General features: G+C 40.7%; 1 protein-coding gene and 1 long non-coding RNA gene across 2 annotated transcripts; both read right to left on the reverse strand.

The window, feature by feature from the left end:
• Window positions 1-16,376: 16,376 nt before the first annotated feature.
• On the reverse strand, window positions 16,377-95,232 carry LIN28B (lin-28 RNA binding posttranscriptional regulator B; the record flags this gene model as incomplete). Its single annotated transcript, XM_021553804.3, has 3 exons — window positions 16,377-17,436; window positions 55,674-55,858; window positions 94,927-95,232. Coding segments are annotated over 3 exons (858 nt in total), but the record flags the coding sequence as incomplete, so codon positions are not given.
• A 6,898-nt stretch (window positions 95,233-102,130) lies between these two features.
• On the reverse strand, window positions 102,131-112,500 carry LOC116183422 (uncharacterized). The gene is made up of 2 exons (XR_004148054.1): window positions 112,394-112,500; window positions 102,131-102,390 (listed from the first exon to the last, which is right to left on the reverse strand). It is a non-coding gene; the product is annotated as an uncharacterized LOC116183422 (long non-coding RNA).
• Window positions 112,501-136,344: the final 23,844 nt, after the last annotated feature.

The raw sequence follows: 136,344 nt of genomic DNA on the forward strand, positions 1-136,344 counted from the left end.
AGCTGCTCCTGCTCAAAGGTGAATGGGTTTTCAGTACTTAGGGGATTAATAAGGGAAGACAAACCATCCTAGTTAATTATCCCTGACATGTAAACTTCCTGAGAGAATGCTGATGATAATATGAAAGTCATTAGAGAGTGTAGAGATGCAATACAAAGCAAAAGTTGTGGGGGATCACTCGGTATTGATTGCAATATGGTCTCTATACTGTTCTTACAGGGAGAGCAATATGGAGTGGCTCAACAACACTGCAAAAGTTGATGGGCTCTTTTTGGGCCATTTAACAGAACAAAATGCTTTTCAGTTGATAAAGTTATTATGAGTACAGGTAGAACAAAGCATTTTCAGTGAGGTTAAATATTAGCTGGATTTTAGTTCACAAGAATATTTACTTAGCATTTAATGCACGTAAGTTCCAAACGTAAATTACAGTGGTGCCATGTCATGCCTATGTGTTTGCTAAATACCTCTAGAAGCCTGGAGAGTTTGTTCTTTTGTTTTGTTTTGTTTTTTTCCAGAGAACCCTTTAAGACCCCTAAGGCAGAGATAAAGTAGATATTAGTACCCCTTTGCACAGGGATGAGTACAAGTATTACTAAAACCTCCAGTATTACACCTACTGTAGCTGAATACTGTTCAGTCACTGCACTTTACCATGCTTGAATTACTCCTTAGCTTTCTCCTGGGGGATTAATATCTGTTACAGCCACATCCTGATTTCCTGTGCAAAGTGCTTTTGGGATAACAACTCCCTGTCATCCTTCATAGCAAAGAGGAGATCAAAGGCAGTGTCTCTTGACATGCATCTACTTGTGTGCTATTCCGTTAACACTCTTGTGTTCGCTGTCACTCAGTGCACCATCCTGTTCCAGAAAACTAAGGAACTTAATAATAGTATAGACACTGTCTGCCAAAATACTGTGAAGAAATATGAATCTTCTAAGCTTTTAAATGCATGCTCTTCTGCAGTTTTTTTCAAAATAATTTTCCTGATCACACAACCCTCTGGAGTTTTACATTGTAATTTTTTTTATCTTTCAGCATATTTGGGCTTCTCTCCAAGTCTTTATGAAAAGCTTTCTAAATAAAAAACTTTTTGTGGTCAAAAATTTCCAAGGTTTCATGACTCATATCTGCAAGTACTTTGTTAGGCTTTCGGGGACACTTTATGAGGACTACAACTTACTTAGAAAACCAAACCGTCATCTATGTTTTTTCTCTGCATTTCCTCATTGTTTAATTTTTCAAAAACTGTCATAGGTCCACAAAGAGGCAAGAGAGGAAGGAATCCTTTTCAAAAGGCTTTTTAAACTTCCTCCTCCAGTCAAGTCCACAGCCCGGTTCCTTAGTCTACTTCTTTATGCAGATGTGCTCAGGAATGCTGTCAGTGACATTGTTCTTTGGCTGGGTTGGTGGTTTAAGTCTTAGAAAGGGCAGGTAACATACTGCTCCTGGCTAAACTGGACTTGTCCTGATTTCTAAGGGCTTTGGGATGAGTGTGGAGCATGAGGCATGCAGTCACTTTCAGGAGAGAGAGAAAGAAACCTGCTCAGAGACAGGACTTCAGAGGCATTTTTTAAATACAAGTAAACGTTAAGATCACAGTATTATTGCTTTGTGGATATTTTCCTATCACACCTCCCCCACTTTCCTTTGCTGGAGCACATCATTGGCCTGTGCCAAAACACAGTCAGGACTGAGTTCTGAGATGAACTGGGGAATCAGGCTTGTACAGCACTGGGATTGTACTAGGACCAGTGGAACAGGGAAATCCAGGTGGAGATGGCTGGTTCATTTGGCTGGGTGTGAGAAAAGAGGAGTGAAAGTCAGCAGGATAAAATCAGGATACAGGTGTGTAAGATACAATCTGTTTTCTTGGAGTTGAGCGAGATCATTTTCAGGGGTTGGGAAAATCCACTGAAATGCATTTCTGGGATGTACTTAAGCTGCTGCAGTGGTGCATGCGGTTGTCATCTGCCAGCTGAGTGGCCTTGACTGCAGGGCAAAGAGCCTGCATGCTCCCTGCACCTTATTCCTTCACAGGAGTTTGTTCTTCTGAGAATTAAGGCAGGTTTAGGCTTATGTTCCAGCTGCTATTTCATCTCCGTAAGCATATGGTGAATGACACAATTTTGTGCAAAATACAAAGGTGCTTGTGATGAGGATGCAAAATTGGAATTGCTCTTCTGAAAATCCCACAGAGAAATGAAGCTCATACAAGCATTGTGGGGATTACTTGGCTCCCTGTGTCTTTCCTGCTGCCTTCCTTATTTCTTTCTTTGAACACATCTGGCAATAGAGACAGTTATCAAAGGAAACATCATTATGTTCACTTGTACCCTTTATATGCTCACCACTAAACTATACAATTAGCAACAGGAAAAAAGACTTGTACTGACATAAATTACCATTATATTTGGAGGGCTAAGTGCCTAACAGATTACTGCTTCTTTGACTTAGAGTGCATTGAATAGAAAATGTTTTTTTATGTGCACAGGGTATGCTGTAAAACATCCTACAGAATGTGAAAGTTTAAATACAAATACTTACATAAATATCAAAGGGGAAATCATAGTACTTATATAGAAAAAGAAAACAAAAGTAGAGTTTGTTAAAAAGTTGTGGGTTTATTTTGGGAGAAAAAAGACTCCTCCCTTGGTGTGTCTTGGACATCCTTTAAGTGCTTAAACCTACTACTGTGAGCTGTTCTACTGTTTGAAGAGGGTGGGAAAAATAAAAGACCAAGAAAATATGCTTCTAATGTGTGATTATTGGAGAAACTGGGATACTTAAAACTGCAGCAAATGTTTGCTCCCTCTGCTGCCTTTTCCTAGAAAAGGTAATCTGAAATTTTGCAGGTGAAGAAACAAATAAAAAGTCCTTAAAATAACCTCTGATAGCAAATCAGTAACAAAATGAGTGGGGTTTGTTTTCATGTTTTGTTTTAGTGGGCTGGGAACTGTGGTTTTCTTTGTAGAACAAACAATATTTTGGGTTTAGCTTATTTAGTTTGTATCCTAAATGACACATGAACACACAGGTAGTATCTACCTGAGGGTTATTACCACAGAATTTTTCTGTGACATTAATTTAAATTAGGCAGTTGGAGCTAATCCAACTGTGTTGGAGTGGAGTACGTCCACAAGTTGTTTTCATTGTATTCAGCTCAAACCAGCTTCTTTTTACATTGACTATCTTAATGGATGGAGCCTGCTTTTAAATCGTACCTCCATTCATCACAAACCTCTCAGAAAACTAATTGCTTTCTGAATGTTGCCTTAAAAATGGAAGGAGCAAAGAGAACTGGATTGGTACCTTTTCTCTGCTGCAGCTACCTCATCAGGGTCAGGGAAGGTGAAGTATTGTGGCCAAGCCTGTCCCTGAACAGCTTCTGGAGTGCACTCAGCCAGCACGAGTGCTTCTTCCAGTGCAGCCCAATGCAGATGAGCTGCATGAATGCAGATGAACTCTGACTGTCAGTCAGGGTCAGAAATTAGCTGTATGCTAGAGCACGCTGGAATTTGGGCTGTTTTGCTTATCAGAGGAGAAATCTTAAAAATTGCTCGTGTTGGAAGACAACAATGCAGACAAACAGCAGCCTCTGCTGGGGAGAAACTTCCCGTGCTTTTTGCAAACACTGTCAAAAAGGAAAAAAAAAAGCACTTAATTGGAAAGACATGGATTTGGCAGAGGCTGTGATAGCGTATGCAAGCTTCAGGCTTGGGGATGAGCCAGATGAGCTTAGAGTACGTCTTTTGGTGCCAAAGTAAGCAATGGAGGCAACAATGCTCTAAGCTGGGGTGCTTAAGTATAGTTGTGATCACAGACTCTCAGGGGAAAATACTAAGGTGAATGGAATTGTGCTGAAACATGGCAGATCCGTGAGCTGCCCCTGCACAACTTTCCCAGACACATGCTCCTATCTGGTTCTTGTCTTCCTCTTGGAGATGCTTTCTCTGCCTCTCTGAGAGAGGTGCAGTAGAGCCTACTGAGGAAAGACAAGGAGAAAAAAAAAAATCAATTGTGCACTAGCATAATCATGTCATGGAAAGAATAATCACTCTGCTGTTTGTGCCTTGAAGCAGCTGATCTGAGTTCCGCTCTTGTCCAGCACCATATTTATCATGCTATACAGTGCATTTATAAGCACTAAAAAGTGCTGACTGCTGAAATTAATGGAAATCCCCCATAGAGTAAATCTGAATGAGATGCTGTATATAAATATTATGGGAAATATTTTAATAGTTCCTGCAGTGAGGAAGAAATGATTTATTTTTTCCAAAAGGGGAAAAGTTTTGGGAGAATTTCCACAATCACCTGGTACTTCCAAGCACTTCAGTTTAGAAAATCAAAGCCTCTTATATGCTTTCTAACCCTTCTTTTGTTCTGCTTATCAGCTCTGTTGACTGAATGATATGTACATCATCTGTAATGCATTAATATCCAAGCCCAGCTCTGGGCTTTACTGTGAAAAGAAAATGATAACATCTACTGAGCTGTTATTAGGGAAAATTTTGGCATCTGCAGTATGGCTCTTGCAGAGTGAGTGCTACCCTCATGCCTGTGTAAATGGGATATTTCTCATCAAAACCTGCCTCATTAGGACTTTGTACACTGTGCAGTAGAGCAGGGAGGCAGCAGATTCTTTTTTGCAGCTGCTGCTGTGGCAGTCCTAAGCCATTCAAGATTCCAGCCAGCTTTTCTCTTCTCTGACTGCCTCTATCCCTTCAGAAATGGGACAGGGCAAATAAAACCCCTTCTGCTGGTCTTGTCTGGCCCAGCCCAGGGTTCCGCTCTTGTAAGGTCAGAGGGATGGGTGTTCAGTGCTCACCTACACCTGACCTGTTTAAAAGTGTTAAAGGAAACTTGGTTTGTTGTTTTGGGGTCTTTTCCCTCTTCTTTGGACTTGGAGAACAACCGTTTGTTAATCCCTTTGAGCCAGCCTTCCCTGCAAAAAGGAATTGCTAAAAGAGAGAAATTTTCTTCTCTCAGCCCACCCCCACAGCTGCATTTTTTTGCATTTATTGCTTGTACCAGAAGTTGTCACCTTATTGTGCGTGGTACCTTCAAGCAGGACTCCAGCTGGGTCCTTGGCACTGATGCCAGAACAGAGAAAATTGCCCCAATTTTTGTTTTATGGTGTTTTGATGTGCATCTTTTCAAACAAACAAATAGTCACAGGGTAATTGCACTTTTTCTCTAAGGCCTGGGAGATCTTACCTGTACATTTCATATTAGAGCTAGTACTTGACATGTACAGAGCTGTCTAACATCCTCTCTACCAACAACACCAAAATTACACATTGAATTAAAAATAAAGATATAAACAAGGCAACTGAGCAGATCTGAAACTTCACATCCCTTGCTATGTAATCTGGAGAAATAAAGCAGTGCACTATAAAGATACTTGGGGTATATTAACTGTTTTTCTGAGAACCTGAGCAAACCAAGTGATGACCAGAGAATGAAGTGCAGGAGCAGGGATTTCCAGCCCTGTGGTCTCCTCACCCCGTCACTGCCGGTGTGGTTCACCAAGCCCACTTTTTCAGAAGGGATTGGCACGTTCTGGAAGCCGCTGAAGCTGTACTTAAAACATTTCAATCCTTTTCAGGGAAGCAGGGGCTTGTCCTCCCTGCTGACCTGTGACCTGGCTGCCAAGGCCTCGCTGAGAGCCAGTGAATAGCAGACAGGGATGAGATGGAGTAATTACAGTGGGTGAATGGGGAAAATAAAGATGGACCCCTTTCTTCTTTCATTGCAAACAGAAGAGCTAATTTAGGGAACCTTTCCAACAAAAGCTCACAGTGACCCAAATCCTTCCCCCTTTGACTCAGTGGGGACAAAGCCAGGCTCAGAAGCAATGGGTCAGATGGACACTTAAGAGGCAGCGGGTGACGAGTGCGGCTGGAGCCGGGCAGTGCTGGCACGGGCCTGGGAAGCTCAGCTGGGGGCTCCGGGTGACCCCAGGAGTCCCCGTGGCTCTTGGGACCTGCCAGAGTCTCTCTGCACCGAGAGAAAACCAACTGAAAGAGACTCTTGACCTTCTTTATTCTTCTACCAGCCCTTTCTTCTTGTATCCTGTCACTTCACTTAGGCTTTGTGCTGGTAGTATTCCAGGAAATGGATGATTTTGTTTTGATTTTGAGTGAGTATAGCATGTCCCTGTGTGACTCATGAGGGTGACAAGGTTTTTCTGGTAACAGCTTGTAGCTCTTAGCTGCAAGCTAATAAATACCTTGTGCTACTTAGGGGCTCAAGATCTGTGCTGATTGGTGTATTTTCTTCCATTACCTTCCATGCTCTTGTGGTGTCTATGTCTTGCTGTAGTGCTTCAAATCCACGTAAAAACAGACAGGTGGTCTGTTTTCACTCAAAAAATTCACCTGAAAATTGGTCCTAATTCCTGCTGTGGAAAACACTGTCAGTGCTGTTGATTTGAAAAATTTCTTGTTTGTAGAGAAAAAGACCTGTTTTAAGCCTCAGAAATAGATCAGCATATTGTAATTCCCAATCCCAAAAACCTACCAGTTGCCAGAGTGCTCAGAAAATATTCATTTTGCAGAAAAATTGTGAAGAATCCTAGGCCTATCTTTGCCACTCTGTGTTGTAAATGCAGGAAATGTGCCACAATTCTGTCAATGTGAAGAGCAGGAAATCATGAGCAGACAAAAGAAGGGAGGTTTTACACCACTACCTGTAGAGATGATGATGTCTGGTCAAACAGCTGGAATTTCAGCCACCCTTTGCAGTTTCTGGGAAGCTATGTGGGATTTCTAGAAACAAACTTTTATCTTCCTCTTTGTGGTTCATGGCCTTCAACCAGCAGGACTGTGGTGACTCTTAAGCAGAGCTCAGCACCCAGAGGATGCCTGCATAGGTGGCTGTTTCTTACTAGTACTGGCTCAAGGTGAAATACTCTCAGCCTCTCTTGACTTTGGGCAGCGTGGAGTGTTGACCCAGCTAGGCACCAGATGCCCACCAAAGCTGTTCTATTCCTCCCTCTTCAGCTGGACAGGGGAGGGAAAACGTAATGAAAGATTGATAGGTCGAGATAAGGACAAGGAGAGACCAATCTCCAGCCACTGTCATGGGCAAAACAGACTCAGCTTGGGGAAATGAGCATAATTTATTACCAATCAAATCAGAGTAGGGTAATGAGAAATAAAATCTAAAAGCAACTTCCCCACTTCTTCCCCCCAACACCCCTTTTTTCTGGGCTTAGTTTTATTCCCAAAATCTCTCTCTTTCCTGCCAGCAGTGCAAGGGAATGGACATTGTGGATTGTGTTAGGCTCATCACAGGTCTCTGCTCCTCCTTTTTCCTCAGGGAGAGGACTCCTCATACTCTTCCCCTGCTCCAGAGTGGTGTCCCTCTCATGGAAGACAGTCCTTCATAAACTTTTCCAGTGAAATGAGTCCTTCCCATGGGCTGCAGTTGTTCATGAACTGCTGCAGTCCTGGTCCCTTCCATGGGGTGCAGACCTTCAGGAACAGAGTGGTCCAGTGGGGGCCACAGGTCCTGGCAGAATCCTGCTTCAGTGTGGGCTTCTCATGGGGTCACAGTGTCCTCTGGGCATCCACCTGCTGCCCAATGGACTTCCATGGGCTGGAGGGGCACAGCTGCTTCACCATGGTCTTCACCAAGGACAGCAGGAGAATCTCTCCACCACACCTGGAGAACCTCCCCCTGCTTCTACGCTGACCCTGGTGTCTGCAGAGCCCTTTCTCTCACACGTCCTCACTCCTCTCTCCAGCTGCAGATGTGAAAAGTATTTTTCCCATTCTTAAATATGTTAAGAGGTACCCCAGAGGTACCACCAGCACTGCTGGGCTCAGCCTTCAAGGTCTGCCCTGGAGCCCGCTGGCATTGGCTCTGTCAGGTGTGGGGGAAGCTCACAGGAGCTTCCCTGTTCCCCCAGTTACAGGAGTAACCCCTCCACACCCCCAAACCTTGCCAGCAAACCAAATATGGGCAGGGGAACAAGGCTATAGCTTTTAGAATTCAGGTCAATTCAGGGCCATCACTTCTTCAGGAGTCATTGGAAGAAACAACCCAAATTCCTGATCTGAAAATGGAGCATTACTAAAACATGGAAGGGCACCTGAGCCTATTGCTGCTCTTTGAAGCCCCCTGATACACTGTCTCCAAATTCCAGGAGCTGCCACTAATCCTATTTTTTCCAGATTCTTTGGTCAGAGTAGCTGGAAAAACCTTGCCTTTTCTTTTTGTTTTATTTTCTTTCTTTTCTCTCTTTTTTATCTTCTTTTCTTTTCTTTTCTTTCTTTTCTTTTCTTTTCTTTTTCTTTTTCTTTTCTTTTCTTTTCTTTTCTTTTCTTTTCTTTTCTTTTCTTTTCTTTTCTTTTCTTTTCTTTTCTTTTCTTTTCTTTTCTTTTCTTTTCTTTTCTTTTTTTTTTCTTTTTTCTTTTCTTTCCTTTTTTCTTCTCTTTTCTCTTTTCTTTATTTTCTTTTTTCTTTTCTCTCTTTTTTTTTTCTTTTTTTTTTTTTTTTTTTAATCACCTGGTGGTGAAACCATATGTCTATTCCTGCAGTTCTTTTGCTTTAATTCCCTTTGGCTTTTGCTGACAGACAAACAGATCTTAGGGCTCAGGGGCTACTGGTGTGGTGCTTGTGCTTGTCCCCTTCCTCTCCCACACCAGAGCAGCCGAGCAGAGGGTCTCTGTGGGGGCAGCCTCTGCTCCTCTCTGCACAGCTTTGTGCAAGACAGCTGCTTTTCAGAAACTCTCAGGCTTGAAACTCCAGAGAAGTTACGGTTCAGCAGGCTTGACTGTGACTTTTTGTCACAGCTGTCAGTGTAGGTCAAGGAGAGATGAAAGAAACGGGGGCTGAATGGAAAGGAACTGTGCTTCAAGCCCCCACCCTTGCTATGCTGCCTTGGGGGAGAAATGGCATTGCTGCTTTCTTTCATAGGCAACTCCCAAAATATTTCCAAATTTAACTTATTATACATTATTCTAGTAACTTTCAACCAGTATTTCCCAAAATGTCTGATTAGTCTGATTGCCTCAAATATTTTGGATGCTCCAACTGAGGTGGGTTCAGTTGTTCCTTGCTTTGTTTTTTTTTTTATTATTATTATTTGGTTTGATTTGGTTTTGGTGGGGCAGTTTTAGCTAATTGCTTTAAAGAACCCAGCACATGATAATCCAGCACATTTCTTAAAGGGAAAGAAGACAAAAGAACCAGTTTTCTAGGACACTGAGGACCAACACTGGCAGCTCAATAAGGCTGATTTTAAAGCCAGAGCTGATATGCTATCCCAGCATAGAAGTTAAAGGATTCTGAATGAGACAAGTAGCAGGTTTCTCAAAATCATGATAAAGAAAGAACATTAAAAAATTATATATATATATATATATATATATATATATATATATATATATATATATATATATATATATACTGGGTCTTGTCTATTATTTTAAAAACCAAAGAAAGAAGGCTGAATTTCCTTATTGGTACACATAGGACTTTTCACTACAGTGGAAGAACTGGAAGTTGAAGCCAGTGGAACTGGAAATGAGGCAATACTTGTTAGCAGCAGGTGATTAAAACAAGCTGTCATGCAGCAGACCATCTCTTTTTGTTTCTCAAAGGCATTCAGGCCTGATCTGAAGCCCTACCAGAAAATACCCTTAACGCACCCAAGCAAATAAGGCTCCAGTTAAAACTGAGTGCTAAAATTCAGTGCCCTAGTAACTGCCCTGAATTTAATTGCCTGGTCAGTCCAGCAGATCAAATTAGATAAACAGCTGGTATTTCCTGGCCTGGAATCCTGGATTATTTGGAAGTAAATGGGTTGTAAGCATCTAAACCTGTATGGATACCTAAGCTCAGGGCTTGTCATTCTTTCTGCCTAGTTTTGCCTTCTCCTGGCTGGCCCAACATTAGAAACACCACCAGTGTTGTTTTATGAACTGTTTGGCTGCTCCAACCCTGAATATCCAGAATATCCAGGCTAAGAGCTGTGCAGCAAGTAATGCCCGGGGCCAAATATTGAACAGCCAGCAAACAAAAATCGACCAGCTGCATGTTAACTGAGCATCAGCAGCCTGAAAAGGTGCCCGGGGCTCGATGGCAGCTACTTCGCAACCATGCAGACCAACGGCTGCAAAAAGTAATAACTGGTGCAGAGCAGCATGCTCTTGAGGGGACTGCTCATCCTAGAGGTCAAAAGCATTGCAGGCAGCAGACAACACTGGAAACAGCAGAGCACTTTGCCAAAATGGTGTTTAATTAATTGGGACATCACCTGAATTATACTATTATCAGGAGAATTCACGTCACATATTTATCCACAGAATGAATTCCCTCCTGTCCACCAAAGAGTGTCTTCCCGTGCAAGTATACAGGAAGTGCGAGGGATAATTATGTAAACAACTTGAAAGCACATAAAATTACTTGCATCTGGGATATTTTTGTTATTGGGGAAAAGTCAACTGGTGTTGAGGGAAGGAGATAGGTATGCTGAGTCTATCATAAATTAGGAGTAGTTTTGAAATTAATGGCTTGTGTAAATGTAATGGCTTGCCCCCAAGAGATTGCAGAAAAAAATGCAGTTCTTTCTATAAATGGCTATATTTGTTTTGGCACTTAGGGTTACAGAAAGGCTGGAGATAGCTCGAAAGCATGCATCCCAGGACCCAAAGAACAGGGAAGAAAATAAACATGCTACTTTTGTTGTTATTTCAAAAGGCTTTTGTGATTTTGATGTTTCTCTATTGACGTAGAAGTTTCAACCCAAAGATTTCTCCTTGTTGGCACAGAGCAAGGCTGTTTGTGTTGTGTGGCAGGGATCACTTCTCTGCAAGGTTAGGAAGGGGGGCCTTGGCTTGCAGCAGTGGATTTAGGTACTGCTGCTGATGCCTTTGCCTAATGCACAAGACAAGCTTCCTGTCTATAAGATGAAGACAATTCTTCTAAACTGTTCTGGGGCAGCTGCTAAAAGGATAAAAATACTGACTTTTAGTGGCTCTGGGAAGGAGGGCTGCTTGTTTGAGAGATGAGGTGGGAAGAATTAGGTGCTGCTGTTCTTCCAGGTGCTTTGGTCTCAGTCAACATTAGACACTGCGGGAGAGGACATTTCTTCATTTCACTTGTTCCAAGAGTTTCCCACATCTGTACATGGCCAGAGCTGCTCTGCACTCCCCGAGGTGGCTTCCTCCTGCCTGTGTCACCTTGCAGGGTGCTCCAGGAGTTAGGTGGTGGCACACCCAAGGTGTCCCCTCCCATACGCTGAAACTGGGCCAGGAGGTCACGTAAGCACCTGGTGTGAACCGTGCTCTTCACAGAGCACTCATCAGATGTTTCACAGAAAGCCTCACTCCTCATGACTGACACCAGAAGTGGGACATGTGCAGGATCTTAGCCAAGGGGATTGAGAGTCACCTCTTCCACATTTCAGGAGAGTGATGAAACCATTTGGCTACAGGTTGGGGACACGACAGGGTGTGACTAGACATGTGACTGGGACACATCTCCATAGCTCACTCTTTTTTGAGAACATGTATTAGAGGGGTGATGTGAGGGGAAATAAATGGAAGTTTTCTGTGACTATAGGAGGAGTAGATAGTCACCCTTTCATGCAGATGTTTGTACAATTAGAAAAAAAAAATCTGCCTTGTATTAGCAGAGGTTGTTAAATTTTGCTATTAATCACTCCATGCAGAGCCCTGTGTTAAAACAAAGCTGGCATATACACGTCCTCAAATATTTTAATACAGAATGATGAGCTAATGCTATCCAAGTCACTAATAACACTATATGTAATTTAGAGAAGGAATTTCCAGGTAATGAAAAATGACAGCACTTTCTTTTCTAAAATGAAACCTCTCTTCAATTCAGTTTAAATTACATGAAATAGATATATACAAGTTTACAGATTATGGAAGTAGTAATAAAGATGGGATGAGGCCTAAATACCAAAAGCTTTTCAGGCGAGAGAATGACCTAAATGTCTAAATGTCTGATAGCTTTAATATCCAGTGTATTCTCACAGAGAATAAGTACCAAAAGCTATAATCCTGCAGTTTAATTTCAATAGCTGAATAGGTTTTGGGGTACAATTTCTGCAGCACCGCAACTGTGATTCAGATATGAATGAATCATTTATTTCTCCCTCCCCCCAACAATGACTTATATAACTAAAATTATTTTTTCTGAAGGTAATGTCCCAAAACTAAGTGAGCATAGGTGCAAAAGAAAATTCCCCAGTGACATGCAGTGTGTCTTTACCATGCAAATAAAGCAAATCTCAAAGACTCACTGTAAATGCCAATGTTATATGTTTTATTTTTAATCAAGTAATTCTTTTAAACCTCACAATATCCATGACTGACAGGAAAAAAAAGACATTAGGCATGAAACGAGGATATAAAATACATGGTATGTAGAAAGGCAATCAGTGCTTTAGTCCGTCAAGACAGTAAACAGGTGAAATGACTTTCAAAACTTCAACTCAAGGTTTTATTTCTTACAACATAAAATTCAAGTGATTTTTCTTTTCACCTTGTAAACAACATACAAGTCAAAATGGACAATGAGGTAATCTATACTACAGAAGATAATTTAAAAACACTAGATAAGACACAGTATTAAAGACATATAGAAATCAGTGTTCACTTTGGTCTCTAGTATGGTTATTGTTATTATTATTACAAGCAACACATACTAGTTAAAGCCAGTCTGGTGATGTTTGTCAGACAGTTGTTGCTTAACTTAGTAATCCAAGAGGTAGTCAAAACCATTGTCCTTTGTCAACATATTCATACATTTGGTTCAATGACAATGGTAGCAAATACCTTGCTACTTTTCAACATTCTCAGAAAAATACTGCCACAGCTGTTACTGCACAGCTTTGGTTTATACAAAACAAAAAAGAAGTGTGTGTTCATAGATCAACCTCTTGTTATCAGTCAACAGTTGTAACAGGGATTACACAACCACTGGATCTTAAAGAGGCTGTTGATAAAACTAAGCAAAATAAGATTGATGCATTTAACAAGGCTCTGCTTGTTTCTAAAACAATACTCAAATCTCATTAAGACTTCTAGGAAATTAAAATCAGTGCATCTGCACATGTACACATCTTCCCAATCACTTTAATATCTAGCACAGGGGAATACATATATATTTTTATGATAAACATTTCTTACAGATAAATTAATTAAATTAAATTTAAGACTCCATGCAATTTCCCATGTTCTTTTATAATTCTTCTTACAAAGAATGGTACAAGATCTATAAGCACTTTTTTTAAATGGGGTTCTATTAACAAAACTAAGCAGGAACCAAGCAGGAACTCCAGGATAACACTGGTGCAGAATAAAATGGCTGAAAAGGGTGGCCTGCAATGGGAAGAGGTAGGATCCAAATGTGGATTTGGCACTCCCTGAAAGCTGGCTAAAGGCAAAATGTTGCAAATGGTATTACAATGCCAGATCTACCACTAACTGCAGAAAAAAGTTATTTGGCTCTTCCTCCAAATACAAGTCTTCCTCATGGTCTATCTTTTGTAGCGTGTAATTAAATATCGTGACCTCTCCTTGGGGAAGAGTAAAAAGTATCTCACAATGTCCCTTACAATTAAATCACATTGAGCATTTGGGGGTGGGGGAGAGGAGGGATGGAGATTCTTGCTTCAGGTTTAACCTTATCTCCACTATTGTTAGGAGAAAAATACATCTGTCTGAGCAGATATTTGAACTATTTCTACTCAAACGAGTTTTATTGTGGAGAGCTCTGGCAAGGACAGGCTGGTGAATAGGGGGAAATCTAGCCTGAGCAAATGCTGCCAAATATTAATTTCGTCCTTAAGCATGAAGGAAGAATCCCAAACTCAGTCTGTGCCTCCTCCTTTAAAAGGTTCTTTGCTTATTTGGAGCAGCCAATTGAAGAAGTATAACTATATTTTTTTTTTCCTACTGCAGCCCAGTGCTAAGTTGTTACCTGCTGCAGCTTATGCTGCTATATGTTTAACTTAGGCATGTACATTTTTATCTCTTCTGGAGCGGAATTTATTCCCGTGAATGGTGTCCATAATCCTTTGGACAGAAAAATAAAAACTTTTAAAGAAATGTTTGGAAAAGTCTTGTAATGTCAAATGGATGCTTCCTCTTAAACAAGTATTTACCATAACGTCTACAATGGTGAACTAACAGTAACATATTTAGTACAGATTAAAAGTATGTACCATAGATCAACAGCCACCTTTAAGGCCACAGCAGCACAAAGATGTATTCATGCAGTAGATATGAGGTAGCCTTTTGCTGTAAACAGAATAATAATTTTATTGTCACCTATGTAAACAAAGTGGGCTTGATGCTTTTGTGTTTTTATTCGTCCCCCTCCACCCCCATCCCCTATCCCTCCCCTCCTAGAAAAGCCAAGCACCAGTAACTCCGACTGGAAGTCAGTGGGAGCTGTGGTTGCCCAGCATCTCTGAAAACTCACACCCTGTGAATATAAAGACACAAATGCTCACATAAGCAACCAGTACATAATACCACTTCAACATTTCACAGGAACTTATAATACAAAACGCTGAGATCTGATTATCAGAAACGTAGGTCTACGTCAACTCAGAGGTAGTTACTAATATCAGTACACAATACTTATACAGAGATAAAAAGGTCTAAGACTATTTGGTTTGTTCTGAGTAAGCAGGTCTGTAGACTATTCTGTAAAGAAAAAACATTACATGGTATATTCCCTGAGCAAAGTTCTTTGTCCTGAGTATGTTATGTAACAGTGATAACATTCTAATATATAAAAATAAAACCTTAAGCTTTCAACAATAAGATAGGGTTTGGTATGTGCTCTTAGCAGTTCAGTCTGACTTTGGTGCACACAGTGATTTCAAACAGCACCAATAAAAATCTGCATGTTGAAAACATTTCTTTATCTCAGCTCTGAACTTCTTACATATAAACAGGGAATGACCAGTTTTCAAATCCACAGTTGCCTATTTCTATAAGGAACTTTGGTTTAAATTTTCAAAGTGACCTAAGTTTTGCATCTTTGCTGTTTAACCTGGTTTTTACACCAACTAGAAGGTTAAGCAATGCCACTTTGATTTGTCTACATAATTTAAATAAGTTTACTATCCTTACATAAGGCAAGGATGTTCTCTATAGATATATCACATTCAATATCGTCAAAGGTAAGCTTTGCATTAGCATTACTGAAAACTTCAGTACAAACCTTGAGATTCTTGCAAACATTGGCAAGGAATTCACACAAAATAAAATTGTGCCCTTCACTGAGGAGTTTGATGACTACCTGTTCACTGAAGCAGCAGCAGCACCAGTAAAAGTCTCATCTGGCAGGACAAGTGGGAAGGGGAAAGGCCACGCATTGAGCCAGCTGCATACCTGTTGCAACCATCAGCTGTAGAGGAGTTACCACGGTAAGACTTCGGCTCGCTGTAGCCTTTCACGCAGGCTGTTTCTTTAGTTTGATTATCCGAGCTTAAACCTACCCGACACTTTCAAGCTTTAACAGCCTGTGTTTATTGCCAATGTTAAGGATTATACAGGTTTCTCTAATTAACTTACATCCACAATGGGATTTGTCAGAGTACGTTATCTTACGTATGACTTGGTAATTCAAAAGTTACAAATGGAAAGCGACTTGAAGTTTTGATAGGCTCCAACTCTATTAACCCCGAGCAAGGCCCGCAGCCCGGGGAGTCTCACTCTGAGGCCACCAATCTTCCTCCTCTTTCACACAGAAGTGTGTGGTCCTAGGGCACTCTGGACCAAGGCTGGTCAGCTGCAGCCCCCAGTTCACAAGAAGGAGATGATGCCCAGGGCTCCTGGCAAATCTGCAGGTCCCTTCCCTCAGGCTGGTCTGTACCCATGCTGTATCATCATCGAGGGAGGCTAGCTGAGCAACCCCAAGTGCCCATCAACCTTTAGTCTCAGGAACTATTCAGCCCAGGATCTCATTAACTTTGCATTTTGTTTTCTTTAAAACTCAAAAGGACAACAACAATAAAAATCCCTAAGGAGTTCTCCACATGGTATTTCAACAGGAAATAAGGGCAAAGACCCTTCAAATTGAGGGACACTACTTGGGACCAAGAGAAATTGCTGCTGCTGCGGCTACTACTGCCACCAAGGTACCCTAATTGTTCACAGTATACAAATGGCTAACCAGGATGGCATCCTGGCACCACTCAAAAGGGTCTGTTTGGTAACAACTTACACATTCTCCCCTACACAACAGACATCTAAGTTACAGTTACAATCATATTAATTTAACAAAACGTTTTGAGAAACCATCCCAGAAACTACACATTCATTGTCTTTTCTGGAGCTTTAAACCCCTCACCAACAAAGGGTGGTGGCAATGAGAGTCATCTTGAGTCATAAACTGCCCTGCACTGGCATGGGGATGGGAGGGGTTTTGGTACTTTTTGGAGATGAAAAAGGAAGTAATTCAAATTGATGGTACGGGGGATGTCTTAGTATCTTTAGTACCATATGGCAGCTTTAAAATATGAAATATCCTTTGGTTTACAAGTGATGTAACAGTCTTGATCTCAGTTCTTTATGTGGTTTATCAGGTTTGGTTTGTTTCTGAGTGAAATTTGAGAAAATTGAGTTTTCTTGTTTGCTTTCTGAACACGTTTTGAAACGTTCTAGGAATGAGTTCAGGAACATTGGGTACTGTCACTTTTGCTTCACAGTAATGTCTGGTGGGATCTAGAGAATTGTCTGATGGAAAAAATATATTTATAGATATGTATACACACACACACACACACACGCGCATGCATACTAACACATACACACGGAAAGTAAAACATAATGCACCCTGCTCAGATATATTTTGTTTGGAGTGATTTGTCTATCAAACAAACAAAAAAAAAAAAAAAAAAAAAAAACAAAACAAAAAAACAAAACAACAACAAAACAACAAAACATTCACAGTTCCTCAACAGTAGTTAAAATTCCAGGTCAGCTACTGATAATGAATTATTTCCCCTGTACTTGCATGAGGTAGACATCCCAAGAGGGTAAAGAAAACAGAACATTATGAAAAATGCATTAAGTTTTTTTCCTTTTTTGAACAGAAGGCCCCTTTCTGTTTGGTTCTTCAGGTGATGCAGACAACTTACTGGATGACACTTCCTGTGGTGACCTGGCCGAGCGCTCCGAGATCTCCGACCTGCCTTCCTGAGAGTACGATGGAGACGAGAAGCCGTGCGTTCCTCCCCCTTCTCTCAGGAAGGCAGAAGTGGAAGGCTGTGGTTCGGTTTCATGTCTTCCCTGAGAACTAGTGGGCTGCGAGACAGTTTTATGGGGGCAGTTAGCCACCATGTGCATGATGCTCTGACAGTAATGGCACTTCTTTGGCTGCGGAGGTAGACTACATTCTTTAGCGTGGTGGTCGAGGCCACCACAGTTGTAGCATCTAAAACCAAACAGAGACAGAGATGGAGTTAAGGTTTCCGGCGGGCCCGGCCCCACTAGAGGGCACCAGATCTCCAGCCATCGCCGCGCGGTGTCCCCGCTCGCCCCGAGCCGCGTCCCGCCGAGCGGGGATGCTGCGGCCCGGCGCTGCCGGAACCCGGACCGAGGGACGCGGTGCGGGCAGCAGGGACACCCAGCGCGAGGAGGGGCGCGGCGCCCGCCACGAGCCACGACTGGCTCTGTCCCGGGTCCGGCTCTGCCCCGGGTCCGGCTCTGTCCCGGGTCCGGCTCTGCCCCGGGCCCGGCTCTGCCCCGGGTCCGGCTCTGCCCCGGGTCCGGCTCTGTCCCGGGTCCGGCTCTGCCCCGGGTCCGGCTCTGTCCCGGGTCCGGCTCTGCCCCACGGCCCGGCTCTGCCCCGGGCCCGGCTCTGTCCCGGGCCCGGCTCTGTCCCGAGTCCGGCTCTGCCCCCGGGCCCGGCTCTGTCCCGAGTCCGGCTCTGTCCCGGGCCCGGCTCTGTCCCGAGTCCGGCTCTGCCCCCTGGCCCGGCTCTGCCCCGGGTCCGGCTCTGTCCCGGGTCCGGCTCTGTCCCGGGTCCGGCTCTGTCCCGGGTCCGGCTCTGCCCCGGGTCCGGCTCTGTCCCGGGTCCGGCTCTGCCCCACGGCCCGGCTCTGTCCCGGGTCCGCTCTGCCCCGGGCCCGGCTCTGCCCCACGGCCCGGCTCTGTCCCGAGTCCGGCTCTGTCCCGGGTCCGGCTCTGCCCCACGGCCCGGCTCTGCCCCGGGCCCGGCTCTGTCCCGGGCCCGGCTCTGTCCCGGGTCCGGCTCTGCCCCACGGCCCGGCTCTGTCCCGAGTCCGGCTCTGCCCCACGGCCCGGTTCTGCCCCATGGCCCGGCTCTGTCCCTGGCCCGGCTCTGCCCCGGGCCCGGCTCTGCCCCGGGCCCGGCTCTGCCCCACGGCCCGGCTCTGCCCCGGGCCCGGCTCTGTCCCGGGTCCGGCTCTGTCCCTGGCCCGGCTCTGCCCCGGGCCCGGCTCTGTCCCGGGTCCGGCTCTGTCCCTGGCCCGGCTCTGCCCCGGGCCCGGCTCTGTCCCGGGTCCGGCTCTGTCCCGAGTCCGGCTCTGTCCCGGGTCCGGCTCTGTCCCGGGTCCGGCTCTGCCCCACGGCCCGGCTCTGTCCCGAGTCCGGCTCTGTCCCGGGTCCGGCTCTGTCCCGGGTCCGGCTCTGCCCCACGGCCCGGCTCTGCCCCGGGCCCGGCTCTGTCCCGGGTCCGGCTCTGCCCCACGGCCCGGCTCTGTCCCGAGTCCGGCTCTGCCCCACGGCCCGGTTCTGCCCCATGGCCCGGCTCTGCCCCACGGCCCGGTTCTGCCCCATGGCCCGGCTCTGCCCCATGGCCCGGCTCTGCCCAGCGCCGGCTCCTCGGCTCCTCTGGCTCAGCCCAGGCACGGCGGGCAATGGCTCCGGGCCAGTGGGGACGCGTGGTCTGTAGTGGCACTTAGGGGTTCGATTCAAAATAAACTCAGTAAAGGTGTGTGTGTGTGTGTGTGCGTGCCTGTGTGTGTGTGTGTGTGTGCGTGCCTGTGTGTGTGTGTGTGTGTGCGTGCCTGTGTGTGTGTGTGTGTGTGCGTTCCTGTGTGTGTGTGTGTGTGTGCGTTCCTGTGTGTGTGTGTACGTGGGATGCGCTGCCGGGAGCGCGGGGATGCAGAGAGGCCCCTCCAGCCGCACGGACACGGCTTCTCCCACACTCCTCAGAAACGGCTGAAGCCCACAAAACCTCTTCTGTTTAACCTTGTTAGCCAGGGGAGTCCTGAAGAACTCTCCAGCAATTCCTTACTGAATCCTTTGTAACACACACCAGGAACACCAGTTATTGGATTACATTATTCTAACATACGACACAAAGAAATAATTACACGCCTTTGTCATGGTGACCTTATGTGCACCACCGGGTTTTCAACTTTGGCTGCTTTTGTATGGCTTCTGTTTCTTTGTTTTATAAAATTTGCACTGAATGCATAGACATTTCATTTATAAGTCAAACATTACTGGAAAGAACTAAACCTATTTTTTTTTTCTTTTTGCTTTCCCTTAACCAACTAATTAAAAACAATTATTTCACGAATACGTACGTCTGTGAAGATAAAGATTAAAAAAAACCCTGTAACTGTAACTATGAATAAAATATTGCAACGTGCTCCAGATCAAGCCGACATAAAGGTATGTTACATTTTCAGATTCCTGAAAAGTAACAAAGCGCTGCTTGACTATTTCACCTAGTATTTAGTAGTGTCCCTACTAGTTTATACAACATCAAGAAGTTTAATCCAAGCAAAGTTTATGTACAGGCAGAGTTTCATCTACTGAATTTGCTTTAACTTGCAAAGAAATGTTATTGATAAAACCGTATCTTCATTTCCACAGACAAATGAAAAAACAGCGCAAGTTGCTCAGGGCATGCTGCATGCAAACATGTCCTACAAGACTGACCAATAATTTAAAGAAGTTAAATAATGAACAGAACTTCATTATCCTTCCAGAAATCACTGTGATTTATTGTTGTATCTTCCCTAAAAATGAATAAGAAACCAAGCCCCGTACAATGAACTCTGCACTGTTACAACTGCAATAACATATTTTAGGTGAACTGGCTCCATTTTGATGTCACCACTGCACTGAAGTTTGATGTGATTTTTCAGTGGAATTTGAAGACTATGATTACACTACTCTGTCTGCATATACTACAGACTAACCCATGAACAGAGTCTAACAGAGCTTCCCTTGAATCACAAAGAAAATAACATGTACCAGCCCTATTATCACTTAGTATTGATTTCTCTAGCACAAAAAGGGAAATGACACACTAAGTACATTGTAAAATCCAAACATCCTGATCTAAGACCAAAACACAAAGCTTTTTTCTCCTATAGTTAAAAAAAAAAAAATTCAAGTTATTAAACACTATCCCTCTGACTATGTTTGCCAAATCATTGCAGTATTTTCAAATTAGTGACCCCCACTTGACAGTATGTTCAGCATTCAGTCTTCCTAACTGGCATTCAACTGTTTCCACCACAAGCTTTCTAAACATCTTCTGGAAAAAAATAGTAAGGAAATAAGCCTTGCAATTAGAGAAATGAAACAACAGCAGCAACTAAAAATCTTTAAGTGTTTTACTTTTTCCCTTTCCAGTAAATACATCTAAGGATTCACAGATGTGGTACTGGTTGTAGTTTAGGTTATATTAAAGAATAATGTTTATTATTACCTTTTTCATCAGTTTCTATCAGTGTACTTGTTCCTGAGATAAATGCATTATAACACAGTATAGCCTAGGAGTGTGCAGTCATTTTGGAAACTGTGTTTTTTATCTTAAATCAGAACATGGAATTTTATGGCTGTGAATGAATCAGCACATTTCTCCCTTACCACATCTATTTAGAACAGTTAAAAAAAAAAAAAAGAAAAAGTCTGAAAATAGGGTAAAGGGCCTCCATAGCGGGATAGGCAGTAGCCATGGACAAATCAATTTAATCAGTCACTATGGTATGCTCCGTGTTATCCAATTCAGTGGACCATTTCACCTCACCAATTGGCAAAGAACCTGCTGTCAGGGCCCCTGCTTCCACTCAAGCAGCCCCTCTCACCCTTTGCATATATACTCAATCAATATATTCTATTTGCAAAATATTGTAATTCCTTGCATTTATTTAAATTTTCATTCAAATGTCATTGTAAAAGAAAAAAAAACCCTCTTATCAGAAGCAGTTGTGATTAAACTCCAATTTGGTTTTTTGGGGATGTTTTTCATTACCAGTCAATTCAAGCATCTGCGTAAAGTGTCACATTAGAGTATATATGTGCCAGTCGGGGTGTGCCTGGACTTACAGAGGAGGGTGATATTTATTCAGTTCTTTTAGCTATTAATTCATTCCTTGTCAAACACTCTTACCAGGAGAACAGATCACACCTTCCTCTGAAACACCTTCCCTTTCCAAGGGATTTATCCCAAAATGGAAGTGGCCAGCCACCTCGGAGCTCACAAATGACAGCATGGCATCATCCCCAGGCATTAAGGTATGGCATTAACTCTTTCCTGCTGGATGCTTCAGCCCCTTGCTCCTCTCTGCTGCGTGTACTTCTGCTACAACATCACGAAAGCTGAGAGCACGATGTGCACATGGGAGCTCACACATTCACTCTCCACCTACATACATATACAGAACAATACACAAGCTGACTCCTGCAGTGAAAACTGACCAATTCTCATTCAATTCTGCTCTCAGGAACTCTAGATTAGTGCAACCATTGCAAGTATCTCTTCTCTTCCGAAGCACCACGGAAACAATGTATGTTACCTTAAATAAAAGTTTATATGTAAATTCTACTGTGAGATAATAAAACACAAAAAGCCTTTAAATGTGCAATTATAACAGAATCAGCATTTACAAAGGACAAAATTAAGAAGATTTGTTAAAATAGGATTGTCTTTCTCACAGTAGGCTTCTATAATTTGCTAGCTAGCTTCAGGCTCAAAAATATAAAGAGATGGCAATTAGCCTAATGGGAAATCCTTTCTTCTCTATAGCACTGACAGGAAGGTGAATCAGGGTGATTTTTTTAATATAAAAAAGATGAATATCTTAACAGAGGAACACCTTGAGGAACTTGTCTAGCATTATGTTTCAATACTCTCAAAAAAATGTAACAATAATACCTACTAATGAAGAAAGAAGAGAGCATATAGCAAGGTTAAGAAAACCTCCAAAATTCTCCTTCACTATGGATTTGTGATTGCATAAAACAATACATATTAAAGGAAACATGAATGAAGAAGAATACATGAATCTGTATGAAAAAGCATACAGATTCCAACATAAAATATGCTGTATTAATTGCTGATGACTGAAAATGATTAGAAGTACTCAATTTCACAATCAAATAATACCATCTAGTCTTTAGTCTTTTTTCCTTGTTCCAGCAAACAGATACTCCTACTCAGGAAGCACACCCTAGCCCTAAACTTTTAAAACAATAATACCCTTGCCTTGCAAATATGTTTCCCACAGTAACAACTCAGATGGGTTTAACAGTACTAGTTAGAGTAAACACAACTGCCTGCTTATTTGAGTTATTTTATAACATAATTTAGATGATAATCCAATATATATGGCAAGTAGAGAAAAATGTTTGTAACCCCAGACTGTTATCTGTTGAGAGAAAAAAACTGTAAAATTACCCTAGGGACTGACTTGGGGGAGGGGGAGCAGGGAGTAAGGGGTTAACATCTAACAGGGATAGGAAAGGGAGGGAAGGGGGTACAGAGGAAGACTAAAATAAGGGGGAAGTCAGAGGAAGACTAAAATAATTCACCAGGATATACCCCACACCAATTCCTCTTTTGTTATTCCTTTCTGAATGCTATTAGACTACAAAAAAATTATTCTTGGCTAACAATACTCTATCTTGCAACATTAATGAAAAATGGAATTCTGGCAGTGTGTGCATGTGAGATGCTGTTACAATACACTGAATGGAACTGTGCAGTTAAAGCACAAAGGAAATGTTTAAAATTGTACCTAAATGTGCTGTCCTTTTCAGCCATTACTTTCACAACATAACTAAAGAAAGGCAAGATGGAACAGGCAGCAGATCATTTAAATTATTCTATTTAGTAAATGGCTGTAAAGGGATGTTAAACTATCCATGATCTAACAGAAAAATGGGTCTGAGACATAACTAACATTTCCACTGTTTAAGGCTTCAGTGACTTGTCTTGAAAATAATGCCATGAAATACTGCAAAGGGATGCTTCTCACTACCTGAATGTGACACTTGAAAAAGCTCAGGGTGCTTGCTCAGGCACCACCTTAGACAAATGAGAAACTTCCAACACCTCAGCAGGTGTTGTAGGATTCTCAGAAAGGATCTTCTGGACTATCGAGGACCTGTTAATTTCAAGTTGTCTTTGTTGCAGCTTGAAAAGCCAGGTTGAATGGGGCTCTGAACAACCTGGTCTAGTGGAAGGTGCCCCTGCCCATGGCAGGGGAGGTTGGAACTACATGGTCTTTAAGGTTCCTTTCAACTCAAAGCATTTTGGTGAGCTAAGGAGACAGACATAAAGATGAGTGGAATGTACTCTCTGCTCGTGCCCTCTGACAGGGAAATAGACGGGATGTTTCTGCTCACACATGCATTGATGGGGTTTACACCATTCTGGTTATCAACCTTTAATTCTTAAGCTGTAGCTAAATGCAGGAGAGAACACAGCTAACTTTGAAAACTCTCTTAACAGGTATTAGAATTAAAAGTAGTGCATACTGAAATAATAAGTAAGGTCAAGTGAAATTATCTTGTTAAATAAACTAGAGAAAGGAGTATTTACCACCTTCATCAGAGCATTTATGGCTTGTCCATCAAGCAGGCTGACAATGAGGCAGAAAACCTCATTGGCACCCACATTTACTAATCAATGGGAAAAAAAAATCAGTTTAATTTTAAAACTGTAAGTATTTTTAATCAAGAATGTTGTAAAATAGCATATTATCAATGCAGAAAATGGCACACTGGTGCCATATTTAGGTTTGGGTTGGTCATGGGAGTATTTGCTACCCTGAACTTTTCGTTCATGCAAAACACTATGCAGAGGCGACATGCTGGGAAAGTTAATTGCAGGCTGGCATTCTTCAGTGAAATTCAGTTAGGAAATTTCCTGTGCTTTACTAGCTTTTTGAGATATTTAACAGAAATATAATTTTTAAAAAAAGATAACCTTTTGAAGAAAAAATGATGAAATACAATAAAAATGCTTATCCATCTATTCATCCTGTGAATCCTACAACTCATGATAATGTACCAGAGATCCAAGACTTTCAATTTTGTGAGAGAAACAAGGTCCCTCCATTTTTTTAAGCTTGCCTTCTTTCCTTCTTTCATTTTACAGATAGGCCCAACACACTGACACAAACCCACACTGTCTGCGAAGCTTCCAATAACACAGGGTAGAATATTGATGATGTTTACTCTTGTTACAAATAAATAAATAAAAATGCTCTGCTGTAAACTCATCAGATCGACTAGTTTTCTGTGGTTAGTTCTAAATCAATCTATTTTCCCCAGTGTATCACAGAAGTAATATCAATAGGTTACGGTCTTTTGTTGCTCGGGTTTCCCCTCCCCCTTCCCCCCAACAAAGAAGCTGACAAACAACGTGAGGCATTTGCCTGATAAATCAGGCCTGTCAGAATACAATTCATCTTAAGTTCATGAGGAAATAAAATTGTTTAAAATCTGCTAATACAATTTTACTGAAGGTGATGGGGGTTTGTTTTGGTTTTTTTACAACCAAGAACAACAATGAAACAGAAAGGTGGTCCAAAAAGCACAAAATGCAGCTTTTTCTCCACAAAAATGGAAAGGACTACAGAGAAAGCAGATCTTAAAAAATAACTTCAACAACATTGTTTCCATTCTTCTTTTACATAAAACCTTATCTCTACCATCCACTTAGCTGCCTTTACAGGCATGGAGGAAAATTATTTTTCACACAATCACATAAAAATCCTTAGGAAATGCATCTTTGTGGAGGAATTACTTGGACGCATTTTCATTTATTACAACAAAGGGTTTTCTTTATATTAAGAGCTAAAAAGTCCTGAAATAACAATTTACAAGGTGAAGTTTTGTTTCTAACTAACATGAAAGATGGTTTTGCTCCTATAGTATCAATATAGCATGGAAAGAATGTGTATATTTTAATGGCTTTAACCCATTCAGATAAAGCAGATACAAAATCAGATATGGTTTAAGGAAGTTATGTTTTAAACAGACATATATAACACATTTCAAACATGAAAGTATTTCAAGTAAGTCTACTACAGTTAATTGTTTTGCACTGTGAAACCACACACACAAATACTCTCAACCACAAATTTCCCTTGTAAGCATTAATTTCTCTGGGAATAATAAAAGAACAGAGTTTTTCAACAAGAACAGCTCTGTATGCAGTAATTTTTTTAAAAGTACGTATTTTCCACAGTTGCTGCTGGTGGAAAGGCTGTCTGGGCTCTGCTCTGGGCAATGCTGCTGCAATGTGCACCCATGTCTGCAGCGCTCTGCCAGAGCCAGCTGGGGCGCGGCGCTGGGCGGGCGCGGGGGTGGCCAGAGCTGAGCAGAGCTCGGCTGCCTGTGTCTGAAAGCACTGCTCCGTGCCCCTGTTTACAGAAGCCTAGCCCAGTAACACTAGAAGCTTTTCACGGAGGTGGCTTGAGCCTCCTGGCCATGTGGATAAGGATGCACGCTGCATAAAACCGGCTCAAGTCTTTTCTGGGTCAGTGAGGTGCTGGTCATGAGCTAAGAGGCATGCCTGACCTTATCTGCCTCTCAGCAGAGCTGGTTCCAGGGTTTCCACATCCACTGATCAGTTAATCCACAGATGAGATAAAAAGGCAGTAGGGAATCAGTTGTAAAAAACTGCCTTTTCTATTTTGTTCCTTATTTCATCACTAATATTAGCGGCAAATACAACAAATAGGGCAAGTACAAGTGACGCCAACTCACAACAGCAGGAAACAGCAAATGGCATCCTGGCAGTAGGCTGGAGCACTGAAGCAAGCCATGGTAGAGAAAGAGGAGGAAGAAGGTTGTTCTGGAAGTTCATAACCTATATGAACTATATAATACCAGTTATGAGTGGTGGGACTTTAGATACCTCATATAAATCAGTTTCACAGACAGAGTTTCAGAAATATCTGGTGACAGAAGTATGGACTGACTTAGGTGCTAGCCTTGAAATGAATTCTCCTGTTACATACACTGAATTAGATGACTTACATGAATACAGGCTTCACGAGTGTTAAGGATTGCAGGATTTAACCAGCAGCTCATGTTTTTATTTCACTCTTCAGAAGCAAAAGGATGGTTACTGTCTCCATGACACACTCTCTATAAGGAGACCACGCCAGCTATCTCTATAGGGGTTCTTTCCAGAGCTAATGGCACTGATAAAGTCATGTCACATGAATCACATGTGGAACAAAAGGGCATCAAACATGGTGCTTGGTTTTGCTTGAAATAGCATCTGTAAATTCACACATTCAATACCCACAAGAACAATTAAAAAATTCAGACGCTCTATAGCCACACTTTAACAGTAAGGAAAATCCACATCACTCTGATTGCACTGACTGAGAAAGGAAGCAGCAGCCACCTTATTCACTTTTCTGAACTTGCACCTTAAGATGTCTAAAATGGACTAGCTTCATATATTGACATTATTACTAAATGGATGGGCTGAGCATTTTCTGTAATGCATTTTTAAGAGGCTTTCAGTATCTCGAAAAAAAAAAGATTTTGTAACTTTCACATTAAAATGCGCAAGCAACAGTAAAGCGTGAAAAGAGGATTTTGGCTGCAACAGGATTAAGCCTTATATGTTAAAGCTTCTAATTCCCACCTGAGGCAGGTATTCTGGTCTCACACTGCCTGATCTCTGAGCATTAAAACAGAAATAATGCCATTTTCTACTATTCTGCCGTATTTCACAACCAGGTTTCTCCTCATTGTTAATTCTCACTATTAATTGTGTACATAAGAATAAAAAGCACATTTATGCATATAAAAATTATTGTTAATTGAGAACTTCATGTTTCCTTTTTCCTTGTTTGGCCTCAGGATGGTAAATCTCGTGCACATGTTTAATACTGATTTCTCTGAATTTTGTTAATTCTGTGTACAGTTAAAAATAACAAAACATAAACAGTTTCCCTATACGTGGTAAACTAGATCACTTTATCCTCTTGGTTGGGATTATGTAGATTAAGTGATATCACTGCCGTAAAATTATAGCAATGAAGTTAATAAAAGTTTTCCTAAATATTGCTAGTTCCCAGAAACAGAGCATCTTAATGGTCTCAGTTCTGATCACAGTCACAAGGGTGTAGATCCAGAGCAATTTTGATGACTTCACTGATCGTATTTTTTGATATCTTTAATAATGTAACACAGAAAATTCCCCACTGTGGATTCTGAAAAGTTGCACTGCAGTAGCCAAGGCTGGTTGCAGAGGTCAGGCAGATACAAGCTGTGAGGCCACAGAGCAATGTAGGCTGAAGTTCCTTCGTTCCACCTGTAAATCTGTGTTTGCTGGTTGATGTAACATTTGAAAGCAGAACACAACATAAATCACAAAGAAAACCAAAGAACTGTGGCAAGAGTAGAAGAGTGATATGTCTTCTGCCCATTTTTGCTCAGCCTTTCAGCCTAAGAAAGAATGAATTATCTCAAAAATAAGGATATTTATAGGATATAGGATATTTATATTTATGTTTGAAAAGCAAAGCACAATTCAGATAAGAGCAGCCCAGTTGTGATCATGGCAGGGGAAGAATAGATTACAAGGTGGACATTGAGTAAAGCTGCCACAGGGAAACACAGTGGATATGCTCACTGAACACAGCACAACAAACTTCCTGTAGTTTTGATCAGAAATTCACACCCAAGCCACAGTTTCAACTACGTAAGCCCTGAATTTACAATTTTGAAAGCAGTCACAAACCAGAGGAACAATTAACACCAGCATCATGTCTGTGATTTAACAATTCATTTATATCTGAAACAGCCCTCCAGTTATCCACTAGCACTCACTGTGCAGGGCAGGAACACTGTCCATTAAGAGTGGAAGTGCACAGAGGCAGAAAGGGCAACATGTTTTAATGCAAGCCCACAAGTTGCTAGTGATACATGAAGACCACTGGTTGGGGTGGGAAAAGGCATGTGTGTCTCTGCAGTCACTCAGTGAAGTGTGCAAAGGCCACAGGAAGGAAAATCCTGACTTCCAGTAAAATAGAGGATTACTCAGTTATGCTGGTAGCCTGTCTGCTCTCCTCAGATCCCAGACTCTGGGGCACGTTAGAAGACACAGAAAGGTGACTGTGACATATTGCAGGGGCTAGGAATGGAATATATAACATGTCAAATCCATAGGACTTCATTAGCCCTGACTGAAACTTGAGTTTTTTCCTGCTTTAATGATTATTTACCATACTGCTACAAGGTTATGGAGACAATACTTACTATTCATTGAGCTGTTAATTATTCTAGTGACAGACCTACTGCAGGAAAAATTGAGAGTATCCTTCTGCCACAAGACCTTAAAATATCACAGCTAGGGCAGCAGGTTTGAACTCACAGCTGGACAGCAAACCAAATTTATTATTTTTTTTCATTCATTCACTCAGTGTTTGAGGGAGGAGGGAGCTCACTGGCAGGCAGTGTGAGGGAGCACAGCTTCTCAGCATCAGGCTGGAGCAGGGCCCCTCCCATCCAGCCGGTGTCCTCCAGTGGCAGTGTCCTTTCTCACAGCTGCTCCTGAGGGGTGGCACATGGGTGCCACAATCCTTAGTGAGCACAATAACAAATCATACTGGGTGTCAGTGTTTGAGATCTGTATCACTGCACCACTGGAAAAACCAAACCACCAGTCTCAGGAGCTGCTTTGTAGCTGAACTCTTCACCCTCTGCACCTGATGGAATTTCAGAGTCTCCATCACTGCCTGTCCTCATCAGGTACAGTCTCCCCCATATCTTCTGCTGCTTCCATCATTGGGTGTAATGCTCTTGCATTACATTCTCCCCAGAGAATGAAGATGAGAAACCCGGGTGTCATATCTACAACCTACTAATCCTCCTTCAAAAGCCTGAACAACTATCTGAAGATTACAGCAACTTTCTGATGGAGGGAAATTTTGCATCCAAACTTGTCTTTCACACTGGGGGAGGTATGTGGTGAACTGGGGACCTTTTGAGTAGGTTAGAAGTGTGCTCACTAGCTGGACCCATACAAGTGAAGAGGAGAACTCTGAAGCCAACTTGGTAATTCCTGAGGGACTCAGCTGTAAGAACTGGAGCACAGAGTTGCTGCTGTCCAGTAAAAAACCCAGCTGACACAAGACACAGACAGCAAGTTAAATTTGGCATTTGAGTCTCTTGGCAGCACCTAAATATCAAATCTAGGAACCAAATGAGCTTTAGGAACCTTTCGTGAAAGCTTGGAAATAATCACATCTGAACAATGTTAGCCATAGAAGACAAGGGACTGGGCCTTTAGAAATCTGTAACTTCCTACAATACTCCTGGATACTTCCAGGAACAAATCATTTATTAAACCAATCTCACTCTTGAAAACCTTAAAGGACTTTGCTCCCAATCAAGATCCTTTGGTTCTCCTCCTTAGAAACCTTCTATTCAAAATATCCAAAATTCCTAGAAATACACAATTCCACATAACCACAAAATGAAGGGAAACTATGTCAGCCACCCAGGACTCTGGATTTCAAGCATAGCCCACAAACTTCCCTTATGAAAAGTCTCATCCTTCCCAGACTCAGATGCTGGTAATAGAAACTTCTTTCTCTGACACAGGCAGTCTGTGTGACACAGTTAGGTATAATGTATTTAAATTTATGTATTTAAATTTAAATATTTATTATTTAAATTTCTAAGTCCCATTGACCACTGACTTCAGAGGTAAGCAAGGTCCTCATAGCTTAGAAGATCTGAGTCTGTGCCCCTCAGGATTGCATCTGGTACACCAAGGAAAGTTAGGGTAAAACAGAGTACAACCATATGGTGATCAGTCCACAAATTGCCATTCACTGAACTAATGCAGGAATCAAGCACATCCTGCAAAATGCATAAAATACCTGATTTTGAAACTGTTCTCTTTGTTACAGCTATTTCACCACTGTCCAACTATTATCATAAAAAGTCATAGACAAGTTGAGAAAGGTAATTTCAATTACATCAGAAACATAACACAGAAGATGAGCTTAACTGGACTTCACATAAATGCTGAAATCCCCTCCACAAGTCTTTCACATTCCTTTTTGGCAGGCAGCACAAATTTGAGAATCACATGAAGAATGCACACACTTTCAAAAAGATGAAAAAAATCTAAACTAGAATGTCCTCAATAAGCTACCATGCTTAGATTTCATTTCAGTTTCTTGCAAAGGTTTGCACAGTGAGTGCCACCGCTGCTTGCTGCCTTGGCAGCATCAGGAGCTGTTCCCAGGGTGCCCTTCTGTTTTCACACTCCGTACTGCAAAACAAGCCAGCAACAGTGTGCTGTGACAGGCAGAATGCAGGGAGTGTCAGGGATCCCACTCCAATGCTGCAAACCATGCAGAACCATCAGCAGGTGACCAGGGCTCCAGCTCAACTATTTTGCATTTCATTAACAGCTTTTCCTTGAGTAATGTAAAAATAAGTGGAAGATAGTTACTGAGTAAATAGCCTTTCCAAGAAGAATGCTTCCAAGGGCATATAAACTACTTTCTAAAAGTGATAAGGATGATCCCTGAGATGATCCATGCAGTCACTAAAATGCTAGCCAATTGTCAAAGGAAAAAAATTCAGTTAATTCACTTACTTTTTTTTCCCCCCAGTTTGTAGCATTTATTTAGCTTCCTTCATATCACACCTCCAGTTTTGAGACAAAATCATAAATCATTGCATTGGCACAACTGTAGGTGTGATAAACACTGTCAGGAGGTGGGAGGGAGTAGATTAAGCAATGCATTCCCATTGTCCTCAAACACTCTTGCAGAAGAACTACAATGTGGAATGGGCACACTGTCTGGGATTTACCCTTGGTCACAGCACACACATGGCTTTCACAAAAATCTATACTGGATTTCTATCTGAATTAATGCATTTGTCAATATCATAATATTCCACCTGATCTCCACCAGTAGGTGTGCATGTGAAGAGTGGATGAGAGAATCACACACAAGTCCAGACAGAAGATGCAGATGTTCAACTTAGTTTTGTGTGGCTGTGGCTGAATTTCCTTTCAGTTAGAGACAATGAGCTGGAAAAGAACTTAACTGACAAAAAGTAGCTGAGCTGTGTGCTTTGAGGCAAATACACTCTAAATATAGTGCACAGAGATGCTTAACATCCCTCCTCTAAGGAAGTAAGTTTTTACACCATTCTTTTTACATATTCCCCATAAATCAGTTAGTTAGCCCCATTTCAGGCTAACTAATGCTTTTTTAATGAACTATCCCACCACTCATGCAGAGATAGCTGGGGCATTTCCTACTTTATGCTCATGCAAGTTGCAGCTGGACATATACTTGAACTTGCAGCCTATCTTCCTTCTACTCCTTCACAAGTTCTGCCTTGCTGTGTTATTCTTTCTTCATTTTCCCACCACTGCAACACTTCGTGTGGAAGCGCTGCACCTGTCACAGCTCAGCAAGAATAGTTCTCTATTTTCCTTTTGAGGCTATTGTTAAGGTAGAGCTTGAGTCAAAAGCTGCTCATGGACAGACCAGCAGCTAAAAAGGGAGAAGAGAAGGGAAATGTCAATGGTTTGTCACCAATTAGATGAGAAGACTTCTCAGCTCAATTTATTTTGCCTGTAGTTACCTCAAATTCAGTGGGCAGGAAACCTTTCAGAGGAGCTTGGCAACTTTGACATGCCTGTCAAATATTGTAAATTTGTAAAATTACTGCATGTTACAATAATCATGGCTACGATTACAGGATCGATGCATATAGTCAGAAATTCAAGTGTCATGTTCAAGAATATTCCTGTCTTTGCAAGAGGGATGAAAAGGCAGCATGGAGGGGCCTTAAGGATGGGTCACAAAGCTGAATGACTGAGTAAAAAGAGGGATAAACAAGAAAAGGGTCATCCACCCCAAGCCCCTTATTAAAGGCAAGGGAGGCCATCATTAATGGCACTGTCTCATCTGCTGGAAAAGCCTGGAAGGCACAAAGCAGCTGTTCAACCCTGGTGAGGCTGATGCCAACCCTTCTGCAGCATGCTCAGGAGGAAGTGTGTCCCATCACAGCAGTACTGGGCAGCTTGCTAAGGAGGAAGTTCAGTATGGCACCAGCTAAAGGCCTTCCCATGTGAGACTACTGACACTGCCAGGATAACTGAGTCAGCCATGTCCGCTGCTGTCATGGTATGCAAGTTCAATTGTTTAACTTCAGGAGCAGTATAAAGTTCTGTTTCACTACTGAACTCACAATTCATAGTCAAAGACAGCCAAGATGGCCAGGTCATCTAGAGCAACACTCGCTCCATTCTGGGGAATGCCTTGAACACCTCTGCAGCAATAATAGTCTATCCTCACTCTGTAAATTACCTTAGCTCTTTACCATGGATTTAACTGCTCAAATGCTTGTCTTAGAGACAAAACAGCTTTGAAATTCAACTATCAACTTTATCAACTTATTCAGTAACAATTGGTTTTTATTAAAGAATGGGACACCATAGAGAATGCTTGGGTTCTTGTAACTGTGTCAAAACTGAGACAAAGAACATGATTTCTGCAAAATGCTGGGATAATTCCCATGCCTTATTGCACTCAATGAGCATGAGAAGTTAAGAAGCCGACATACCTGTTAACATACCACTGCCCCTCTAGAGCAGAAGTTTTTTAAAGGTTATTATCTGCCATGTTTAACTATGCTATTAACTAAGTACTTTGGTGGCTCGGAAAGAAGAATGCTCTACAACAGAATACACTTATATGTATTAATATCCCTTTTAGCTTCGAAGTGCAGTTTGATGTTTTGAGGTTTTCATACCAGAAATGCTGATGACAACATTTCTAGGGCTTCTAATAATTTCTGCTGTTACTGAATCCAGCCTCTAATATTACCGTACCTGTAAATTACTTGGAGTAAAAAATATCTGACTACAATTCTAGACTCTTGACAGGATATTAAAAAAATTATTTAGAAAAAAAAATCTGCACTTGGAAATAGTACTTAAAAACAATCTAAAGGCTACCACTCTGTATCTTTGAAAGAGCATCAATACCAAATGTGCTTACCACACATCTTAGGCGACTCTTGCCGCATGCGTTTAGAGTGGTGCTCCCTTCGATCTGGCTCCAAAGTTAAAGCATCTGAAGTGTAAATTGTGTGTGACACAGCCAAGGAAACCCACTTTACTTTAACCTTGTTAATGGCGAGCCAGATGGAACCGCTGAGGCCACCCATTGTTCAGGTTTGCATTTTTTTGTAATGCCATGGTGTAGGTCCATAGGGCCTCATGAATTCCCCTCCTCTGAATATATACTGTGCTGTTAAAGACACTGAAAGGATCAAGCTCTGCTCTGAGAGCAGCTGGCTTTGTATTTTTTTAATGGTTGTTAACAGCAGCAGCAGGTCCATTCTACTCCCCTATTCTTCCTCTGCCCTTCTTAAAATCCTGATCTGTTGGTTCTTGAGGGAAACCAAACCCTAACTCTGACCTATATAGCACATCATACATTACCTTGGGGTCATTACCCCAAATATTCATCAAAAGCCTCAGATTCTCCCTCCCTTGCAGCCTTCTCTTGCAGCTTCAGATCCTGCCCCAGCAGTTCTTAATCACACAAGTAATCATCACTGACTTCATCAACAGTCAGGTTGTAATTTCTTTCCTACCAAACCCAGGTAACCCGTGACTGAATAATTTTTGTTAATGACCGTTGCCTTCTGAAAATTTGGTCGTATTTCCCTGTCTTGATCTCTTTTGTGCCTTTGAGACGAAAAAGGAAGTAAGAGGAGTTTGAGCAAAGACAGCCCACAGCAGATGACTCAGCCTGAAAAATAAGGGGATGCTTGCAAATTGTTAAATGCCAAGACCCGTTTGTACAGCGTTTGTGATGTAGAAAAAGATACCTCGCAGTGCCTGTGCAATGATGCAGAATTGTCAAACATTTGCTGATGAAAAGCTGCAACCCATGACTTAACAGAGGTAACAGAAAACCCACGAGACTACACCTGGCTGCCTAGAAGGTTTCCAGCTGCTGGGCAAGATAACATAATTTTGCGAGAGGGAAGTACTGTTCTCCCAGTCTACTCCAGCTGTGGTGCAAGCTGCACTGCACAGGATGAGAAAAGCACAAAACCATCTCTCCAGCCTTTTCTACCCAATGGGCCTGCCATCAAGAAAGCAAACTGCATCTCAGGAAAAGGAGGCAGTAGCCAGGAATTACTGAATTGCACCACTGAGCAACAGACAATGCATTTCCCTCTTTGCAGAGGACTTGACAGTGCAGTTAGCACAACCTGTGAATGACTAGAGGGATTCTGCAAACAATTATCTTACCGAAACTACACAAAGGCTTTGGCAACACCGAGGCCGATCAAGCTATTAAAAGAACTGAGAAACCATAATCAATGCATTAGAGCAAATTTCTGATCAGTTCAAAGTGGCTTGCTTTTGCACTACACTGGCAGAGTAAGGAAGGGAAGGAAAGCCTGATTCCCAGGCCAGTGGCTCCTCATCTGGTATAGGAGACATGCTACTCACTGAAGTATGTTATACCCCTACTATTCCTAGTTAGCCTGTGTGCCTTTAGGAAAGGGAGTCAGGAGGCATCTGCAGCACAGCAGTGCTTACCCTGCTGTAGGCATGGACTGGAGTAAAGAATCAAGGACCTGATCATTTATCTTCTTTCCCCGAACTGCTCTAGATGCTGCCTCCACTGTTCTACAGGTTTCCCAAAAACAGCAAAATTCCAGCCAAACTCTTTCCTAGGGTTCCCTGTAACCTGACACAAAAACTTGGGGGCAACCATGGCTGGCAGAAAAAGGGGAAGATCAATCTACCCCAATGACCAAGGGCAACAACAGGAGACACACCAGCAAGAAAGGCAGGACAGGCAGGACATGATAGCTTTTGCTTTCCCCCACAAATGTCAAGTTTGAAATCTGTCCCTTACCCTGTTATCTTTTACCATAAATAGTAGGGTGCAACTTAGGAAAGTTATTTTTAATTTGAATATTTCTTTAATATGGTTGTCCTTAAAGGCTACCTATGTGGTGGTGCTGGCATCAGTGGGAGATGCTGCACAAGGCACAGAACTTTTATATCCAGCGTGTTGTTCAAACAATTTCTATTTCTAAATAATAAATTACAGGAGAAGGTAAGTAAAGCTATTTTACACCCATTTCAGAGTTCATGTATTGAACTTTCTTTTAACTAATAAATTTTCCGTTGCACATTGTAACAGTTCATTTTTGAAGGCCAGACCATTTTTAGTGCATTTCCATTGTCTAAAAAAATTATCTAGTTAACAGAATACAAATACTAGATAAATAAATAATAAAAATAAGGCATAATTTGGAGCTGATAAACTAACATTGCACTTCATCCACTTTTTCTAATTTTCCCATGTCTTCTCTATTAGCAGGATGCAAAACTGTCATAAATATTTTGAGATTGGACAGGATTGATTGCCATTGCCTGCAGTTCTTATGTCCTTTTTTCATGAACATTCTTTATTCCTAAGTCCAAATCTCAAAGCAAAAGCTGTTAATAACCCTGGACTGATGTGACACTCAGTACTTTAGCACCCTAGGATGGAGATTATGTGCCCCTCTTGATTTCAGCATGTTAAGCTTCCTTGAAGATTTGTTTCTTTCAGAGGCAGCTGTTTGCATTTCCATACCTTACCCTGCCTCTTGCTTCCAGAGCTTAAATCACATGCGTATCAGTTAGAAAAAATAGCTGTAAAATTATTTTTCCTATGAAGTCTTGCAGAATTAATTAGTTCAGCTGGTAACTTTCCTCTCTTGATGATGATGACAAGAAGAAAACCATAAGCTGTCTTACAGAAAGGGAAGTCATCAATAAATCAGGACTTTAGTTGCCAGTAGCACATTCTTTATACAAAAGAGACTCTGAATAAAATTAGTATCACTCTAGAGCTTTACCATAAATTATTTTTTTTAAAAACTAACTGGTTGGTTGGAGTTTTTTAAGACACCTGTTCAAATTTCTTAGTAACTGAGGGTGATTGAAAGATTCACAATAATGCTAGTTTACTATCTCACAAAATAGCATTTTATAACTTACTTTTACTTGAGTAGCACTAATGAATCCTTTGATAACTCACTGATTCCTAGCAACGACTAGGAAAATACGCATACCTGGAAATTCCAGGGAATATACATTTTCATTTTTTTTTGGAAGCCTGAAAAACACAACACTGAGTGAATTGTAGACTGAGTTTCACAAAGTTACTGACACTTAGCACTTCTTGCATTACAGTACTACTAATTTCAAGTGCCGATTCTATATAATCCTTTGCATTTGGAGAGAAAACTTATTTTGAAGATCTGTCATTAAGAAACCTGACATATTAACTTCTTCTGTATGACATAAAAACACTGTGTAATTGGTGCATGTGGTAAAAATCAGATGGAAAGAATATGGTTTTTTGTTACTGTATGTGAAATTTATGTTATTTTTTTCCTTGTCATGAAGAACGTAGGCTATAATTTTAGTACATTTAGGTTCCTAAGTGAACCTCTGAAGCTGTAACACTCTTCAGATAATATGATTGATGTGAAATAGCAGAACACTACAACAGGAAATGCTAGTTTTAGTATGTATCTCCAATTGCCTTCACATCATTCACAGCACTTCAAACTAATGCAACAGAAGCAGAAAAAAAATGAAACTGATTGTTTAGCGGAAGCTGGCAGGGAAGGAAGAACTGTGATGACACCACACACTGACTCCTCCAAGCCTACTGCTTGCATTTTGCAAATTTTGAGGAGCAGCTGCTGAAGGGCAGGAAGGGAACTGAGAAAAGACCACTGCATACGTACTAAAATGCCAGACTGGAAGTTACCAGTGAGTTAAGCCTGAGCACTGCAGCTTTTAAAGGCTGCTCTCCGGCCCCACAGGGATGCCAGGCACAGAGCTGAGGAATGCCGCTTACCTTCCCAGTCAGCTGCCAACCTCCTGGTACTGTACAGTTTGAGAGACAAGTTAATGGTGTGGTGGCACCAGTGGCACCAAAGCATCTAAAATACGTTGGATTGCTTTTTGCATCCTGTTTTCATTCCCTGGCCAGCAAAACCACGAGCTGCAGCCCTGCTAAAAAACACGGAGCATCACTCTTGTGGGGAGCCGTGTGCAGCGGGATCTACTGGCAGTCTGACAGAGGAAGCCCAAATAGAAAAGATCTCGCCTGGGACACTCCCCACACCCTCTGCGAGGTCTTGCTGATGCCTAATTATACCTCTGGCCTTTTAGAGGCCAAACCCAACACCCTGCTGGGTTTTGTGTTCCTGACACTTTCCTCCCATGAGCCCTGCTGGCTCTTAAATCACCACCTGCCACCAGTGAGGGCGGACTTCCTATCGCTCCTACTGCAGAGGCCAAAAAGCTGCCGCCAGCAGGGAATGTCTCCGCCACGTTGAGCAGAGAGCACAACACGCTTCATGCCGAGCTGCCCGTGGGGTTTCTCACTCCACACAAACCCACCGAGCGCCAAGCTGTTACCAAGAGGCGTCCCCCGCTCTGTCACCTCTCTATCCGTTTGCTGCTCGGTACCTTTTATTTTTGCAGGATTAGTTTTTTCTCGGTTACGCTCCCTGAAGTGGCTCTCAGAGAAATTAGATGGGCACTGGTGACCCTGTAGGCAGAGGACCACAAGGCTGGCTGTGGGTGCTGGGGGGCCGTGGCAGCTGCCATTCGAAAATGTGCCCTGGCAGAGACTTGGCTTCAGAGTCAGGGGCAGCATCCCTTTCTTTTAAAGTCACGGTTCCCCTTCAGGAAAAAATAATAAATAGGGATTCAATCTGTTAACACAGCCCAGAACACTGGAGATCCCCATTACTTCAGCTTGTACAGCACAGTGCAGAAAAATCAACAACAGCTAAAAACCTCCTATGCTTTATACTTTGCTTTGCAATGCTTTTATATACATAGATAAATAATAATTTACATTATTTTTCAAGTTAATGGTGGCTCTCTAGCAGTTCTGGCTGAAGAATTCTGCTGCAGTTGTTGGGGAGAGTTCTGGCAAACGTAAATCAGATATAATTAAACACCAGCTATGTGTCCCTAAAGAATGTCAACATGTGATGAGGAGATTCCCAAAACCCAACTATGTATTAATGGACACAGGCATGAGATACAGAACCAGTGGATGAAATTTTACACGCTATATATTCCATATATATGATTTAAAAGTACAAATAAAGAAAAAAAATTCTCAGGGTGTTCAGTACCTACAACACTGACAATAACTCAAATGTACTCAATTTACTGCACATTTAAGAATGTTTACTGATGCATGAAAGTTTAAGTTAACTTTAAAATCTGAAGGCATCTATCTTGAATACCTCTGAGAAAGGGTATGGCCTAAGGTTGGGCCAAGGCCACCTGTGTACCTTCCCCATTTTTGTCTTTCTTTCAGAGCGGCTCTTTTCGCTTGTGGAAAGAGACTGTGGCATGTGCAGATCTGACTGGCACACTCTGCCAGACAGGTCTCCAGGGTTGTGTCAATTACAGCATCCTCAGGATAATTCTCCTGGCCACATTGCTTGACCGTCTCAGCAGTACCAGCTTGTGTTTTGCAGTGTCGTGCGTGCTGTCTGTCTGAAAACCAAGAGGGGAAATTTTACCAAGTGCCTGTCTTGTCACAGAGCCCAGTGCAGCCCATCCCCTCCCAGGAGAGAGCAACCTGGGACTCCAGTCCTCCCAGCACACCTACAGGGAACCTGGTTCTTGGCACCAAACCATTGTCCCACCAGATTTCAGTGCAGCCACAGCTGTGCCACACACTTTCATTTATGCTGGCTTTCACAGACACTGTACATCCCCATGCACAGAGTGTCTGGGGCTCCTGGGTGCCTACAAGGGGATGTGCCCCCAGCCTGTCCCAGCAAAGAGCTGTACCCCAGCCAAGCAGAGCCCTGGCCAGCCATGCACCCTGGACCACGAGTGCAAAGCACTCTGCTACAATCTCTGCTGTTTTCTCTCTTGATCAGCTTGCAGCCAACCCATGTCTGGTACTCCCCTTCCTCTGCATCATGTGAAATATGCACTTTAAAGAAGCTTCTCTAGCTTTCTGCTGGGGAAAGGAGAGTGAGCACTACAGATGGCCTGCTTTGGGGCAGAAAGATGCTGAAGACCTGTCTACAGCATCAGGAGTCATCAGTCCACAGAAAGCATCAGATCAGAAGCAGCCCTGCCTCCGTCTATCACAAAAGGTGAACACTGCCCACTCACCACTTCTCTTTATTCAGTCAGCACCAGTCCCACAAACTACTAGTTCATATCCAGTAATACCTGTTACCACATTTCCTCCCCATCTCCAGTTCTTCACACCCCTACCTTCACTTCCATCCTGATTCTGCTTCTAATTTAGCTTTTATGTACTGATTTAGCCTTTACGCACTGATTGAAATTAACCATTTCAGAGGTCACAGCTGGCTACTTCAAGGAAATAAGGATTTATAAACTGACAAACTTGAACTATCATTTAACAAAGCAGTGTTTTTTTTAAAAAACAAATTTGTAATAATAATAGTAATAGTAATAATAAACATGTCTCTGTGGAATCTTTCTTTTTTCTTTGACTAAATGAGAATCTGCTTGAAGAAAACATTTCCAAGCTAAATGGAAATGGATTTATATGCCACACACAAAATGTAGTACTCTACAATGTAACAAAAATATGCAAGCTTAAGCAAATTTACCACCTGCTACCATAGCAAGGGAACATGGTGGAATCCTGTTCACAACACAGCATCTCATTATTGCAGCCAGATGTTTCACTACAGTGATTAGTGTACATACAGCATCACAATTAATTCCCAGTACTAATACCACCTTCATATAGTTTTTCACTTACAATCTTAACCAGAATCTGTAATTCAATAATTTTTTTCCAGGTTTTTGGAAACTCTCAACTGACTTTCTTACATAGGCAAGACTGCAGAAAAAAGGGCATGTCACATTTTTACTTCTGTTGTTACCTGGCCTAATGAGAGCAAGCTAACACAGCTACATAATTATAGCTTCACTTTGTCTGATACCTTATAACTTATTAAGTCACCTTTCTTTTGGCACCCACTTTCTTCAATGCAACTGAAGTAACCTTTCATAAATCTATTGTACATACCCATATACAATAAATCTATTATATATATCATATATGTGTGACAACACGTGTATACAACAGGTTTAAACATTATTTTTTCCTCTTGACAATTAAAGCCAATTTTCTATAAAATGCATCTTAACTTTGCACTGGTGTAAAGACTTATTCTAACAAATTCAAAAGCTTTCAGATTTGACTAATCTGTATTTTATGCAAGAATTAAGCAAGAAATGTGGGTCATGAAGAAAATTTATATATAACATCTTAGATTTATTACCATATACTTCCAAAGATTTTATGGATACCTATCACCTGAAGTATCTCTTAGATATTCATAATCTCCTGGCAGTTGGAAACAATTCAACCACTACTTAGAAACAAAACCAACATACATTTTTTGCTGGCTTCTCAATCAAATCAGCAGCTAGAAACAGATGAGGAACACAAACCTCAACAGCCCATTAAAAAAAAGGCAATCAATAATCCAGTTTTCTGAAATCCTCTGAACTCAATTTTCTACAAAAAGTGTTTTCTGATGAGTTCTTATTTTGAAAAGGAGGGGGGCAGTGCAGGCTAAACCCTAGAAAGCAAAGCAGAAGTAACAATCTCTTTATGATAGTTCACAGTAAGGAAGTGACTCAGCTGAGGAAAACTAGAGTCCATTTGGAGACACTGATTCCAAGAGCACCAGGGTCTGCAGTCAGGAATCTGGCACAGCTGCACTGCCAGAAATTTCAACCTTCACAAACATATAAGCCTGAAAAATACTATTTGCAGTAATTCTAAAAAGTTTTGAATATTTCTACAGCATCTTTTTTTGTTGTGAAAGGAATATGTGAGGGAACTGAGGATATATTCTCTAGCTATTTCTCAAAAAGACCAAACAAAAACAAAGCATGGTTTCATCATAGGTAAGTCAAATTAATTTCTAAGTCATTCAAAAATTGCATTATAACTTTCTTGAGTGCTGAATTACCTTTCCACAAACTCAGCAAGCAGTCTACTCTGCCCCGCAAGCTACTGCACATAAAATTCGGAGGTAGCTCTTAGCACATTTAGAACTAATGCCACAATTGCTAAGGGATGAAAACCTCCAGCACCTTGAGAGTCTGCACTAGAGTAGTTTTCAATCTGCAGATCTCAGATATCTGCAGATTACTTTAAAGAGTGGGCAAAGATATTAAGAAAAGCAGGCTTGTGGACAGGGCACTTGAATCATCAAACATCATGAAACAAGAGGCTACACATATCCAGCAGCAAAAATCCTGGGAAGCAGGCCTTCCAGATCAAAAAATCACTGCTCACTAATAATTCAAATAACCAAGAATCACAGTTACTATTTTAATGAAAAACTACAGTGATTTTAAGTATTGTATGGACTAAGAAGGATTGCATTGAAGAGTTGCATGGTAAACATAGAGAACACAAGGAAGGTATAGAAATGGCTCGGGCAAACAAGAAAGTTATCTTATCTTAAGCCATGTCAGGCACACTATCGTTGTAGTTAACATTTTTTTCTTTACTAATTAACAAATCCTCTGTTCCTTCACATGGATTCACAAGTTCTCAGAAGCGGGTAACCAAAACCATTCTGTAAAACAGAATTAGCTCTCCAACCATCGATCATTCAACCAGAGAATGCTGACAAGTAAGAATCCCAAAATGGCTGATCAGAAGCTACCCCATTTTATCCCAAGAACTCAAACAAGGAACAGGTCTCCAAGATGCAATAACCTTCAGGGCTGGTTCTGCCCCTTCAAATGCTCTCTGATTCCCAATGCCTGTGGCACTCCTAGGGATGGGGGCCACAGCCAGTTGTGGCAGCAGCAGTGAGGATGCAGGACACACCCAGGAATGGCAGTGCCTCTGGGATGGCGGAGCACAGCCACCCCTGCAGCTGGCAGAGCTTCCCCAGTGAAATGGCAGGAAAGCAGTGCCTGCGCCCCTGGGAGCAGTCCATGGGCTGCTGCAGTCTGCAACAGCTCCTCCCGCTTTCCCTTCTTTTTCCTCCATGAAAGAACAAGAAATTATGGTGAGAATTTTGTTCCATTTACCCTCAGGTGCAAATCAGGGCTAAAAACTGCAAAAAGGAAGTTTCCACAGTTAGAGAAAGAGTTTGTAAAGTTGTAAGCTTGCACAGGGGTTTAAATCTCATGTCCTTCACTATCCAAAGAACAAAAAAACATGTGGAGGTTTTACAGATGGCTGTTTTCTTGAGTTTAACTGTATTATAGCACTTTAATTTAATCAGCAGCCATACCTATAGGAGAAGTACCATTATCCATGTGCTGTGAGTCAGAGCCTGGGCTGAGATGTACCTGGAACTTTTGTGTTCTTTCCTGCTAGGTGAGCTAGCATGCTGAAACACTAGTCTGGCTTTTGCCTATGATACTGAAACCACTTTCATTTGCACGTTAAACAACCAAGAAGAAAATGTGATTGCTTACACAAATCCTTAAACTTGCATAATTGTTCAGATGTGGGAAGGTGTCTTCTTCCAGATAATAACATTTTTGAAATCAATGCGCAGATGAAAGATGAAGTTGTCACTCTTCTAAAAACACACACTAATGAATTTTGAACTATGTCAGACAAGAACAAAGAGACAATGGTGTCTTTTCTTGTAAGTCAATTTATAATCTATAAAAGAACATGTCTTGGTCACAAATTTGTATAGGAAAGTAATTCACATTTCAAAAACTGAAACAAGGAGAGATGCTTACAAATGAGTTTAAGCATTGGAGTTAGAAATTTTAATTTGAGAATAATTTTTCCCTTGTACTGAGAGCACCTGCATTCTCCAACGACATCAAGGGGTCTTCAGCAGACTACAAGCAAGTTTCAGGTTCCACAACACTTAATGTTGCTGTTTGTAAGCAATACAGCTAATTAAATACACAGAGACTGTATGAACAGATCCTGAATTATTATCCAAAAATCTTGCACAAAAGCATTTAGAATACAAAATACATAGTGCATTTATACTGAAGAGGCATTATGTTTCTCCAATAAAAAAAATTCTTCAGGGTTAATGTTCTCAAATAATATAAATTGCTTGCATCAACAAACACAGTACAATTAGCTTGTTACCCTTAAACTGAGTTTAAAATAAGCAAATTGTTTGATGACTTTGATGTTTTCCACCCAAAATGTGCTGGCTAATTTTTCCATTCCAGTTCCCATTCCAATCTTTTAACTGCCTTAATCTCCTGCCCTCAGATGTTGACCTCCTAAGAACAGAGGTCATAGGTTAGCACAGACAGACCTCAAAAGATCTGGACTATCAATTCATGCCTGAAAGATTTCTCTTCCACAAAAGAACTACTAAAAAGCAAATTCCAAAATCCAACTCCACAGGCTGCATAAAATGTAAACTTATCGATAAATTGCATTCATAAATATTCTAAAAAGATTGAATCTAAACAGTTTGAACTAATTTATGTAGGATGCAAAAATAAACCAAAGGCATAGACATGGAATAATGACGGAACTTCAAAGATAAAAAAGGAAAGCTCTAGACAGGGGAGAATTAAGAGCTGGCATCTTTAACCACAGATATGTATGTTTTAAATGTTTATAATCTCTACATTTGAAAGTACCATTTTTCCACACCAGGCATTTTTAAACACAGTTTGTTTTCTAAGGGCAAATGTATGAGATTAGCCGACTCAGAAAATGAAACAGCAGCAGTTAATACAAATTTTAGTGATTATTAGTGAGACTACCGCCTCATTATTTTGCAATAATCAACCACACAACAGATTCCTTGCTGCTTGTTTGGTCAATGAGCGAACAGCTCTCATTAAAAAAAAATGCCAGATGTTTCTTTTCTATGTATAAGAGAAATGTATAAAATTGTGAAGGAGAAAGATAACTTCAGGAGGCTCCAGGGAGGTAGAAATACAGAGATAATAAGAGAACCATTTGATAAAATTATTTCTGGGATCCAAGGAAAATCTGTATGTTACACAATGAACATAAAGACAAAAATTCTAGGATTTCTTACTAATGAAGTGAGCAACGATATTCCCACATTTAATAACATAAAATTACATTGAATTATTTACCAAGTAAATTAAATCCACTCTGAGGATTATTTTTTGACTTAGTAAACAAAAATGCTTACACATTTTAAGTAATTATTACAAGGAGGTGTAGGTACATGTTTCTAAGAATTATTATTTGACTAGCTAACCATTAGTCTTCCAAAAAATATATCAGAACATAAGAACTTGAAAAATTTAGTCTGATAAACAGAAAAGGAGAGATTTTTCATTTACTTACTAGAAAGAAGTGATTAATAAAAAGTGATTTGCATAGGGAGAAAGAATGTAAATACAACAAAACCTTTAAAGAGGTAAATTAATAGGCTGAGCTACATACAGCTTCTAATCCTAGTGCAACTATTGATGGCTTCTTCTCATTGATGGAAGAAATAACACTGCACAATTCTGCAGTACAACTCATCTTAGGCAGACACACACTGACACTATAGTTTGTTTTACAGTATTAGTTTAGCACAACAAAACTGCAAAGATAGTAATTTTAAACACTAGCAAATCAAATTGAATTTGAAACACTGAACTATTTCAGCTTTTTACACTGGTGAGAATGTATTCATTTATCATTAAAAGAAATCAAAGCATTCTGGTTAAACTTTGATACAAACACTGTTGCAACATTAATTGAGCAGTCTGTACTTAGCTGTTGTTTGCAGAGCTCTCTGAAAAACATTAAATGCTTAGCATTTAAACTATCTAACAGCTAAAAGGGTAAAATTCCAAGTGACTTCTAGAATAGAGTTAGCCATTGAACACAAGACCAGTACAATTTAAATCAATTTTTGCACTTTCAGTTATTAATTGTAAAAGCTGTAGTGCCAGGAGATTCAACATCATAAGATTATAAATTAATGGAGATCAAAGAAACAAATTTGTTTAGCTCATTCCCGTATTTCACTGTGAACTTTCACAACTCTTTCCTCCTTAACCATTCCACTGTTACTGAGCAAACCCAGCTCCATCTTCCCAATCCACAATGCCATGCTTGGCTCGCTATTCCTCCAGCTTGGCCACAGCACCTTTGCTCTCTTGTGCAGTGTTCCACTTCCTCCCTGAAACTCTCTATATCCTCATCCTACAGTTCCAAACAAAAACTAATCCAAACCCCCAAACTAGTGAGAGGAGAATGCAGCCTAATTTCTACAAATCCTATTATCTACCAATTCAGTATTCGAAAGAGATGGAAATAATTTACACTGCAGTAACAGCCTGTGAACCCACATGTGAGCTCTCCTTTTCTCATTTGCTGCATGAAATACAAATTATTGTATTCTTTTTCCTTAGCCTACTGAATTCTCTGCTTGAACTCACCACTAAATCCAGCTAAATCATGAACACAAAAAATACTGATTTTGGGGCTCTCACCAGAATCTCTTTGTGCACTGCAAACATTAATTACTTTGCAATGTCTCCACAAAATTGTGTGGTTTATTTGGTCTCAGAGAAATGCACAGGATTCTGGAGCACAAGAAAAAAATTACAAACTTATTTTCCAGAGGAGCATTATTCTAAGTGCCCAATTTGAAATACCAGTGCCCTTGGAGCACTTACTGTTTTATAGCACCTGATGCATTTAAGGCAAAGCTCAAACTGAGCATCTGTGAGGGCTACATTTGGTGGTTCTGCAAAACAGACTCCAGAAGTGTTACACTTGTCACCTGGTAAACAAGGAACACACAATAAGCAGAATACTGCAGAAAGTCCTATTTCAGGTCAACTCTCCCAGATCCACTGGAATCACCATAGCTGTTGCAAAGCAGCAGAGCAGGAGCTCACATGCCACCTGTGCTTCAGCTCCTGACTTGCAGCAATTTTTCAAAATGCAGGAAAATTCAGTTGAATCCCTGACTGTGTGTGTAGGGAGATTCAGGTTTTTCTGTAGTCCCTGAAGAGCAGCAGAACTACCAGCACTGAGGCAACCATTTGGAACCTGGAAAAGATCTGGGCTTCTCACATTGACACTCTTCTTGGTGGTCCATCTCCTTCCTCATCTTCCCTGTGTTTGTGTTCCTATTCCTGCTTCTTCCTAATCTTCACCCTACCTTTTATCCTTGAAATATCTTCTTTTCCCTGCCTGAGGGATTGTGGATACCACAGGAGCATTTTTATTTGAGTTCCACTGTCTCTTCACTGAGCAGCTTGTCATAACCAGAAGAAGCAACTGCAAAGTCCCACTCAGTTTTGCTACTTCTGGTTGGAGGATGCCACATTGCTGTGCAGGGGTGGCTTCAACTGGTATGTTTTTCCTGAAATAAGTGTCCCTTTCCTTGTGTAAATATGCCCTTACAGACTCGTGACTTCTTTCAGGACACAGGTGTCCTGTGTGCCATTACCTGCTCGACAACTGCTCTAGCACAGGTGCACTTTTGGGGGTGGGGGATGCACAGTGGGAAGAGCAGCATCGTGCCTGCACCACCACTACGGAGATGACTACCTCCGTGACACATTCCTCTTATATAATGAGCTGCTGAGCTTCTTGGCAAAATAAGATATTGAAGTAAATTCACATTTTAAATTATTCATATTTAAGTAGGTTTGATCTTTAAGTGTCAAGGACAGAAACATGAAGCCACAGCTAATAAAAGAAACAGCTGTAGCAATTTGGAATTACATTACTGCACAGTCTTTATTAATTTGAAGTTAAAGGGCTCCAGAACTTTTATTCCTTTTAAAGTGGTAAATCAGAGGCAATGTTATGGGGATATCTGATTTAGCAGATATGCTATAATTAATTTTTCTCCAGCTTTCAAAATTTTGGTTATCTTTTTCAACAAACAATTATGACAATTATTTCCATCATCTGGAGTCACCATTATAATCTGTCCTCAGCGCAGTTTATTTATTACATGTTTTTAGTATGTTTGCTAGGTGATGCTGGAGTGCAACATATACTAAAAAAAAACCACAACAACCAAGGCAATGCAATTGTTTTCCTAAAATAAAAATAAGATTTGCGGTTTAATTACACTTAATATTTCTGTCATAACATAAAGCACAAGCAGTTTGAACCTTTTGAAAAGGTAGCTTATTCTGTGAGCAGGCCTGTTCCCAGTTCATTGACAGCTATAGCATGTCACACGAGTTGAAAGCAGCACAGTCTGTAGTCAGGATCAGTATCAGCTTAAAACAGAATTTTCACAATCGGGGAAGTATCTTCATATAATGCTCAGTTCCCTGCTACTTTCAAAGCACAAGATTAAGTATTTACTGATTTGGCCCCTGAAAATGTATGCATTTTTTTGTTTATTTTTGTCTACTTGAAAATAGCATAGTGGTAAGAAATTAAACACTGAGAATCCAATTTGAATTAAAGAAGAAGATGCCCTTTGTATCAGGAAGATTTTTTAGAAACAGAATGATTTTTTGAAAATTATTTACTGACATACTTAACATATACTCTGCTGGATTTATGCATAATGTCTGTTAAATTGAGCAAAGTTCTCAATTCTTTTGTGCTTCTAAACTCCTTCTGGTATGTGTAATCATTAGCACAGGTAAGAATGCAGTGGGATCATTAGGTGCATCAGTGCAGGCAAAGGCCTGAATATGCACTGAGAGTTTACTGTAAGAGAGAGAGAGCTCACCCCTCGATAAAAGTGAGTGGAATAGTCAGAAAACATGATGCCTAGAGAAGACATCCAATTAAAGAAAAATATTCTGTATTCCAAAAACAGTGTATGTACTTAAGAAACCCATCTGCTGTGCAGGGACAGCTTTACTCTACATGAGGCTGCATAAAAACAACACCTTCCTACTCACTTCATCTGTTCCTGGTATGTTTTCAGAATTGAATCTACTTACTTTAGCATCAAATTTGGATTTCTTATTATAAACACTGTGAAAAAATTGCGGCCCCTCTCTTCTTAGCTGTACATGCATACAAACAGATACCAAAAAACTTTATCCAGTCTCTACTCTGTTCTTAATACAAGCTTGCAATGATATTGCTTAGTGGTATCATGGCTACCAGGTTCCAAGCTCTTCCTTTGGCACAGATATTTGCATTTACTTGAAGCACATGAAAAGCCCCACCAGAAGACACATGATGGAAAGGCAGCAAATATTTTTACATGTTTTGATGATTTGTTGACCTAAGTGCAAAGCCCAATTCCTGCTTGCATCCAAGTGAGCAGGCTGAAACACTGCATGGTCATTCAAGTCCAACAGCAATGGAGGATTTGAAAAGAGACCTTACTTTAAGTGGCCTTGTGATGAATTTGGTAGTTAAATGGTCTAAAATCAAAAAATGGCCTTTCAAATGAATGAGGAATTGCTTGTATAAGCACCCAGCACATTACAGTGTGCCAGGGTACCCCAAAATATCTAACTGACCTTGGATCAATGTAAGCTTTGCAGCCTGCATCTAACTGTGGGCACTTGGCTTTACAAATCTAACCATGTTCTCTCAATTTAAAACTTTGAATGGGATTTCTTCCATGTCTTCTGAAAAATGAAACCTTATATTCAAACATTATACATGCTGTTATTCACAACTGTAATAATTCCTACACTTTGCTCCAACATACAAGCATTGATGTGTCAGCTTTGTATCCTGGCTCCTGACTGTTTGAGCTACAGAATTATGGAAGAGAAATCCAGTATCTTTTGAGAAAGGCAGCTCCCAGTGCTGTATGCTGGATCTGAGGGTAGAAGCTAGACTAACTGTGGGCTTGCCATCTTCCAAGAGGTGAGATTTTCCTGCTTCTGCTCTCACTCTGGAACACTTTCTCATAGTTCTACAGCAGGCATTTCAGGAAGACTGGTTTAGTTATACCCTGTGCCAAAGAAGAAATCATGGCACATAGTGTGTGGTCCATAAGTACTGGGAGCTATACTCACCTTTCCCTTTTCTCTCTTAAGCTACTTTTCATTATTTTTTCATGCCAAAAATACTTGTTCTTGAAGACCTGCTTCTGTTCTTAGACTGGACAGACCAAGTCCTGGAAGCACACTGTGTGTCTGTTATGCAGGAGGGCTGTGATTGCTGAGCTCCCTTTAAACACAGATGGGTGACGTAGATTTTAACAAGGGCTGTCTAATGAATATATGCAGCAATACTTTTCAGAGGCTTCTGACTTAAGTCTTGGATGGGTCTGCACAAAGACAAGCAAAGATTAACCTCCTGCCCTAGAGATCCATCTCCAAGCCAGCTTTCAAGCCTCCAATCCACGGCACCAAGTGGCAGCTATTTTTAAAAGTTACCTACTTTTTAACCCTACCAACAAGACCCTCTGGCTTTCTGGTTTTAACTCACTCCTGGAAAACCCAAAATTTCCAAAGAGTTGTCAGACTGAGAAAAACAGCAAGGATGAAAAAACTTTGTCCCTAATGTTTGTAGCCCTGTGAAGATAAAACCTTCTTAAAGTACCTAGAGTATTACAAAGCTCGCAAGGTGTAATGGTTTTGTTTTTTTGTTTTTGGTTTTGGGTTTTTTAAAATTTAACTCCTGTTCCCATTACAAGCAATTCTTGCCAATTTAGTGGCTTATTGTGGCATAGTCAGCAATATCAATCCTAAAATTATGTAAGGAAGCATAACTCGGAGTGGTTTATCCTCATGCTAACCCATTGTCTAAACACGCAAATTGTTAACTCGATAAAACTCTGCACAAATAATACCAAGTTTGCTTGAGGATCCAAAAGGAAGTTGCATCCAGCAAATTCAGGTACTTAACACTTCATCTAATTGTCTTGTGCAGATTAGTTGTTGATACTGAAGGAAATGCTTATATCACTATTGCCAAAGATCAAAAGCTATACCTCCCTATATTTTACAGTCTTTGCTTAAGTACGTGCCAGTGTTGGAAAGATGACAGTAGGCCAGAGGGACCTCATTTCACATGGCAATTTTCACATAAGAGAACAAAATGATGGCCGTTTTTCCATACTAAGTTTAAAAGGTTGTCTCAGACATGACTGGAAAGAGCAATCAAACTCCCAATAAAATTATTATGATGGAGGGAAAGAGCAAACAGTCAAGAAAATGCCCTATGCTTGAAAAATGGGAAAAGCAAGAATTAAAATCAGAATGAAGAGATTCTTGCCATCTAATACCAGGTGCAAGGGAACCAGGAGGTGTTCATGTTCTAATTGCTGAAACACCACCCTTGAGTAAGGTCCTTATGCAAGGTTGTATTTCTAAGAAACATGCAATTTTTGCATTACTTGCGTGTGAGCTTCCTCTTTAGAAAATGGCAGAACTGTGAATGCAATCTACATTGAAGAGGAGTAGGAAAATTTCATCATGTGACAATAATATGCTGGCACCCTTTTGTGCCAAAGGCAACAACTCCCTGAACTTGTTGACCATTTCCCTGGTTGGATAACTCAGTTTGCCCATTACCCACTTCACCCCAGCGCAGTGGGTGACAAGTTCAGGACCTGCCCAAAGCAGGTCCCTCGGGCTGGCCAAGTGGACGTATGCCCTTGGTTGTAGCTGTGCGTGGTGACAACCAGCCTGGCCTTGCTCACTCTCAGGAGGAAGGACTGACAGGCTTTCCCCGTCCATCTGCTGCACACAGGTTTTACATGCTTCTCCCACATTGGTCCTAGCTCAGGGCTCTCCCTCCCAGCACATACCACTCCCATTATTCATATCTCCTTCACAAAAACCTGTTTGGTTCAAGCCGTAGGAGGCTTCTCTGTGAAAGTGACATTATACAGTTGAGTGTGATTCAATCAGTAGAGATGGAATTGATATAATATCAAGTTTGAAGTAACTTAGTATCATGTAATTTTGCTGTCCTAAACTAGCTCTCCTAGTCCATTTAACTTTAATTCAGATTTCCCCCATGGCATGCCACCATGTGTCATCCCTTCCTGCATCTCACCAGCTTAGTGGCTGTTTGTGCAGATCACGAGCTTTTAAAGAAGACCTTTAAGATTTTCTTAATATAGTCTGACTTCAGATCACCCACAAAATGTCTTCAGATATTAAAACCATTTTCTGTCTGACTCAGACACAAGCTAGTTTTAAGTGACAGTTCACCCGGGGAGAATTGTATTATTTAATTACAACTCCTCCTTCCCTAAGTGGCTGTATTTCCACCCTGTGGGTGGTTTAGAACTATGTTCTTCTTCATTTAAAAACTATGGTTTTGGTCATATTCAAGAGTTACTGGTGAACACCATTTGTAACATCTTAACACAAAACCACTTCTAACTGCTCCTCCTTCATATTTATCTATATTGGAAAAAAAGTTTTAAAAGTGTTATAGCCATGCTGCAGTACTCATTACTGTTTAGCCAACTGAGCTACAAATACCCAGCTGTTTCACCAGCCATATATCAGGGCATCACCATGTATCCAGTAGCAATGGTTCTTTGATGGTTTAAGCAGCTCCCAAACACCTTCCTCAAAGCTTACTTGCAGGGCTGCATTATAAACCAAGCCAGTGAAATGTTTTGTGTCAATCTCCAGTCTCACAATGTAGTACTTATTTATTACCTGTTTAAACCACTTACTGACACAGGTCACCTGTACTAGAAAGTTTCCCTGCCACAAGTGTGATGTTAGCAGAAGATATCAGAGGACAGAAATAATATAAATTATAACAGGGAGATGGAGTTATACTCTTAATTGTTTCTTCCTTGTTCTCTTCCTCTTCCTTTATTTTATTGCTTCCATTTTTGTGTAAAGATTTCAAAACCAAAAAAGGAAAAAAAAAAAGCTGTCAATCCCCCATCTCCCCCAAAACACTCCACATGAAGAAGCACCAAGCTAAGAAAACACAGCATAACAGACACTCTTGCAGAGAACGTATCCAAGTTTGAGCTCCTAACAGAGATATTTTCAGATACTGGGTAATAGCTCTAGGTCCCAAAGATAACTCTAGCTTCTAGTCCTGTGAGCATCATGCTCCTTTATTAATATTGTCCCAAAGGTCTGTGGGTCAAATTATTTAAATTACACTGCACTAAAGAATATTCTCCCATCTATATAAATAATTCCAACTCATTAAACAGTCCTTTACCTGGTTTCATTTTAGGTGACATAGAAACACTGGGAGTGCTTGTTAAAAAAAAAAAAAAAAATTAAAAAGAAAGTAGCATAATTTCTTCCTTCTTCCCTTTTTCCTCTCAACTTTACTCTGAGACAGTGGGTTAGGTTCTGATTTCATTTGTTCTACCCCAAAGCATAGATGTGTCTACAAGTTAGTAAGTACTTGATTAAGTGTGATTTCAGAGTACTTTATCTTTTCTCCATCGGATCCCCGTGGTCATTCCTAGAGAGCAGCATAGCATACTTTTGTGTCAGCTCACTGCCAAAACTGACAAAGCACACTGTGTTAGGAATGTGTTAAGAGCTCCTACAAAGCGAGCTGCAGCTGGTTACAATGCAACTCCTCACAGATTCATCCCCTGGTTTAGCCAGGTAGGAAGAGAACAGTCCCTCCACTGTGCATCTCTGCCAGAAAACACCACTTCTGAACCCAGAACTTGCCAGATGAAAATCCCAGCTGAGCTTAATTTAGGAACCTCCCCTCTAGACCAGATTTCTCAAAATACTGTGAGAAAGTACATACATGTATTACAATAAATTGAAGTGAGGTCTGAGAACCTGAAGTCTGAAGGCTGCTCAGAGCCACAGCTTCATTCCACATGGACCACAGATTTTCTCTTCCTCACACATGCATGTGCCAACAAAGTGACTGAGCAAGAATGACCAAGTGGCCACTACCACTCGTCACAATTACAAAGAATTTCCACTTATGTTATAAAACTAATGTGGCCCACCGCATTGCCAAAGGGGAAATATTATCACAGCAAAGTCCTCACAGCAACAATACTGCAAATTACAGGGACCCTGAGTCTACTAGGGAAGCCTCACAAAATCCACCAACATTGGTAGTCTCAGTGTCAGGACTTTTTTTCCCTCCCTGTTGCTGATTTTCCCTTTTTTCTCCCCCCATCTTTGCTATCTCTAACTCCTCTCAGTAATAAGAGTAACAGAATCCATTCAAATGGGATCCAGACAAAAAGATGCACTGAGGCTGGGCTCTCACATTGGCAACATAAAAAAAGATGAACACAAGAAGCTGGAATTAGCTTTCATAAATGGAGGCAGTTCGCAGTACAACAGCAATCTTCAAGAAACTTTTCACTAGACATGTTGGAGGTGTACCTTTTTTATTGTTTAGGAATTCAAAACCAATTTTCCTTCAAGCAAAGACACTGCTTTTCACTGAGTGATAATGTCAATGCTACTTCAAACATTTCAATTTTCAGCTTTTTTTGGTGTCTTATGACTTAAGTGTAAGAATTCTGAGACAGAAGTGGGTAGATGTTTTTGCCCACATTTTCACATTCAAATTAATTCAAATTAATTTTAAATTTTCCCTTTTTTTTAAAGGCAAGTGAACATTAGAGAGTACACTGTCTCATAGATCAGCTCCCCACACTGTTTTTCAGGGTATATCTGTTCAATTTTTTCTATGCTTCAGCTATGAAAAAACATGACTGAAAGCAGAAATTTCTCATTTAATTTTGAGACTTGTAAGGGAAACATCTATAAGGATTGGAGCTAAGGTCCCTTCATAGTCCCTGAAGAGGAACAGCAGTAAGGTAAGATTCAACACCAAGATTTTATATGCTTCCCTAGGATGAGATGCATTCCACTTGGAACATACTGCTTCCTCCTGCATGTACTACACTGTGTACTACAGATTGTTCAAATCCCTGCCTCTTTCAATATGTAGTCTTCCCTGACTGCCTACAACCAGCCCATTTAAATTTCAAGGTTTTTGAAGCAAGGACTGTCTTCCTTCACTTACATGTGCAACAAATAGGTAAACAGGATCACACCAGCATGACTGTGGCCTTTATTTGCTGCCAAAGTATGAAACATCAAGATCAGTAGTAATGCTAATACTCTAAACAAATTAGCAATTAGAATTCATGAAAAAAACCCAAATTATTTAAATAAGAATAATACTGAAAGGCTATGGTGAAATTAAAAAAAAAAAACCAACCAAAAAACACATAAAACCAGCCATTGCAAGCAACATGACTCTATAAGGCCAGATACAGAGAGCAACCAAAAAGAAAGCTTTGTCCAGCTTACAAAGTCTCTCCTTGTTGTGGTTATGGACTCTAATCTGTTACAGCAGCAATAAATTGTGTTTATGGCTTTTAGCTTTTACAAAGAAGGTGAAAGAGGGACAAATATGATGTTGTCTCCAGTCCTTAACTAAAAAAAAATTTACAAACTGGGTGGGGGGGACCAAAAAAGGGCCTTTTGACAGAGGTGAGGACAAGTGATCATCTGTAGCTAGTAAAGGTTCCTGATCCCAAATTTCTCAAACCTGGGCTACATTGCCATTCCAGGTGACCCTATCTTTCCTAAGCTACTCTTTGCTTCAGAATGTGCAAAGGAAGAGAGCCATCACCTCTCAGTCAAGCTATACATTAAATACTGCAGGCAGAACCTGGCTGTTTGGATGTTCTTACTAGGAGCTTCACAAAGTATGTGTTCCCCTTGGCCTCAGTCATTATAGCTACTGGGCTGGGCACAGCATGAGAAAAAAAAGGGTGAATTCACCTAAACAAACAAACAAACAAATAAATAAATAAGCTTTCAAGCAGGAAGGTTGTCCTTGGTGAACTAGGTGTAGGTGACTTTGTAGTGAAGAGGATTCAGAATTTCTTCAAGCCATCAGAAGTAGAAAATAAAGGGTAACAGTGCAGTGCAAGTCAGACTGCTGCACTTGCATAGAGAGAAATGCAGCAATCAAAATTAACCTGAAATTTGTAAAGCACTGTTACAACAGCCCCTCAGACCACCAAGAATCAAAACCGGAAACACCTTATATTCTGTTCACTAAGTAAAAATATAATTAACCAAATTATATATGTCTCAACCCTTACTGCAGCACCTACTTTTTTTCCTAGATAAAACTACTGATGCAGTTTAATGATAGCTTTGCTAGTCCGTTTAGCATGCACAATTTTCACCTAAACATGACATTATTTCACCTGTATTCAGCCTGACCTCCCTCTCCAGTCTAATAGCAATATCTTCAAAATAATATTATATTCCTCTGCAGGCTCCCTCTAATTTAATAAAACCTTCTCAAGTAAAACTAATCAATGGGTGATTGATGTAGTTGTATAGACACAGCTTTAACAAAATTACTAAGCTACATGTAAAAGCCACATTTGCACAGAAGGGTTTCCTTTCAAAAACAAACAAATAAATGCTGAAAACATAATTTCAATAAATTCTTGCAAAGAAAAAATAAAGAGGGAATAGCAAAGTAAGGTCATTACCTATCTCCCTTTGGTTTTCTTTTTTGTACTGTCTTCCCTTTGGGTCGTCTTTCACTTCCTAAACAGGGGCTCCCACCAGGGCCTGTTACCCGTATTGATTCAAGGCCTTTGGAAGATTTCTTAAAAGTAAATTCCACAGGTTCTCCTTCTTTTAGGCTTCTAAATCCTTCCATGTAAAGCTTGCTCTGTAAATAGGAAAAATACTCTTGGTTACCATTGCCTTAAAAACAGGATTTACATTTATAATCAACGGGACAAATGACCCCATCTACCATCCAACAACACATATAAGTAGAGTAACAGTTTCCTCTGCATGAGCTATAGCAGATGATACTACAAATTAGAGTCCTGGATACACTGAAAACCCCATTCAACACTAAACGAGTAAAAAGAACCTATTTTCAGTATCAGCAAAACTGAAATAACATTTTTATTTTCCGTGATGAATGCTATAGAAGAAGCAGAAGAAATGCTGTATTCTTAAAACCCTTACAAATTCTTAACAGGTCTCAGGAAGTGAAAAAGTCTGGAAAGAGAGCAAATGTTCACTTTGGAGCAAATTAATTTATGATGAAAGTCTTAATAATTTGCATTCTTTATATCTGAGACATAGATCTCCTGCTCTGAAAATGAATCAAATATACAACAAGCATGAGAGGCACTCTGAACAAAGTGCTGACATGGGCAAGTCAAATATCCCTAATGAGCTACTGAATTTCTGTTGACTACACCAAAAATCTTATCTACCTAGCAGGATTTATGTATGGGTTTATATTTTCATTCACAGAAAAGGAAATTTTTATCATCAGGGCAAGTGAAATAAATACTGATAAATATTTTAATATCACACAGCAGTAGAAAAATATTGGACAAGCTGAAGTCAACAGGAGCTTACCAGTGATTCTGATCCAATGAAAATTTTCATCACAATTCCAGATAAAATTATGTACAATAGTAAGTAAGCACTCAAGGATAAATCTGATTAATCAAACTCTTAAATAAAATTATTATCAAGTTAAATGACAGGGAGGCTTTCGGGGATAGTGGAGATAAAGTGATTGCACTACACTTTTATTTTAGAAATTACATGGTATGAATGAGATCAGTTGGACTCACAGAGAATATCACAAAATACCTCAATTTACACACATTTAGAGGTCCTTCAAGAGAGTTGTAACATGTATTTTCTTCCTTTCCTCATGAATTCCTCAGAGGAAAGAGAAAAAAAAATGTATCCTGACTGATTCTCAGTCCATTTTCTAGCATTCACTTGGCTGAACCACAGAGTCAAGAAGGAAATCTTCACTGCAGGTGCCATCCCAAATCAGTCACATGTCAAAAAAAAGCCAAGTGACACACAACTTGCATCTGTTACTTGACAAGTGCAACTAGGAACATGTACAAATCAGATGGCAATCCCTGACATGGGGTGCCTGTAACCATTCATAGGAGGTCTGCAGCACCAAGACACTGCTTTAGCAGAGCCAACAACTGACACCTACACAGTTCATAGTTTCCACACAAAGATGGAGCTGGTTTCTTCACCAGGATGCACAAGAGAACAGGACCAAGAGCAACAGCAGTTCCCCCTGAGCTGCTACAGAGCAAACTAGTTTCAGATAAAAGAAGAAATTATTTACTGTAAAAAGAATTAAACAGAGAAGCCCAAAGTAATAGCTCCCTTTGCTGGAAATAGTTAAGACTGATCTTACCAGGGCACTGAAATAACCCAATCCAAGGCCCTGCTTTCAGGAAGATGTTCAACCAGATGAAATCAAGAGCAGCCTTCCAACCTAGGCTTTCCTGTGATTCAGGTATCTTAACCCAGTGCTGGTGAGACTGGAGAACAGGATTGCAGTTCCTGGCTCTGCAGCAGCTACCCTGGGGCACCTGTGTCACTTCTCCATGTTTTTCTGAAGAGGGGTGCCACTGCAAAATCTATTTTTCACAGCACTAATAGGCTAAATTACAATCTGTAAAATAATTTTAAAGTGCACCCAGCACAAGACACTACTGCTGCTGGTCTGAGTGGGTCAGGTGCTTATAATTTTGCCAGCAGCCAAAAGTAACCAAGAGCACAGCTTCACTCATTAGGACAAAGGCTGATTTTGCTTATCCAGTAGTGCAGTTCTAGTAGACATGGCTCTTGCACACAAATGTAACAGTGTGAAACACAAGACAAAATTGCTCATTTTATAGGCTAGAGGTTGAACACTATTTAAAAGGTGGGGGAAATAGCATGGGAGGGCTGTGGGACACGTGAAAGAAGAGATATATAATATGTGTTCCCTGAATCATTAGCTTGGCTTTTTTAAAAGTAAAAATTTAAGGAATGAAAAAATAAGTATGTAAATGTTCTTACTAATGCAACTGGAGGACAGTAACTGTACACAAAGCAATGAAACTAACCACCCAGGAGGGCAGCATTATTTCAAGCAAGCTCTCCACTTTGAAATGCCTGTCTAGCAATAAGGGGATCTTCGCCACAATGAAGAAACATCCAAGTTCAGAATAGGCCAAGAGAAGACACCACCACTCCTCAACTGAAACAACACACACTGTCTGTGGCCTGAGTCAGTCTCTAGGTCCATCCACAAATCTTCAGTCTTCTGTGGCCACCAGGGAAATATTGATGAAAGGAAAGAACTGAACAATGTGTATTCTGTCCCAAAATACACACACAGTTGAATGTTCCAAAACCAGACAATCAGTACAACACAGATGGGTGCTAGTCACAAGGGAATCTCAAAGTAACAAGCCCTTATTTTCCTGCAATACTCAACACAGCATGGATGCTTGTCTACTTGTTTAATTACAACTTAATGCTGATACAGTTAAGTCTCAGGAAGAGTTATTATGCATTTTTTCCTGAGTTTCACCATTGTTAAAAAATGTCAAAGAGTTTTAACATCTGATACACATAACATTGTCTTCTATTTTACCTCAAAATAAATACTTGATTAAAATGTAACTTAAAGCAGGACATTATTAGTATTCTAGAGTGTTTTTCTTTTTCTCATTTCACTATTAGCAACAGAACTGGATTTCTAAACAAAGCACTCTATTTACAAGAGATTTTTAAACATTTAAAAGCCTAAGTAAAGCAACAATCATGCTTTCATGAATCACATGTTGTGCAGGTATACATTTTTTCATGTGTTTTTTTCTGAGCACTTTTAACAACAAAAAATGTTGAAAAATCCCTACTTCAAATGACTTGCACAGTTCTCTACTTGAATAGATCTCAACAGCTTTTCCACGTTACAGATGGATTTGGTGCTGTTTGACTTACTGTGCAAATGTATAGCTCATGGTGAGATTCTCTGAGGGTGCAGTAACAATTCAAAACCATTATGAAAAAATGGCATTTGGAAACCACCAAAACAAATCTAAAACCTGAATCCCTCTTAACTTGTCTAAAGAGGTGGACCAAAAAAAGTCTGTAAAGTTGATAATTTAAAGTTGAGAGACCTAGCTCATATTTTCCTCACATTACTTAAACAAATAAAACTGACACAATTAAAAGCAGCCAGAGTTTCAAGTCAGTGAACCATTTCTACAGCCCTGAATGGGATATATGGGCACACTGCCAACAAACAAAGAGGAAAAACTTAAAAGCAACATGCTTTTCCTCTTTTCTCTCTTTCAGCTGTCAAAGACTTTATTGTTATTTTTACCAGCAGTCAATACAGTGGTTTCAGACTGGAGGGGTTTTTTCCTCTTTTTAAATTTGACAATTCAACAGGACCATTTATGGTGGGGTTTTTTTGTGTTTGTTTTTTTTTTAAATAGATATTCTAATATAAAATCTCATCTATCTCTGTTACAAGCAATGGCTTGATTCAAAATGTGGCAATCTTGCAGTAGTATTGGTAAGAACAAATATGAATGGAAAACCCCATGATCACAAGTTCATGGAAAGCATTTCCTAGTACAAGTCAAAAATCAAAACTTAAAAAGTATAAACTGTATTAGCAAAATGGTCCCCAAAGAAACACACCAACTCCTGGGCAGTGTCAGGGAGTGCTTACAGCTTTCACCAGGCCCTACAAAAGAAAGGAAGTTTGGAATTAAGGATCATTACAGGGGCCCTGATCGCCTCAGATATGTGTGCATTACTTTTAATAAGTGTGGGGAGTAAGTGCCTCATCACAACTTTGCCATTTCTCATCAGGGCTGTGAATAACTGCTGTTGCAGACATTAAATCCTTTAGAGGGACCAGGGGAAAAGTTATTTGGTGGCATTCTGCTTACCTCATTTATTTTCTGTATCTCTCATTTCTGACCCTTTTTATCTAGTGATTGATTGATTGCTTAGTACAATGACCAGACGCCACCAGTATGCTGAGTTTCCCAAAGTAAGAAAACTGTTTTCCCTCCAAAATTATCTACAATTAAATCCAGACATGAAGGAAAGCATATTCTAAAGCCCAACCACAATAAAGATTGTAAGAAAATCTCTCCAAAACAACCTTGTAGAGTTCCATCAAGAGCCAGCAACCTTTGAGTAAAGCAAGGGTACACAGTGAGAGGACTCAGAAGTAAAACAATTTACACTGAATGCATACTAGTGCCCTTCCCTGTGTTAGGTCAAAACCCACGCAGAATACTATCAGTTGCATGATACCTGCTATGAGGACTTTTGCTGTCGACCAAAAATTCATTATAGGAGGTTTGTGAAGACATGTATTTTTGCAGGCAGAATGCTAAAGCATACACAAAAAAATTCACTACCCTGAACAACAGCCCCTCCAAGGGCAATGTGCAGCTCTGCTGCACTAATACAGGATTTGAAGATTGGGCACTTGCAAAATACCTCAACACTGCTCTTCTGACCCTCAAGGGCTTGTTCCTGCTCCTACAGGCTTATCTTGCACCAAATCTGGCACTTCTTTTGGTCCTTCTCATAAGCCAATTTAACTCGCTAATCTGACAGGAAACAAACTCACTTTAAAAAGAAGGGGGGAGGATAAGAGGAAGAGGAAACAGAGATAGATTTTTGTTTTTCCAGTGAGCTAAATCTATTCACAGAGAAGTGCAACAAGCTCTAGGACATACACAGTGAAAACAGCAACTTTTCGAGATGAGATTGTGCTCCTTAATATTTTATGTAAAAAAGCAAACTCTAAGGCATTAGACATTTTTTTCAAAGCTTAACATAACACAAAGTAACTTTCAAAAAGCTACAAAACACTATTTCTCAAAGATTTGAACTTTAGCTCTAAGACAAGGAAGAGCCATGCACACTACATGTATAAAATATTTATGAGAAAGGGTGAGCTACTGCAAGTAACTTTACAGTAGGGAAAGAGCTGGTATGTAGGCAGTAACCACATGCAGCTGGTACACTGCAATTTCACACCTTTATTTACTTGGAATTTGTTTTTGTCTTGAATTTCCACCATGACCGTAGTCATGTTCATAACCTTGTTTCCATTCATCATCCTGTCACTGTCCCCACACTGTTATTTTTCTTACTGAGAAGTGTGCAAAGGTATTTATTTAACTTTTGAACAAAAGGCTCTGTCTAATTCAAAACCACCCTCCCTACACAACAGAAGGATTTCTTCTTTCTCAATTTATCTATCTAAGAAACTTCTATTAACTGCTTTAAGAAGTTTAAATTAATTCTAACTCAGCTTAATACTTATAATTCTTGTTCCATCACAACTTCTAAGAAGTGATTTCTTCTGCTAATCTATTTCTTTTTTGCATTACCTTTTCTCAACCCAGTATCCCTCCCAAGAAAATGTTCTCTGCTAGAATGATTAGGTAATTTGCAACAATTCTCCTTTTCCTTTACTTGGGATTCAAGTTGAACCTTTTCTCTATTTAAGTCTCCAATACTTCAGCTCACCTATGTTTACTAAACAGTTCTCTTAAATTCAACACATGAATCTTAGAAAAATTACCAACTTTCTGTCATCTCATTTAACTTACACCAAGTAAAGTTTTAACCTTCATTTTTTAAACAAGCATGTTTTCTGTAGGGTCAACAATTTCTTTCAAGCCCAAAATAACACAACTTCTATTCTGAATTACTCTTTTGGTAAGAAAACTAATGATGGTTGTGAGAGAAAAACCACATTATTTTATCATAGTATTAGACATGTCTGTATATAAATCTAAGCTAGAAAGCCACAACATAATTCCTTCACAAAGTAATTTTTGCCAAATAGATTCTACTGTGTCCATGCTACTCTTTGTTTCCTAGGTGCTGATGAAACCTTACCAATTTCCTGCATAATTTTAAGTATTTGTGTTCAGGCCATGAATGAAATTTGGCCATATTCTTGCTGTTTCTGTATCTGGTTACACATTCAGCAGTGGCTGCTCTGATTTTCTATACTAATAAAAAAAGCCTGGATATTAAACATATCTTTTGCTTTTCCTCCTCGACCTAACTCTCTTTTCTTACTAGAGTAAGTGTAATTTATGTTAGTATAGCACTTACACAACTCATGTTCTGCTCGTAATTTTCACCCTTTTCTCATTTTCATAGATCATTTATGTTACTGCATATGCAATTCTCCTTTACCCAATTTTCCTTGTTGTGTGCTTTAATACCAGGCATGAAAATCAAACCAGCCTCTTCTCTCATTTCTTAGTTTAAGTATTTTCTCATCAGTCACACTAGGCACAAGAGAGAATTGACTCACTTCAGTCAGTTTCAAAAGGGAAGTTCCTCTTTTCCCAGCAAAGCTTCACATTGACTCAGGAAGAAAATTGCTTAGCTCTTCTTGGTAATGCCAGATTTCTGCTTTGTTTCTGCTCCCTGAATCAGTTCTATGCAGTCAAAAAACCTACCAGCACACCTCAAAAGAAGCCTTGTGAATGTGCATCCATAGCAGGTAAGGCTGTCCTATGTAGCACCACGTCAACACTTACATGGCTTCAGTGACCTCCTGAAACTACACTATTAATCTCAGAAAGTTTAATCTCACACTGTTAATCCCAGACCCTCAGAAGTTCCCCCACTGAGGAGCAATTTCTTCTCCTGATGGTCTCCCAATGGTCAAACACCTCCAAGCTCCCTCCCTACAAGCATTCCCTTGTTACCAGCTGACTGTAGTGCTTTTGGGAGCCCCACAGACACCCCAGGATGGGGGCCCTTTCCTTCCTTCGCTCACCACTGAGCTATTCCACCCTCAGCAAGTGCAGTCACTCCATGCAACTGAAACCACCTCTATCTCTGTCCCAAATACTCATCTGCTGTAATGCAGTTTTACAGAAACCTGAAGGCTCTTTTCTACAAAGATTAGGAACAAACAAACATGACCTCATATGCAATCAGTAAACAGGGTAGATTATCCTCTATTTTCATTAGAACGAGGATCTTTCTTCCCCGCCCCCCAATTTTTATTCTTCCAGGATATGAGGCCCTGATGTCCAGCTGACCAGACTCTCTAAGGCATCCTAATATTCAATCCATTTTAGTGATGCTTCCAAGTGGAAAACTTCTCAAGAGGGAAGAAAGCCATCATTAGTCTCTTTGGTGTACCTCTTCCCTGACAATGTGCAATGAACTGAAAAATTCATGAACTGCATACCTTTGCAGTGCCCACCTAGACAAAATATTTTTCAAGCCTCCTCTCTGTTAAAAACCACAAACTTTCAAGGCAGAAGTCAAAACACGCCACTCCTGCAGCTCATCTATTACATGAAGAAAGGAGGCATCATACAGAATCCTAGACCTTTTCTCTTTCTCTTCTGGAAGGAAGAAAAAAAAAAGAAAGACAAACAAAGTGGGCCACCAGAAAATCCATAAATACCACCAAGTCCACTCCTCTAATTTCTTCCAGAATGGATACAAATACAGTGAAACCTGCAAGAGGGATTTGGCTAAGAGTCTCCTGTCAGGTATCTCTCCTGTACATTTACTAGAGAGGACAGAACACAGCATGGCTATACTTGACTCATTTTAAAAACCATGCCGAATATACTGAAACACAGTTCTCTTCTAGCAGATCTAAAAATTAGCCAACTTCAATGCACATCATTCCACAGAGGTGGAAATCAAAAGCACAGGAAGGCGCAAGTTGCAGTCTGCTACATTTTTCAAGTACTGAAAATGTACTCTGGTAGAAAGCAGAGTCAATGGCAGAGTTATGTCACCTAAACCACAGTTTCCTGCAGACACACAACACCTTTCTGGTGTCATTAACCATGTTTCCAGAAACAACTGCAGCACCTCTATTTTCCATGCCTGCCTGTGATGTCTGTGACCTTCATTTTTGTGCTACTCTACACACCCCCATGCAACAAGAATGACAACCCCTGTGTCAAGAGATGTTTGAACTATATAAAGGCTTCTTATCCACCTCCCACCATCCTACGACACTGCATATAATTAAAAATAAATTCGGCCCAGATTGTGATCTGCTAATTCAGATGTAGCAGGATGTCTCTCTGCACATGCACCTTTCCCTTTCTCTGTATAAAAGTGGCCTGAGAGTGATGTTTTCTTACTACAGATCCTTAACATCCATCGAGGAAGCTGTTCTTAACTTTTAAATTGTATACCAGCTACAAAATGGTACCAGGAAAATTCTGAGAAAGCAGTTCATCCACCTTTTTGTAACCCCTCACATGAGAAAATTAAGTGGTTCACACTTCGGTGATAAAGATAAAAATGTCTAACACTGTGGGCAGCTACAGGAGCCACAGGTTGACACTAAAACCCCCCTGCATTTTAAACAAATGAATCAGTAAATCAGCATACATACAGTCCTGAACCTCCTATTCTCATGGTAAAACATATCCCAATTATCCTGACCTGCCTCTTTCTTCCTGAAGCGTAGTGTAACAGGTAGCCACCAACAATTCTGCAGCCCAAAAGGGAAACTTAGGGCAATGGTAACAGGGTTATGTTTGTAGATACAGGCTAATAACCAGGGCAAAAAGAATCTTACTTGTGAGCAGTAAATTGAGGTACGGATGGAGGTAAGAGAGTAGATGGTTGTTGGATCCTCATGGAATGTAGCAACTGGACTTTCTCAACAGGCCAGGGACAGAGTGGTGGAAGGGCTGGGTAATGCCAAAAATCCAGGGCTGGTAACTTGTAGGGAATGGGCTAGGGAAATGGCCTGGGCGAAGACTGAAGCCAAAACTAAGCTGTGAAAAAGAAGTGGTGGATAGTTACAGCATCTCCAGGTTCTCAAAACTACGCCAACTACGCCCTCTTCCTAGTCAAGTACTGGGAGCAGAATGAAGGTTTACAGGCCAGTCCTGACTTAGGTCATGCTGGCAGTCCACCCCTGCCCTTACCTCTTTTTTTCCTCTTCTTCCCCAGCTACTTATGGGCTGGAGTCTGAAACACTGTCCTCATTTCACTTCCACCCTCTCCAGGCCCTGGGCTGAGAACAGGAGCCTGCCAGCCCAGCACAGCACTGTGACTACAACTTCACCTCAGAAACCAGAAACCCGAGATCGTGCTGCGGAGAATGCTTTCTGAAAACTACCATCAGCTGCTTTAGTGCAAAGCTCCTCCATGCTTCGATGACCTCTTCTAATTCTTCAGAGAAAAACGCTGTCTGCTCGAGAGCTCCTTTGAGCCAGGGCGTGAGGGAGTAAGGGAACATGCTTGGTATTTTAGCCAACTGAGAGTAACCATGCCCTAAGCAATTCCAAGATAAAAATCCATTAACTTGTAAACAGACACCTCTCTTGAACTATTCACCAGCTTTTGGGCAAACACAGTTTTCACTTCCCACCAAGGACTCACGTTACACTGTGCAAGGTCCTACACAAATGACAAAAGAAGCCATCCACAGGCAATACATCAATGCTGCTAAACCATTTGGAGTTTAGAACCTGTTATTTACCATCTACTTTTAAATTCCATTTATTTAATATGCCAATATACAAGTAAAACACAAAAATAAAATACTGGTTAGAATATATGTTTACTAAAATCAAAGTTGCCATGCACATAAGAATAAAACAAGATTATCTGACAAAACTGGTGGGGTTCAAATGTTGCCTATAAAACAAGCAATAAATAGGCTGAAATTTTTACTGGAGATTATTCGTTCTTTTCACAACATTATCTGTACTGTAAAATGAAAACCCATCTCCCTTTACAATAAATGAAAAATTAACAGCAACATTTATACTATATTAACAATTTTTAATTTACAATTCAAGGTCCCTAGTATTTCCATGATTCCTTAATTATGGCTTCCTTAGCTATTCTTTTATATACATTTACTCAGCTTTTAAATTTTTTTTTTGCTAGAACAAGATAATTTAGCATGACATCAGTTCTACCAACTTATAGACAGCTATATTTTCATTTGATACAATTTTATCAGTTACAAATCTCTATTAGATATTCAGATATCTGAACAAAAGAACCCATTTGGTTTGGATGAAGAATGAGCACAAGGTTATTTTATACTTCAAACATTAATCACTTTTTCTTTTTGAGAGAAGAGGGTGGCAGATGATCTAAATACATGACAATCAAGGTACTAGATAGCAGTGAAACTAGTAATAAAAGTCTAAGTGGATATAAGAGGAAATGAGTGGCTGACTTCAAATTAAACTATTTTTTTTAGAAATACACAGTAGTGGGAGGAGAGATCATTGAGGATTCAAAAAGTAACTTGAACTTAGCAGGTATTTTAACTTAGTATTTGGGAGAATACTTATTTTTTAACTTTACTGTGAACTAGTTCCCTAAACAGCTGCATTTTAAAAACTGACAAATTGTTGGTTTGGAGCCACTTCTGTTATCAAACCTATATTCTGTTACAAAAGACACAACCTGTGTTTCAATAAAACACCTCTGAATTTACAGTGATAAAAATGAGAAAACAGCATTTGAGGCAAACCCCTTCTCAAGTAAATGGAAGACAGATTAAAGTGATTTTTATGGAAGAGGGCTAAGGATTTTAATTATAAATGATAAACTGTTTAATGTTAGCATAGGTATTGGAGAGGTACTAAGAAATGCTTGAAAAACTTTACTTTTAAAATACTGTTTTATTGCTATGGTTATGATTATGTTTATTAAGGTAGGAAGTAATTGTGAAATTGGAATATCATGCATGCAACTGCATCTATCAAATGACAACAATGTTGGCTTCAGCTCAGGTTGCAGAGAATACAACACTACTTAAATATTATTTGAGACTCCATTATTGAATCTGTCATTTTTATGTCCTAATTTTAGCACACTCTGGCAAAGAATGTAAATGTTTTCTGAGGCCTCCTGAAAGAGGGTCAGACCAGCTGCAGCAGGAAGACACAAAGGGGTTCCTTAAGGACAAGTCCTTCCTCTTGCAGTGTGCTGACACAGCTCCCATCAACACTCATGGAGAAGAGCAGACCCAGAAGTAACACCCTGCTAATTCTGAACGTGTTTGCTTTGTGGGCTGATTACACCTCAGACATGCCAGACACATCTTATTATGAAACCCAGGCAATGACTAGTTCTGATGCAGTTGTAAGGCAAACAATCCATAGGAGAAATCCTTCCAAACACACATATTTATCTGCCTCACCTAGTAACATCCTTCTAACATCTGTCCTTCTTTCAATACTAGAAGCCCATTGTTTCACAGGGCACTGGTGGCATGTATGGCACACCCAGGTTTCCCCTGTCTGTCAGGAGCACAGATCCTGGCTGACAAAGGGAGCACATGATGGAGTATATTCTCAAGACCAGGTATTTACGTTTTCCTAATTTCCAAGAAATTATTTTTCTACTGTACCCACCTATAGTAAGATTCAATCAGTCATAATTATATTATTCTTCATAATTCTGGCTGAAGACTTTCCTTCCTCATAACATCACACTTCATATTGCAGAAAAAAAACAAACCTAGATAAAACTGCATTGTTTTCACTACAACATATTTATATTTCCATTCAGTCTTTTTGGCACATTATTGTAATGGTCTGTTCCCACAGACAGCCATAAATAACATCAGTGAAAGCTTCCAGCCCTCCTCTTCCCACACCAACAGCTCAGTACCCCCAAAAACCTGAAATCCATAGTAAACAAAATGCACCCTGAAATCTCTACCATCTGTATTAGTCCTTTACAGGTCCAATGAAAGCGGCCTGCTCCCTGTGCTGTTTGCTTTTAATATCAGAAGTAAACAAATCCCAGGCTTCATTTTTATTGGACTGTTTGAAAGGAAAAGCTCCAAAGACTAGAATCAGAGGTACATCATATAGTAACCATAATGAAAGAAACCCAGCTGAGTTGTGAGAAACAAAAAATTCTGAGTATTGTCTCTTTTTCTAGACTCCTTTCAGTGACATATGACCATACAACATTTATTTTCTGGTTACAATGCAAGACGCAGCCACTTGTAGCTGAAAGCACAACACATATAGAACGGAAGGGGGCAGGTAATAGGTGATCATAAAAATCAATTGAGTAGAAATTAAAGTGAGAGAAATAAAAAAGGGTTAGGCATGTTAGGTGTGTGACTTTCAGCTTCATTATCATCTGTGTGCTCCTCCTTGATTGTATATACTCAGTACTCCCTTATCACAGTTCACATACATGTGTATGAGCATGCGAAAATACACATATCATTTAAAGCCAACTCCAGAACCTAGCTTCATCAAATTGATCAATCAAACAGCAACCAATTAAACCTTAGGCCACATAAAGTGTCCATTACAAAGTATAATAAAGGTTAGCTAGGAAGCTCTTGCTGGCAGAAAACGTGACTTGTCAGTAACTTGAGTTCCGCAGATGTCTCTTTTATATACTACACTATGGCAGAACAAGTGTGTTGCAGTATTGAACCACAAAGGTTTATTTAAATCCAGGCAGTACCTATACCAGATACATGTGCCCAGCAGTTCTTGCAGTAGCAGCTCCCACAGAGATATCCATTGGGAGAGGAAGAGAGCAGGATCAGGAAGAAAGCTACAGGAGAAGGAAGACTTCTGACGAAGTTCTCAAGCACTCATTAAATTAACAATTATCAGTAGATTCACCTGACCATGGGCCAACATCCATTTGTGCAGTATTTGACTCAGTTATAGCTATAAATAGCTGTGAAGATGCAGGGAAGTAAATCAGGAACAATCACCTATGTGTGGGAATGACTCAGGGTTTGGTGAAAGATGGGAAGTGAAACTGTTAATAGCTGCGCTCTATTTCCACCAGGTGTGGACAGCTAGTGAAGCAGTTTTTAATCCAAGCCAGATTTTGCACACTCAGTCAAAAGCCATCTCCACCTTCAGGTAGGACTCAAAGCTGCTACAGGTAAGAATGGGGATGATCAGGATATAAGAGTTGTTGGTTCATCCAGGCTCCATGCACTAGGAGGGAGGAAACAGATTCTGACTGTAGGTCCCCCTCCTGCCATGCAAGAGGAGCCTTGAGAGCCATGGGGCTGTACAGAGGGTGCACAGGGATAAGCTGGTGAGAAGACCTGCCTGCCTTGGCCAGATGGGAATGTGAACAACGGAGAGTCTCATTTTCTCTTATAGAACACATAAAGGACAAAAAGCATAAACAGATGAGCAGGTAAGAATTTCGCTAACCAAAAACAACAAAGGTATCAATTAGGTGCTATGATGTCCTCTGGAAAAATGTTTCAGCAATTTTGGATTACACAATAAGTAGGACTAATTAGACAGGCACAGTCTAAGAAAATATTCTGTGGTAGACTCTTGCAAAAAATAATAATGGATTAGTAAACACTAACATACTGCAATTCTGTTCACTATGCTGACAAATTGAATCTAATAAATCTGCCTTTTAGGTATTTTGAAGGCTAAAAAGATACATTACTGATGTCTATATCCACAAAAAGTAGTGCATTAATTCCTGAAGCTGACAACCACCTTACACAGCAGGAAGATGACAAAGCTTTGTACTACCTCTTCCATGTCAGAGAACAGAATGAGTCTCCAAGAAGAGCTGGCAGGCTTTACAGCAATGCACCCACAGGCACTGTGACACAGCACAGCTGGTCAGGAGACTGGACACCATGGGCATGAAGTGGAATATGTTTACACACCCTGGCAAAAAGCTAGCACAGAAAAAGAACCACAGACAAACAACCACCTCCTCCAAGAACAGTAAGTATCACAGGCTACAGGACTGTAGGTCTCGTAAACACTCTGTTCACAAGCAAAATGTACTCATGGACAGAGACTGAGGAGAAAAAACCAAAACCAACCAAACAAAACAACACAAAACTTAGGATAGTGACTAATTTTGAGACCAATCTGACATAATAAATTTCCTAAACAGTTGAATTCAACAGATCTTAAGTACAAAGTAGCAAACTAGCTTTTTTTTTTATATAGCTACATGGATTCTACACATCCCAGACCACTTAGGTGTGACTGCTACTTCATGCAAGTAATTACTTTAAGAAAGCAAGGAAATCATAAGATTTCACGATTAGTCACCTGTCAGGTTTCTGCAGTTCACACAGCACATGAGATTTCTTATGGCTGGCTTTGTTCTGCAAACATGGGAATATTTTTCAGAGTTTTACAGGTGCATAAACGTCTGTTATATAGACAGGCAAGATACTTTTGAGATAAGAAATTGAAAACAAAAATGTTTACAAGAAAATAGAAAGTCTAGACTACAAAAATTTAATGCCTTGATTGTTGTGGGTTTTTATCATTAACACATATTAACTTGATTAATCACACTCAGGTATTTTCAGAGAAATAAGCCCCATTAGCCAGCAACAAAAGGGAAACTTAGAAGTGAGAGAGGAGCAACGCCAGGCAGTTAGGACATTTATATACATAGAGAAAAGACACCATAAAAACAGATGCAGAGCTGGAAGATACATGATTTTCACAGACTCAAGACCTCAGGTTTCCCTCCTGTAAGCAACTAAAACTAGGAATACCTGAAGATGCAAGAATTAGTCCCATATCAGTAAACTATTTCTATTTTCAATTCAGCTGTTTAGAAGAGAGTTAAAAAAGTAAAAATCATCAAAGATACCACAGCACAGCTTTAAGACCTGGTATTTTTTCTCAAATGACATAACCTAATGTGAATGAGAAGCTTTCTTAGAGAGTAAAAATGGGGATTGACTGCTTTCCCATCGATGCAGCTTCTAGAAACTAAACATCTTGCTGTCCTGTCTTCCAAAGGGCGCGGAAGAAAAACAGGCATCTAAAAACTTTTCTTTCTCGTCAAAGAAAAAATACTGTGAATGTAGTCACAGATAGTTAAGTCCAAGGTGTCTCTCCTGGGAAATAACACTCTTATCCAATCCATTTCTCATTGCCTGATATGATAGAGAATTAAGGCTTATCACACATAAAATCAAAACCAGTAGCAAAGCCATTTGTTGCCTGGTGAAAAGGACACAGAACTGGCTACGTATGATCAGTCAAATAAGCAGACGGCTAGGACAGTGACACAGAGCTCTCCAGCACTGCTCTCATTGGAACAGCCCAGCTAAGCCACATGCAACAACTGGGACATATCCTAGGATGCTGGATAAAGTAACATGGATCTTCTAATGGGAAAAAGTAAAAATGAACACTGAAGAATGACAAGCGTTGTTCTCAAAGGAAAGGGCAGGGTCCCTACTCAGAAACTAGAAAGATGGACCAGCCCAAAGAGACTCCATCAAAGCCATCTGGAGAAAATAGGTGTCACTTAGCCCAGGAAATTACATAGCACTGCTCTTCAGTCGCATGCTCTGTGGCTTGTGATTTTAAGATGCTTTTCCCTGTGTTTCTTTTAGTTCTATAAAAATTATACTTCTGTTTGAAGGTAATTTCTGGTAACTGATTAACACATCGTTGCTCTTAAGGGAAAAAATGGCAGTTATGAGCCCAGTTGCACTTGCTGAGCAGGAACATCACAGGATCCTTTTACAAGAGGCAGGATGACTCAGAGCCAGGAAGCAGCTGGGTCACTGATTCAGCCTGGGAGAGGCTGGACAGATTACCAATGCAGCCTGTGCTTAACTAACACACAATGCTTAGGGAGCAAAAATTTTGCTGCAGGGACAGGCTTTTAAATATTGTTAAAAGTTTCTGTATTTACAGAGTGTGCCTGCTGAAGGCAGGCACTTCAAATGCCACTAGCTTATTCCAACACACAGAGTCCCTTTCCATGCCCCAGTAGGACATAAAAGAAACATTGGTTTTGTTTATACAAAGATTCACACAGGGCTTGGTCTCAATTACAGTTAATGGTGTTTGAACAACTATCCGAGCCCTTAAATTGATAGAAAAAGGTACCTTTTTGGCTGGTCAAAATGGCTCCACGCTTCAAACCAGGATAAAACTCAGAGCAGCCAACAGGAGCTTCACGCACCAAATCTCATAGTGTAAACTATCACTACTAGATAGAGGGCCATCAGTGCTGTTTTTCTGAAATTTGAAAAACTCTCACCCACCAGAATGCATTATTAATGACCTAATATATATATACATATAAAACATCTGCTGCACCTGTTTGTGTTTTTCAACATCAAATAGTAGTACTGCATTATTTCTGATACAGCCTGCTCCCAAGTCTTGAACATCTTCTGACTCAATCATCTGAAAACCAAGACTATTTTTAGCTTCCTTAACATACTTCAACTTCAGGGCTTAACTGCAATTTCTAATAAAGAAATGGTAATATGCTTAATAATGTGCATAGATTTATAAGTTATACCAACTGTATTTTATGCTATAACAACCTGTAATCACAACTGTATGGAATATTGTGGGCTTGTCCCTGATATTTTTCTGCTCCATTACAGTTAATATAAGAAGCTATCCAGGCAAGTTTTTTGGCCAAATATGACATTTTGATTCTTAAAAACAAACCAACCAACCCATTGCAAATGAACTGATCATAAAATGAAAGTTTGGTCTTTAAACAGCAGCCTGAATTTATAATATCTTACAAAATTCCATCAGTATGTGTAGACAAAGAGAGGGATACGGATATCTATGTGTAAATACAGAATATAATATTTTCAGAATATCCTGTTTTTAGAAACTATTTCTGAAAAGCCAACACAACTAAAATGATATAAACTCATTAACATCATTTTTAATTTAAACAATGTCCTTGTCAGAAAAAAGAGAAGTTTCTTTCTGCTCTTTCCTGCTAAAAATGTAGATTCTTTTCTTCACCCACTGTATCAGGCTTGGCAATCATCTGAGTCATCACCAATTTCGGTAGCATTGTCCACAGAAATGTAATTAAAAAAAAAAAAAAAAAAAAAAAGGTGGGGTTGCGTGTGTTTTAATTTTAAACAAGTTTAACTTGCTGAACTGCTTGATGCTGGAGTCTGGGCCAGCACAGAAAGAGCAAAGAAAGTATAACTGCTCCTTCCGATGCAGTGAATCTAAATGTGCTAAACTATGACAAATCAGACCCTAAGAGCATCAGTTAAATTTAACTTTAAAAGATAAATAAAGTTTAGTAATTAAAAGCAATTTCATAGCATTTTTCTTTGTGGGATGTTTCACTTAGGTATTCACATACTGTGAATACCACATACTGTGGTCAGAACTTAGAGGGACACAGATGAATACATGAAAATTTTGAATATGTATATTCAAAATACATATTGATACTGATATTTCAATATCAGTATCAGTAATGATAAAGACCAGAACCTCTAAACAAAATTCAAAGTTTACTTTGCACTTCTCTGGGAAGTAAATTTGTTTGTATTAACGTAATATACCGAACCTATACAATTAAGATCTGGTAAGCTTAGTAACTGATGAGCCAATCAAGATGCAAATTTGTTTCAACCCCTTTCTCATATCATCTTCACACTTTTATTGCCTCTAAAATCATGAATTAGTTAGTGTTAACATACCAAACTAGAGATGGCAAGTGCTGTTGGATTAAGTCTGAGTAAATAGTTGAGCTTCTTAGCAGCTAGGAACTAATATAAAACAGGAATGAAGAACATTTCTGTGAAAAGATCAAGTTTGTGGAGCAGTTGACCACAGGGCTTTAAAAATTATTGCCATGAGATCCCCCAAAAAGCAATTAAGTGACAAGAAAAGACATTCTACTTCAGTATCAGAACCCAGCCTACACAGCAGGTGACAAATAAAATGGTGCTGAGCAGACTGTGCTAAATCCTCGTGCTCTGCAAAAGGTGCATTATCGATAGCTCACACAGTATTTGGAAAATACATGCAAGAAAACATCTAGTTCTTCAGAAAACACAAACTACCATCCTAAGTTTCACTCAGACTGTGGATGGGGCTAAAGTTAAGCACATTCTTCATATACAGTATTATGAAGAAAAATTTCAACCTCCAGCAAGAAACAGTAAGTCTGACAATCAAATATGTACTCACATTTTAGACTGTAACTATGGGCTCATCTTCACTACTGTTAAATCAATTGTACTTAACTCAATTACAGTGAGGTAATTACATTAACATGAGTCAGTGCATCCACACATGGCATTTGCACGTGTGCTGAGTGAATTGCTGTTACCTCCCACATGGCACAAGTACTTTGCTCAATCACATTAACGGGCCACAGCTCAGGACACTTTCACCTGCAGTTCAAGCCAGCACACTGCTGTCAAATGTCTCTATCCCACCTGTGCAGGGGGAGACCTATTGCACAACTGCCCTTAACCAGGTACAGAACAGCCCTGGTGTGATTTACCTACCCACTGTAGTGCTTTCATCTTCTAAAATTTACTATGTCTTACTCCTTTTGGAAAGGGAACAAAAATATCCATCCTTGCAATCTATTATTATTAAACTTAAAGGTGATGAGAACATTAACAGTGATAAATAAATTTTTAACAAATCAACAAACCTGTGTGAGTTACAAAGATGTTACCATCACCACAAGCATCTGCTGGCAGACACATGTGTCCCCATCTCAAGTCTCTGTGTTCTCAGACTACATATATGCCTCTACTTAACAGCTTGGGCATCATCCCCTGGTTCTGAAGCAAGGTGGCACAACATAATTTAACATTCATCTGGCAGCATTCCTTCCTTCTCCACTTCTGCCCCATTCCCAAAATCAGGCTGGCTGTGCTCTGACTGCTGATGGAGCAATGCCCTCCTCTGTGTGCCAAATGTAGTAAAAGTTGCTGTGTGGAGGGGAAAAAAAACACGGGGAACAATGTGCTATTTCTCACATGATGGAGGATAACACTCCACTGCCTCAGCCTGCCCCCAACCCAGGGTTATTTATCACTACATGCAGTCCTAAAGCCCACAGAGTGAGCAATACTGGTTTGTTAACTGGGAGAGTTTCTGTTACTGGTCAGGCAGGTGCTTGTAGAAATTATGTATAGCTGGCCCATGCCTTAATTTAAGCAAGAACCTGTACCCTGATTATCTGTGAGCATAGCTCAGCAGCGCTCCTTGCTCATCTCTGGATCCTGAGAGAAATCTCTGCACTACTTTTTAATACAACTGACTATCAGCTGCCAAGATACTGAATCCGTAGTCAGACATGTAAAAATCAGACCCACAGGTAAGCAAAATAAAGCAATGCAGCATGTCCTTTCTCTTAAAAGAATTGCCCAAAGCCACTGAACACAGTATTAAGGAGACTGTTATCAGATATTCACAAAACTTGTGAATGCCTCTCCTGACTGTGAGAACCACGACTGATAAACATGGAAATGAAACACCAACTGCAGAACACGTTCGGTGTCTGGGTGTATGACAAGGTTAACAAATGGAAGTGTTCAAATCCTATCAAAGGGAAGATGAAAATCAAACTCAAGGTGGGTATGACTTTGGAGACACAAGGACAAGAGGAATGAAAGTTTCTTATGCTTGTCTCAAGAAGCACTTTCTAAAACACTTTTGAAGAATTTCATCATGTGCTCACTAGGCAGGAATAAGCACGCTTTATCACAAAAGTACAAGTACCTTCTGCTTACACTCTGTATTTGGACACTGTTTTACAAAACATGGAACGTGGAACACTAATGCCAAGACATAGGTTAAACATATTAATACAATGTTCTAAAATATCATTATTACAAAACACTAAGTTAAGATCAACTTCTGAATAAAAAAGCATAATTATACACATATGTCATATCTTAGGAATAAATTATCTTGCAAGGACAAATTAATATTTAAATTGTGTCACATGGTTTTCAAAGGTTTATTTTCCGGAAACTTGTTTACAATGAAAGAAATACAAAGAAAAGAATCCTATTTGGTGCTTGTTTGTCCTTTTAGACTGAGAGTGCTTCTTCTTATTTCTCTAGTCTCATTTTTTCTGAATTGCATAAAAAAATCACAAGAGAAAACCAGATCTTATTGAAATCTATTTAGGGACTTTTCACAAATAGCTGTGCTATCTTTCAAAATTACATGTCAAACAATCTATACAAAACTCAAGCCCTGCTTTAAGACTACTGCATTATTTTACAGAAAAAATGTGCAGACCTCCACTTTCCTTTTGCTGCCTTTGCAGACTCTTTCCTGACTTGTGTGCTCTTGTTTTAATCCAACGGTAGTGTTTTCTGATCTTGCCAGTGTCCTGTGTGGCTACAAGCTCACACAGTGAGGTCAAGAGAGAGCACCACCAGAAAACTTGTGAAAAAGGAAAACAAAATGGAGGAGGGGCACCCGCAGGAGATGAAGGAAAGCCAGCAGAAATGCCTACAGTGTACAACAGCATTTTTCTCAGCCCTCATGAAACAGCATGTCCTTATCACTACCTGAGAACTTAAAAAAAATAAGAAAAAAAAAAAAGATATTAAAGAAAAGCTCTTCCTTGGCCAACCTCCACAAATTTCCAGTGACCATTTGGAAATTATTTATTTATTGTGGGTTATATCCTATTTGTAAAGAAATCAAGAGTTTATTGTAAAATGCTGGCTCACAAATGCTAAGCTGATGGGACAGAAAATAAGTTTATACAGCTTCCTCTTGCAATTAGTGATTTATATGTGTTTGCTCAGAAAGGGTAAATATTGTTTCATTTTGTTAAATAAAAAATCTCTGTGCTATGCAAATACCTTTAAATGGAAAATAAATTTACATTTCATTGTAGTTTTCAAAGATTACTTTCACAACTGATATTCCTTTTAAAAATGTTTTCTCACAGACAACTTATTCTTTCTTACATTAAATTTTCCACTTGTTTGTAACATACCCTCCCCCAAGCCCTGGGGGAAAAAATTGCTTACTTTTCATGTCAGTGTTGTAACTTATAACTATATGAAATTTGAAAATCAATAATGATTTGAAGAACAACCTAAACAACCTACAGATAAAGATAAATGGTATTTTGTTCACTTCATTCTTTGCTAGAATAATTTCCCAAATAATTTAATTTGTTACAATATGCCTAATATTGATATTCTTCTGATTCTTACTGATTTACCAGAAACATCCATACACACTTCGGTCAGCCTTATGTTAAGGCAACTTGTGATCAGCCTAGACTGTGCATGTAATATCAGTGCACAAGGCACAGAGATTATTGTCTGCAAAAGAAAATTATTTTAATCAACCATTAATCCACTCAATAAATGAAGGTCACTGAAAAATCTAATTATCTCAGTGACATGTTGCACTTGAACAGATTTTTTTTAGTTTATCAGTTTTTCTTTCTAAAATAAATACCTAGGCGCGTTTATAAGAAAAGCAGCTACAAATTCAAACCATCTGAAATTTTATAGATGAAAGACAAACTCATTGTGAGGATCCTGATCAAATGCGATTACACAGAGATTTGCTCCTGGACAGGCACCATTCATCAGTGGCAATCTCTCTCTGTAGAAGAGAAATATTTCCTAAAATGTCAGGACACACATTTTGCTCAATTAAAAACAGCTCCTACACCGCCCATCTCAGCTGCCTGAGGACATTCACTTTGATAGAAATTACATATACATACATATATATAAATGCATATATGTATGTATGTATTTGTATATGTATAAAACACATACATACAACAAAGGATATATGCATATAAATAAAGGTTTTTTCAATTAATTTACATCTGTATTACCTCCTCACCAATCTCCTTGGGGACAGGGGTGAACACTAAAATACAGTAAGTAGAACTACACTCTATCTGTAGTACAGTGCACCTTAGCCAGTTACAGAACAACTTGTGTCAATAAACAATCTCGGGGCAACCATTCTTGCTTTTTGTTAAATAAAACATCCTTCCGAGTTCATGTTAAATTAGCAAGAAGCAGAACTCAATGTTTTAATGTATCTAAGTTTGCTCACATTACATATATGTGGCACCTGGCATAATTTCATTGTCCCTGTACAGACAAAACTCAGTCCCACTTGTTCTCACACAACTTGCGGACTCCTCCTGCCACTTGTCACGCAAAGGAGTCCTGCACAGAGCTCACTTCCAGACTTCACTCCTCAGCAGCCAAATCCAATGAAATCCAAGTGACTTTGTACGTGTGGCACAGTGCTTTGCAGCACTAAGACTTACACCATTAATGACAAACATGTGCATACACATGAGAAGTATTTCTTTAAAAACATTTTTCATGTCATTCAGGATAATTTAGTGGTTTATTTCAGTGAAAATATTTTTGAAATGTCCTTACAAGAAAAATTTAAATTACTGCTTTGAAGCAGTTTGGACATAAGGAAAGAAGCTATTCATGGCTGAACCTTAGTTGAAATAGCCACTTAGATCAATGTGCAGTCACAGTGAGCACACACCAACAGAGGTGGCAGCTCTGTGAGATGCAGTTGTGCAAAGTCTTGCTATACCATTTTTCTCCTAGGTAGCATGTTAAATCAAAGAGAGCAACAAGAAGTTTGGGAAACACAACCTCCCATTTTATTTTGGCTCAGTTCCTCAAAAATTGCACTCCACCACTGTGCTGATACCAAATGGAATGGTGCATTCAGCATTTCCTCAGGCTGCATGCCTCTACTGCTTTCCTCAAGTTAGCCCAATTTTTCATTCAGCAAAGCCTAAGTCCTATGAGTTTCATGATACAAATGAAACCCAAACACGGAAAATAAGTTACTAGTTTGCAGCTTAAGGAGCGAAGTATTTTAACTCCTGCAGCTACAAAGCAGTGGAATTGACATGGGAGTCTGGGTGGGAGGGAACATGAGGCCAGGGTGGAGGAAGAAGTGGGAAGGATTGCCTCTTCTAGCAGGAGACTACAGTTGGCTTAAGGCGGTAATGAAACTGCAGGGCTGTAATAAGCAAGGATTTCATCCAGGAGAAGAAAAAACAAAAAACCCAAACCAAACAAGCGAGCATGAAAACAACAACAAAAAAAAGAAACTTTGACCAAACCAAACAATCGCAAAAGCCTCGCATGGATCATATCTTCAACAAACAGTTTTTTTCTTCAAGATTAATAGAGATGTTTGCTTCATTTAAAAATAACCATGCAGAATAATTCAAGGGCTCACAACAGCAGCAACGAAAAGTTTAATATCCATCAACTAAATGTAGTTATGCACTGGGGTATGGAATGACAATTACTGGGCACACATTTGAGATTTGTGAAAAACATTTCTCCCATTTGGCATTGTAAAAGCAGTATGTAACATTAAAAACAGACAAATAATTTTACATAGAAAGGTTAAAATAAATAGCTCACTTCATACAAAACATCAATTAAACATTCAACTTATCTAATGTGTATATTAAAGAAACTGTACATTGTTAAAACAACCTTATGTTTAGTTGAAAATATGTAAATATAAGGCACACATGGATTAATTAAAACTACAGAAAACCAACAGACTTTGTATTTGAAACATTAAATACTTCTGCTTGAAAAACACTTTCTAAAAGCATGTGCCACCTATTTGAAGGCAGCAATAAAAGTAAAGCAGTCTTTAATCCCTGCACTATTTTGAAACAACCAAAGCAACCTTAGGCTTGTCTGTAAAAACTCCTTTCATAACATATGCTTCTAAAAAAATAGTTTGCAAGTAAAAAATGTTATCAGAAAAAACCACGAGATTCCAGCAAGCAGGATGCTGATGGGGGAGGAAGGAGCAACTGACACAAATGTATTACAGTCAATGGCATTACACCAAAATCATCCCATAGGAGAGACTGTCCCAGAGGGGTGAATCATTAAACACTGCTGATAGCCTGGAAATACATTTTATATTTAGGAATGTAAAAAATACTTGTTTTAATTATGCTGTTATAAACTACAGACAGAAAACTTGTAAAAGCTTTGCACAACTCACCCACAGAGACTGAAAAACCAACATACCGTGACCTGCGTTGGGAAAGATTGCTTGACTTTATTCCCATTAGAGTAAAACTGTTGTTGTGAGGAAATATATATATTTCATCTATAGTATATAAAGTATGTATATGCACTACTTTTTGAGTTTTTTATAAAGAAAAAATTCTGTAGACTATCAATTCTTTTTGCAAAAAAGTATTTTTAAGTAGTAAAGCTATAGTCATAACACAAGGAGAAAACATGCCATCAAGTCCATGTGGAACTTCACCCAAGGACAGACTAAAGCAGAAGACCATTTAGTTATAAAAGCTGCATATTTAAGGTCTTAATCTTGAAACCTTTATTTACATGAACAGGTCTTACTTTAAAGAACAAGTGTTTGCAAGATTGGAATCCAGCAATCATTAATCTCGTTGAAAGACTTTCTAGCATGAAGGACTTTGCTGTCCTTCCAAACAAACAAAAGCAGATAATTCTGCTGAATATTTTTCTAAAGTTCTGCCTTGTCACACTACAGAACTTAGAAGTTAAAAAGAAATTGTAAGATATGAGGTGAAACATCACTGAAAAGTTCTAATAATTCAAGGAGAAAAATTTGTTAAAATTTTATTCCTTTTCAAATATTTCTGTAAATATGGCTGCTTCAAGGTGGTGTCTTATTCAGTAGTATGATTTGCTTGACCATTAGGAGGCCAAGCCCAAGAGGCCACAGAAAATTGTGGTGTGCCAAATTTTTTATCATTTTTGCTGAGTTGGTCAGAGCAGGGTGATGATAAAAACAAAGGTTGTGGGTTTGATCCCTGTACAGGCTGTTCACTGAAGAGCTGGACTCGATGACACCTCTGGGTCACTTTCGACTCAGAATACTCTGTAATTCTGTGACTACCCAAGTTTAATTCTTCCTCTGAGCATCAACGAAGCAAACAAAACGCTCCTTAAAGGGAGGCTGCATTTATTTTCAAAGTTGTTCTTGATGTCACCCTGCTGCCATCTTGGTGTGTGACAGCTCCTGTGGGCCAGGCAGAGAAGCACAGGGCGCAGGGGCTCAGTGAACTCCAGCTCAGCTCCTTCCACACCCCAGTATGGACAGTGCTGCCACAAGCGGTGGCAAAGCTCCAGGGAAGAGTGTTTGCTTCACTGTGCTTTTATCTGCACTGCCCTGTGGCTGATGGCAGACTGGCCACGGCTGATGTAATACCCATCCCTGATCCAGAGATCAGGGGCACTGACCTATTCTCTCTGGAAATCAGGGATAGGACCTGATGGAATGACTTGAACTTGTGCCAGGGGAGGTTTAGGTTGGATATTAGAAAAAGGTTCTTCCCCCAGAGGGTGGTGGGGCACTGGGACAGGCTCCCTATGGAAGCGGTCACAGCACCAAGGCTGAGAGAGTTCAAGTGTTTGAACAAGGCTCTCGGGCACATGGCATGACTCTTGGGGATGTCCTGTGCAAGGCTAAAAGTTGACTCAATCCTTGTAGATCCCTTCCAACTCAGACTATTCTGTAATTCTGGTCTTTCAGCACGGGGAGCTGTGATCGTCCCTGCTTGCCCCATGCCAGCACCCCAGTGGAGGGCATGGCTGTGTGTTAGTGCCAGGGAGATGGGGCACACGCAGCACTAAACCCATTAGTTCCACCAGTGCTGCCCTTCAGACAGTTTTGATCATTATTTTGATCCTCAAAGATATTAAACAGCATTTTCAGTTCTGCACTGTGTGCCAAATCAGCTTTTTAATTTTTTTTAAATAAAACAAACAAACAGAACATTTAAACCGTATTTAGAGAGTAATAAAATCTTTGAATCTCTCATATCAATCACTTCCTTGGACCACAGTCAGCTGCCCGGGGAGGACCGGGTTATAAATGGCCCGAGGAAGCGATAGGCAATGAATAGCCCTGACCCTCGCTTCCCCGGTTCGGTCGGGCTTGCAACCTGAGCCGGGAGGGGGCAAATTCCTGCGGCCGCCGCTGCAGCCGGGCCGGGGAGGGGAGCGGAGGGCGCCGCAAGGGGGGCCCGGCCCCTCCCCGGCGCCGCCGCGGCACCCGCGCCCCGAACACCCCCTGCCCACCCAACCCCGGCTCCATCCTACCGTGCCTCCATCACCGGAGCAGCCACAGGCAGCTTCTGCAGCAGCAGCAACCTGCCCTGCCTGCGGCATTGCCGACCCCATCGCACAATCAATGCCGCAGCCACGCCGGACAAAAGCAGTTTCGTGCCCCGCCGGAGCGGAGGTTTCCGCCACCCGCAACAACTGCAGCGCGCAGAGAAGCCAACAGCTGACTGGCAAACCTTGCCAGCGAGCAGAAAAATTAAGGCCCAGAATCTTTTCCTTTGGCCCCTGCAGATCTGCACTGATCCAGAAGAGAACTGGCAAATATAAAAACCGCGGTTAAAGTCTGCATCACTCTGGCATTCCTCCGCCAGCAGAATCCAAACTGACCTACATTGTTAAACCTGTTTCCTGAAACACGCAGGAATGCTGCAGAAGATGAAAACAAGGCTTGCATGCAGATATCTCGGGGATCTTGTATTTCCTATATTAGCATCTATTCCTAATGAATATTTCATTGTGGGTTTTCTGCGTAATTTCTAAATTAATTTTTCTCATTCGATTTCTTAATGCTTGAATGTAGTTTTTTAATAGTAGCATTTTAATAACAAGATTGCTACCAGTAAGCTTTTGATAAAATTTGTCAAATTAATGGAAACTTCACATTTCAAAATCTTAACAGCTGCTTTTTACACAGAGTATTTTGTTTAGCAAATGTGTAAAAATTATGTTACAATAATATAATCAGTATTTTTCAACAAACCAATTATTAAAGGAAGAAAGGATTAATGTCTTTCCTCTGCATTTAGCATGTCCGTTACTGTTTGAAAATTTACTTCCATACAGATTTAATAAAAGGAAGCAATTTGCTCTTTTGTCCATCATCTTTAAAAATTTGGCAGTGAGGTGTTACTGTGCCCAGAACAATGTACTTGTAAGACATACAAATTCAGATTAACTTTGTTAAATCGCTGGAATTAAACAGTAACAAAAAAAAACGTGTACTAAATTTTCTACATGTTCACTTAAGTGGAGAAAATCGTAGATCAGTACACATTTTTGTCTGCCAAGTCCTCTTTCAGACCTGAAATGTCAGGAATTTCAAACTTGTCCACAAAGTGGCACAGCTACACTTAAATTAATGCAGATCCTGCTGAATGTGCTGCAAGAAATTCAGATGTACATTTGTGTATGATAAGTTCATACAAATAATACTGTTATATAATTAATTTGGGGGACATTTCAAAGATTACAAAGCTGACACAAAGATAGTAAAAAACAAGTTCACAGAATGATAGTTTATACACACAAAACCCCGTTTCATTTATTTAATCAAGCTTTTATGGTTTAAATATCTAAGCTCCTAGGTGAAACTATCACATAAAAAAAATCCCTGAGACAAAATGTGCATGTGCACTGAAACTTCTAGACAACTATTTCACTGACTTCAGCAGGCTCAACATTTCATCTCTTAGTTAACATTTGGTCCCTGAAATGTAGATAAAACATACTCTACTTTCAAAATGCACATCAGATGGAGGGAGAAAACAGTAACTAAGCTAAGGTTTACCAGTTTTTAAGAATTTAACAAATACATCATCCTAAAACCAGAAATACTGCAATGAAATCAACCATGTTATGCCATTAGCTCACTCAAGACAATATAGTATACTATAGCTGCATTTCATGATACCTATTGTCGTTAGTGCTAGCTTAGATCCTTTGTAATGGACATTCAGATAAAAAGAAATCATATTATAACTATAAAAACACAGTAGTGTTTTCTATATTTTTTTAAATACTGATTCCCATTAAAAAGATATTAATATGTGGATCGCAGAAAATCTTAAAACATTGATTATACTATCTAATAATGAAGACTAAATATAATTCATCTTTCACCAAATGCTCCAACTGGAGCCACTTCAGCAGTCTAATCTTAGTCCATTTACAGCTGTCACCAGTTAAAGAATGATCATCCAAAGAAGTAGTACTGTGTGAATATTAACAATAAACAAGCATGGAACAGCCTATTATTTCCCAATAAACTACTGATCATTATTGTCAGTTAAAAAAAACTATATTACAAAAACAAATGAATCCGCCATTTGAAGAAAATACGTAATTGCACAATTAAAATAAATTAATGAAGATTAATGTGAAAATTCTTCAGGGAATCTGGATCTACCAATTACATTCTCAAACACAAAGAAATGTTGCTCAAAGCAGACTGCAGATTAATTTAAAATCATCTGCAGTCTTGAAAAATATAGCTACTGAAAGTAAATACATCTAAAATGGAATATGCATTTTTATGTTTTATTAAAGTCTTTAATAATTTCTATTAAAGACAATGTAGGCACAGATCAAAATAAAAGGAACCTTCCCAATTAGTGTCTTGAATTTCTATAATTTTAGACATTTTCATATCTAATAGATTGTATTTTGGAATATTGCAAACTTCTTTTTTTAATTCTTGAGGAAGAGAAGGCATTGCTAAGAAGAGAATCTGATAACCTACTTTCTTAGAGTAGATAATAGACTATAGTCCAGGATAATTAAGCACTCCTTAGTGAAAGATGTGGTAATTACTGCTCCATTTAGTGTTTGCAAAAGCAGGAACTAACACTAACAAAATCCTATTCCTGCAAGTCTAAGCAAAAATCTTATCTTCATATAAAATTATTTTTTATCTACTGTATTTCTGCATAAAAATCTTGAATATTGTTTTCATCTTAACAATGCACCTTTAAAATCTTTTGCTCTCTTATCCTCTACAGTTCAATCCCACAATCCTTTCTTTGTAACTAGTGCTGTAAAGTCAATGATGACATGTAAAGTTCCCTACAGTATCAGAAATGAAGAGTTTCTTGGTTTATTAATGCATCTGCTTCACATCCAGATCAACCACTCTCAAGAAATGTCTGTCTTCAACAATTATCACTAATTCGAAGCCAATTAAACACATTTGTAGAAATTATTTTATCTTTTTTTTTTTCCAGATTGCAGTAGTTTCTATGACCAGAATCACGCGCAATAAACAGGATGCCCTTAGATCAGCCTGTATGCTGGAGCCACACAGATCCCTACACAAAAAACCACACATTCCTTACAGGGTTCACTTACACCCTACATTTCCCACCCAATAAACAGTTTCTGCAAAACATACTACTTGAAAACATTGAAAAATGTGATTTTGACTCCTGTAAAACAGCTATTTCAAATGTAACATACTTTCTTTAATTACCCCACACACGCAGGCACACAAACCTCCAAAAACCAAACAACAAAGCAGGCAAACAAAGCAGATTTGGCACAACCAAATGAGAACATATTCACTGCAGTGGAGACCCGTTGAGGACTGTGGTGAAATGGGAACTTTTTGACTAACTGCATTTACAAATATTTACATTCATATATTATTTATTTATATTTATATTCCTGTATTTACAAATATAGGAATAGACTATGCCTTCAAATCCATGAACTGTCCACCTGCTTCTGCCTGAGCAAAAGGTTCAGCTACTTCCTCCTCCCCACCAGCCAGTGCTCTCCCTTGTCTCTGAATAGTATCTCTACATCCCTAACACCAGGGCCTGGGAAGAAGACAGATCCTAAAGGATCCAGCCAATAGGACTCACATCTTTCCCCTCATCAACACAGATATGCAATATGGCAAGTTAAAAGGTTCTTAAAAAAAAAATTCCCAATACCTACTGCATCCCATCAGCCCTGCCAGAAATCAAAGGCCCTGCACAGGACTCAGTAACTGTTCAACACCCCAAAGACACTTTTCACTGCAAGGGTGAATTGCATTCACCCCCAACAGAACCTGCCTGTGCCCACACTTGAGGGTTCTTCCCACACTGGGAGCATTTCACATACTTCTCCCACTTTCTCCTTACTGTGAGAAACTTATTTGGGACTGAGCAATTTTTCAACAGGAAGATGGAAAAAAACCCCACATTATCAGCCTGATACATGTTGGCATCGGAGCAGACTGGCAGATGAGTGGCCAGGTGAATTCAGATAAGATATTAAATATCATACATTCACGGTGGAAAAAAAGTAGCGTACTGTGAAAAGTATATACAAATTACATGCATACCAGTGTGTGCGCATGAACTTGACAAGTTGTATCACTTTTAGTAAACTTTTAATTAAGCAACAGTAACCTAAATCCTGTTTACTACCCTACATTTTAGGCACTGTGCAGGAACAACTCAGATTGCTTTTAAGCACAAAATGCACACTTACAGCCTTATGAGAACAAAAGCCTGTGAACCACATAGTTTCAGTAAAAACATTCATGTAAGTCTTAACATCCACTTCTAAGTTTCATAGGTCAGTAAGACCACTTCATGTGAGAATACTGAGCAGAATTTGGCCCACCAGGTCTGTAATCAACAAGAAGGGAAGGGATGTCATAATTTCAATGCATTAAGGAAGAGATTTTGTTCACTGTTGAAACAATTCTCACATTTCCATTCACTTGATGTACTATTGTGTTTAGTATCTGGGGAAGAGGGCAGCAAACAAGTTTGTGAATAATTCTTGGATCTTATTCCACTTTAGTGTCAAAAATGGCTGATTCGCAGGATGTATAATCTGCACGTCCTAGATCAGGTAATTAAACCAGGTGAGATTATAGTATCTATTTCAAATACAAGATGCAACTGGGGGTCTAATCCAACATCTAGAGAAGTCAACTTATGTCTATTAGGTATGTTCAATACCACTACTTTTATATATTTCTAGTATTTCCAGTACAATGAGTCTAAGAATAGTCAGAAATTATTACACATGGTCATCAGAGGCTTTTTAAACCCCCTTATTTCCCCTAAGATTGTATTATTACAAATGGCTCATAAAACTAACCAAGATTTTGATTACCACCTTGCAAAACACAGTTGTAAAATGAAATAAAATATTTTTTAAATTATAGCACATGTGCACAACTAAGGGATTTTAAAGACACCTGTACTTTGAAAAAAATACTAAATTATGCTTATTCTGGTCTTGTTAAAAAACACAATAGCTATCACTTTTACTCTCAGTTTCAGACCAGGGTTTATTTCAGTTCATGTATTTATATGACCATAAACAGAGAGCTGTAACACAAATGTTAAAGTAGCCTCACGTGGCACTATAATAAAAAGAATCAAGAAAAATAAATTCTCTCAGCACTGCATAGCTATAAATTAGCATGACTAATTAAAAGAAGGTCTCTCTGGGAACAGATTATGTTTGATGGGAAAGCCACTATCAGCTAAATTAATGAAAATTATACATTTATGAATAACAACATTAGCATTTTTTGAGAGTGCACAAGATCTATCTGTTACAGTCATGAAATATTACTTTGATTTTGTAGATAAATTCATACACTCCAAATATTGATTTCATATGCTTTTCCTCAGATTTTATGTGTTAAACAATTTTAACCAGTGAAAATATTAACTTATGATGCTAAGAAACTAATTGAAGCTTTTCACCCTTCCTCCTTCCAAAAAATGCAATTCTAGCACCAGATCAGCATTTTGGAATAGAAACTGTGTGATTTGCTTGGCTTCTGCACTGATAATAGAATAATAATATTCTATAACTCTCAGACAAATAATCTCAAATGCTTTGATGTATTTATTTTTCAAAGTTGAAAATCCATACATATAGAAAAAAAAAAGCTGTATCTTCCAGATTATCAATTAATTTCACTAAGACCTCACCTATCTGATAAAGATTTATCCAAATTATTATGAATATGCCCTGTAAATATGCTTATTTCTGTTCTTTAGAAGAAAAAGTCCATGTATTGTTTACATGTATCAAAGTTTCCCTGATTTTTTTGTCTGCCTTATAAATAGTGATTTCATTATTTATAAATACTGCAAATCAATGTATTTCAGTGCTACCACTGAACTGTAATCACAAAACAAGAAAAAGAGAAACTGGAAGACTGAAGTGTGACAGAAAGATTCATGAAACATTTCACTTCCAAAGAGAGCTCAGATGCTTGTACTCCTGCTGATACCCTCTAGTGCCTTTTCCTTGAAATGTCATTATCACTTTCGTTGTCTCTCCATCCCCAGCTGAAGGGGACAACACAAGAACTCTTGCTATTTTGCACCAGGAGACTGCAGTTTCATACATCACATTTCTGTGACAGAAGTTTCCAGCTCTTTCCTCCAATATCCCCACTTCACCCTGGCTGCTGCTTGCTTGTACCCTTGGCCACCCTTCCATGGTGCCAACACTGCCCACCCTTATTTGTGGGAATCATGGGGACTCTGTGCTATGAAAAATGATACAAAAATCAGATACAAACCCGAACACTTCCCCGGCTGAGTTTGCAATGCAGCCCCACAAGCTGCATCCTTATCCTAGTCCAACATGAAGAGTGATACAAAAGCTCTTCAAACTTACTGAGGCAGCGGCACTGCTGCCAAATATAAAAGTCAAGTCATCTCCATAGGATTCCCACCGAGAAGGGTGGCTGTTTAAACTTCCACCTCTTCACCCCATACTGCTGCTGCAAAGCCTAGTTTGGCTGCTTGCAGAGCAGCTGCTGAACCTGCTGCATGTTACAGCTTTGCATGTTCGGAAAAAATCAAATTCAGTGCCAGTTTTCCATAATACAGCAGACTTTGAAGCTTGCAGTAAGGTCCACGGCTGCTCCACAAGCAACCAAGCCATGAGTGAGGATGTGGAATTCCCTTTAGCCATCTCCTAAGTAGATAACTCCCCCCCTCCATTTTAAGTCAGAACCAGCCAGACTAATCTGAGGAAAAGCATGGACATTGGTTTCTTCAGCTGAATAGGCTTAAGCAGTTAGATGCACTTCCCCACCTTCCATGCAGAGGTGTTTACTGATACTCTGCTGATGTAAAAGCAATTTAAGGATTCACTGCTTTCACCGGTGATATCCATCAGGCAAAAGCCACTCCAAATCTGCCCTGAAGAACTGCTCTTTAAGAAGAGCCAAGCATCACACAATACCTGTCTAACAGTCCTGCTTACTTTCAGTTGATTTTGAAAAAGGCAAAAAAAGCGCTCCTACATGGAGGGAATTTAAAATTTAAACAGTATGAACTTATTTATTTGTGTTGACTTTAAAAGGCATCATAAATGGTCTTTACCCTCTAGTTTCTAGTTCCTAGGATCATTCCTAAAGGACACTTTTACAGTCACTTTTATACACCTTTGTGTATAAAACTGGTGGGCCTAATTTTGCTTTTGTTGATAATTAGTGGGGAAATATTGCAGGCCTTTACTGCAATGGGTTACTTAAGGAGGATGAATCAAACAATATTTACATGGGAGTATACTTTGTGAAACAAAACTCTGGATGGTTCTAAATGTACCTACTACCTCAGTAATGTAGTTGCAAACCAGAACAAGCAACAATAACAACATTTTTCCCAATTTGACAATTCATTTCCTTTTAGCTTTGGTTCATATATCTGCTTTGATATCTTATGTTTGTGCCCCAGACAAAATATCCTCTTCCTTCCAGTATCCCAACCCCTGTGCACAACTTCCTCCGTCTTGGAGAAAAGGAGGATAGCATGCTCTGGAAAGCATGTGCTTACTGCTCTGCAGAAGAGGGGAATACCTCTTAAAACAAAATTGTCCCACTGCAACCCTCTGCCTTTGGACCACTTGTAATTTCTACTTGCCAACATACAAAGTTTAAAACTCTTCAGCCAAATCTGATCTCATTCAACACCACTTAGGTTTAATGGTGTTGCCATTCACTTAAACACTATATAGGTTTACTAATAACAATTTACTACAGTGTTGGGGTTAGATGTAAAAAGATGAAATATGGCAGGTTAAGAAAATGGCAGCTCCATAACTCAAATAACCAAATTACAAGTTTCTTCAGACAACTATCTTAAACCATCAAGCTGTCAAGAAGTATTTTGCCATCTATGTGTCCTTACACTATGCTAACTTATACGTTAATTAGTAGCCAAAACAAATGTTAAAAAAAAATCCCAACCCTGTAGCACTCCACACCACAATCAGTGGTTTAATTTCTCCACACCACAATCATTTCTCTGCAGCACAGCTGGTGAGTGCCAGAGCTTGGCTCCGGGTCTCGGGCAGCTCCATCCATCCCGTTTGGATGCTAAACGCGCTGAGGCTGCTGAGCACCCGCAGCTGATCCCTGCCGGATCTTCCCCACACATGCTCACTGCAGACACACATTCACTCCCCGTTCCTTCCTTCCTCAGCCTCCCTCCCTAAATCCTGCTGGCCACTTTTGTTTTGATTAGGACTGGGCTTGCCCAGTCCCCAGGAGAAGTCAAAGACGACAAGTCTGTAACAGCATACTCTGCATGGGGACTTCTATACTCCAAACAAGCATACCAATGTCATATTAGACATAAGGAGCAATGAAATACTCATCCCACTTGCTTGCCCAGAACTTCCAGTTATCCTGAGCAATTAAGTAGTTTTTAAAGGCTCCCAATAAAACAAAAAAAGGTATGCTAGATGAAAGAATGAATGCATCCTTGAAAAAGCACAGGATCACGTGTGCTCACAATATAAGAAAGTCAGTATTAAGTGTATAATGTCATGCCTTACTCTGTCACAGAAAAAGCAGTTTGACTGTGCCTAAAAACTAGGAATTCAAAGAACAGGCATCTGATTCATCATTGAAGAGGACAGTTGGTTACATTAAGTGGAAAAAACTGTTCAGATGCTGCTTGTATGCCTCACTTTCCATTTATTCTTCTGTTTACAGTCAAAACAGTCTCAGTAATTTTTCCTCCTTCTTTTGTTATAGGTACTTGAAAGAGTAAGAGCAATCTTTATATCACACAAATGATAGTGCAGTGCAGAAAGACTCAATGCAAGAAAAAAGGCTGTTTTCCATTTTAATCAAATTTTGTAGTAACAGTAAAAAAGTTCGGATGAAAGTGAAAAATTTCAAGCCGACTATGTTCCCTTTAATGAGAAGACAAAATACACCAGCTCCTACATGCTGCTCCTCCCTTCCTTCCTCTCCCCATCTCATAAAAGAGGATCCCAAAGAATGATTGTGTTTAAGGTCCCAGTTCAGAAATAGTATATCGATTCCTTATTGTGGTAAGAATTTTGGACTGAAGAGCCAGGTCCCAGCAAACTTCATCTAAACTGAAAAATCCATTCCATCCTGAAAAAACACATTACTGAGAAACAGACATAAATTTTTAACCCTTGGTATTCACAAACGTTCATCTGTTAATTGCATCTGTTTACATTCAGCACCCTACAGTCCATGATCATCTTTAACATCTGCACTTCACGCTAAGCAAAAGAAAAAAGACTTGTTTCTAACTTAGTCTGTACTAAGTGTGTGTGAAAAAGACTATACAGCATTTTTGCCTTGCTGCCAGCATCCAAAAGAAGTAGTATATAAGTTGTCTAATTTTGAATGTGCACAAAACATTTAACAAATGTCATCCTTTTCTGATTCTATAAGAACTTCAGCTCTTCTGAGTTCTTTGCACTGAAGACCTTTATTCATTTGCACTACAAAAGGTTTCCCTCACTTCACCTCTCCAGTCTGCTTTAACCTTTCACAAATGGATCTTCTTCTAAAATTTAAGAAGAGCCACTCACACATAACTAGGTCCAGAATTCACATAACAAAAGAGAAACAAGCTGTATTATTCATTCCATGGTAACTTATAATGAGAACATATGACAATATTGAGCCAAATTCAGTAAGGTGCACAGTCCTTGGATTTAAAAATGTTACAAAGGACTATTGTTGCTACTCTTCCATTTTTTTTTCAGAAGAGAGTTGACTTGGCAGATTGCTGCACTGAGCATAGCTTCTGTTCAAAAAATCAAATCATTTTTAGGACTCGTAATTTTTACATGACCCTGAATGACTCAAACACAAGACTTAAAGACATAAGCTGTATCAGAATAGAGCTAAAAAGGAAAAGATAGTGGATGTGTGTAAGTGTACCAAATTATGTTGTAGACACACAGATGCACGTATATAATGGCCGGTGTGTTTCTACCTTAAATAATGCATCCAGCTCTAGGTACTTCATTACCAGAAGTCTTAAGGTAGTTCAGGGGAGATCAATCTAAATGATTAACACCAAAGGGGGGGACTTAAAAGGCAGGGTTAAAAACTCAATACTGCAGCTGTTTGTGAATAGAACATTCATTGGGTGAAGGGGAAGAGAAGTCCAAACAAAAGCATGGTCCTCTAAAAATATATCAATATATACAATTAGCATAGCACTGACTTTAGAAAAATGTGACTATAATCCACATATAGCTAAGGGGGAACTCCAAGAAGAAAGCAAAATTATTTATTGCAAGCTCAAAAGTCTAGGTATAATGACCTTAAACTATTACAAGAATTTTGACTTGACATACAGTAAGTTTTTGTTCATAGCAAGATCTCATAAACTGGGCATAACAACGTCACCAAAAAAGAGTAAGATAAAAAAGGAAAAATAATGTTGTGGGGTTCAAGCTAGCTTTGAAAAGACTTTGACTAAGTAAACTAGGAGCTTCTCTCTCCTGCTCAGACTGCCTAATTCTACAAAATTACACTAGTAGCTACAAACACTGCAGAATGAGCGAATGAATACATGCAACACTACCTGCACACACTTAAATGATGAAGTGTTTTCGAAGCAGTTTTGAACAGTAGTGTTTTGTTTCAATAGATTAATAAGCTAACATCTTTGCCATGAAAAGGACCCAACACATGACAATTTTTTTCAAATTAATGAAACTAGTAAGAAGAGGGTCCAATCACTGCTCAGGCAACAGACTGTTGTACAAGCAGCAGCGTTAAACAACATTATAGATTTAAAGACATTTTTATGCTCTGACTGCTACTGCTAGAACTGCACAGCTAGTTAGCCAACAAAGTATTCTATGTAGCAATATCAATTATCTAGAATGTACTTTGAAACACAACAGATAGTATTTCTCCCTGTTATGTTATACAGAAACTGATGGAAGGAAGATTTACATCACAGTGAAGTTTATATATACACACCTTCGATTTCATCAGAATGAAAATGATGAAAAACATACTTTCTTTGCTGAATTCATTGGAGAATACTAATAATAACTTCACTCAGTAAGACATATCTTTAAGCAAACTCAAAATGACTGAGGCACACAGTTAACATGGTATTTTTCACTGCATTTTACACTGTGATTGTCTTAGAAACCCAAGGGTATATGGATAAATTGTAGATTATTAAACTGTAATAAACAAACTTGTCTAACATTTCCTTCTCTTCCCCTCCTTTAGGGAACACAACTCAATAGACTTCCAAATTTACTACTACTTTATTATTTTCTATGACTATTTTCCATTATGAAACTGAAAACCTTGTCTAGTATTACTTAAATGTATCAGGTTATCTTGCAGTTCAATACTTCTCTATTTCCACAGCTCTAAGAATATCTTTGTTTCCAAATGTGTTTTTTATTAACAGCACTACTATGTTTTAAATATTTGTCTTCTTCTAGTGAAGAAGCAAAAAAAATACATACATTAACACAAAATTACATTAAGAAAGAGGAGGTTTTATCTTTAAAGCAAATTTATTAAACTGTAAGAAGCAACTTTGTGACTTAAGATACAAAGAAGGGAAGAAAAGGGGAAAAGGAGGAAGACTGCTCCTTTTTTGATAAGTGTTTCATTCATTCAGTTCTAAAGAGAAAAAGCAGTAGCAAAGAGGGGGAAGCTTATATGCCAGTACAAAGCAGGAAGTGTAGGAATTTAGTGAGTTCACTACTGGATTCTAGGCTTTGTACATAATTGCGAATGCAAGCAGCTGCATTGAAGTGCAGGCCCTTAGGTGCAGGGGCACACGTAAGGCAGCAAGACCAGAAATCCACCCCATCCTGCACTGCAAGGCAACAGGCCACAGCAGCAGCTTCTTCAGAAGTTTCAGCCACCTTTTTTACTAACTAATCAATGGTGTATGCTTTAAAAAAGCCTGATAAAGTTACTGCAGAATAAAGCTGGGCAACCAAATGCAACATTAAAAGGGAGTCATGGAACACCCCCTTCACCGTCATTGCAAACGTCATAGAAAACGGACAGCCACGTAAAAAGATGCCTTTTGCCTCAACATGGCCCTAGCCCACCCCAAAATGGTCTCTTTACCTGATGCCTCTCTTCTCTGATCACACAGGAGATGGGTGAAATTCAAAATTTAGAGAAGGACCACGGAAGTTCTTCTTCACAAACCACAGTACAGGTCTCAAAAAAAGTTCCCTTATTATTTTGTACCTATTTTGCATCAGTAACTCGTTCAACATGAAGGCATTCATACTAGTTTCCACATTCAAAACACAAAACCAACCATGCTGCTTAAAATTAAAACCATGGACCATACATCCCTTGTCTCCCCAACAGCCTTACAGAGACACTGCTTTTGGTCTGAATACTTAATGATTATTTTTTTTTTTCTCTCCCTAGAAAGGAATAATTAAAAATCAACCAACCAAACCACATACATGCTTCAGAGTATCACCACAGGGACACTCTCAGGTCTGAATTACTGCAAAATAACACCATAATTATGTCTTAATTTCACTAACTAATCTCAGATGAGCTTTTAAAAAGTAATTCGAGGTTTACAAGGAAACCGTTTAAAACTGTACTCAAATGTTATCTGAATGAAACCCGACATTTATTTATCCTTTTTCCAGCTTAATTTTAAACAGTTTCCAAGGAAAGGCATATCTGCTCCTGATCAGTCTGGTGACAAATGATAAACCTTGTTAAAAAGTGTGACATTTGAAAATAAATAAAAACCACAGGAGACTTTTCTACCCAATGAGGAAGATACGAAGAAACATTATACCCCTTGCACAAATGACCAGCCACAGAGACTAAGCACAATCTAACGACCTTATTTACTCAAATTGTACACTGCCAACAAAACCACTACCTAAGGCAACTCTGTAACTACAGATGTACTTAAATACCTAGAAAAAATAGGTTACTTCTCTTCACATAAAACCGGAGTCCCACTGAGCTCAACCAAATGTGGCAGGCTGAGATGGAAGACAAAAACGGGTCTTACTTGGTGTACAAAGACATCAACTGGAGACTCCAAGGGGCTTCCCTCTCGGTTGCTCATGGAGATGAACCCGAATCCCATTCTCACATTGAACCATTTGCAATGGCCGGTTCCGTGCAAAACCTGGGAATCCTCTTCTTCTTCCTGCTCCGGCAACTTCCCGGGTTCGTCTCCACCTTTACTCGCCCCTGCTGAGGTAGAGGGAAAGGCGGGGGGTGTGGGGTGGAAGGGGGAATAAAAAGAAGGAAGAGAGGGACAAGATGCAAAGCAAAGAGTTAAATTCTGGTAACATCCTTTTGCCGCTGTATAAAACAGTTATTACAAACGGAACGGGGTAAAAAAAAAAAAGGGGGGGGGGGGGCACGAAGAAAACAAAATCAAAAAGCAAACTGTGAAAAATGCGTATTTTTCCTAAATCCTAAAATAAACAACCTTCTCCCCAAAATACGTAAAAAAATTAAATCACCGGAGGTTACAGAGAGGAAACACTGCGCTCGGAGGCTCTCCCTCTCTCTGAGCCCAGGGCAGCCCACGTTTCTGTACATACGTGTATTTTTCCATTTAACTCCATCTTTCAGCCACATTACAGCACGGAACGCGATACTTTACTTGAATATTGCTGGTTTAAGACCGATCCCATTTCTCAACAGAAATTCTCAGCCCAATTAGTCTCTCCTCGCAAGGCGCAGGACCGGGGGGCGAGGGGGGAGGCCGGCCGAGGAGGGGTGGAGGAGAGAGAATAAGCAAAATTGGGTAGATTGCACAACTGGTTATTGCACGTGCAGCGCCGAAACCACTATTTTCCAACGTGTATCTATCCCTCCTAGGAATAAACTTTCGATTAAAGTTGGGACAGGTGTACGGCCGTTTTCTCATCCCACCACTGCAACTGTGCTTAATCAAACAGGAACAATTCAAACAATAGCCCCCTGAAAGCTTTTCAAGTTGTGAATCGGTGTGGGCGGTACGGAACAGTTTCTGAGCTGGGTAACAATGGGTTTGGAGAAAGCCCCCTTGCGCGAGCTGCTAAAAAAGGGTAATGCATAGTTGGGTAAAAAAGGGGTGGGGGGAGGGGGGGAGAGGGGGAGAGAGCGAACGAGCGAGCGAAAATCATAGTAAAACAATAGAAAAAGAAAATTAACCTTCGGCCATGTTGCCCCACGGGCCCTCTGCTCCAAACTCGTGAGATGAAAACTTTCCCTGTGGATCGAAGTGGTCTTCTGCATTAATCTAACATCCTGATTTTGAACGATCGCAAATTTAGCTCGCATGGTCTAATGTGCTTTCCCTCTTTTGATTTTTCCCCGTCTCTCTCGCTCCGTTTCTGGCCCCCTGCGCACACGTGACTCGGTCAATTACATGCTTTCTTGCTACTAATTTCGCATCGGATCCTTAAGGGGTTGGCAGCAGGCAGGAGCAGCCAATCGCCATTTCAAGTAGCCTGACACACCAAAATAATTTATGAATGAACAAGAAATTTCCAACGCGGCGCTTTTTTTTTTTTTTTTTTTTTTTTCCTTCCTTTTCGGACAGCTAATCTGCACGCTTCTTTACGGTAAATCGAGATGACGTATTATTCTGGGGGTTCTGCCCTCCCGTGCATGCAGAAATCCGTAGGAAGATCCGTGTATTTCTAGATACAGCCCACTGAACAACAGCTGCACGCAGGGGCGGCCGTGCGGAGGAGATTATGGGGGTATCTGCGCCCACCGCAGGCGGGCTCCGCGTACGCACACGAAGGCGAGATGCTCCCGGACAGGGGACACGCGTGTGTGCAGGCATGGACAGGGGATACACGTGTGTGCACACACGCACGGCGAGCGCCGGCAGGCATCTGTGGCATCCTCTGCGCACAATGTGGGCAGATGCGCAACTGGATCGTTACTAATTTCGCATTCAAATTACAAGCGCGCCGGAAACGCGGTATCACCTTAATATGCCCCAGAATGTGCGGAGATCTAGCTTTTCACAACATTTCTGGAGGGGGGGGTGGGGCGAGGAATTGTACTTCACAGGTTTCTCCGCCATCTCTTTCCGGGGGAGGGGATGTGATTAATGACTTCCTAAATAAGAGCCCAGTTTTCAAGCCGAGAATTGGAGTGAACCTCAATCAGCAGTTGGGAGAGGACTGACAGAGAAAGGGATTTACTGGAGGAGAGGGCGAAAAAAAAAAAAAAAAAAAAAAAAGCCTCGGGGGAAGAGGACAAAGAGGGGAGAAATAACGGTGACCGCTGTTTTAAGTCTTCAGTGCCAGCAGGAGAGGGGACCCAATTCGGAGAAGAAAAGTGTGATGTGTAACGGGCTTGGTAACAGCCCCTTTTCAAAGGCACTCCCCTTCCGCGCTCACAGGTACACTGCTATGGCCCTGCCCTCCAGCCCTTCCTGCGGCTGTACGCACGGCCAAACGCTTTTAAAGTAATATTTTGTGAACGTGAGAAACAAACAGCGGAGAACTAGTTTTGTTTTCCCACCTGTCCATCTCCTTTAGGGTAAAGTTACAGATTAAAGTATTCTGTCCTCATCACCACCTACACGCATTAACCTGTCTTTCCATGCAGTATTTATACATATATATGCATGCATATATATATATATATGTGTGTGTGTGTGTGTGTGTGTGTGTGTGTGTGTGTGTGTATGTGTGTGCTTTAAACGTTGCTCATACCTTGTAAAAACCTGGACTCCGACTTTCTTCTTAACCCACCCCCCAGCATCCTCTCTTATCCCAAGGACACACAAACAAAAGCCAAGGCAACAAACTGATCCGTGCAGAACCTGAATGCAAGGGGCTTATGCATTTGCAAAGCACTTGCTGTTGTTTGGGAAGTGGCGTCGATCAGTCTGCCCAATTAAGGGGAACGCCTTTGCCCCCATGGGCCTGTTTACTCCTTTTGTTGCCTTTCAGGAAAGCGTCAATTCCCCTGCTAGCGCCTCATTTCTGTGTGAAACACCAAGGTGGAAGCTCCGTGTGATGGTTTGCAAGAAAGAGGCGAGGGTGGGCAAGAGTGTACAAATATAAGCACCCTGACAAGTGGAGCAGAAGCTTTAAATCCTGAAATTCCTTTGCAGTCTTCAACCGTAAATTTCCTATAGGTTATTTCAACAGTCAGGTCGATTTCCTACACTGACCTGCTTTACGCATTCGTGCAACATACCACTGCTTTTGGCTCATAACCTCCTTTCCCCCCTTACAATAGCGATTATTTTGCAATATTAAATCTCCAGTAATTTTATATGCTTGGATCTTATGACCCGGACGATATCTAATATATAATAAATGTACGCGATTTTAATACACGTGAAACCTCAGTTACGAAAATGAAATTAGAGTTACCGAAAGAAAATAATTCTTACACCTCTTACTTGAACTGCCCGAAACTACATATCTTGTGGCAGAATGGCAAATTTATAAAATACAAGATCCCTATGCCACTCCCCTCGAAAAGACAGAAAATACCCCTTTAATAACGTTTTAAAAGTCTTTATTTTAAAAGATTGATTTATTTTACCGGTATTCGGTATAAAAAATACCAATTCCTTAGAGGCTAGAATATTGGTTAAACAGACACAAACGAGTTGATTGAGGTCATTAAATGGACAAAATGTCTTGTTAGCAAATTTCAGTGAAAGGAAAATTTACTTTATGTTCTTCGGTAAATAAATGAACGACTACAAAACCACGTAAATAAATGAATGTAAATATATTGGTAGAAAAGTTTTTCTTAGGTTGCAAAATAAGTGCAGATTTTGTAAAATGGAGGGGGGTGGGATTTGCGATGTGTCTTTACTGAGATTTTCAGGCCTCCAGTATTAGTGGAATTAAGGTTGGGGTCACTGGACTGGTCACTGGTGTCAGATGTTATCGACTCATTCATTTCCTGCAAGGGACATCAGCCTTTCAAGTTTTGTGGAAGGTAGAGAGCTGTTGCCAGCTGGGAACTCTCCGGGTAAGAGAAAAAAAAAATTAAAAAGAAAAAAAAAAAAGAATCCCAACCAAAACCCTTCCAAATTTCATTCTGAAAGGGGTGGAAAGAAAACCCTACGGAACAAGACAGTTCGTGGAAAAACTTAGTTTAATGGTAATAGTTTACATCTTTAAAAAATCTATTTCTATCCTTACATTTCGCTAAACATATGCTAATTTTGGTAAAGACAATTATAGGAAACTGGAATCATTGTCTTTCTACATGCACAGCAAGAGCTCGCTTGAAACTATGAAACCAAAACCAGTGGTGTTGGATTTCCTATTTGTCACCTTCCTAAAGCTTTTAAAGTCCTAACTTCGGTTTCTTCTATTCCCTTGAACAAAACCAAAACAAGGCAAAAACCGCACAACTGCCCGTCCCCCCGTCCCCCCCCCCCCAAATACTACTCGCCTTCTCAAAAAAGAAAAAAAAAAAAATCCTGGAAAAAACAGGAGAAAAAAAAACCAAAAAACCCAACAACAAACCAAGACAAATGACGGAGCAGCGTGCATTTGTGCATTTGAAACAAAACGCGTGTTTTACACTTGAAAGCAGAGCTCGGGGTGCTCCTACCACTTCCCATTTCAAAGCACAGCCAGCGCTCCTCGCCGACGGGCAGGCAGGAGGGGCAGGGGCGCCGCGGCGCCGTCCCTGCCCCCTCTCCTGCGCTGCCCGGGCTGGGCTGCTCGGCGCCGCCCCGCCGATGTTGGACCGCCTAAGATGCCCGTCGTGTTTTTTCTACACGGTCTCCACGGACACCGGCTCTTCCCAGATGTGCGGTGGGAGGGGGCCTTTCCCGCCGCTCCTACGGCCGGGAAGCTGTGCCGGTGCGGAGCTGTTCCCGCCAAAACCCTCTCACCTACATTTTGGGCGCCAAAGCCGCTTTCCCTTTCCGCCGCCGCGCAGCGCCCGGGTCGAGGCCGGGGGCGGCCAGGGCCCCGCTCCCGGCGCGATCCGTGGGGATCAGAGGCCGCTTCCCACCGCTGCTCCTCCGCCGGGCAGGGCCAGAGCCGGGCGCTCGCCCGACGCGGGGGCTCGGGGGTCCAGCGGCCGGGCCCGGGAGGCGGCTGGTCTGTCCCCGCAATCCTGCCCTAAAGCCGGGTTTTGCCCCCGGGCTTTTGTTTAACACTTCCCAGAAAACGCGGCTCCTTCTCAGAGGGGACGTGGCGGCGTGCCTGCCCGCGCCTTTGGGAAAGCAGGGTCGGACGCGCTCAGGACACTGCCAACTCCTCTGGTCGAGCTTATTACCCTGGCTTTAAATCGCCAGCATTAATAGTAGAAAATACGCAATTTGTAATTATTTTTTTAAACAGAACACAGCGCCGGCCCAACTGCGCGCTGCCACGCCTCGGATCGAGCACGGACGGGATTTGCCCGACGTGCGACTGCGGGTATGAAGTTACAGGCTTTACGGGGGCCCTTCGCACCGCGCCCGTCCCGAACCGCGGCTCTTTTCGGGAAATGCAGTTTCAGGGCGCCGAAAGCGCCTCTCTCCCCTCACTCCCACCCGCCGCAGCAGCTCGGCTTTTTAGCTTCTCCGGCGCTCCTCAGCCGTCACACCCAAGCGGGCGCTCCCGGATGCCCGGAGCCCGCCCCTGCTCCCTCATGGGACGGGGGCAGCCCTCGCCGAGGTTCGCAAGAGCCGCTGCCCGAACTGGCGGTCGGAGCCCGGTTACAAGCATGAGCTTTACCAACACGCTGTTGGAACCAGAAGCGGCGGCCGTGGGTGCGGCGCGGGCCCGCCCTGCTGGGCGTGCCGGGGTTTGCGGGGGACTCCGAAAAGTACTGTCAATTTTACTGGGATGCCGCGCCGGATCCGCGGGCAGGAGAACGCGAGAGGCGCTCACTCGGAGAGCTCGGATGCAGGATGTGGTCTCACGTACATTAACCGTCTCTCAGCTGCGGATTTGCAACTGATAGCGCCGCTTCCCCGGGGGATTTAAGGAGGCTCTGGAAGTCGTCGCGGAAGACCGTCTGAGAGGGCTAACGCCCCGCCGGGAACGCCGGCCCCCGCGGAGGGACCGGCTGCACGGCCCGGTGTCACCGCTTCGCCTCCCGCCCGGCAGGCGCAGCACGATGAGCGGGCGGCTCCGCGACCCGGGCGCTTTCGTTCAGCCCGTCTCCTCAGGCGGGACGCGGCTTACGCGCGGTATCCTCCCCGACGGGCGCTCTGCCCTGCGGCATCCCGGCGGGGAAACGGACAGCTCCTCCCGCCCCAGCACAACACCTGGCGCCTGCCATCGCCCGTCCCAGGCCGTCCACCGCTGGCAGGGAGCGCGTCCCGCGGTGCGGGCTCACGAGTGTCCCCGGGACGCGCGTCCGTCCCTCAGGGGCGCAGCGCCGCTCCGCGGGGAGCTCCGCGCCCGGCCCGCGCATGCGCCGCCCCGGGCGGGCACGGCGGGCGCCCGGGCAGGGGCTATGGACGGGCGGGCAGGGGCTATGGACGGGCGTGAGGGGGATGGACGGGCGGGCAGGGGCTATGGACGGGCGTGAGGGGGATGGACGGGCGGGCAGGGGGATGGACGGGCGGGCAGGGGCTATGGACGGGCGGGCAGGGGGGTGGACGGGCGTGAGGGGGATGGACGGGCGGGCAGGGGCTATGGACGGGCGGGCAGGGGCTATGGACGGGCGTGAGGGGGATGGACGGGCGGGCAGGGGGATGGACGGACGGACAGGGGCTATGGACGGGCGGGCAGGGGGATGGACGGGCGGGCAGGGGCTATGGACGGGCGGGCAGGGGCTATGGACGGGCGGGCAGGGGGATGGACGGGCGTGAGGGGGATGGACGGGCGGGCAGGGAGATAGACGGACGGGCAGGGGCTATGGACGGGCGGGCAGGGGGATGGACGGGCGGGCAGGGGCTATGGACGGGCGGGCAGGGGCTATGGACGGGCGGGCAGGGGGATGGACGGGCGTGAGGGGGATGGACGGGCGGGCAGGGGCTATGGACGGGCGTGAGGGGGATGGACGGGCGGGCAGGGAGATAGACGGACGGGCAGGGGCCGGACAGGCGGCTGGGCAGACGGCACTGCCGAGGCGTCGCGGTCGGAGGAGGTGCGTGGCGGTAGTGTGATGTGACAGCGGCACGGAAATAACTCCACGAGTTAAAATTTCAGTCAGCGATTGGGGTGTGTGCGGCCACCGGCGCGTCTGCCGGGGTGGTGGTCCCGCCGCGCTCATACAAACCCATGGGTTTCCACCATTTGCGACAGGTATGTGACAGAGGGTTACTGTAAATAAACTTTCCTTATGTAATTGTTTATTTCTCTTACAGAAGCAGAACACTCAAAACTGCATCCAACAAGAACTCTGAAGCCTGTGCACAAAATTAGCGATTCTTCCTCATCCCACCCAATGATTATGTTCATGAGAGTCAGCGGGACAGAAGTGCTGAAGTACCTCAGTTTTACGGATACACAGTCAGCCACGTAAGACGCTGGAGAGAAGACTGACCTGAGCCTGAGGAGACCTTCTTCAGTGACCTCATCGTCTTCTGAGGAACCTAAAATCAGAGAGCTGGAGTCAGTACTGCATACACTGTCCCAGTCTACAGTATTTAATTACCTCATCTCCAGTTTAACAGGTCATTAGGAGGCCAAAAATGCCAGGGCATCGACTCTATGAAGTGACCTGTAAACCTACTGTTTGAGACTTACCTAGCTCATCAGAATCACAGTGAGATAACCAAGGTGTAAGGAAGAAAATCAAGTGCTGCTTCCCCGCCGTCCCCGTCCTCCCCCCCCCCCCCCCGGCCCCCAGCACCATTAAAAGCATTGCTTCTTTCATTTGTCTCTTATGAAAGCTACAGGGAAAAGACACAGATTTGCAGAATATTGGAAGGTGTTATTTTCCTTTATCAATATTTAATTGCAGTAGGTAACCCAAGAACTAGTGAGTTGTCTTTACTATGCTTAAATTTTACATATTAAACAATCAAGTCATACCTTGCATATGATTTAAGAAAAGCCAATAAAAATAATTCTCCTGGATGTTTTCATGGTCGAAATAGTAACTCAATGCCAACTTATGAGTATCAACAGAAAAATGCTTTTAGCATTTTAAAATACTTAGACTTATAAAACTGTAGAGCACAGAATGTAATAATATTAAATTCTAGGACTCAATCTAAACAAAATCAGTCATACAAATACAGATATGTGACTTGACTGAAATTTCAAAAAGGTGCACTTTTGCTTTAGTTGAAAAAGGCCATGCTTATTTTGTATCATGTCAACAAAAACATTACACAGAAAAAAAACGCTGCAGATGGCATGAAGCATTAACAAAAATACCTTTGTTTTGGACTATACTTGTTACTTAGGCTGTCCCGTTTGCTTATCAAATGAAGGATTAATACATAGAAGCATGCACAAACACACCTGCCACAAGCATGTCCTCCTGTCACCCTCTACTGTCTTTTTGAATAAACTATCTTAACTAAAACCCATGCAAAAAGAAACAAAGAATTGCAGTATCAACCTGTTTAGATATAATCCCAATTCTCTTCTGTATTAGAGAAATCTGAATTTTGTCTATTTTTTTTTTTTTTTCCAGTTTAAGAGAACATCTGGACAGCTATCCTGCTCTCTTACTAAAAACCAAAAAATAAAATTGTATATCCTTCTAGGAGTGAGCAAAGTCAGAAGAAAGAACAAAGACAAATGAGAACCAACTTTCTCTAACTTCTTTTCCCTTACAGTCAAATATCCCGAATCCTTTCCAACACCAGAAATTGGAAAAAAGGATGGTACAATCTTTATTTTCAGTGCAACAACTAGCAAGCTGATTCAGCTCCTCTTCTTTTGTAGTAACTAACTTTTCCAGTGGAATTGTGTAGGCTTTTGTCTAGTATTAAACCTAACTCTGCTTTTACACCTTCAAGCACTGAAGCCCAATCTCTTGTATCTGCTTCTTTGTTCTGCCAACCTGTGGCTATGTGGCTTTTGTGTCTTTCAGATTTACTTGCATTATTTATGCAACATAATGAAATATGCAAGCATAGAGTAAAGGATCCATTCTTGGCTTTAGAACATAGCCTGCTTCAGTTTATGAGGGGATTAAAAATGAGTATTTGCGGGAGTGGTGTTTGGATTCAAAGGAGCAAAGTACAGTTCTTAAAAACTGTAGCAGAAAACAGGACAAGTTATTCTTGTTTCCAGTATTGTCATTTTGTAACACATTTTTAAGCATTAGATATTCTAGAGGGTCACATAATAGATCATTAAGCAGAAAAATGGATATCTATTTCTTTTACAGTTACTACAAAAAGCTTCCTGATACAATACTTAAAGCTTGGCATAAGAATCAAAATCAGTAACTGATTTAAATGGAAGCAGGTTTGGGCTCTGGAGTGGCTCATGGTGAACTCTCCTGTACCTGCTTATGCCTGTACAAACCAAATAATTACTTTGGCATTTTACTTCTGAAACTATCTTGGTATTTACATGAACTTCGTAACTCCAAGTAAGTAAGTAAATGCTGCTAAGGAATTGTGTACTAGACAGTATGATGTTTTCAGAGAAAAAGTCACTACCTTTGAAAGCAATCCTTATTTTAATGAGGCATTCATAGCATGTGGAAGGATACTGCAACAGTGAGCATGAAAATTAATGCAAGAGAACACCATATGGAATTATTTCTGGAAATTAAATACAATGAAAATAGGAAATACAATGAAAAGCGCAGTATCAGTTAAAGGCACGCTGACAGACACCCAACAAACGTAATCCACTTTCCCTTAACTAGTAGCACATTCTGTAATTCAACTGACTTTACAGCTCATATAATCTATTTTTGACAACTTATCAATCGGTAAAAAATAATAGCAAGTTTATATCTATTTAAAATGAATTCTCTGAAATATGGATTGTTTTGAATTCATTACCTTAAGCAGGTTTGCTGCCAAAGGATTTAGAAACATTGTTTGGAAGAAAGTAAAGCAGACATAAATAGTTACTCCACTTAAGTAAGACATACACTTTCCTCCAAAAGTAAATTGAAAAGAAAAATTAATATGTTAAAACTGTTTCTTTCACAGTGGTAGCCAAAGTACTTCTTCCAAAGTAAAGCCAGCAATATTTTTTTAAAGAATGCTGGGTACTGTAAGTATGATTAGAGAGTAGAAGAACTAGAAAACAAAACCCACCAATCCTTTATTTTGTAACAAACAAGGAAAATATTCCAGTATTGAAAGGATCTTCTTTCAGTTAACTCATCAGGAGTGAAGACTTAAATGGATGAATGCTGCAAAGTATACAAAATTTTAAAACTCTGTGGACAGAACCCAAGCTTAGTAAGAGCATAAAACATGAGCTTTTAAAATGTATCCATATACACACTCCAGTTAGATATAGTAACAAACTTTGCTGTCATTTGAACCAGTCAGTAAAAATTAACCTTACTTACTGTTCTATTTTGTTTGCCCTTTTCATTTCATTCAGTTCAATATAGTTACTTTGAAACACATATATAAGAAAAATTAACATTTCCTGAAAAGGTACACTCAAGTGTTAATGTCCTTATGTAATCACAGGGTGGATAAAGTTGAAAGCTCTCACAATTTTATTCTTTGCTTAGCCATATTTTTCTTTGCTTTTCTTCCATGCTTCTGTTTATACACCATTACAGTATTTTTCTAGCATGTGAAGATGAAAGCAAGTATGTGCGAGATATTTTAAAATATTTTCACAACGCTGATTTAAGAAAATTAATTGAATTACCACCATCTGAAAACTTAAGCTTTCTTTGCTAATTTCACTCACTTTTGTCACTGATCTGAAGGAGAGTAACTACAGCTTCAAGTAAATAACACAGCTAGGCAATAGCCCAAATATGCTTTTTTTCTGATATAAAAGAGGCTAAGCATATCTTAGTTTTTAGGAAATTAAGAAACCAACATCCAGTTACACACCTTTTAATTATGTGTAAGAATGTAATTTGACTACAGTGAGAACTAGAACAAAGAAAAGAAAAATGTGCTTCCACCATTGTTAGGAATCTGATTCTTCTGGGCAATAAAAAAGGTAATGAACTCCACACAATATCAGAATGGGAGCCAATGAAAGCCTGACAACTCTAGGATCAGAGTTTCTCCTCAAAATTAAATGCTACTACTGTACTGACAATTATTTTAGCAACAAAAACTATTTAGCATTTATTTAGCTTAAAACATAAATAATACTTAACAATGGAATATGCTGAAAAAGGTTATTTTTGTTTAAGGGATTGCAATTACTTATATACAATTCTCATATTTAGTGTATTTGATTTAGTAAAATCTGCAATTTCTTATGGTCTGCATTTGAATATACATATACTAAACAATGATCATAATTATTGAATTAAAAAGCAATGTAAAGCAGGTATGTTTCAAACAATATTTTGTGATCCAAACATGAATTTTTTAAACACACTATGTAAAAATGGATAACTGCTGTTCTACTTCCTACATATTTATTTTGTTCCCAGTTGAATGTTATCAAGAACATTTGAAATTGCTACACACTGATTTGCTATACAGCAAATGAAACAATGAGAAAACTACTTTGTGATCTTATTACACGTTTGCGGATGATTTTTCTTTGTACTTCTTAAATTACTACATGTCAGTACTTTGTAAGGAAAAGAACTTTAAAAGCCCTGATTCTCAAATCATAGGTATGTAACATTTTTCAGAGTTTGATCACTGATTTATTACATATAGAGAGCAAGTTATTATTCCCCCACTTGATAACTATTTGCAAACAAAACAATGCCAAATGAAGTACTGAAAAAAAAAAACCTGCTAAAGGACAAATTAAGAACGAATATTATGACAAGCTGAATTCAGTATTTGTACAACTTACAACTTTCACTTGGGTTATAAAAATACTGCAGCCAAGTAGGATTTTAACATCATCCCATCAAAAGTGATGGCACTACAAGTTTTATTTTAAAAATTGAATAATTTTTATTTACTTTTATAAAAATTGTATTATGGTTTGTTCAGATCTCCTGAGATGTTTTACATCAACACTTGTTTTGATGGAATTCACACATCTTCACATATCTTTTCCTTTGCACAGAACTTCTGTCTTATTTGCATATTCTATTTAACTACAAACCACAGAATCTCCTTTCTTCATTTTTACTGGGTTTTTAAATTATTACTTGAGAGCACTACTAATGATGGATTTTATAATAATTTGTATTTTGCAATATGCTCATCAAGCACTGCTATGGATATAATCAAACATTGTAGAAGTTAAAGAGCAGATGAGTGTCTGTATTTTAAACACCAATATTCACTTTCCTAGAAGAGTGGATAGTTCAAGGCATATCCTTCCAATTTCAACTGGAGTGGACAACAGTCCTTTATGTCAATGGCTTCTGACTGAGCTATTGTTTAAAACAGCTGAACAGATAAAGTAATGCAATGGTCACTTTTTATAAACTTTAGTGGAGATAGGTTATTAATTCAAACCAGAAAAAAAAAACAACAAAAACAAGAACATCAGTGATATACAACTAAAATTCACAATCTCTAAAAGAAAATATGAAAACTTTAAAAACAATGTACACATCAGTATTTGAAGTAGGTACAGGACATACAGTATCTGAAAAGAAAGCAAAAACCTAATAACTGATACAAAATTCTTAGTGAGCAAGGGTACAAATTTTAACAGTTGAATTTCTTGTAATTATCCTTAGGTGTTTCATTACTGCATATGGTCAGCCTATAGAATATTTGTTAAATACCTTCAAAATATTTATGAAAGCTTGGTTTAGTCTAAATGTGATATTACTGATATAAACACTGAACGTTCAAATTGTTAGAAAAAGAATCTTAGTCCATATAATAAAGTAATAATCACATACACATACTAGTTAAAGAGTCAGGTATTAGGTCTCTCTAATTACTGCATATGGACATACAGAATGCTGCAGACTGGAAGTAGGATTATGGGGAAGTGGTTAGCTAGAAATGATAATTATATGCATGAATGCCATAATGAATGGACCTGCAATCTAACATTGAAACAATAGCACAAGCAGCATTTTTTTTTTTGCTAAAATCATTGAAAAATCAGAAAATGGCTACACAACACTCTCATATCTGAAGTAGGAATATTAAGTACAGATGGTGGATTATCACATGTTAACTTAAGAAATGCATTTAAATATTTTAAGACAGATGCATTTTTACATCAGTAACAGCACAACTAATTCCCTAATAGAACTACATTCAAGAAAATAGGGAATTGTCTAAAACTACTTCTAGCTCTGTTAGAATTCACTAGTTAAATATTACAGTCCTTACTCTTCTGTATAATTAAGCTTTTGTTCAACTATGAAAAAACTAGAAACTGACTGCTTGAAAATGAGCTGCATGACCTTTGTCCTGGTTTGTCACCTCTGACCTTTAATTTGAAGGTCAATTCATTCTGCATATCAATTAATTCTATTTTTAGAAGAATTTACATTTTTAGAATGTAAATTTTTAAGTGTTATCTTCCCATATGAAACACACTATGATGGTTTTGTCTTTTTTTCTTTGTCAGCCTCTACACATCACACCAGAGGAGCATATTTGCTTTTTATTGTGCAACTGTATTTGAAACATCCAGTGTGCAATTACAGAAAATGAATGCTTGTCTCTGAGATGAAAAAAAGCTTTTAATTCTTTTTCATGTAGTAGAGATGTTGCAGCACATTAAAGTAAATTTTGAAGAAAGGATCTGCTAGACAGCACACCTTTCTAAATTTGTCTTTTTTAGAGGAAAAAAGGAGAAAACCTTATGCCTGTGTTTGCCTTGCTTCTAATGGATACCTGTTTTTTCCTGAACCTTCTTTGTGCCATGAGTGGTTATTTCATTCCCACTGATGACATGCTCTTTTGATATTCACTTTCAGAACGTCCTTTTATAAACTGAACCTGTGGTTAAAAACAGCAAATATGAAGTTCTTGTCTAGTTGCTGGTTTCATTTCCATTTCACGTAAGTAACGTTAAGCTTCCCAAGTTGGCTACAAAACAATCTGCGTTGCTGGGAGAGTCGTGTTCCAAAGCAGAAAGCGCTGTAATATTTGCCATTGATTTTGCTGTCAGCATCCGACACGGGCGCGATACAGTGCCTTACACACAGGCCGCGGGTGCGAGCGCTCCCGAGAGCGGCGCGGGCAGCGCCCCAGAGCCGCGGGGGGCAGCGCCCCAGAGCCGCGGGGGCAGCGGCCGAGAGCGGCGGGGGGCAGCGGCCCAGAGCCGCGGGGGCAGCGGCCCAGAGCCGCGGGGGGCAGCGCCCCAGAGCCGCGGGGGCAGCGCCCGAGAACCGCGGGGGCAGCGGCCCAGAGCCGCGGGGGGCAGCGCCCCAGAGCCGCGGGGACAGCGCCCGAGAACCGCGGGGGCAGCGCCCCAGAGCCGCGGGGGGCAGCGCCCCAGAGCCGCGGGGGGCAGCGGCCGAGAGCGGCGCGGGCAGCGGCCGAGAACCGCGGGGGCAGCTGGCCCCGGCAGTAACATGGCCGCGGGTTCAGCACCGCGGACAGCGCCGCGCCCACGGAGGAGGGGCCGCGCCCGCCGCCGGCCCTCGGCGCGGCCCGCGGGTCACCGCGCCGCCCGCCCCGCCGCGCTCCGCCGGCCGCGGGGGACGCGCGGCTCGCCGCCCAGGGAAAGCGGCTCCCTTGGAAGCCGCCTCCCGGCCCAGCGCCCTGCTCGCAGCGACGCGCGGTGCCTCCCTCGCCTCCCCGCCCGAGGGTCGCGCCGGGGCTTCGGCTGCCGCTCAAACAAAACGCCGCCACGGGGTTGCAAAGCACCAAAACAGGAGGAACAAATGGCTTAACCGCTTAGGCTTCAAAATTCACTTCTGCGCTCGGCGATGCCATATGAAACACTGCGTGTGACCGTACCACTGCATCCTGCAAATGGCCTACACTGCAGCTGTTCAGGCCTAGGAGGGAGAGCATGTGGGGTTTCCTTCTTCATTTATGCATCATTGTCATCCCTCTCATGAAATTCTCAGTACACACCAGCTAATAAATTTTCAGATTAATTAAAATTTAAAAAAAAAGTTTTGATAAAAGTGAGACAGCAGCACATGTCCTTTACAGAATGTATTTTAAAATGATTGGAGTAGAAGGCAATTACTTTTGATCTACACACACAGGCAGAGTTTTTAGTACAGCTGCATTTCTGTAACTACTACACAGGACGAACATCAGGTATAATCACTACCTTTGCCATTACATACATGATTCATTTGACTACAGCAAAGGAAAGTTGACTTCCTGGTGTATTAATAATTTAGGTCATAATTTAATTCAACATTGATTCATACTACTCTTATACTAAAGGGAAAAACAAATAATCATCCTTTGAAGAATTAAGCAGCATATATTACAAATAAATTTTCAAACAAGTTTGTTAGTATTATCTTCTCTGAAGCTTTTAAGAGTTTTTGTTTTTTTTTTCAGTACTGTGTTTTAGAAAATAAATGCCAAGCATACAAGTATCAATCAAAGAGTAAACATGCACCATTGCACTTCAGTACAATGTTATATCCAGGTATCACTAAAAGTATACACAACTACATTTAAATTAACTATGACCAAATTTAGCTGTAACTATTTTCTTAGTGTCTGATGACTTGTCCATGACAGGACACTTCTCCATACTTTCAACTTTTATTCAAGATGCGAAATTCCAAAACAGGTGGGGAAAAAACCACAGCCCTGTGAACGGCCTATTTCAAAAGAACAGCAAGACCAGTTCCATAAGGAAAAGGAGTCAAGTCTGTAAACAAATCGGTGTAGCATGCACTACTGTTTTGTCCCATCACTGCAAGATCATCGTGCATCACTTACTCACCATCACTAACAAGCTAATGACTGGTAAGAGAAAAACAAGTAAATGAATCAAATCTCTTTAGGTAATATGTTTATCAGATTAAAATGGGTAATTCCCTCACATTAAAGCTAAAAAAATTTAAAAAATTAAAATTAACTTGGACTTTTCAAATTTATTTAGATACGCCACGCCAATTGCATATTTTATTATAGCTTGGACAAAATGCGTGCATTGCTGCTGTTTACTTATTTTTAGATGAACGTTCTCCCTCGATAGCTGGTTATCTGACCCGCGGTATGGTGTACTACAACGACACAACAGCCGAGTGGAACTGCCGGCGCTCAGACGCGGTCGCTGCCCGCGGAGCCCAGAGGTACCACGGCCGTACCCTCACCGCGGAGGCAGCGGCCGCGCAACCGGACAGGGAGGAGCAAGGCGTGTTGGAGACATTTCGGCACTTTATTTGCTCTCTCCCGGAGCGCGTCCCGCACCGTCCGTGCCTGGCGGGCACCCCAGAGCCGCCCGCGGAGCCGGCAGGGACGCGTGCCACAGTGCCCTGGAGAGCCCGCCGCCCCTCGCCGGCAGGGACGCGTGTCACAGTGGCCTGGAGAGCCCGCCGCCCCTCGCCGGCAGGGACGCGTGTCACAGTGGCCTGGAGAGCCCGCCGCCCCTCGCCGGCAGGGACGCGTGTCACAGTGCCCTGGAGAGCCCGCCGCCCCTCGCCGGCAGGGACGCGCCGGGCCCCGGCGCCGTGCCCGCAGCCCCGCCGGGGGCGGGCAGCGCCCGGCCGCGACCCCGCGCCGCGGCGGGAGCTATCCAAGATGGCGGCCCCGCCGCCACTCGCGTTAAACCCCCCGCACCGCGCACACGGCGCCGCGCGTGACACGCGGCCGCAGCCCGCCCCGCCGGTGGTTACCGCAGGGCGGCCGAGCCCCGCACCCTTCGGGGAGCGCCGCCTCCGCCACATCCTTCGCTCCCCAGCCGCCTCGCTGCGGACGCGTCGCCCGGCGGGTCCCGTCCCGCCGCCAGTCCGCTCTCCTCCCCTGGCCTTCCCTTCCGCCGGGCCGCGGGCGCCCCACGCCGGTCCCTGCCCGTTCCTCCCGGCCGCGGCCGCTCGCCGGGCGGTCACCGCCATCCGGCGGCGGCTGTCGGCGGGGCGCGGGCCGCCCCCTGGCGTCGGGCTGTCGCACCGTCCCCGCGGCCGGTCCCTCGGCCCCGGCCGCTACCGGCTCTCGGCGGGGCGCTGCGCCCAGCGCCCCGCTCGGCGCGGCTTCGTCCCTTCACCCTTTCCTCTACCGCGGCTGCCGTCGTCGTTCGCGTTTGACGGGCGGCGCGGCCCGGCGCCCCCTCTCCCGTGCCCGCGGCTCGGGCGCGGACAGCCGGGGCCGGAGCGGGCGGGCTCGGGGGCAGCGGCGGCCGGCGGAGGAGGGGGCGCGGCGGCGGTGGCGAAGGGAGAAAGGTGCGAACCCGGAAGTACACCCGCCCCGCCGCCGCCCGCAGGGAGCACCCGCGCCCGCACACACAACAATGCGGCGCCGCTCCGCCTCCGCCCAGCGCAACTTTTCCGCCGGCACTGGAGGAAACCCGCCGGCCGTCCCCTCCCCGCGGCCGCCCACCAGCGCCCCGGCGGGTGCGGCGCCGGCAGGAGGGCGAGACCCGCGAAGGGAGAGGTGAAGGGAGCTCGCTTACCTCCCGCACGCCATGGTGGCCGGGCTGAGCGGGGCTGTGCCGGCGGCTGCCGCGGTGGCGAGGCGAGCGCGGGGGCTGGGGGCGCGCACCCACCGACGGGCGCCTCCGGCCGGGGGGCTTTGCCTTCCCGAGCCACTGGGAGGACGGAACGGAGGAGGAGGAGGAGAAAGCGAGCTGCGGCGCAGAGGGAACCGGTGCTCCCGGCGGGAAGGCGGCGGCAGCAGCAGCCAGCGAGGAGGGGCGGCGGCGGCGGGCGGACACGGCCCCGGCGCTGGCTCACGCCGCCGCAGCCGCCGCGCACCTGCCCCGCCGCCCTCCCCGCGGGCGGGCGGGCGGCACCGGCGGCTGCGCGCGGGGGCGCTCCAGGGCAGCGGGAGCCGGCGGGCGGGGCGGGGCCGGCCGCGCCCCCGGGAGCCCCCCGACGGCTCCGCCGGAGCCGACCCTCGCCCAGGGCGAGGGCCCCTGTCGCGGCATCCAGCCAACAACCTCCTCCCCCAGGCGCCTCCTTGGCTGCACATCGTGGAGGCCATTTGGCACTTGTGGTTGTGTCCGGCTCCGCCGCCCCGAGGACTGCACTTTCCAGCTGCGGTGTCTCTTGCGCTGCTGCTCACTCGCAAATCTGCCGCTGGCAAATGGGAGGGCATCGCTCCTGTGTGGACGATCTTGCGCGTCTTAACCAGATGCAGCCACGACCTGCAGGTGGAGGGTCTGCTGGTGTGCAGTCCACATTCTCAAAGCTGGCAGAATTCCCACCTTACAACTGGTTCGTCCAGAACTTGTCTGTTCCCAGTAGTCTTGCGGCACGATTGGTTTCCTTTACTGGCATATGAGACTTTAAAAATGCCAAAGTTTTATTTTTCTATCTTGTCCTGACTTACCCCAATGGTAATTTACATACTGTCATAAGCCAGCATCAACTTTACCCAAGGGTATATTGTTCGCTGTTCTAAAAATAGAACGGTTAACAAAGTTTGGCTACCTATGGACCAATGTTCCACATCCTTTTGCTAGCAATCCATGCTACACAGGCTCCAGTAGTCATCACTTTCCACATGCACTAGCAAAATGGATATGGTTCTCAGCAGTGTGGCTCCTCACATGTGCTGAGGATTAGCCAACTGGTGAGTCAAACAGCAGGCAAATGGTGAAGTCACACCGTCCTCCATCTGGAGAGGACACTGATTTGCTGTCTCATTTTCCTGACTGCTGGTTTTCGTCATGACACGTAGTATTTCTGGGTCCTTTACATTGAATTGGGCTGAAACCCTGTGAAAAGGGTTCAAAATTAGCTTGAGAACAAAGAGATGGATAGCAAATGCAATTCCATTTCCTTAAGAGAACAAGATAAAACCATGGTCTGTAGTGAGCCCAGTTCGCATGTTTTTTCTATCATTAGGCATTAGGATACTTGCCTTGAATTTCCCATTCTTGGGCTTTCCTTTGTAGATTTATTTTTTGAGGATACAGTAAGACTTTCAAGAATTTATTAGCATTTTTTGGTGTAAGCAAGCACAAAGTCAGTACTAAAATTCTTACCATACTTTGCTTTATAACTTCCTTTCAACAGAAAAAGCTTTCCACAGAATTTTTCTATGTGATCTTAGCCTGTGATTAAAGCAGCTGTGGAATGTCGCTATAGCTTTCAAACACTGTGCCTTACTTAGCTCAGACAGGTTTTGTGTGGAACAGAGATGCTTCCAAGGCTCAGGAGGGAGTCTCCCAGGGACCAAACGACCAAACTGTTTCACTTCAATTTATCTAGGCACAGCCATAGAAAGCTGCTTCATGTTTTACAGATGAGATTTTAAGTACCTGCATTTATCTAGATCCTAATATTTGACTCTGTTACCTAAAATTTGGTACATACTCTGTGTGTACCTATATAAATCTAGCCTAGCCCAGAACTGTATTACCTTAACACAACTTTAGTTGTATTTGGCTAATAGTTTGAGATTATGTGATCTTTTCTGAAAAACAAATAAGCAAAACCAAAGTATGGTCAGAAGTTGGTTTTTCACTTATTTTTTATTTATTTCTTATAGATGGGGAAGAGTTCCTTCCTGGTACCCGCTATTTCTGCTGAGGTATTTATTTTTGCAGAAAAAAAAGCTTCCCCATATGCTTTGTTTTTTGTTATAAATAACACCCTCAGAATATGATGTAACCTAATTTTGTAGCAAGCTTGTATAAAACAAATTATATACAGAACATAATCAGAATTGAACTCCTTCAATAAATCACAGCAAACAGGCTGTGAAAACACTGCACTTTTTCCCCCATTACTTTCTCTTTTTTTCAGCTTTTTTTTCCACTGATCTTGTTCATAGGGTTTCCCCCTGAAAAGTTGCTGAAATTTTTGTTTCTTCCTATGCAGATTAAATGGTCCTAGGCATTTTAATGAGCCATAGCATTTAAAGACCTGTTAAAGTGGCCTGCCATCCAAATCCACATTTTGTAGACATGCTTCTAAATATTTTTTCCCCTCCTCCACTGCATTCCATGACCCTTTTCCTCTTCCTTCTTTTAGCCTGTCCTATTTGCCCACTAACTTCCCATGCTTTCCTCATGGTTTTCTAATCAACCTCCTCTGTTCTTGCCCCTCACAACTCATAGGAGAGATGCTGCTGCTTTCTGAAGATATGTATGATGGCTCTTCCAGCCAACAGTAATGCCAATCTTTGTAAACTCATTTTCACATATTATGCACTAAGCTGTGCTGGCCAATGGACACACTGATATGACTGAGATGCTCTTGGCAGTGAGTGTCTGCCTCTGCTCCCCAGTTTCCAGGCATAGCTTTTTGCCCTTTGGAACAGCTCTGATCTCAGAAGACTATTCCTCTTAATCTATGTTTTTATTCACATTCTGGTCTTGCATTCTTGTCTTGCTTCATTTTGACCAACAGATTTATTTTTTAAAACCACCTCAAGTCTGCTATAAAACTCAACCAACAGAAATTACTTCAGTTTTACAGTTAAATGTTCTCTGCATGCTGGCAGCAAAAAGGACATGAAATGTACTATAGAAGGATGCTATTGAGGGTCTTGTTTTCTTTCCCCCAGAAATGCTCATGGTCCAAACTGTTTCTTAGCTGTCAATGGCTGTGTGTGTTTACATAACTATTTCTGTCCTCTTTTCAGCCATTAGTCTCCTTCTTTGCCTTTGGGTTTGTTTTAATTTTTTAATGATTCTATGAAAATGTTAGAAACAGAGGAGTTTGCTATTTTCCACGTGTCGTTCTCCTTCTTTATTTGCATTTGCCAGTGGGGCCAAAGAAAGGAATTGATTTCTTTAGAAGTTTGTTTGAAAAATCTGTGCTAAAATATGCTGTTCTGCTTTATTTTGTGGCCTTATGAAAATTATGCAGCATTTTGTTAAGCTTTAAATTTTAATGTGAGATTCTCAAGAATGTTCCATTTGCAAACCTAGGCAGATATCTAAGCACATGAACATTCAATATGATAATCAGAGAAAATTATTTTATCAAAAATGACTTTTTAGGCATTTATTTAGTTGCTGTAAAGTCAATATATTACACAGGCACACCCAGAGTGCTCTGTCAAGTCAAGCCTTAACTGTTACTTCTCCACACTTTTTCTAAGCCAGTATTTACCAACCTTTACAAGTCTGCATTTAATTCCAAGCCAGCAGATATTTGGCCTTCTTCAAATGCTCAGTAATTTCTGTCCTTGTTCAGGGGCTCAGATACAGCAATTTGAAAGCTGATGTTATGCATCTTTTTTAAACTGGTGCAGAGACTGAGCTGTGTCCCTCCAGAAACTTGCAACAAGATCAGCTGGAGATGGATTCATCAGGAAGATCAAACCAAAAGGGAAGATATGAACCCTCACAGTGAAAGCAGATTCTGCTTTCTGCTTTTTAGGCCAAGGCCACACATGCAATGTTGGCTTGAGTTTTCCTATTAATGGGAATGGGCATATCATGTATGTGTCTCAGGTACTGGTTTTACATCAGGGAAGAAGACAAATATTTTGCCCCTGCGACTAGTGTTTTCACTTTACCTGTTCCCCCTCTCATATTTTGTTTAATGGATGGAAGATTCTGTGCCCAGGATCTTCCATCCATTAAACAAAAGGAAGGCACTGCTGGCTTGCTTGCTCAGGGATTCCTTCCTTGCTCATGGAAACTCTCTGGCCACATCTGAACAGGACCAAAATGAAATGCCAGAGCACTGGTTGTGCGTAGTCCATGAAGTGGATTAGTGCCAACCAGGCTTCACCGAAACAATAGGTGCCAAGCTGTGGCTGAAGAGCTATCATAGGAGAAACTCAAGCCCTAATGTACAGATTCCTATTGGTCTGGTTTTAGGAATAACTATCTAAAACTCTTGTATGGTTGTGAGATATGCCAGGCTAGTTAGCCACAGCATAGCAGAAAATGAGCCCTGGAATTTTATTCATTGGTAGAGACCTGGCCTTGACCCCACAATGAGTTTGGTGGCAGGAGGGGAAGTGGAGAAGGAGAGGAGCAGGGGAGTGTCCTCTATGAGTGGTCCCTTTTTAAGAGCCAGCTTTAAAAATGAGACTCATAATTGAGTGCTTTCTGGTCTGGATTTCTTCTGTATTTTACATTATACCACCATTAAAGAAAAAGTTAGTAGGGAGGAAATAAGGATTCAGGTCTCCTTGTGTCTACCTGATTACACAAAGTGGTAGTTTTGACCAAGTTTTTAAATATTTGTTCTATTTCTGATTTCATGATTCAGGAACAGTTCAAACAGAAAGGTTTCAGAATGCTCTTCTTCAGATAATTAGAGAGTGAAGGTTATGGCACTTTTTAAAAAGGAGGAGTAATATGGAGCTTTTCATATAATGCTCATCAACAGCAAACAGTCTGAGGTAGGATGAGGGATTTATGGTGAAACTGAATTAGTGCACAAGATCTTCACACATAAACAATTACTTGACAACAATGACAGTCACGTTTTAGGAATTCAGGGACATGGACTTGGTTAACCGTTAATATTTAATGCTTTTTATATCAATATGTATAGCCTTTAAGAGTAATGACCATAAGAAAATGTTAATATTAGGAATAAATTTTACATTATGGCTGAGACTGGTTTGTGAGTTTTATTGCATTACACTGGATGTGGTTTTCATCAGCCGAAACTGTCTGGCTCCTTATAGCAGCTTGATTTAAGGAGTTTGAACTAGTATCCTTTGGGAACTGCAGGCTCAGAAAATTGAATTGTTAGCTGGTAGAAAAAAATTACAGAACATTTTTGAAAGTGTACAGTGGTGAAGAAAGGAAATTATTACTTGGCGTTGGGGGCATAGAGTGAGAAAGTGCCTGCCTCATGCATCTGTGGGTGGAAAAGCACAGTTGGCTTATACATTTACTTTGTTTCTTCATCTACCATTGCTCCAATCACAAGAACTAATTACAGTCAGTTAGGTCAGTATTTCCCTATTCTACTGAATATTGAAAAACCAAGCAGAGAAGTTAACATGATTTAGAAAGAACTTCTCTACATTTCCTCTGGACTAGAATAATATGCAACTAGAATAATAATGTCCCAGCCTTCATTTGCAGCATTGTTCTTATTGTTACTCATGAATTTTAAGAATGAAACATTAATTGATAAGCAAGGCTTAAACTATTTAAAAATATTGTCTCAAAAGACTTTGTTTCACTCCTGGCTTTCCTCTGCCACTTCAGTTTCAGTCAATCAGAATTCACCTATAGGTTAATTGCAGAAATAAACCACATTGCTAAAGGCTGAACTGATTGAAAGTGACACTGATTCAAATGGAGACTGCTTTGATACAGGAGAGTCTTTCTTCATATTTCCCATACCCTTTTCAATAAATAAATAAAAAGACAATGGAAATAAAAGCATGACTTTTAAATAAATTTTGAAGTTTCTTTCTGCTTAAAGTCAATATAGTTTAAGTTCCATTGTACTTGCTATCAGAAGAAATTTGGAAAATTTAAATTAGGCAGAATCCAAGTTAAAATGTGAGTGAGGAAGAAAGCATTGAAGGGAAACCCTCACAAATCCTACTTATTTATTCTTGTAAAAAAAAGCAAGAAAAGCAAAAAAAAAGTGTGACAGATAACAGACAGAAATAAAAATTGCAGAGAAAAACAAGGGCTCCTTGGCCAAAGTAAGAGCTGAGCTAAGAAGTGGAGAATCAGCTTTCTGTGGAAACAGAAAGATCTCACAGCTTTTTCCAACAGATTCTGCAGTATAAATAACAAAGGCATGTCTGAAGATCAAAATAAAGGGAACAAATTTGTTAGCTACAGAATGGCAGCAAAGATTCTCCATGCAATCAAGGAAGAAATACTGATGATGAAAAGGAGGGCAGAGAAACTGGAGCGTCAAAAATTTGTCTGTCACTGAAGGACCAACTATGTGAGTAGCAGTAATATTTGGCTGGTTAATGAAGCTACTGAAGAGAAGGCTCCATGCCAGAGCTAGGTGGACATGGAGGAAGAAGGAAGGCAGGACTGACACTCAGCAGATGAAAAGTTCAGTGATGAACTGTGACTATATTAAAAACACCTAGGTGTCTGACATTTTTCTCTCTCAGGGACAGAACACAGCATAAGCTGGCTGAGACTCTGAAATTATTAGGCTTAGTGATTTTGGCTAAATTCCTTGGTAAAAAAAAACTCCATGGCAGGCGCTGGAGGTATCAAAGAAATTATTCTGGACTCCCAGTGTTACAATTTATATAGATCAATTAAGAAGCCAAGCATGTACCTTCTAGTTTTAAATACCGTCCTTTTCCCAAGCAGTTTATTTGTACTTCATCAACGTATCCTTAATATAGGGAGCTGAAAGTTGCCATTTTTGTGTGTTGCTTTAAGTACTATGCTTCAGTTTTCATGTGTTATTAAAGTATCCCTTTCCTAATCCTAGCTCATTATTTTTTCATGGATCCAAGTGTCCCGTTCCTCTCTTACTACCAAGAGATGAAAATGGAAGTGACACAAATCAGGGGGAAGAATTTCCTTACATATAAGATTGATTTTTCATACTGGGAAATTTTACCCAATGAGTAAATGTGGAAGAATCAAAATGTGAGTCATTTTGATGAAAGCATATTCATATATTATTTTCAGGTTGTTTGTAAGCAGTGTCTTCTTGTGACCTTAATTAAAGTAAGAGTTGCAGGTGACCCAACAGAAACAGATGAATGATCATTTTCTGTGGCCCAGTTTAATGATTGCATTGTCTTTAAACCTAGATTTTTGCATTGGGAACAATAACATACCAATGCTGTCTAATGAAATCAGCCTCAATTGTCATGATGTTTTGTTTACTTAACCTTTTGCTTCCATCATTAATTATATGTGTTTTATAGTTAGTGTAGAGGGCATGATCATTAGCAAAATCTATCAAGCTTGCTTTCTTCAGAAGAAAGAAGAAAAGCTAACAAACAAGCCATAACAAAGGGTTAAAGCATTCACGAGAGAGAAGAAAACTGGACTGATAAACTCTCCAGTCACAACATACAAAGCAAGAAGTGGGTAAGACATTCTTGGAAAAAGGAGAAGATACTTGTCGCCATACGCATGGTTTGTATTTGTTTTGGTTTTTGCCTTGCATAATCAAGGGTTACACTAATAAAAGGTTATAAACTGACAATCCTCTGAAATTAAGTGACACTCATCTGGACTAACTGCGTATTTAAAATATATGACCTGGTTTAGAGCTTGCAGTACTCTTCTTACCCTTTCAAACATACCAAAGTCCTTCATTGTTTCAGAACCTGCCATATACAGAAATAAAGAGTTTTGCCTTTTCCAGCTTCTCTTCAAACATTGATCATTTCTAGAAAAAAACTAAAAACCACTACAAATACCTCTTCCAAAGTCTTGGTCTCTACCAAGTTTCTTTGAACCTGCAAGACCCTATTTAAAGATTCAGTTTAACTTTTGAAAGGGCATTTACTAAGACAAAAATTTTATTTCCTTGCATCACTTAGCTTTCCTGGGCAATGGAAAACCCTTGATGGCATTTTATGCTTGCAACAGTCTTGTTTGAAGAACAGTCCATGCTAGGAGTGTATCCCTTTTCTCTTTAAAAGTAGTGTTAGCTTTGATGTGGATTTTTGCAGGGAGAGAGTTGAGTTACTCCACACTTTCTATGAGCAAAAACCCAGAAAGAACATGCACAAAGACTAACAAGTGTCTTAGAAAAATGAGAGGCTTTTTAAAGATTAATTTCATAAATGAGTTATAAAAGCATTTTCCCTGCTCAAGTGCAAAACTGCAAGGAGTGATTGATAGATCAGACAGTCACGGTGCCATTCAGTGGGACCTGGATGGGCTGGAGCAATGGTTTGAGAGGTGTCCCCTAAGTTCAACCAGAAGAAGAGACAAGTTTTGCACCTAGGAAAGAACAATTCTATGCACCAGCGTAGAAATGTTGGAGGCTGCCTAGCTGGAAAGCATCATGGCAGTGAATGAGATGGGGGTTCTGGTTGACATCAAATCAAACTGAACAGGAAAGATAAACTGGAGTGAGTCCTGCAATGGGACACATAGATTATTAAGGGATTAGAGCATCTGCCACGTGAGAAGAGGCTGAGAGAGCTGGAACTGTTTAGCCAGAAGAACAGAAGACTCAGGGGGAACCTGATCAATGAGTATAACAAATACCTAATGGGAGAAGGAGAGAAGACAGAGCCAAGTTCTTCTCCGTGATGCTCAGTGAAAGCACAAGAGGCAATAGATACAAGTGGAAATATTGCAAATTCAATTTAAACATACTTTGAGGATGTTCAAATGCTGACATACATTGTGCAGAGAGGTTGTGGAATTTCCATCCTTAAAGATAATTAAATTTTGACTGGATCCAGTCCTGAACACCCTGCTGTAGGCAACCTTATTTTGAGCAGAGGAAGACTGGAAGATCTCCAGAGGTTCCTTTCTCAGTGACTCTTTGATTCTGTGACCTGTGAAATAAGGCAAGCCATGTAAAAGATATCACATTAGTTACGGTAAAAAATGCTAACCTGGGTGAAATCTATATCTCTAATTCAGCTGGAGCTGTACAGAGCTGCTGGGCTCACTTGGGTGTAACAGCTTGCATGTTCAGTGCTCAAGTAAGGCCGTGTCAAAATTAAGGACATTAAAAAAACCTGTAGCTCTTAACGTAGGACGTAAACTCACCTGGTCAAATACTTGGGTAATTACAAGTAGAATTCGTTACGGTGGAATAAGTGGGATAAGTGCATTATGCAAATTGGAGCTGGTCAACAAAGAAATATATTGCCTGCTGAATCCAGACAGTGGCTTTAGACAGGTCTCTTAAATTTATTTTTGCAAGCAGAGGTAACCAGTGTGGCATCTTGTTCCCTGTCTCTCAGTTAAAAAAATAAAGGAAAATTGGAAAATACTTTGTTTTCTGAGCATATGCAATGTGCAGACCAGAGAGTTTTCCAAAAAGTGATTGTTGTGGAATGGGAAATGTTTCCTTCCTCAAATCTGCTCACAGAAAACAGTAATGCACTGTATATTGTGGTATCCAGGTCTGATTTTATCACCAGGAAATGCACTCATCAGCTATGGGCACAAAGAAAGTGTGTCTAAGGACTAATTGGCTCCATGTCTTTCTCTGCCTCTTTCTCTGCCTGTTGACTTGGGGTCTGTAAGCCAAGGTCTGTATTATTAAATACTCTAAATTTCAAATAGTGGCCAGGTACAACCTCATAATGGGAAATGGTACCTCCTCTTTCTAACTTGTGAGTAGTGCCCTACATTGCTGAGAAAAAAATACCTAATTGGTTCAGTGTTTATGCAGATGAGTAAGTTCCTGTGTTCAGACTTATCTTCTGTCACTGTTTAGTTTACTACTGTATGTGCATCTGTATGTTTTTCATCATATCATCATATCCCTCAGTATCTGAAGGCCTCATAGCCATGAATGAATTTTATTTCTTTTGACAACCATGAAAGAAATAGAAGTGTTCTCCTAATTTTACAGATAGGAAACATAGACTAAAATAATTTATTTTCTTGTTATTGCTGATGGTTATATGATTGAGTTGAAAAGCAAGCTGCCATCATTCAATTTCAGCTTAGTAGCCTATTCATTAGACTGTTTTTCTTATAAAGTAAAATCTTAAACATTTAAGTAAATTGGATTTGATTATACAAACAGAGGTTAATTAGGCCATTAGCAAAAGCTGAAACAACGGAACTTTTAAAGATTTACTATAGAACATAGAGATCTGAGTAAATAAAATATCAGCTTTGAAAGCTTCTCTGAGAAAACATCTGAGAATGTCATGTGTATAATTTTACATTTAAGGAAGATTTGCATTAAGTCATAGGGAATCACAGATCTAAGCTGAAAAAATAAGCACAAGTATCCGCAGGTTTCATCACCTCTCAGTTAAAAAAAAAAGTGTGTACCCATGTTTACATATTTTGTTGTAACTTCTACAAGTCAACAGATTCACTAAGTCAACAGAGAGTAGCTAGTTGAGATACTCTCAGATTATGATCTGATTTGAGGTAAATCCCCATAATCATATAATATAGATGTAAATAATTGCAAAATTTACAATATACTTAACACAAACATATAAAATACAAGATGTCTTACTAGAACAGGAAGGAACACCACTGTAATTATGTGAAATAAATATACCACGTCAAGGAAATTGGGGCAAATATTCAACTAGTTTTTAAGTAAAATGTAATTATGAAAAAAGGAAGGTATTCCAAAATTATAGATTAAATGTAATATAATAGATGCATATATATTTACTTACTAAAAGTAGGTAAATTCATTACCCTAAGCTCATCTCAAATAAGTGTTCATTTAGAGTGTTTCATGACAGTAATCAAGAGTCTTTGAATGACTGAAGAATTTTTTGATGGGCTAAGAAATGTTTTTCTATTTTTTGGTTACTGGTCAAAGGATATAATCAGGTAAGATCAGCGCTCTCCTAATTGTACGTGTTATGCAGCGTATCACTGCTACTTGTCAGTTAGCATACTTCCAGTGAGTTATTTTTGGTACTTACAAAAATATTAACCTTACATTAAGGATATAGAAATTAAGACTAATTTGTGCACTGAAATTTGATAAATCTAATCTGCCTGCTAAAAATTCTTTCTCTGATGGGAATAAGATTCCCTCATTTTCTGCTTTTACAGCACAAGAATGAAAACATCTCTTAATGAAAGCCTTTAGAGAAAAGAATTTGCCATAAAATTTGTTAACCACAACTCTCACTGCCTTTCTAAAAAATTAACTACCAATCTGGGGAAGAGTCAGAAAGCCTAGACCACTGTCTCCCTTTACTTAATATAGGTGACAAATGGGATTCCTGCGCTTCAGCTTGGTGACATGCAACATATGTTACTTAAAAGTTAATAGTGGAATACTTAGAGGAAAATTAAATGGAATGAAACCACAGCAAGGAATTTTCTGTAACTCCCTATTATAAATAGATATAGATACAGATATAGATATACAGATATAGTTACAGAACACTTCCTTGTAGCCTTCATTATAGCCTTTTCTGGGTTTGGATAACTAATTCTCCTTAAAAATCCCTGAGCCATTCAACTATAAACTGGCACTTAATAAGGAGAGACAAGCCTCATTCAGCTCTGTAGAACCATCCTATTGTGTTTAGCCAGACCTGGGAACATGTAAATAAACATATAAGCTAACACAGCTGGAAGTCTGAAGTAAAAAAAGATTACATTTTTTCTTTTTTTTTCTTTTTTTTTTTTTTCGTTGAATAATCAGTCAGCAACTTTGAGGGAGTAAATAGTAAGAATGAGGAAAGGAGGCAATAAAGCATTTACCCCTTCATTATCTCTATGGTCAGAAAATAAAAAAAAGGAGACTTAAAAACAGAAGGTAATTTCAAAGGAGCCCTACTCATCCTGCACTGGTTCATCCTCCAGGCTCTGTCTGAGAAAGCTGAACTGCAGCCATGCAAGTATACAACTTTTATTTACTAAAAGGCACTTAGAGTTTAAAAAGTGAGCGAAGCAAGCAGAGAATAGGTGAATTAGATTATGTGGGGTGAATTCTTTTTCTTGTTTGCTTTTTAATCTTACCTGACATTCATGCAAGTAGCAAGGAAAAAGTCTTCAGTAAAGAGCTTGCAATTCAAAATAAGAATGAAGACTGATAAGGAGGTATCAGAAGTCAATGAGTTAACAGTAGTTACAGCATATCAGTAATCTAACTGTTGTCATATTTTCTGCAGGCATTACAGAAGAAATATAAAGAACCTACTTGAAAAATGATAATGGAATAGCTGGGCAATTGCGAGCTTTTAATAAGTGCAAGGAAGAGTACAGGAAGAATCACAAAGTAGTGGTTTTGTTTGGTTTTAATGATTTCAACAAATAGACTGATTAGAGACAGGAACTGACATCTTGCTAACAAATTACTTCATCACCACAAATTGAGTTCAGTGGGAAGTGGTATGTGGAATGCTGGTTGCAGATGTGGCAGCACTGCCCCCTCCCAGAGCTGGCTGTCCTGTCACCTGCACTCTCCTGCATGAATGCTCCTGCTGAATCCCTGTTGACACAGAAGAAAGTAGACTGGGAGCAAATAAAAATCCTATAAATGAAGCTGCTCTTTCGTTTCTCTTTGCTCCCCCATTCCAAGGCACTCCTGACATAGTTTTGTATAAATTTTGTATAAAGCTTATTGTCCCTTCTCTTGAGGGACTCCATTGAACAATGCTGCTATTTTCTCCACCTTCTGAAATGTCTACCCCAAGACTCAGCAAGGCAAGTGAAGAGCTATCCTTCAATATACTCAAAGAAATTAAATAATCTTTTATCTCTTTCCTACTTATACTTTGTTTTAAATGAACTTGGACACTCCTTCTGCCAACTTGCACTGGTACTAAGGAAATAAATCTGTTCTTTGAAAAACCAGCAGGTCACTATGTAAGTGATATGCAAACTACATAGAGGCTGATAATAAATTTATTTTGTCCAAAGAATTTTATCTAACCAGGAGAGATCTAGCAGCAGAACAATTCTCCTGTTCTTTTGGAGCCTCAAACAAAATTGTAATAGAGCCTGAAGTAAATGAAACTTGGGACATACACTTTTAATATGTGTAAGAAAGACAACAAAGTAGTTAGAGGCAAACATTCATGGAGCAAAGTGCCATTGTTCTGCTGACTTCATGTAGCAAATGTGACCTACATTGAAGATTCTGCCCTGACTTTTAGAGTACCATCACATCTGAATCCTTGGACAATTTAGTGCACAGCTGAAGTGACTAAGGAAGGGCTGGGGACTCTCTTTCTGAAGGTAAGACAGATAGAACAAGCTTCCAGAGAAGAGGATGATCTGGAGTAAAAAATGCCATCAGCCCTTCTCCCTAAAGACAACGTTCATTTATTACACTGATCAAAATGAATTTAAATAGTTTTTTCTTCAAAAAAAATTTTTGTCCTGCTGTTTCACCTATCCATAAAATGCTACAGAAATTAGGCTTTCCAACTACCAAATTGTCAATGTCGACAGGAAAGGAATTGAATGTGATTGTGACCAACAATTTATGTTATAACTGAAATTGCTTTCCCGTCCTTTCTACAGTATTACATTTTTGCATACTCTTGGAACTAGTCATCAGCTTCCCATCACAAAAAAAAAAAAAACAAACAAAAAACCCCTCTTCAAAATTCTTTTGAACTTCAGAAGAGAAGGTTGGAGGTATGGTGAAATTTACTGATTTTTTTTCATTTGGTATGGAATGTCACTTTCAAATTCACAGCATCAAAACTAGCAAGTTTTTGCTTGCATCTTTCCCTGCATTACACTGGAAACTAGGCTTGTGCAGTTGGTCAGTTAAACTTCTGTTAATGGAACTGGATGAAAAGCAAGTTAAAAAAGATCAGCCAGAAAAGGGAAAAAAAAAAATCAACCCGTGTTATTATCTCTGCACTTAAACCTATTTACTAGCTGAAGTTACATGGGAAAGTGTTAAAAAGCCTGTCTTATATACCAAGAATAGGGTGAGTTTTCTTCCTCAGCTGAATTTGCTTCACCTCAAGCCCCCACCAAGAAACTCATATATCTACAAGGCACCACTTGGAAGGCTTCTTACCTTGGTCTTTGAGGTACAAAAAAGACATGAAACGCCATTCACAGACAGCTCTTTCCTGACCGTGTGTTTGGGAGGATTCAGCTGTGCCATTGAGTTCATCACAAGCCTGTAGAGATGGCTACTGATTTATGCATCATGGACCATGAATGGAGAAGGAAACAGCATGTGCTCAAGGGAGATGCAAAGGAATTGAAAATTCAAGGTCTTTAGGATGTCAAGGCAATATGCTCAGAAGCCTGCACATTTGCAAGACAGTGCTTGTCTTGCTGCCCTTTTGTATCTCTGTTAGTTTTCCTCGCAGGCAGTGATGCCAGTTGCACTGCTTTCCATTGATCTCCGAATCAGCCAGTATTTCCACCTCACTGATGGTAAATTGCATTGTCCTCAGCATCAGTGGGCATATCATTTAGCACACACATACATTTCTAATATGATTATATAAGGCATTAATATATAAATGAGCTCAAGGATGTAATACATGGATGGAAATGTAGAAGTAGTTTCCAGCATTCTAAGGACAGATTTAATGAGATATTTGGAAATCAAAATTTCATAGGAGCATATTTAAGATGCTATTTTTTTCCTTTAATGAGATTACTTTTCCCATCGAGGTATCTTCTACTAATATACATTGTAATGCAATATACCAGGATGCTCCACTGTGGGCTGAGGCATCAGTAATTGTACTTTTTTTTTCAAGAGAAAGTTGAGGCCATAAGTCCTAGCTGAACAAGAGCTGGTGTAGACCTTTAACTAAGTCCATGGTTGTCCTGACAGCAGTATTAATTTAAACTTATATCCTACAGGGACAAAAATACCTAAAAAATACAGACCTGCACAAGCTCTTTTGGCATCTTCTTAGGAGGTTAAGAAGCTAAAATCCATGCCTTTCACCTGTATAGCTTTTCATAGTGTAGTGTTTTCTTGTCAGGCTCAAAAACATAGCTACTTTGCCAGAGTTTGAAGGAAGGAAGGAAAAATATGAAGGAAAAAGAAGATGATGAACAGATAGAAAAAAAAGGACTTTTTTTTTCTCACAGCTCAACTTAAAGATCTGCCAGGATATTAAGTAAAATTTGTGTGACTTTCTGTACTAGATCCTGCTATATTGATGCCTATTTTCCCATAATTCATTTATTAAGGGTCTCATTCAGCAGAAATTTGGTCCAGAGCTATATAATGTCAACCTTTTTTAGTGTTGTTACTGAAGAGACTCATGAGCTTAGTTGGCCTGACTTCATTAATTTCTGAGATGTGGTTGTGAGTAGACTTTGTTAGAGTACTTCTACTTCCTGTGACACACTAATCTCCAGAGTCAAAACTCACCTTGCACAGCCGCTGAAGCTATTTTTGTAACTCCAAAGTTAATCCAGCTCTGAGCTACAGTAATGAAAATGGACACTTTGTTGTTTAAACTATCCCTAGCATGTGTTTAATTGCACATCTTGGATATCTGGCAGACCAGTATCTGAGGAGTTGCTGCTACCATTTAATTTCAATTTAAATAGGCCAAAGATACAAACCAAAAAATTTTTTAGATAAGACCAGTTTGGGTTTTCATTAATGCTTAAACTCTAGTTCATTAATTAATTAGGATGATTATATTATAGACTGGACCAAAAAAAAAAGAAATATTTTAGTAATTTGAATGCAAAGCCCAGCATCCCAGCCTCAAGCAATGATCAGTGTGATTTGCTAAACTGAATGTAAAACATATAGTGATGCTTGGTATATTCTCCTGGTCTCCTGGCATTTTAGAGACAAAGTTGTATCCAGGACTTGGTGTTTAACAGCCTTTGGTGAACTTTTTTTCCTAGGAACTTGTTTAGCTGCTCTTCTAACTAATTTATACTTTGTGTTAGTACAGTGTCCTGTGTCAATCAGTTCTGGTTTCTTTGTGCTGTCTCCAGCAATCCTTCCTCTTGTTTATATTGAAAATGCCTGGAAATTTGACTGATGGTCATAATCACTTGGTGTGCACTTTTTCTGTGCTATTCCTGACTTTACAGAGATCTATTATATGTTCTTCCTCACCACCAACTCTGCCTTTGGGTGTTTAGAAACTCCTCAGATAGGAGCAGTTTCGTAACTATGTCTGTGACATATTTTTTCACTCTTTCTCAGGTGGGTGAAGAGGCAGAACTGCCTACATTGTTCAGTGGTGCAATGGCATTTTCTATTTGTTCTTTATTCTCCATTGATTTACCAAGGAAGACGGATCATTCTTCCATGTGAATACAACAAAAGAGATGATGCCTGCATGGAGGTAACATCTTGTGGGAGGCTTGATGTTCCTTCTACCACACCTAGCATGGAACATCTGCTCTTCAAAATAAAATGAACACACATTTAATCCATGAAGGAATTGTCTTACCAGTCAATTAATTAACAAACCAGTTAACTGACACAGCAGCCAGTAATGGCCCTTGTTTCTAAATGAGGGTGGCCATATGCATGCCCTATTGGAAATGGTTCCTGGCCTTGGACAGTTCCTTAGCTATGAGTGGGAATTGCTTGGGAGAGGTGTGCCTGGGTGAAACTTTTCCAGGGACTCTTTTAACAATTTAGCAGTACAGACATTTCAGTCCCAATGATCAGCAACAGATTTACTTGTAGAGAAAGAAGCACAGGGTGGATAAGATTGGCGCTGTGGTGTACGTGCTGAGTGGGTGCAAGTCCTCTCAAATCTCTGACGTGGCTTCCCCGTGCATTTGTGCTGTATTTGGAGCAGAAGAAAAGTGTTCAAAAATCAGATGAGTCCAGCTCTTTTCTTCTACAGTATGCCTAGAATACCTAGCAGAAATAATAGCATAAGAGAATGATGCTTAGGAGTGAGCAGTGCTGAGGTCCTATTTATGTAGAATATATATTTTAAAAAGGAGATTATTCATGTTAATAAGCAATTAAGTATTTATAAGATAATCCAGGAATCAAGATCAGGTGTTGCAGAGGGGAGTAGAGGATTTTCTCTGATTTAAGATTAGGAATAATCAGGATTAGATACGGACATTAAACCTTTGGAGCACACAAGTTCTGCAGAGTTAGCATATTCCAGAAATCAGATTTGCTTAACAGCAGGTTAAATAATATTTAGCATACATACCCATATATATGTATATAAATATACATACCCATATATAAATAAATAATATTTAGCATACATACACATATATAAATGATTTATTTATATAAATCATATATAAACATTAAACCTTTGGAGCACACAAGTTCTGCAGAGTTAGCATATTCCAGAAATCAGATTTGCTTAACAGCAGGTTAAATAATATTTAGCATACATACCCATATATAAATCAGGCTTTGCATGGGGATAGATACCTCCCTAAAATTTTATTTAAATATTACATAAGGGTATAATTTGTATGTAATTAGACCAATATTAATTCCTTCATGGTTAGATTTTGATTCTCTTATTCACAAGGAATCTGATGCCCTAGCTATATCTAGAAAACTGGCCAAAAATATTTTTCAACCCCTGTTCCAGTCTTATTGATGGTATTTTTTAGAAAGACAGAGACAAATATGGTATTTCTCTTGGATATATATAGCTGTGTGTAATTTGTAGATGAATATGTTTAGAAAATAATTTTTTTCTCTGATTAATTATTTAGATGCAGTACAAAAATCAAAGTTTCAGGTTAAAATAGCTATTGTCTGCTTTTATGAATAGCCAAAAACTAGGTCACTGCAGGAACTGGAAACATCGCAGTGGTCTGTCATATTCTATATTTTTATGTGTAGGTAATACAGTATATCATTAATGTGAGATCTGGCATGTCATTCTGGAACACCCTAATTTAAGTTGTGTCAGCTGTGAATCTTGCCAAGGGAGGTAGAAGCCAAGCAGTCTGTGGGTGCTAGGCTGTCTTAGCAACTTCTATGTGACAGCTCATAAGTCTCTTGACCTCATGACCTAAATATCCTTGCATATGAACATGAAAGTTTTAAAATTCTAGTTTTCTGCTTTGTATGTCTGGGTGAGCTCCACAGCATATGATCTTGGTGCTTCATGCAGCTCTACAATTAATCCAGGATGGGTGGCCTGAACACAGGGCTCTGCTAGTAGAGCATTGTTCATGGGAAACTTGTTCCAGCCCCTGGAAGATGCTGACAATAAATTAAACTCCTCTGTAGTACTTATCTCCCTGCTGCTGCCGTTTCCTGTGCATTCCTGTCTGCTTGTCCCACATGGCTGCCAACACTATGAGTACCGTGTCTTTGCTCTGTGCTGCCAGATGCCCTCTCTGGCACCCCACGCATGTTACAGTCAGCAGAATGCTGGAGGGTGTCACTTTCCCTCGCTTCTGTAACTCAAGTTACAAAGAAACAATGTACCAGTAAACTTCACCCAACAGTCAGTGGCTTGTGTGCCACTTTTTGGCTATGGCTATGTCTTCTAGCACTTTGTAATAGCTGTTTTTATCATGGCTTCATTTTCCATAAATTAATCCTTTTATACATAGATTGTCTTAATAAAAGCTGAGATATAATTATGGAGGGTTTGTCCAAAGCATATGAAATAGACAATTCATCTCACTGATTTCTCTGAGGTGGTCCCAAAGAGCTCAGGGAGGGAAGTGAGTAACAGCCTAAGATAATAGCTCAGAATGATGTAAACCATTCTGCTTCTTGTCCTGCATATCCCTTCCTTTCTTCCCAGGCTTCACACCCTCTTCTTGCTCCAAGGAAGTTATGCAGATGATGATATAAGTAAGTGTGACAAGACTGGCTATTCTGTGCAGTTATTTTTCCCGACTGTATGCCTTAGATGATTAACTCTTCACTTACAAAGTTGCTTTCAATTATAGAGTTGAATTCTTTGGCAACAGGCACAACCCAATGACACACTTACCTGAAAAATAATACATTTTATAAGAAAGAAAAAATACTATAAGAAAAAATAATAGTCTTGCTATTTATTATTGTTATATACTTGTGTTCTAGTGTGCTTAAAGTTTGTCAGATGCTTTGAAAGTAACAGAGCAGGAATGACTTTCCCTTTCAAATATGGATATGTCAAATCATCCTTTAAAACTGACATTTGTTTAACTATCTCCTGGCCCATGTTCCCAAGCTGTGGTACCAAACAAAGAGCTACCTACAAGATATATCCCCAAACTAAACTGCGTATCTTTTCTGGATCCAAAATCCCATAGGCCAGGTGCAGCTGCAAACCCAAGTGACCAGTTCCATGTGGCAGGGAGGACAAGGGAGGCCACAAGGCTCAGGAGCGCCCAGAGGTATGTGCTGTAAAACAGACTCTCCAGTGACAGCAGGGGTGTCCCTCAGCAGGTCCCTTGTTGCACAGGAACCTTGCCATATGTCCAAATTCAGGGAGAAAAAAGGTGAGTGACAAAGATGCTGAGAGGTCTGGAAATTTCAATACTCAAATATGGGTTTCATGCAGTACAGGAAAATACAGACACACAAAAAGAAATCTGGAAAATCATCTTTTTTATATATTTTTGGAAGCTAAACCCAGGATAACACTCCCAGTCCTATCCTTCCATAGCCTTGCCACAGGCTTTTAAAAAGACACCTTATCTTATGGTACACAACATTCCTATTTGCTTGGCTGGCTCTTCAGGCACAGTCCTTGTCCCCATCCTGCCCTCTGGAAAGTGCTCTAGTGCAAGGAGAAAGATGAGACAAAAGACTGGTAACACTCATCAGGTCTGCACTGGTTTGTTTTCTGCCTGTGTATGTTTGGGAGGTCCCAAGATACAGTGACAGCTGATGCAGAGTAGCTGGAGGACCATAGTGGTAATGGCTGGGCAAGCTTTTAAAATGAAAGCAGCAGAGTAGAAGATAAGGAATGTGATGGGCAGTCTTAGGAATGCAGAGCAGGAAATGCATTCTGAATTAGTGTCTTGCCATGGGGGAAGGTATACCTCATCTATCGTCATCACTGTCAGTGGTTAAAACTGACATTGAAATAAGGATCCATCTATGACTGTCATGTTTTAATCCCAGCCAGCAATCAAGCCCCACACAGCCACTTGCTCACTCTCCCACCATTGAGATTGGGGAGAGAATTGGAAGGGCTAAAGCCAGATAATTTGGGGGTTGAGATGAAGACTGTTTAATAAGGAAAGCAAAAGCCAAGCACACAAGCAAAGAAAAGAAAGGAACTAATTCATTACTACTCATGGGCAGGCAGATATTCAGCCATTTCCAGAAGAGCAGGGCCCCATCATGTGTAACAGTGACTTAGGAAGATAAAAATGCCGCCACTCTAAATGTCCTCCGCCACTTCCCCTTTCTTCCTTCCACTTTATATACTAAGCATGATGTCATATGGTCTGGAATATCCCTTTGGTCACTTTGGGTCACCTGTCCTGGCTGTGTCTCCTCCCAATCTTCAATGCATCCCCCAACTTCCTTTCTAGCATGACAGCATGGAAAACAGAAAAGGCCTTGGTTCTTTTCAAACGCTGCTCAGCAATAACAAAAACATCTCTGTGTTATCAGCCCTGTGTCAGCATAAATCCCAAACACAGCCCCATACCAGCAGCTATGAAGAAAATTAACTCTACTTGTGCTGAAACCCACATATTCCATACAATTTACATCATGCTCAGATCCCACACTATTCAATACAACCTCATTAACCACCACTCCCTTCCAAATCTTTGATACACACAGATATTGTTCCCTTAGCCTATGGACCACCCCTGCAAAATGTCCACACAATGTCCATAAAATGTCTGTTGAATTTATGCAGTCTGTGACTTTGTGCTCCATCTGTTATAGTCACTCAGGTCAGGAGAGGAGGTTTATATGGGGAGTTACTGGGCACCAAGGCCAGCTCAAGTCAGGTCACTGCTCCACTGCAACTGCTTCTTGTAAGGTTTCTCCTCCATTAGTTTGGGTGGTTTCTGTTCCAGTAATTCCTGAAACATACAACTTAAATCATAGCTTACAACAGTTTAAAGGCACATTCATTGCAATCTCCACCCCTGGCCCCCTCTGGGACCACAAGTTCTACCAGCAAACCTGCTCCAGCATGGGCTTCTCACAGGGTCATGTCACATCCTCCTTCAGGCATCCACCTGCTCCAGCATGGGGTCCTTCATGGACTACATGCGTATCTCTGCTCTCTTATGGACTCACTCACCCATCACAGTCCCTTCAACTCAAGTTCACAGTGGAGTTCCAGCCTGTCCTGTAGAGCAGCACAGAACATAGCAGCAATGCCTGGCCACCTGCCAGCCCAGGCACATGGCCATGGCTGTTATCAAAATGTTCCCAGGCACAACAGAGTGAGGTGATAAGCAGTACAGCAGCAGCAGCAAAAGTGAAAAGCAGCCAATAATCAGCAGAATACAGTCAGGCAGGGAAGCCCCATGGAAGCCCCATTACTAGCTAAACAGCACTGTCAGATGTAAATTCAGTGTGCCACATCCCACTCAAATCTATCATTATCTCAAAGTCTTTGAACCCCACATTGGGTGCCAAACTAGAACAGACGTGGTTTAACCCCAGCCAGCAATCAAGACCCACACAGCCACTCTCTCACTCCCCCACCAGAGAGATCAAGCAGAGAATCTGAAGGGTAAAAGCCAGAGAACTCATGGGTTGAGATAAAGACAATGTAATAGGGAAAGCAAAAGCCAAGCACACTAGTGAAGAAAAATAGGGAACTATTTCACTGCTTCCCATGGGTAGGTATGTTCAACCATTTCCAGAAGAGCAAGGCTCTATCTTGCCTAACAGTGATTTGGGAAGACAAATGCCATATCTTCAAATTTCCCCTTCCTCCTTTTTCCTTCCACTGTATTTACTAAGCATGATGTCAATATGGTCTGGAATATCTCTTTGGTTACTTTGGGTCACCTGTCCTGGCTGTGTCTCCTCCCAGTCTCCCATGCATTCCAACTTCCTTTCCAGTGTGGCAGTATGGAGAACAGAAAATGACTTGGCTCTATGCAAGCACAGCAATAACAGGAACATTTCTGTATTATCAACCCTGTTTTCAGCACAAATCCAAAACACAGCCCCATAAGAGCCACAGTGAAGAAAATTAACTCTGCCCCAGCTGGAACCAGCAATAATTTTGTTTTAAAATGGTAAAACTACAAGAGCAAATACTGAGAAGAGTGAGCAAGAGAATAACATTTAAGAAACCGATTAAGCATCAGGCAAGGAAAGAAAACTCTCTTTTAATGGAATACAGTAGCTCTAGTATCTCTTCAATGAAACTTGAGCTTAGGTTTTACTGACTACTGTAAAGATACCCATGAAACCGAGTGTTTCATGAGCTTCTAGTGTAAGAGCTGGGGTGCTACACTGCTTAGTCTTGTGACATGAACAAGTTCTTTAAATTACAAATTCTAATAGAGTGTGTTTATAGGTATTGAAAAATATAATCTGACTAATCTGAAAATTGATTTTTTTCTGTTGCAAGCATTGGACTTCCTGCAGAAATTATCTATGTCAGATATATTTTTAAATAAGTTCTGAAATTTCATTGTCTTGCTGACATTTTGCATTGCTCTAGCAGTACTCATTATAAAATAATTTATGAGCACTAAATCAATGTAAGTTAACTCCTGAGTCCATGATTCTGAATCCCTTGTGACTGTGTTAGTGGCCAATATGTCTAGCTGCTTTCCAGAACAGAAAGTACACAGGAATGAACTGATTATGTACCAAAAACCAGACAAGATTCCAGACAAATTACAGGACAGAAGTTGAGAGAAATAAGAAAAAAAACAGGTTTTCATTCTTTATCTTTTTACTTTTACTATTTGCAAAGGATTATTGTAAATAAAGGATACTGTTATAATAAATTATGTATAAGGAAAAAGCTTTAACATCCCAAAACATTTTCCCTCCTAAATTTTGAAACATCCTACTACAGCCCATTCATTTTACAAAGCACAGAACAGATCTCAGCAGAACATGAACCATCTTTCAACCAGGCACACAAATAACCTACATTTGCAGCTTGTCCCAGATGGCAGGAGCCTTTCAGCCATGGGATGCAGGTTCAGACTACTGGAGGCTCCACATGAGTGCATCATCTCCCTTCTTGCTCTGTATGAGTACATTTGGTATGTCCCTGTTTTGGGATCAGTATTAGGCAGTTGCAGAGTGGTGTCTCTGTTCTCTGTCATCTTCTCACCACTGAGAAAACCAGAGCCAAACCACACAGCACCTTTAATCTGCATATTAGGATTCCTGTTCTTGTCAGAAAGCAGAAGTAAATGCCCCAAGGGAGACTTGCAATCCTCAAATAGTGCATTATGAAACCTGAAGATACAGAAGGTGAATTAAATTTTAATAATGTAACTTTAGTAAAATTGCTTTCTGTTAATAGCTGAATGCCAAGAGTCAGTGAATTTCAGTTATGTGGTTTGTAGGGCTGGAGGTGTGAGATGCAGGGGAGGCTGACAACCTTTGTGAGGATCCCATAAGATGGTCTGTCTGCAGTGAGCCAGTGAAGGAACCAAAGATTCGAAGTTTAATTTCCTGGTAAGTGTTGTGGTGCCATGGGATATTTCAGCTATAAGATGATTTGTAAGGGGTTTAATTGTGTTATGGGTAACCTGCCTGTGATTGGTGAGGAAGCAAATGCTGCAGCTTGTCATTGGATTTCATAGTAAAGGAAGTGAAAGCAAATTTGGGTCAAAGCATATTTTGGTGTTTTGTGTGTATTTTTCAGAATCTGGGAAAGATCCTGCTGGAAAATTGCCTTTTTTTTTTCTCTCTCTTTTTTTTTTTTTTTTTCCCCCACAATGTCTGTTTACAGATCCTGGATATCACTTCAACTTTTCAAGCACAGCTGGAGAATTGTATGGACTGCAGAAATAAGGGGTTGAACAGAGGCACAGAAGCAAACAGCAGT

This window comes from Lonchura striata, chromosome 3 (assembly GCF_046129695.1).
Source record: "Lonchura striata isolate bLonStr1 chromosome 3, bLonStr1.mat, whole genome shotgun sequence".
Lineage (NCBI taxonomy): Eukaryota > Metazoa > Chordata > Aves > Passeriformes > Estrildidae > Lonchura > Lonchura striata.